A 144,179-nucleotide genomic window follows, 5' to 3' on the forward strand; every position below is an offset into this window, starting at 1 on the left:
TGCTTTATATCTTTCTCCACGTCCACTCTTTCCTTTCTTTCCTTTCTTTTCTTTCTCTCTCTCTCTTCCTTCCTTCTTTCTTTCTTTCTTTCTTTCTTTCTGTCTTTCTTTCTTTCTGTCATCCTTTGGCTGGTTTTTTGAGACAGGGCTTCTCTGTGTAGCCCTGGCTACCCTCGAACTTATGTCATAGACCAGGCTGGCCTTGAATTCAGAGATCCGCCTGCCTCTGCCTCCTGAGTGCAGGGATTAGAGGTGTGCACCAACATCGCTCCACTCACTTTTTTCTAGTGTAAAGCATAAATCTGTGGTTTTTGAAATAATACTCATGAATGATAATTCTAATCAAAATCAATAAAAAAACAAAGATTATAGCATATAGGGGAGAAGCGTGAGAAAACAGAGAGTAAAGAGGTATGGGGGGAACCTTTAGAGTACATTGTATACTTGTACAAAAGTTACCTTAGGTAACCCAGTATAATGTAATTTTTCCAAAAAGAGAGATGGAAACATGCAGATGGATCAGGAACTATTTGGGCCATAGGAGTTATGGGATGAGAAGAATATTGAGAAGAGGAGGTAAGACAGAGGATGAGAAAGTCTATCATCATCCCAGGGGGGAGAGAGGGATTGCATGGTAGAATACAGCTAAACCCATAGAAGTATCAGTGGTACAGTCAAGTCTCTATGTATGTGTATGTATGTATTGTGTATGTGTGTGTGTGTATGTATGTATGTATGTATGTATGTATTGTGTATGTGTGTATGTATGTGTATGTATGTATTGTGTGCGTATGTATGTATGTATGTATGTATGTATTTATGTCTTGGGCTGCACAGACAGCTCAGTGGGTAAAGCACTTGCCATATGAGTGTGAGGATAGGAGTTCAAATCCCCAGACCCTGTATTAATCCAGGTGCTGGGGTATACAAGTGTAATCCCACTCCTCCTATGGCGAGATTCAAGACAGAGACAGGAGAATCCCCCGAATCTAATGGACCAGCTAGCCTGCAAATGCAGCAGCAAGCGACAGATAGTTATTGTTCAGACTAAGCGAAAGGCATGTACCAGCATCTGGAGTTGTACCCTGCCTGCCACACGGGCACTGATGGTATTCACACTCACACATGCCACAGACATGTACACACACATGTATGTTACACAGAGAATGATTTCACATTTTATCATTCACGTCTCCCTTTACATGTGCAATAGTTTTGGTCTGGAATGTCACCCAAAGGTTGATGTGTTTGTTGGAACTTTTAACAAGATCTACTTGAAGAAAGCTAAGCCATTGCAGAGGGGTGGGGAGGCGGCCCCCTAGAAGAGACATTGGGGTCACAGGTCCTTCTCTCCTCGTCTTGTCCTTTCTCTGTCTCCTCACCCCCATGCCAGCTGCTGTGAAGTAAACAGGCTTCATTTGACTCAAGCAAGGAATAAAGAACACACGACTCTCTCTGAGGAGAAATTCAATCAGCTGAACTAAATCCAGAGTGGGAACATGCTAAACTGACCAATAGTAATACGAATCATAACGTGAAGAGGAGCATCTTCCACACGCCATTGTGGACGTGACCCCGCTGCGGCACTCCTGTCTTCCCATCGATGCCTTTATGCACTCAGCAACCAGATTTTGTTCTCAGAAATGATTTTCTGCTACTCAGAATCAGGATGTCTTAAGGGGCTGATGCTTTATCAGAGAACTCTTCATCTGTCTGGCATATCCTATTATCTGCAAAAGAGCAAAGATGTTGAGTGCAATATTGGAAAGAAACCACTGTGATAAAAGAAGTTACCACTGGGCAGCCTGAGTGTGACAAGGTGGCAAGGTGACCTTCAGAAAATAGCAACAACCTCTGGGGGTGCTGTCACACGCCTGTAAACACAGAACTCAGGAGACAGGCGTAGGCAGATCTCCGTGTTTCAGGTTTGTCTTTGAGATAGGGTCTTATCACACACCGTGGCTGGCTTGGAGCTCTCTAAGCAGAGCAATCTGGCCTTAAACTTGGGGTGATGCTTCGCTGTCTCCTGAGTGCTGGGGTTCCAGATCTGTGCTGTCTTGCCTGGCTCCCACCTTTACTCTCCAGTCATGTTTCCCTTAGACTATTGCAGTGTCACCCAGCTTCCCAATCTAAACCCTTCCATCACCTCTAATCCATTTCTCTCCAACTTAGCTAGAGGAATTTTCTAAAACAAACCATCCCTTTTTTTCCTTTTTTTTTTTTAAATGATTGTTCCTTTGAGAATTTTTTCTTTTTTAAACACTTTTAATGATTTTTTTTTATTTTTATGTGCATTGGTGTTTTGCCTGCATGTACGTCTGTGTGAACACAAACTGCCCAGTGGGAACTTCTTTAATCAGGGAATTGAAGTTACAGGCAGTTGTGAGCAGCCATATGCGTGCTGAGATTTGAACCTGTTTCCTCTGAAAGAGCAGTTGGCTCTCTTAACCACTGAGCCATCTCTCCAGCCCCAAGAATTTCGTATCTTTACATTGATCATATCCACTTCCCTACCCGAATCCACCTCCTCACTTTTACATCAACCCAATGTGGTGGCCTCATTTCCCTTTCAAATGCATGGAGTCCCATTTGGGTTGCACACATACTCTCGGGGTGTGTGGCATCTCCTGGGGCATGGTTGGCACCAAGGGACCAGCTGCACCCTTCCAAACTCTCTTCTCCAGCAGCTCCTCAGGTAAGGGCGGGGCTTCATGCCCACCTTCCCCTCCGTGCTGGGACCTTTACCCTGCTTGAGCTCATACAGGCTTGTGTGTGCTGCATAGCCGTTTGAATCTCCTCTCTCCTGTAGTCTCCTACAGTCTAATAAAGCCCACCACTCTCCGTACTGGAGACCAGGGGCTCTTCTTGACCTGTTCCACCCTGCGGGAGTCCCTCGTGCAGCCTTCCTGTCTTTTCATCTTGAAGCTTCCTGGTAGAACATTTCTCCCAATGGCTCTTCACTCTTTGTCCCGCCTTTTGTGCGATGGACTTCTGCCTCCATGTATGTCTGTGCACAGTGTGCATGCCTGAGGTGTGGAGGCATCTGGGTGTCTTTCCGGGTTATATTCCTGGAACTGGAGTTACAGATGGTTGTGAGCCTTCGTACGGGTGCTGAGAATTGAAATCAAGTCCTCTGCAAGAGTAGCCAATGCACTCTGCCAGCTGCATTCCTTCCTCTTAATGGCTGTCCCTTCATTTCCGAGCCTGAAAACCAGTTCGCCTGTACACACCCGTGGTTCCAGCACTGAAGAGGCAGAGGTAGGAGGGCTACTGTAATTACTGTAAACTTGAGGCCAGCCAGGTCTACATAGACAGCCAGGGTACTTAGTGAGACCTTGCCTCAAAAATAAATAAATCCAACCTGAACCCTGTGTCCCTTCCCATGACTCAAGTGCTGCTTTTGATGGAGGCTCTCAAGTGTGTCCAAGTCAACAGCACCTGTCTCAAGTAGCATAATTGCCTCATTCAGTCCCAGTCTCTGTGCCTGTTACCCATGGCATCCTGGTGCCTAACCCAGTGCCTGAGTCTAAAAAGAACGAATGTTGCAGGGTGGTCTTGGCACACACTGATGGGGGAGAGTCTTCTGTTTTGTGTTAATTTCATTGGTTAAATAAAGAAACTGCTTGGCCCTCTGATAAGGTAGAATTTAGATAGGCGGAGTAAACAGAACAGAATGCTGGGAGAAAGAAGCTGAGTCAGCGAGTTGCCGTGATTCTCCCACCAGACATAGCCGCAGGTTAAGATCTTCCCTGGTAAGCCACCTCGTGGGCTACACAGATTATTAGAAATGGGTTAGATATTCAGGAGGATGCCTATATGTTTTTCTTTGGGTTCTCCTTATTTAGCTTCTCTAGGATCACTAATTATAGGCTCAATGTCCTTTGTTTATGGCTAGAAACCAAATATGAGTGAGTACATCCCATGCTCCTCTTTTTGGGTCTGGTTTACCTCACTCAGGATAGTGTTTTCTATTTTCATCCATTTGCATGCAAAATTCAAGAAGCTCTTGTTTTTTACTGCTGAGTAGTACTCTAATATGTATATATTCCATACTTTCTTCATCCATTCTTCCATTGAAGGGCATCTAGGATGTTTCCAGGTTCTGGCTATTACAAACAATGCTGCTATGAACATCGTAGAGCATATACTTTTGTTGTATGATAAGGCCTCTCTTGGGTATATTCCCAAGAGTGGTATTGTTGGGTCCAGGGGTAAGTTGATCCCGAATTTCCTGAGAAACCGCCACACTGCTTTCCAAAGTGGTTGCACCAGCAATGGATGAGTGTACCCCTTTCTCCACAACCTCTCCAGCAAAGGCTATACTGGCTTTGTGGGAGCCTAGGCAGTTTGGATGCTCAACTTACTAGACCTGGATGGAGGTGGGGGTTCCTTGGACTTCCCACAGGGCAGGGAACCCTGAGTGCTCTTTGGGCTGAGGGGGGGGGGACTTAATTGGGAGAGGGGGAGGGAAATGGGAGGCGGTGGCGGGGAAGAGACAGAAATCTTTAATAAATAAATAAATTAAAAAATAAGAAATGGGTTAGATCAATATGTAAGAGCTAGCCAATAAGTGGTTAAAACTAATGGGCCAAGCAGTGTTTAAAAGAATACAGTTTCCGTGTAATTATTTCAGGTAAAGCGCAACGGGAAGTGGCCTGCCGCTCCTCACACAACAACACACCTTTAATTCCAGCACTTGGGAGGCAGAGGCAGGGGGATCTCTGTGAGTTCGAGGTCAGCCTGGTCTACAAGAGCCAGTTCCAGGACAGGCCCCAATGCTACAGAGAAACCCTGTCTCTAAAAATAAAACCCAAACCATATCAAAACCCTGAATGTTTACTTTCTTTTCTGTATTCCAGCTCTCGTCCTTCTGTCCCACCCCTAGAACTCTGTCCCTGGCCAGCCTCGCTCACACTGGGTTCTGGAAACAGCCCCAACTCAGCTTGCCCACCTGCCTGAGCATCTCCATTTTCCTCTCTGCAACTCCCAGTTGCAAGAACCACTGCCCTCATCACACGGGTAGCTCTAGATATCTCCAAGAGCTCCACTTGCCTCTTGAATTAAATTAAAAGTCCTAATCATGGGTTTCAAGGGTCTCTACCAATTAACTGCTTCCCACCCCCGCACCTAACTGATGGCGCCTGCCTTTTTCACTGGCTCTCCAGGACAGCACCCCTGCTGCCCTGCTGATCTCCCTCCTCACTGTTCCTCACCCCACTCTCCTTTGTCCGTCTCTGAAATTATATCCCTTTCCTCTTCAAAAATGTTGCTCAGTAATCATTTCCTCTTATGAATATTTCCTAAATCCATGCCACGGGACTTTGCCCTTCCCGTGAGAACCCATTTTCAAGAATGTGAGATATTTGTGCTTGTTTGTGCTTCTTGTGCTTGGAGTCTTCTGCTAACTTATTTTTCATGTGTCTGCCCAGTGTGGGTCCAGTCTCTCTAAGGACAAAGAGAAGTCTTTCCCTCACCTATGGCTCCTGCGACTGGATATCAGGCATGCTCTGGGCTTTAGCTTCCTTCTCACTTTCACAATAGACATGGGAGTGGATCCAGAAAACGGGACATTCTAAAGAAAATCGGTTCTCTAACCTAGATTCTGGGTCAGTCTGCCACGTGCAGTCTCAGCCGAACAGCGGTTTCTTCCCAGCCTCCTCTCTGTGGGGGAATCTTTGGGTGGTTGTTGGAAATACAAAAACAAACCTTCCGTGACTCGGGTCAAGCATGTACTTAGCCTGGGTGAGGCCCTGGGTTCCGTTCATAGCACCAGTAAAAAAAAATCAAAGAGCACGCTCAGCAGCAGCTCCGTGTCACATACCCAGGTGACTTCACTGGTGTGCCGGTGAATTGAGACTTAGTTCTGGCTTACAAGTACATTAAGGATCCAGAGGAATTTTATATAATTTGCTCTTGTCCCTGAGGCAAGTCTTCATGATTCTAAAACTCACACTGTCTGGGAGGAGGGCTCTGGACAAGGTGGTCTTGAGGCAGAGTGCCTGGAAAATAAACCCAAACTGGGATTTACACCCTGGCAGTGGTGTGGCTACCACTGAAGTCCCTGGTCACCATGTCCCTGCCTTGGGGCTCCACCCACTCTGTGTATTTTACTTGCCTGGCTTTGGAGAGGTAAGACTCTTCCTGTAAAGGGTTACTTTTAAATTTAAACCAAATGAAATAAGCCCAATTCAGAAAGACTTTATGTTTTTCTCATATGCAGAAGCTAGATTTAAAAGTGTGTGTGTGTGTGTGTGTGTGTGTGTGTGTGTGTGTGTGTGTGATGAAACTAGCAAGGGGCTGATGGAACTCTTAAGGCATGGGATAGACATGGAAGCAGCAGGAGCACTGTCTGGGAGGAGGAAGGGAGACAGTCAGAGGGGTGGGGGCACTGGGGATGGGGGAGTGAGAGAGGAGCTGAGCTAGAACAAAGTTTAGGATACAATGTAACAAGACTCCACAATGGAACCCATCACTTTGCATAAGAATTTAAGAATTAAATTTAAAAATAAAATTTTAAAAATTCAAAGTTGAAGATTTCTTTAAAATTGTCTGGAATCTCTCCCAGCACAGCCCACAAACGTGTAATTGACACACGGTCTCGGATGTGTGCAGACACAGGGACCCTCGCTTCTACGTACGTAGGCTTTGAGTGGAAGGTGGAGACACCTGATTTGCAGAGAACAACTTGGTCTCCCCGATAGCCTCTCCTGTTTCCTCAGCTCCAGAACTTCTTACAGGCAAGTTTGCGAGGACACTGCTTCAGTTCTGTTTGTGTTCATCTCTCCAACGAGCAGCTGAAATGGGGCTAGATAAGGAAACCTAGGATTGAAGGCTGGCGAAGGGGCTCATGAGACAAGCAATGTAGGCGGGGTTCTTTCTGACTGTGCTCCCGTTGTCCTGTGGTCCCCACTGTTGGTTTTTATCACAGCACTTGGGTCTCCTGTTGTGGAATACCTGTTTAACTATGTAAGGATGTGTTGCTGTTTTACCTTGCCTGTCTAAGGCACCTGATTGGTCTAATAAAAAGCTGAAGGGCCAATAGCAAGGGCAGGGAGAATAAGTAGGAGGAGGAATTTAGGAAAAGAAGAAAGAAAAGAATAACAGGGAGCCACCAGGGGCCAGATAGACAGACAGACAGACACAGAGGAAGAAGGAAAGTAGAAAGGTAAAACGCCTCCAGGCAAAACATAGATGGATGGAAACAGGTCAAATTAAGTTAAAAGAGCTAGTGACACCACCTAAGCTAAGGCCAAGCACTCATAATTAATACTAAGTCTCCGTTTCTTTATTTGAAAGCTGTTTGGCAGTCCAAAGAAAATTCCACCTACAGACCCCAAATATGCTATCATGGTGGCCACAGACAAGGCCGTTGTTCTGGCCAGGCTTAATTTCTGAGGCACTGGGCCAGACCGCAGTTTCAAAGGTGAAATGTTCTTTCACTCTCGGCGACCCATCTTCTAGGGAACACTTCCTCCTGAAGATGAGGAGACTGGAAAGGGGAGAACTTTGGACTCTTCAGGAAGTTCTTTTGAAGCTGAAGAGTGACCTCTTTTGATAGAGAGACAGAAGGGGGTTATTTTAACCGAGACAGAGAAATCTAGGAACCATAGATGGCTTTAGAGTCTGTGAACCTCTAAAGAAAGCTACAGACAAAATTGGGGCTTATGTGGTTAGTGAGATGGCTCAGTGGGTAAAGGTACTTGCTGGGGAGCATAATGGTCCAAATTTAATCCCCAGGAACCGTACTGTGGTAGGAGAAAACCAATTCCTACACGTCCTCTGGCCTACACACACACACACACACACACACACACACACACACACACACACCATGTAATAAAAATATTTTTTTTTAAAAAAACGGATATTTTAAAATCTTTTAACTATTCTTTTTTTTTTTAAAAAAAATCTTTATGCTTTATAAGGTCCTCATGAAAGATTAATCTACTGAGTTGGGTCTGTATTTCTCAAAGTATTTCCCTCCAAAAATTACCTGCTGCAGTCACTCGAAAAGCTCCAAAACCCATTTTTCTGCCCACCTCCCCACCCCAACACACACAAGGTCCTTTGAATGAGAATATCCAGAGTTAAGGCAGCAGACATTGTTTCTAAATTTTAATTATTTACTTATTTTATTATCTATTTTAATAGGTTCCGCTATATAGAGCAGGAGAGCCTTGAACTTGCCATGTGGCCGCTGTCAATTTTCCTCCTTGTTCAGTCTTGCAAGTGCTGGAATTGTAGGTATGAGCCACCATCTCCAGAAACATTGATTTGTTCTTCTATATAGTCTAGCAAAACATCCATTTGCCTATCTCCAGAATTTAAAAATTTGTCTCTGGTAGTGTCCTCTTCTCCACCCCCAACCCCTGGTCTCTGATGGAAGATGCCATGTTTGTTTGGAGCACCTGAAATCATGACATTATAAAGAGTCAGGAGTTTGTGGTCTGTTTGCCTTAAAAGTTATCACAGCCTTCATTTATTTATGAAGAATCGAGCTGAATGGGGCAGGGTCCAGTTTTGTATTCCTTGATTGCCATCTGCTGGTGGGTCTCCATACTGGAAAGCAGAAATACCTTGAAAGATTGAATCAATGGGATGGATCCTTTTGCTTCCCAAGTACAACAGACTTGGGGCACCAAACCTGGTTGAGAACAACACTTTGAGCACGCATAATGAGGGAAGAGAGTCAAAGGGAACGTGGTGATGATGGGAGTGGGATGGTGACAGCAGCAACTATAACAGGTGGCTTCAGTCCCTCCAGAGATATTTAGTGAGCCTCTGCTACAGACTAGACGCTGGGGACAGATAACCAGGGCAGGCAAAAACCTGTCTTCATAGAGGTTTCATTCTTGGGCACGAGACATTAAGCAAATAAGTCTATATACTAAGCAATTCCCAGCCAAATAAATCAGGGCGGAAGGTGAGGAAGTGATGTGGAGGGAAGACATTGATTAGCTAGGAAGTCTGGAAAGACCTCGAGGAGGAGGCTTTGCATTTAAGCCTGAACAAGGTGAATCTTGTTGAATATTTCTTTCTGTAGACCCTGAGCCAACAGTTTCTTCTTTCTTTCTTTCTTTCTTCCTTCCTTCCTTCCTTCCTTCCTTCCTTCTTTCCTTCCTTCCTTCCTTCCCTCCTTTCTTTATTTTTTTCTTTTTGGTTTTTTGAGACAGGGTTTCTCTGTGTAGCTTTGGAGCCTGTCCTGGAACTAGCTCTTGTTGACCAGGCTGGCCTTGAACTCACAGAGATCCCCCTGCCTCTGCCTTCTGAGTGATGGGATTAAAGGCATATGCCACCATTGCCCAGCAAGCCAACAGTTTCCTATGCAGCTCATGGCATAACCCTCTCTCCAGCCTGAGAGCTGGGTTCTGCCGCTTTCTCACGAAAGAACCCCTGAAGAAGAGAGAAAAGGAGCCAGAGCCTAAACCTCAGTCCTACCCTTTCACACCACTTTCTAACTTCATAAAACTCTCTCATGCAGATGGGATAATATATGCAGAAATGCTTTGTGGGTGATAAGGTACTATGCAAATGCAAGCAATTAAAATTGTAACTATTTTAATGCAGTCTGATTTGACCTTCATGGCATCCTTTGAAGGAAATAAGGTATGTAGTATTATATCCTTCTGTAGACAAAAAACACACTTATACCTCACTCTCAAGTGCCTTTGAAGTGACTTAGCCAAGGTGACAAAGGCAGTTGAGGGCATATTCCAAACCAGTTTTTAAGGAATATTTTTTTAAACATATAAAAGTTGGGACTTTCGTTACTGAGATGATAAATTATACTCAATATATTTCTTGCCAAGCTTATTTATAACAACATTAATCATCAGAGTTAAAAATGGTTTAGTGCTCAACAATAAGCCTTCAAGGGCTTGATTTCAGACGCTCGAGGTCAGGAGGAATTAGCAACAGTCCCATGTGCAAAACTTATTTAAAAATGAATGTCAAGCTGGGCGATGGTGGCGCACGCCTTTAATCCCAGCACTCGGGAGGCAGAGGCAGGCGGATCTCTGTGAGTTCGAGACCAGCCTGGTCTACAGAGCTAGTTCCAGGACAGGCTCCAAAGCCACAGAGAAACCCTGTCTCGAAAAACCAAAAAAAAAAAAAAAAAAAATGAATGTCAACATTGTTTTTCTTCCACTCCCAGAACCAGAGACCCTTCCTGGCTATTGAGGGCTCACATCAGAGGCTGGGGGTATGTTCAGATCTTAGAAAACCCCAGCAGAAGATTCAGGGTGAAAGGCCCTGTGGTGGCAAAGTGACTGGCTAGTGACTTGAGGAAACTACCCTCACTTCCCCCCCCATCTCTGCCTCCCAGCCGCACCCCTTCCCCATCCAGTAACTCCCAAGAGGAAACTACCCTAACTTTCACCCATCCCAGCCTCCCAGCCACACTTCTTCCCCATCCAGCCAATTCCACTGCCAGTAAAGCCTGGTTCAAGAATTTTTCCCTATACCTTTCCATAAATTGCTCCTCATGTTTTCTTTGAGGTTTGGAGTTAAGAGTTAACTGTAACCAGTGCCTTAGCAGAGGTCACGGGACCTCAAGGCCGACCAGAAGGGGCCCAGACTTTGAAGGAGACTTTTTGTAATGTTCTATCCAGGAGAGAAGCCAGGGCATCTTGTGAGGGACAGAAAGCAGAGAGACCAAGAGTATGTTAGAGAAAGAGAGCAAAGCTATCCACATTTACAATGAAAAGCCCAGGGGGCCATTTGTGATGGTGTGTGCCTATAATCCCAGCACTTGGGAGGGTGGGGTCAGGCTCCGTCTTACTATAGGTAGAGAACTCTGACCTCTACCCTTATGCCATGGTCCCCAAGGTAGCTGCATAAATGAGTAAAATGTCAAAAAGTAAAGAATATGGCAAATATGATCTTGAATTATAGTATTCTAAAACTTAGGAGTCCTTTATTTTACAATTCACCAAAAAATTGCCAAGCTTTACATTTTTGTGGGCTATGTGAATCCCCCATTTCAAGAAAGCCAAAAATAAAATAAAATAAAATAAAATAGAGTTAGAAGAAGTTCTAGGATGGGATCACAATGGGAATTGGTTGTTTCTTTGTGGGACACAGTCTCATTCTGTAACCCATACTGTCCAAGAATGCACTATGAAACGGAGGCCATCCTCAAACTCTTGGAAATCCTCCTGCCTCAGGGTCATGAGTGCTCTATGCCCAGAACAAATAAAATGTTTGTGTATTTCCATTATGTTAGATTATCTCAAATAATGATAAATTTACATGATTTAGCTTTTTCATTTTGTTTTGTTTGGGTTTGTTTTTTTCAAGACAGTGTTTTACTGTGTAGCCCTGGCTATCCTAGAACTCTATAGACCAGGCCTTGAACTCACAGTGCTCTTCCTGCCTCTTCCTACCAAGTGCTGGGATTAAAAGCATGTATATTATATGTATGAATGTTTTTAATTGCATGTATGTCTATGCATGACATGCTTACATGGTATTTGCAGGGGTCAGAAGAGGGTATTGGATCCTTTGGAACTGGAGTTATAGATGTTAGTGAGTCACCATGTGGGTGCTGAGAATCGAACTTGGCTCTTCTGTGGGAACAACAAGTGTTTTAATCACTAGCCATCTCTAGTACCATGGGGTATATTTCGATCCTCTCTCTTTTTCTTATTCTCTGTCCCTATTTGATTCAATGTAGGGCACCTTCATGGCACATTTACAAGGGAGGCTGGGTCACGGTGGGCACAGCACTGAAGAAACAGTAGCAATGGTCACAGGCTCTCTTACTTGCTCCACGTATTTTCGGAGGTAAATCCTTAGAGCTGGTACTCCGGAACTGCCTGCTCTGCCAGTGTTGGGGCTCACGTTCTGCAGGAAAGAGGCAGCCTGAGTGAATGAATGGGCTTGCTGTAGGGGAAGCCCAGCCCAATGGGGGGCGTGTTCGCCTCGGGGTAATGTTTACGTATAAATCTGGCAAGCGTGAGCCCCGAGGGTCCTTTTGTATTTCCTGCCCATCTCTGGATCCCTGGTGTTGTAAGCTATTCCTTCATTAAATTTTGCTGTTTCATATTAAGCTAGCCTGGTTATTACGCCGCATCAGCTTGCAACCAAAACTCTGTCCTTTCTTCTTTCTATCCCTGCTGATTATATTGATGACATAATCGGAAAACTTGCCTCCAAAGTTCAGGCAAGTTAGTCTGACCTTCAGGCCCTTTCCGGACTGGCTCTGCCACAACATCTTCACCCTATAAAGGGGTAGTGTGGCCGGCTGGAGCTGAGTCCCAGGGGCTCCTGCGGCCAAACACGGCGCTCTTTTCACCTTGTAGCTGTTAGCATTCATTGGTCCGCCAAGTACTAAGGAGCCCTCTGAGTAGAACCGGTGGGCTCTGCTCGCACGTGGGCAGGTGCACAGACACAGGTCTGATGGAGAAAGGCACCCAAGACCCTGTCTGTGTCACCACATCTTGACTCTCGCATGAGGGGTGAGGAGCAGTGGCTAGATACTAAGAACCCTGCATTCTGTTCTCATGCTCTGGGGGAACATGTGTCTGTGAACTGGCTGCTGCTCGGGATTCCTGTATTTTATTATTTATTTTATTGTTTTATTTTATGGTGTGAGGGCTCTCACTCCGCCCTTGTTCACAGCAGGTGGCACTCTACCGGGACTATGTACACCCACAAGAACTCTTCCTTTGTGTTTCTTTACTGGCTTCTCTAGTCCCAACACTAGTTCTGAAAATACTCTGCTAGCAACCTTCAAATTCTGGGGTTTGTTTGTTTGTTTTTAAAGCAGAAAACATTTATTTGAGAAGAGCAAGTAGATATGTGGAGAGGAGTAAAGAGAGAGAGTAACTGGGTGGTGACTGTAATTGAACGCATTATATATAACGTGTGAAAATATCACAATGAAACCCATTGTCCTTACACAAAGGGAATAAGATGATTTTAAAAAGGGATTTAACACAAGAGGTCATTTTCCTTTTCCATGATGTACCACTGCTTTTGGAATCTCTACTACTGAAAAGGGTGACAAGAAAGGTCTAGGCAGAGGCCAGAGAGATGTCTCAGCGGTTAAGAGGACTGATTGCTCTTCGCGAGGACCCGGATTCCGTTCCCAGCACCCACATGGCAGCTCATAACTGCCTGTAATTCCAGTGCCAGAGGATCCAAAACCCTCACACAGTCATACATTCAAGCAAAACGCCAATACACCTAAAACTAAGTCTTTAAAAAGAAGGCTGGCTTTGACCGTGTCTCACCAAAGTTGCCGCCAACAGCAGAAGGGATCCTCGGTGAGCTGTAAATTTCGGATTTCACCTTTAGGTTGTGAAAATGTCAGCAGTAAATGCGAGAAGGCTACCTCTCTGGGTTCTTTTATGGTCCGATCTTTTTCTTTTTCTTTTTCTTTTTTTTTTTTTTTTTGGTTTTTTGAGACAGGGTTTCTCTGTGGCTTTGGAGCCTGTCCTGGAACTAGCTCTTGTAGACCAGGCTGGCCTCGAACTCACAGAGATCCGCCTGCCTCTGCCTCCCGAGTGCTGGGATTAAAGGCGTGCGCCACCACCGCCCGGCTTTATGGTCCGATGTTGTCGAACTCTGATCAAACCAGCCTGCGTTAGTCAATTTCCGTTCCTGTGGCAATGAGGAAAATGATGCAAAGGGGGAAAGATTAATTTGGGGCCAATGTCTTGGAAGCTTCAATTAAAGTCCAGGGCTTTGTTACTGCTGAGGGGCTGGTGAGTCAGAATCCAATGGTGGGGAACATACGATTAAGCAAAGTGGCTTATCTCATGCTGAAAGGAAGCAGAGAGAGGAGCCGTCAGCTGGGGATAACATCTACCTGCTCCCTGGTGACCTAGTTCCCTTGCTGAGGCCTCCTCTCCTAGAGTTTTCACCTCCTCCCAATAATCCACGCAATTATGACATTATCAGTAGGTTAATCCATTGATACGGTCGGAGCCCTCTGATCCAGTCTTGTACCAAAAGCCTGTCCCTGAGCCCCTGGGGAACATTCTGGACCCAAACTAAAACACAGGCGTGGCAGAAAGCGCCATGGCAGAGAGCACTGTGAACGCTGTATGTGAACACCCAGGAGACTGTCCCCGATAAGCACACAACTTTTTAAAAGATATTTTAATTGAAAAGTTTTTATATAATATTTTGATCATGTTTTCCTCTCCTCCAGTTCTCCCCAAATCCCACCCACTCAAGCACACATTCTTTTTCTCCTTCAAAAACAAAGCAAAACAAAAACATAAAAATCAAGAAATAACTAGAAACAGAAAAACCCATAAAACAAAAATCAAAACAAACATGCAAAAGACCAGTATGACAAAAAAATAAAAATCAAAAAAGCTAAAAAAAAAAAAAAAGAAAAAGAAAACAAAACTTTTTATTTTGTGTTGGCTATTTTGGAATATTCACACCTTTACACTGTGTGAAGATATGCCACAGTGATTGGTTTACTAAAGGCAGGATTGGGGTGGGGGCAGAGAGAATGCTGGGAAAAAGGAGGAGAACCAGGAGCACAAAGCAAGCCTGATGGGCACTGCGGAGATGAGGTCATGAAGCCACGAGGCAGAAAGTGAACTGATTGAAGCGGATTAATTTGTTATAAGAGCTAGTTAGAAATAAGCCGAAGCTATTGACCAAGTTTCATAACTAAAAATAAGACTCTGCATCATTTTTTTTTTTGTAAGTTGGCACCCCAAAAACAAAAATCCCTCTGCATGTGGCCTGAAGGGCAGTTGATACACCCAGCGAGACTCCGTTGGAGAAAACTGAGCTGGTTTTCCCTTTGCCAGTAGGTTTCAGTTGCAGACAGTTTCTCGGGTAGGGATGGTATCCTGCGTCCACTTCCCTGTCTCAGGGTTGGGAACCCGATCTGGCTGGAACCTGTGCAGGTCTCACATGTGTTTATCTAGTCTCTGTGAGTTCACATGTGCATCAGTCTGGAAGACTCCCGCCTCCTCTGGCTCTTACACTCCTTCTGCCTCCTCTTCTGCATAGCTCCTTGAGCTCTGAGAAGAGGGAAGGTTTGATGAAAAACATCCTGTTTAGGACTGGGTGCCTCAAAGTCTCTCACTCTCTGCACACTGTGCAGGTGTGGGTTTCGGTTGCACAGCTTCTTTGTGGGGTTGATTTCCTATAACTCCCCAAGCCAGGATGGAACACCAAGACCAAGTGGATGAACCTGCGCTTGGTGAAGCCCTAGACCTCTGGGCTGCATGTAGAGAGTGGTGACAACCAGCTGTTGAGGACTCGCTGTTGCCAGCCCTTGGCCTGACACCTCTCATATGTTAACTTTCCCAGGGCACAAAACATTAAACAGTAGGTGAAAAAATCAAGTCATTAGCCCAAGGCCATACGGGTAGTAAATAGAAGAACCATGTTTTGATTCACATCTGTTTTGGAAGCCCACATTGTCTATACCCTGGTTTTATTCTACTGCACCTCACCGTGTCTTTCAGTATTGTTGCGCACACTCCATAGTTGAACTCTGTTTCAAATCTAGGTCATCAATTTGATCCATTTTTCTGTCTACTTAAAAAAAAACTTTTTATGGTGTTCAATAAAATGTAGAGCTTTCTGTCAACGTGACAGTCAGCGTCTCTCTTTCGCCTTAACATATTTTCATGACAGTATATACTTGTTGCTTTTGTCTATGATTTAAATTTGGAGTTTCTACAGTTTGATCCCTGAACCATCTGCTTTAGCAGAATGGAGACCACTTGTCTAGAAATAAAATTAAAAAAAAAATCATGGATCTTGATCTGACCTGGTGGCATAGGCCTCTGATTCCAGCTACTTAGGAAGCTGAAACACACAGGAAGGCCGCAAGCTCATTTTTTTTAAAAAAAAATTCATAATTTAAAAATTTAACAAGCTCCATGAAAGATTTGTATTTACATTAAAATTGGGGCATTACTAGTCTGCACCTTTGAACAGACTCTCGGAAGCCACCAAACTCTGTGGAAGTTCCTTTTTTTTTTTTTTTTTTTTTTTTGTCAACAAAACTTTCCAGGGCTTCTGGCCTGAGCAGATTAGAGCCCTAAAGGTCACCTGATGGCCTCTCCTCTGCCTGCTCCTGTACTTTAGCAGGGTATTGGCTGTGACGGTGATAGGGTACACTACAAGATGAAGCCTGAGAAATATGCTTCAAAAGCTTGCTTGCCAATGGAAACACCCGAGAGACATGCCCACCTAATGGTGTAGCTGGCAGCCTCACCCCTGGGAGGGTTTTAGGTTTCCCTAAGACAGTCTTATATGCAGCCCTTGAGTGCCACCCAAAGACTCTGAGAATTTTCTAATTTTGGTTAATACGATTTGGAGGACTTTGTTGTGCTCAAAGACATTTTCAACCATGTTCCCCACGCTCTACTGGCTTTAGGGCTCATCGGGGACACTTGGTAAAGCACAACTACCAGGCCTTATCAGAATCAGAGGGCTGGGAGACTGTCATTGCAATGAGCATCCCGATGCTCTGCCAGTCACCGGATCTGGCACAGGTTTCAGGGGGCTGTGGTGCTGTAAAACCTGCTGGAAGGGCACCTGGCCATATCTACAGGGAGCTAAGCTGTTAAGGGACCTAATCAACAGCCTCAGGGCTGTTCTGAGAGCTTGGGAAGGGACATTTTCCCTTAGCAAATGCTCAGGATGCTGTAGTCCAGAGCCTAGAAAGGCTTTTGGCCATGGCTTCAATATTTAAGTAAATGAATGAATGGTTAAATAATTCTGATTCATGGAACCCGGAAGCTGACTGCCTCCCTCAAGTCCTTACTTTTTGTTTCCTTCCTTGTATGTGTGTATGCATGGTGTGCAAGTGCCATGGCAGACGCGTGGAGTCAGAGGGCGGCATGTGGGAGTTGGTTCTCAAACTCAGATGGTCACGGTTGATGTCAAGTGCCTTTGCCTACCGAGTATCTCACAGACCCCGAGGTCCTTACTTTTGACCTAGACTTACAGATACTCAGATAATATGATATCCTTTGCTTCAATGGACTTAACATATGACAATCAGATAAATTAGGACATGATGTTCCACTGTACAAAAGGAGACTTTGAGTTACCAAAGTGACTGATTAGATAGTGTGGGTCCCAGGCCAGGAGCAGCACCTCTGGGGGCGGACTCAGAAATACTCTGTGTGTGTGTGTGTGTGTGTGTGTGTGTGTGTGTGTGTTGCTACGTAGCCCAGGCAAGCCCCAAACTTTAGATCTGCCTCAGCTTTGCAAGAGTAAAGATTACTGGTGTGGGTTACCATGCCCAGCGGCAATCTATGTTTCAACATGTCTCCTGCGTAATCTTCATGCTATTATGACTGCACACTGCAAGAGAGTTGTTTAAGTGAAACCATTCAATAACAGAATAAATTTTAAGAGTACATTTAAGCCACGTGGTGGTGGTGCACGCCTTTAATCCCAGGACTTTGGAGACAGAGGCAGGTGAATCTCTGTGAGTTAGAGGTCAGCCTGGTTTACAAAGTGAGTTCCAGGACAGCCAGGACTGTTACTGTTACACAGAGAAACCCTGTCTCAAAAAATAAAAACAAAATAACAAAAAAATTACACTTAGAGGATATCATCTACTTTTTATGGTAGTGTATGCTTATACATCTTAGAAAGTTTCTTAGATTATTCTAAATGATATAGTTTATATATTAATGTACATAATTTGTTTAAATTTGTTCTAAGCAAATATGTAAAACCAGATGTTGTAGTGCACGCTTGCAATCCCAGCGCTCAGGAGGCTGGGATATCACTGTGATAACAACTTAGGGTCACAGTTTAAGGCCAGGGTGGGGCTACATAGTTATATATCATCTCAAAAAAATTCAAAGTTCAAAAATATTTTGAGATGGAAAAATATCACATTACATTACACATGTGAGGGACTTTCATTCCACAATCTAAAAATACACTTCTCTTAAAATAAAAAAAAAAGTACTTGGGAAGCAGAGGCAGGCAGATCTCTGTGAATTTGAGGCCAGCCTGATCTAGATAGTGAGTTCTAGGACAACCAGGGCTGTGTAGAGAGATCTTGTCTCAAGACAGACAAACAAAAAACATTAATGTGTATAGATGTTTTCTGTACGTGTATGTCCGTGCACCACATACATGTCTGATACCCTTGGAGGCCAGACGAGGGTGTCAAGTCTCCTGGAACTGGAGTTACGGGTGGTTGTGAGCCACAGATTCTAGGACTCACACCTGATTGTCTGCATGAGCAGCCAGTGGTTTTCACTTCTTGCCGGAAGCAAAGACCTGTATTTTGAGATCTGCATTTTGTTTACAGCCATCTTAAGCTCACAAGTTAAGAAAAATGTTTACCTCTATCCTCTCTGCAGAGTCTAGGAAATCAACCTGGTGTCTTACCTCCTAACAGAGACCTGCAGGCACCAGGCTCCAGAATCAATTAGCATTTTCCTTTGTTAGTCAACAATCACAGAGCCTCAGTATTTACTTATCAGCTAGGGATGTCTCTGGACCTGAATTCCAGCAGACTGGAGTTTCCTGACACCCTTCCCTCCTCCCTGACACCCCCTCTTCCCCCCCTGTGGTAATAGGGGCGGCGGCGGAGCTGCGTCCCCAACACCCCGGCCGCCTGCCCGGCTTGCTTATGCCCCGAAATAATTACACGGACACTGTATTCCTCCAAACACTGCCTGGCCCTTCTCTTCTAGGCTAATTCTCACATATTAATTTAGCCCATTCTAATCATCTGTGTGTGGCACCCCAAGGTGCGCTTACCGGGAAGATTCTAGCCTATGTCCATCCTGGGTCGGAGCTTCATCCCGGGAGCGGGGCATGGCGTCTCTCTCAGGCGTCTGTTGCTGAGAGGAGAGCTTTCGAGTCTCTGACCTCACTTCCTGTTCCTCCCAGCATTTTGTTCTGTTTACTCCTCCCACCTATCCTCTAACCAATAAAATGGGCCAGGGCAGTGCCTTTATTAGCCAATGACCTTCCTCCATCATTTCCCCTTTTTCGGTTTAAACAAAAAAAAAGGCTTTAACATAGCAAAATTACATATAACAAAACAGCTATCAAGTAAAAGTTACAATAATCTTTATCATAACTAAGGAAAACTATAACTATAACTAACTATTCTTAACTCCATCAAAGACTCCAGAAAGATATAATATTACCTAAGTAAACAAGAACTAAGAAACTTCAAACTCTAGAAATGACAAAGACATCTCGCTGCCTGGACAGTCACCCAAAGTTCTTTTGTACCGTTGGGGCATCCATCTTCAGCCTTCAGGCCCATGGTATCCAGCAGACATTTCCATAAAGCAGGAAAATTCAAAGTCAGTTCAGTCACTATCTGTTGTGTCCTGCAGAATGTCTCGCAGACTCTTTCAAAATGAATCAGGAACCCCGAAAGATCATCTCACCTTAGGCAAGTTCAGTAGTCCTCTCTCTGCGGGTTCTCTGTGTCCAGTTTATGCAATAGTCCAGGCAAGAGCAGTTTCTTGCCCAAATGGCTATCAAACTCCATAAGGTGCCTCTTCGATGCCCATCTTCCTCTTGAAGTAGATTGGTGCTGCCAGGAGCAGACGTGTCTCATTGTCATGAAAAGTCCTCAGTTATTAAAACATTAAATGTCCTATTCTGTAATCTTTGAAAGACATGAAGAATGTCTATCTAAAATATATCTCTATATATCTAGAAAATCTAACTAACATGACTACAAGCTTTACTATTATCAATGATCATCTATTAACAACCTATATTTCTTAATTATACAGTACATATTTAAATGAACTACACAATCACAATACCTTAATCAAAATCAGAAACACTTATACATATAACAAAATTGACCTTAAATCTCTGTCAATAAAGCAAAATCTATACTAATGCAAATTATTCATACCTATATCATATCCCCCTTTAAATGTAAAAGAACATTTATAAACCATATTTGGGAACATGGGCGCAGTTTTTTCTCTCCAAACTGCTTCCTGCTGAATGGGGGCGTCGTTAATTAGGTCTTTCATGGTATAACCTGTGTGCTAGTTTCATCTCAGTTGGCAGTTGAGCGAAGCAATTTTCTGAAGGCGTGCACAGGAACCATTCAGGAGGACGTGGTCCATCATACCAAATCGGAATAGAAGAAATGAACAGCGTCTCATCCTCTGTGAAAACAAAATAAGAAACTCCTTTCCCAAGTATCATATCCTTAGATCCAAATTCATAATATCTATGTTGGATTAGTTCAGCAGTATTTATAAATAAATATCTTTTAGCATCTGTTTCTCCTTCCTCAGCATTTAAACAATTCAAAGAGAGCATAATAGCATACAGTATCAAAATTCTCTGTGTATTTTCCATCTTTGTGCAGCTTTGTTTTAACCTCTATTTTGTTTATTTTTACTTTTAACTCTTTGCTTTTTGAGACAGGTTCTCTGTATCTTTGACCTGAAGTAACTCTGTAGACCAGGCTGTCTTTGAACTCTCAGAGATCCGCCTGTCTCTGCCTCCCAGGCATTCGGGATTAAAGGTGTACACTGCTACACCTTGAACTCACAGAGATCCGTTTGTCTCTGCCTTCTAGGCACTGGGATTAAAGGCGTGTGCTACCACACACAACAACTCTCTTCCTTTTTTTGTTTTTTACTTTAAGAACTTCAACTTTTAGTCTGCATATATTTTTAACACACTTTAAACCATTCAGAAATTTTCTGTCTTTGAATCTCTCTTTACTGTATATCTCTCTTTTTCTGACCACATGAATCTTTAATTTACCAAGCAATCTCAGTAGGACTAAAGGCGTGGCTTTTCCAGCTAGATCCAGTCCATTCCTTAGCTTTCCAGCCTCATGGCTGAGGTACTGGCTGTAGCCAGCAAGCGAGCTACAACAGACAACACTCAAGTCCTCTCTCGGTAGCCGGCCCTCCTGCCTCAAATAGTCAGAGTTTGCCCTGGCAGGACGGCCCAGAAAGCCGGCATTTTTAAACGGCGCAGCTTTTTTCCTGTTATGGCTGAAAACCGAAAAGCATGTGTTCAGCTTTTCGTCAACACCGTTTAAGTGTTTCGTGGCAGGACCTCTTAATGAGCTGCAGGCTTTGCAGCTAAAGCTGAGTCAGGAAGCCTCTCTTAGATGAGGCGCTTGCTTGCCTCTAGCAAGCAGAGTAGAACCGAGAAATTGCTGCTACCAAGAAACCAGGCACAATGCTTTCATTTTGTTCTAGAATTACTTCCCAAGCTGTCTCAGGCTTTATGTGGAAGCAGTTGTCCACGTGGGCGCCATATGTAGTAATAGGGGCGGCGGCGGAGCTGCGTCCCCAACACCCCGGCCGCCTGCCCGGCTTGCTTATGCCCCGAAATAATTACACGGACACTGTATTCCTCCAAACACTGCCTGGCCCTTCTCTTCTAGGCTAATTCTCACATATTAATTTAGCCCATTCTAATCATCTGTGTGTGGCACCCCAAGGTGCGCTTACCGGGAAGATTCTAGCCTATGTCCATCCTGGGTCGGAGCTTCATCCCGGGAGCGGGGCATGGCGTCTCTCTCAGGCGTCTGTTGCTGAGAGGAGAGCTTTCGAGTCTCTGACCTCACTTCCTGTTCCTCCCAGCATTTTGTTCTGTTTACTCCTCCCACCTATCCTCTAACCAATAAAATGGGCCAGGGCAGTGCCTTTATTAGCCAATGACCTTCCTCCATCACCCCCCTTTGCCTGTTTGTTATATAACAGCTTCTGAGGAAATAATAAACAGGACGGCTTGATCAGAAATACTGTCTTGCCGTCATTTCTCGTGTCTCTTGCCCTTTCATTCCTTTCCCCTAGGTTTATCAGGGATCACCCATTCACATCCCGCTGGCCGGGATAGATGGCTCCCAAACGTGAGGCCTGAGGACACCGTGGAGGCTTGAGGTTATAGTAGTCTGGGATGACCTCATGTTTTTTTAAATTTCTGCTTAATGCTTGACCAGGCTTTCATTGTTTCCATTAAGAAGTCAGGTGTAATTCTGATAGGTCTGCCTTTATATGCTACTTGGCCTTTCCCTTTTGTAGCTCTTAATATTTTTTTATTTGTATGTTTAGTGTTTGATTATTATGTGGCAAGGGGACTTTTTTTTTTTTATCCAGGCTATCTGGTGTTCTGTAAGCTTCTTGTATCTTCATAGGCATATCTTTCTTTAGGTTTGGAAAGTTTTCTTCTATGATTTTGTTGAACATATTTTCTGTGCTTTTGAGTTGGACTTCTCCTTCTTCTACACTTATTATTCTTAGGTTTCCTCTTTTAATGGTTTCTCATATTTCCTGGATATTTTGTGTTAAACTTTTGTTAGATTTAATGTTTTCTTTGACCAATGAGTCTATTTCCTCTAATGTGTCTCAGTACTTGAGAGTCTCTCTTCCATCTTTTGTATTCTGCTGTTTATGTTTACATTTGTGGTTCCTGATCTTTTTCTCATAATTTCCATTTTTATAATTCCTTCAGTTTTCTTTATTTTCTCTATTTCAGTTTTCATGTCTTGAATGGTTTCTTTCATTTGTTTAATTGCTTTTTCTTGGTTTTCTTTAAGGGATTTGTTGATTTCTTCCAAAATTTTGTCTTTTCCTCCATTTCTTTGAGGGTATTTTTCATTTCCTCTTTAAGGGTATCAAACATTCTCCTAAAATTATTTTTTTAGGTCATTTTCTTCTGTTTCATCTATATTTGGTTGTTCAAGTCTTGCTGTTGAGGGACCACTGGTTGTTATTGGTGTTGTGTTGTTCTTTGTAGTGTTGAGTGTGTTCTTACCGTGTCAACCCATTTTTCTGATAGGTATAGTTGGGGCTGTGTCTCTGGTGATCAATCTTCCAGGTACCAGTGGATCCAAGGCTCAGATATTTGCTCCTTGTGGTATAGTCAGGGCCAATGTTCCAGTCATCCCTTAGGTGACTCGGTGTTCCTGGAAATTGCTCAGCGCTCCTGAGGGTCACTCTGCAATACCAGGGGTCATTCGGGCCTGTTCCCGTGGACGTTACTTGGTTGGGGTTTCTCCTGCTGAGCTGGCTCAGGCTTGCTCTGGAGGAGGTTGCTGGCTCAGGCCTGTTCCTGTAGATGTCACTGACTTGGGACTGCTCCCAGGAGGTCCCTGACTTCAGCCTGGTCCTGCAGAGGTCTCTGGCTTGTGCCTGCTCCCTTAGTGGTGGCTCCCTTTGCCTGCTCCTGTGGAGGTCATTGCCCCGGGCCTGCTCCAGCAGAGGTCACTGTTCAAGCCTGCTCCAGCAGAGGTTGCTGGCTCAGGCCCCTTCCCACAGATGTCCCTGGCATAGGCCTGCTCCCTTGGTGGTTGCTCCCTTGTACCTACTCCTGTGGAGGTCGTTGCCTCCACCAAAATACATTCTTTATGTAAATCACAGTCAACAAAATGGTTGAAAAGTGCATCTGTCTAGGTTACTAGGTTTGGTCGTTGTTTCTCATTTGTGGAACAGGGAACGAAAGCCCCGCAAGTAGGTGGGCAGAAGGGTTAAGAGTCAAATCAATAATTGTTCCTAAGGAAGAGCATTCCTTACAATATGAAGCAGGTTTTTATTTCTGCGGTCCAGTATAGGCTAGTGATTGTCTTGTTTGTTCAGACTTTGGTGAGAGAAGATGGAGATACTTGTACCATTAGGCATCTATGCTGAATTATAAATTTGTCTGTATATGGGAGGGTTGACAATTGAAAGTATTTTAGCATCTACCTCTCATCAATAAATGATCACCACCCAAGCAGGAATAATGCTATCAATTCAGGGCTTGCCGTAGCAGAAGAGTCATTTGTGTTTGACAAAGATTCAAAGCCAGACTGGAAGATAAGAGAGACTTGAGAGAACAGAAAGAAAAGGTCTTGGGTATCCACTGAAGGCAGCTTGTTGGTGTGGAGAAACTGGGGGCAGGCAAACTAGAAGTGGGGTGTTCTGTGTTTGCTTTCGGGGTTGTACTTGGCTACTTGATCCTGATTTGGAGGTAGGACAAGAACTATGTGGAGCTGATAGTCATCCATCAAGTCTTGAAGTTCAAGACCAATTGTTGCAGCGGTTGAAGTTCACCTTCCTGGATTGATTGCTGGGAGGGTTGTCCATTGAGAGTTCTGTTCTTATGTCAGCAAAGCAAAGCAGCGACCTAACCAGCAGGGCAAGTTTATTCATTTGTGTAAGACTTGTGATCTTCTGCCAGCTTGTCCAGTGAATCAGAAATTAAAGGGAGGGCTGGGCTTTGTCAATCTGTAGGTCATAGTTCTTTCCCACTCTTGAATCAGGACTGGCAGTGGTGACTCACACTAGCAAGTTTTGGTGGACAGGGATGGTCATTGATGCTGCCTGGAGTGTAATGGGGCTTTTGAAGTCCCCACTAACCTAATGTTAGTTAGTCTAACCTATTTAGACACCCACTCCTCTTGAGTTGGGGATATTCTATTTGGTAGAGAGGGGTGTTGAGACAGAGATTTTGTGTAGTCCTGGCTGTCTTGGAACTCACTCTGTAGATCAGGCTGGCCTCCAATTCACAAAGATGAGTTGGAGGACATTCTAATCCACTGTATAGTTATCTCTATATGTGGTTGCCATCACTTCTGAGCAAGGAAGCAGGCTCACAGACTCTTGAGTGTCAAACACAAGTGCCTCTCACTGGTTTGTTCCTGTCTGGGTGGTGACCATTTATTAATGGGAGGTAGATGCTAAATTACTTTTAGTAGTTAACTCTCATTCCACACATATTTATATAATCCAGCATAGAGGCCTGAATGGTGCATGTATCTGCATCTCCTCTCCCCAAAGGAACATGAAGGGAAGATATGCCTTGATTCACACTGGGAATATCCCAAGGGATATGTACCAGAAGAAGAGAAGCATGGAATCATTTGAAATGTGTGGAGTCTGACTCAAAAATTGTAAGCAGAAAGTGTGATACCCTTGGGCTGGCTTTGAAAAAAAGGTGTACTCAATCTGTCATACACACAAGAATAAATCTCCGAAATTTTCTTTTTTTGTGCTGAAGTGTATTTCATTGGTAGAGTCTAGTATGCACCAAGCTCTAGGTTCAGTCCCCCAGTTCTGATTTTGGGTGAGAGTCATGCAAAATAGAATTTGCCAGAATTAGGGCTGGGGGACTAGTTCAGTGGCAGAACCCTTGCCTAGTGTGTGTGAGGCCCTAAATTTAATTACCAGCATTGAAAAATTCCTAGAACTCTTCTGTTTATAGAACACAAATTTATAGCAATTTAAATATATAACTAGTTTTATAATTACAATTTTATATTATTTTTCTGGAATAACATTGGAAGATTTTTGTGAAAATTAAAAGCCCCCCCCCCCCACCTTTTTGAGACAGGGTTTCTCTGTGTAGCCCTAGCTTTCCTGAAACAGGCTGGCCTCGAACTCACAGAGCTCTGCCTGCCTCTGCCCTCTAAGTGCTGGGATTAAAGGTGTGTGCCACCGCTGTCCTGTGAAAATTAAATGGTAATGCAGCTACAATCTCAGCACCTGGGAAGAGAGACAGGAGATCGAGTCTGGAGAAATCTTGGAAGCTTGTGGGTCAGCTAGTCTGGCATATGCAGAGGAAAACCAAGAGAGCCTCCCTCAAACAAGACGGAAGGCAGTGCCTGATGTTTGAGGTGGTCTCTGCCTTCCCCTTGTGCTTCATGGCAGGTATGCATCTGTAGTCACACACATGGGTGCCCATGTATGGGCACGTACACGCACATACACAAGTTTAAAAATACTCATTTTAATTTTATATAAAATTAAACTGTTTTTGTTTGCAGGTATGTATGGGGACCACATGTGTGCCTTGTGCCCAAGGAAGTCATAAGAGAAATCAAATCTCCTGAAACTGCTTACAGAGAGCTGTGAACTGCCTTCTGGGGGCTGGAAACTGAACCCAAGTTCTCTGTAAAAGCATTAAGTTCAGAGCTGGAGAGATGGCTCAGTGGTTTAGAGCTCACCCTGCTCTTCTGGGGAACCAATGTTTGATTCCCAGCACCCACAACACGTAGCTCACAATCACTTGTAACCCAGCTCCAGGGGGATCCAATACCTCTGGCTTCTGGGAGTACTCATGCACACACACACACACACACACACACACACACACACACACACACTAAAAAAAAAAAAGAGCAGCAAGTACTCTTAACCACTGAGCTATCTCCTTTGAGTCCCCAGTAACAACTTAACATTTTGTTTTATTTTGAGACAGGGTCTCAGGATACATCCATGGCTGCTGGTCTGGAACTTAGATATCTGATTGCTTCTGCCTCCCAAGTGTTGAAATTAATGGCATGTGCTAGCATGCCTGGATCAAAAACATATTTTTTTTTAAATATAATTTGAAAGTGTGCTTGGTGATGTAAGCCTGTAACAACACCAGCACTTAGGAGAGAGGGGCAGGGGATCAGAAGTTCCAGATCAACCTTGGCTACTTATCAAGTTTGGAGCGAGGCCATGAGACCCTGTCTCAAAAGAAAAGGGAAATAAAGGCGACTTCCTGAGCTTTGGAAGTAAAGGTTATGCTGCATGTAATTCTTCCTCTTCTCGAATTTTGTTCTTCATGGTTTTAATTATCCATCTTCTAGTATGCCCCCCATCAAAAACATTAACTGAAAAATTTCAGAAATAAATAATTTGTAAGTGTGAAATTATATGCTGTTGTGCCCTGATGAAGTCATTCTTAGTGCTACTGTATTCAGTCCAGATTCTGAATCATCCCTTTGCCCAGGGAGTCCACGGTGTATACACTATCCGCCATTTAGTCACTTAGCCATTTCAGTTTTAAGATGAGCGGTAGTGTGGCAGGGCAGGAGTTCAAATGACGTATATTATAATTAATAATAGCTCTGGAGAGCAGGAGTGATAATGCTTATGATTTAGACAAACCGCAAAGAAGCTATAGAGGGCTTCCCTTAAGTTAAACTGCAAATGGTATTGACTTACTATAAAAAAGATTAATATATAAAAAGATTAGCGAGAACAAGTCCTCTATCTGGTTTTTAAAATTTAATTGTGTTATTTTTAAAATTATGCATATGAGTGTGAGTGTGTGTGTGTGGGGGGGGGGCTTGTGCACAAATCAAAGACGTTGTTGGTTCCCCTGAAGCTGAAGTTAAAGCGGTTGTAAGTTGCCCAGCATGGGTACTGGGAATCAAACTCAGGTTCTCTGGGAGAAGAGTCCGTGGCTTTACCCACTGAGCTATCTCTCCAGCCCTATCTGCATAGTCTTGAAGGAAGAAAAAGAAAATTGCTCTAGGTTTGCTTTTCTATCTCCAACTTCAAAATTCCTAGCCAGCATGTACAATGCATAGTGTTCAGCTGAGAAAGAAAAGGCAATGCATTTGTGCAAGTGCAGAAGAAAACCACAGCGTCTCTAGTGTTTGTATTATTTGTGGTCTCAGGCACCAGCTGGAAGGCTTGGAACAGATCACCCATGAAGGGGACTTTTATATCGAGCTGTAGCGAAAGAGAAAGGTTAGAATGAATTTCATGTACCTGTTTAATAATTTGGTTCCTTCTGGTCTCTGTAGTTAACTCCATTCTATGGACGACTGCATAATGTCTGTTAAAGCCACACAGGTATTTTGGTATGCATAAATGAAAGTCAATGCCAGGATCTCAAGAATGATTTGCCCAAGATTCATTCTAAGGAAAGAGCGAATTATTAAAAGGAGCCTAAAAATAAGCTTTCTGTACTCGAGAGAAAATAAACTATCAAGAAATTAAAATGAAATTAAAATATTCTCTTTTAGACACTCAGAAAGATATTAAAATACATTTTAACATGTTGAAATCAAGGACAAGGGGTGTTTGAGACTCAGTTTCTTCCATATTCATTAACTATTATTAAAAGTTTCACCAAAATGATCTCTTGAAAGAAATAGTTCTCTAAGTTAGTGTCATCAGGAGTAAGGCCTGGTGTAGTGGCACATGCACGCAACTCAGCTCTTAGGAGGCAGAGGAAGGAGCAGCAGGGTCAAGTTCTTGTTTTGAATGTAGCCCTGACTGTCCTGGAACTTGGTATGTCGACCAGGCTACCCTGGAACTCACAGAGATCTGCTTGTCTCTACCTCTGGAGCGCTGGGCAGAATTAAAGGTGCATGCCTCAACATCTGGCTTCAAAGTTATTCTTGTCTCCATTTTGAGTCGAAGCAAGCTTGGGTTACATTGAGACCTTGTTACAAAAAACTGAGGTTTTTTAAAATTAATTTTATTGAGTTATACATTTTTCTCTGCTCTCCTCCCTGCCTTTTCGCTCCCCTTCTGTGCTCTCCCATGGTCCCCATGCTTCCAATTTTACTCAGGAGATCTTGTCTTTTTCTACTTCCCATGTAGATTAGATCCACGTATGTCTTTTTTAGGGTCCTCATTGTTGTCTAAGTTCTCAGGGGTTGTGAATTGTAGGCTAGTGTTCTTTGCTTTATGTCTAAAAGACACTTATGAGGGAGTACATATGATATTTGTCTTTCTGGGTCTGGGTTACCCTACTCAATATGATGTTTTCTAGATCTATCCATTTGCCTGCAAATTTCAAGATGCCATTATTTTTTTCTGCTGTGTAGTACTCCATTGTGTAAACGTACCACATTTTCCTTATCCATTCTTGGGTCAAGGGGCATTTAGGTTGTTTCCAGGTTCTGGCTATGACAAGCAATGCTGCTACATAATTGAGCACATGTCCTTGTGGCATGATTGAGCATCCTTTGGATATATACCCAAAAGTGGTATTGCTGGGTCTTGAGGAAGGTGGTTTTCTAATTTTCTGAGAAAAGCCATACTGATATCCAAAGGGGTTGTTCCAATTTGCACTCCCACCAGCAATGGAGGAGTGTTCCCTTTACCCCACATCCTCTCTAGCATAAGAAAAAAAATTAAATTTTTATAGGCTTTAGTTTGACAAATTTCACATTTTTATTGATTAGAGATTTAGTAAATTGATACAATTTGCTCAAATTGATATCTCATGCTTAAATTGTTGAATCCACTGTTATAAATGAGCTCAAAGCCACAATTGAAGAGGCTGATTTCCAGAAAAACAGTCCCAAGAGGAGGGTTATTATTAATAATTATTATTGAGACAGGGTTGTTCTATGTAGCTCTGGCTATACTGAAAGTTGCTATATGAACCAGGCTGGCTTGAAGCTCACAAAAATCTGCCCGCCCCTGCCTCCAGAGTGCTGGGATTAAAGGTGTGTGCTATCAAGATTGGCAGGAGTTATTTATGATCAATAATTTATTTTGTCATAAGGTCATAAAACTGATGTATTAATCTTTGCATAAATGCAGAGTTAAACATAATTGAGTCATAAAAAAAATCCAGTCCAACATTTTGAAAACCTGTAAGGACTTAAAAGGAGAGTCAACCTAAGGAAGCGAAATTCTATAGACTTCAGCTGAGCCAAGTTCGTGAGTGGTGCATTTTTTTAGCAAGGCGAATTGTTCCTGGGGCTGTCAACGTTGTGTTGTCAGCATTTGGGGATGCAAATAAAGGAGATATAGTTCCCCATCGCCAAGCTCTGGCCCCTAGCAACCTCAGAAGTTCCCCTAGGGTTTTAGGGACCTTGACTCAGACTGACCCAGTATTCATGGCCTTGGCATTCAAGAGAATTCCAGGACTTAACAGTGTATGAAGAAAGCTAAAGCTCTTGTACCATAGACTTCACTGTGAGGGTCAGGAGACAGGGCTGGGAACTGCAGGATAGCTGAGAGCACGGGCGTGGGTTGCTCAGAGACTACCACAGCAGACAGCTTCAGACAATAGTTGTATATGAAATTTTGGTGGGGTTTGAAGTTAGTATTTTATTGCTGGATGGTTCCTGGGGGCACTTGGTGGTATTACAATCCATAAAAAAAAAGTTTGCCTACAGGGATGTTGGATATCTTTACTCTAAGCAGTTTTGCTTGAGATTATCTGGCGATGTCTGGGAAAAGGAATGAGAGCCTGCCTAACGTCGTATATACTCGGGCCTTAATACTTTAACATAAAACATGTATGTGTGAAAGGAATATTAACTCTAGTTCGGCATCTTATCTTGCTTCTCACCTGGTGACAGATTTTTTTTTTCTTTTCCTTTTTGATAGTTTCATTGTGTAGCCCTGGCTGTCCTGGAACTTACCATGAGTCCGGGATGGCTTCAAAACTCACAGAGATCTGCCTGTTTCGGCTGCCTAAGGGCTGGCGTTAACGTCTGGGACGAGGGGTTCTTCCCCCCTTTGCATCCTCCAAATGTCCTCTCTATCCTACCCCAGGATGGTCACAATTACGTTCTGACTTCATAGCCCAAACTTCTTTTCTTCTTCTAAGTTTCCCTCCTAGAATAAAGTCCTTGGAAACTTCATACAGAAAAAAAAAAGCCCCAAGGGAGAAAATGCAGAGAAATTTCCTGCCAAAGTGGGATTTGAAAGGGAGGACAAAATACTTGTGAACATAACCTATTATAAGGGAAAGCATAAGTCATATAGCTCATAACTCATAGCTGGTTTTGAGACATTAAATAAAAGAGATTGTGGAACCAGATTTCCCCCCCAAACAATGGAAGGCACATTGAAAAGCCATCTAGTTAATAGTATGGAGTTTTAAAACGAGCCTTCACATACGGCAGAATGTTTGTACTGGCACAGTCCTTTTCTCTTTTGAAAGGCATTACACAATTATCCTTTAATATTCGCAGCGGCTCTGTGAAAAATGCGGAGTCCTCTTGGTCCACAGAGGGCAGGGCAGACGCTGGGACCCGCCCAGCTCAGGCCACCACGGGACTTCGGTGAGATCCTTGCAAGATTAGAGTAGCGTCCGGCAGCTCAGTTGAGTTCCGGGATCCTGTGGTCAAGAGCGGAGTGTGACTCGGGTTTGCTCACAGGCTGCAAGGGAGTGCCAGGCTCTTTGAGTTAGGGAATGCGGTAAGGTGGTCAAAGGCACCACCTGTTATGGGGCGTCAGAGCGAATCGGGCTTGGATCCCCAAACCTTCTCTCATTGAGCATGACCTTTGGATAGCGTTTTGAGCCTTAGCTTTCTCAGCTTTCACAGGAATCTCCTATCAGATCTCCTACATAGCAGATATTTACTTTACGATTCATAGCAATAGCAAAATTACAATTATGAGGTAGCAACAAAAATAATGTTATGGTTGGGGGGGTCACCACACTATGCGGAGCTGCATTAAACGGGTTGCAGCATTAGGAAGGTTGAGAACCACTTGATATATATTGACAATTGAACAAAAGACTGCTTGGGTCACACTAAGCATTCGTGAACTGGCAGCTCCAAATACCTAAGCTTCAGAACACTCAGGAAACTACCTATGCAGGTTAGGCAATCTTTATCTGCAAAATGGGTGCAGCGCAGCCCGCAGTTTTCAAGTAGCAACCATTACTTTGCAAACAAAATTACAATCAATCCCCTTTCCCTATTCTTTACGGCACTTGCTTCCACAAGGTTGACTTGGAGGAGAGGCTCAGAAGCAGAGAAAAGCGAGAGGGGTAGGAGAGTAAGAGGCCGGACAATCTCGCGCTGCTGGTAACAGCTGGGGTTCCAGTCGCACCCAGGACGATCGCTCGCGCCCACAGCACGCCTAGGAAGCCTTCGTCCGAAGCCCGCAGGCAGGCTCAGGGAATCTGGCGAAGGGTGCTGGGAAAGGGTACTGGGAAGCAGGCGGCGGGCCTCGGGGCGGGCCTATGGGGGCGAGGGGTGGGGCCCTATGGTTTGGAGGCGGGGCTACGGGCGGGGTCCGACAGAGTTTCTCTGCTGCGCGCGCCACGTCTCCCTCAGCGAGCTAGTGGAGGAACGGGCCGGGGAGGGACCAGCCACGCGGGGCGGGAACTAGCTCCTCTCGCGAGAGTTGGCGACGGCCGCGGCGGCGGCAGCGGCGTGTCCGTGAGAGCGGCGTGGGGGCGGGGAGGAGAGGCGGCGGCGACGGCGGTGGCGTCCGAGCTACGCCACACGGGGCCGGGGCGCCGGGAGCCGGAGAGCAGCGCGGGGTCGTGGTGGCGGCGGCGGCGGTGAGGGGAGCGCGGCGGAGGAGGCGGAGCCATGGCGGGCCAGCAGTTCCAGTACGATGACAGCGGGAACACCTTCTTCTACTTCCTCACCTCCTTCGTGGGGCTCATCGTGATCCCCGCCACCTACTACCTCTGGCCGCGAGACCAGAATGCGGGTGAGTCCCATCGGCGGTCCTGCTCGGGTGCTCTCCGGGCGGCCGCTCCTCTCCTGGCCGCGCCGTCCCGCCCGCAGGCGCTGCCCGGTGTCCCGGTGACGCCGCCCGCGCGGCCCGGCTTGAGGCCCCGCCGTGCGCGGGGCCCGAGCTCGCTGGCGATTTCCGGGGCCGCTCGCCCGCCTGCCCTCCTGCGTGGTCCTCGGGAGTTTGGCTCGGACCCGCTCCGCGTGGTTCTGGAAGTCCCTTGCCTTCTGCCTCTTTGTCTTCCCCGCCTCTGCCCGTGCTGGGTGTTCTTTCCGGAGCTAGCGGCTCGGGCTGGGGAGGATAGGGATGGGGGGGGGGGAGGGCGGGAGAAGAGTTGGCAGACGAGGAAACGCGGAGTGCGGGCACTACTCCTCGACCTCCGCTCCCGCCACCCTTCTTGCCTCTCATCCCGGTGTCGCGGCTGCAGCTGCTGTGACAGAGGTTTGGGGGCACCCCTGAGCTGGGTGGCATGTTTGGGACTTCCAAGTGAGCTCACCAGCCGCCCACCCCTGTCACTTCCTCCCGTTTGCTTTTTTCATTTGTTCACTCACGTCGTGGGGGTTGGAAGCGCTGCCGTTATTCCTTTTATCAAAGCCCAAATAGATTTCTCCCCGTTTGCTCTCCTTTTCTCTGTGGAGTTTCCTGTTGGCCACTGGAAAGTGCAAGTCGGAAGGCTTAAACTCGGTTCATTGATCGATCGGAGGAGGTAGTTGTGGGGTCGCTAGCCATCTGCTTTTAGTGCTTGAGCCTTTTCACATTTAACATCCGTGTCAGGACGCAAGCTAAAGTCACTTCTCGGAATGTTAGGTGTATTCTGAAAGTGAGGTTGGATTCTGTGTTTACTAAGACATATGGCACGGGATATTCTTAAAGCTGACGGCAGCAGCCGGGCGGTGGTGGCGCACGCCTTTAATCCCAGCACTCGGGAGGCAGAGGCAGGCGGATCTCTGTGAGTTCGAGACCAGCCTGGTCTACAAGAGCTAGTTCCAGGACAGGCTCCAAAACCACAGAGAAACCCTGTCTCGAAAAACCAAAAAAAAAAAAAAAAAAAAAAAAAAAAAAAAAAAAAAAAAAAAAGCTGACGGCAGCAACTGCCAACTCCTAATGGTTTTTTTTCTGGTGGTGGTAGCCCTAATTGGTAGGTTTTGGGTATAACAGCAGCACTGAGGGCAAGCTTTCTGTGTCTGCTAAGTTGCTTTTAGGTTGGGTGTGGTGATCTAGGTTGTGTACTGTACCTGGTTACCAGTGAAGCCCAGAACTTGTTACACTTTGATGAGGGAACCCAGTGCCCTATAAAATTATTTAGTTATGCAATGGAACTAAAGTAAATTTCGGATAAAGGGTAAGCAAGGATTATATCTCTGTTGTGTCTTTGACAGTAAGTTTGAGTATCCATTACATGCAACAGTATAACCAAAGTTACCCTGGTTTCTCATTCAGGGCTGGTTTATGAAATTGCATTTCGGACTCTTGTGTTCGGTGTTTCTAAGTGCATTGAGATAGTACGGCGTTTTGGATGGTGGTGTACATACATATTTTTGGTGTCCTAATACAGAAACGTTTTTTCTTGACTTGCACGCCCAAGCCATTCCTTGAGTATTTCAAGTTAAAGGGATCTATGCCCACCAGTGTGGTGGCTCACAAATACTGTCCCAGGCCTTGAGAGGTGGAGGCAAGGTGATTCAGAGTTCAAGGCTACTGGTACCTGCTACAGCGTGATTTCAGAGCCAGCCTGGCAACATGAGTCCTTGCAAGCTGGTAAAGGCCCTTCCTTGTCCCAAAGTCTGACAACTTGATTCTGGACCTGGGACAAAGGGAGGAAGGGAAAAACTGACTCTTGAGACTAGTCCTCTGACCTCCATAGGAGGGCTATAGGTACCCGCCCATACTGTGTAACTAAAAAAAAAAAAAAAGAAAAAGAAAAAAGAAACAAAACAAAGAGGAGGTATGCTTTCCAGTATTGTATCTTATGTTCACTTACCACCTACTTGTCTGTGATTGGTTGTGTAGAAGACAAAGGCGTTGACATAGTAGGTAGAATGGTTGAATATTATCAGGAGCTGCTCTGATTTCAGAAACTCCTCTCTGTGGAATTAAGACCTTTCATGTGTTTTTGAAAATTGAAAGTGTCAAGGCCAGCTAGTTCCAGAAAAGGCACCAAAGCTACAGAGAAGCCCTGTCTCCAAAACCCAAAAAACCAAAAAAATAAAAAAGAAAGAAAATTGAAAGTGATTTTTTAAAAAAAAATGATAATTTTGGGCTACAAAATTTGTTTGATAACATATCATACAATATGTACTGGTATCCCTTTCCTTAGGGGAGGGCCTTTGGAGAATGCTAGTAGTATCGATGAAAGGAATTAATTTTGACAGATAAATCTTGACCCTCCAGTATTAGTTTTAAAAATCTTTCAAGTATAGTGAGGAACTTGATATGGTGGTGGATGCCTTTAATCTCAAATATGTGGGAAGCACAGGCAGGCAGAACTCCTGACAGTTAAAGGTTACACAGTGAAGGACCCTGTCTTAAACCTAACCAAAAAAATGCAGTGAGGTAGAACTGTTAGTGTTGCCCTCAGTTTTCTGGAGAACCTGGAGGTTAGGTAAGTTTCCTGTAGGGCAGACACAGCATTAGAACACTGTTCCTTCAAAACCCTTTGTTTCCTTATTGTTAGATTAAAAAGATACATAAACTCTGTTGTAACTTTGTTTCTTCACACCTGGCGCTCTGCTTCCGGTTTGCCTTAGTAAATATACACCTGTTGATGTATTTGTTTGATCTTGCCCCAAATTCATTATGGGAATGAAGAAGGATGCTTCAGTGCTATTCTAATCATTAAGAGACTTGTTGGTTGTCACTTGCTTTTTCCTGGATTACTGTTACTTATATTGTTTCTTTAGAACTACAGTGTTAGTAAAATGATGCTTTCATTACTATGACCCCTCCCTCCAGTCCAGTTGCAAGGTCTTGAATATCAAAACTCTTGAATTACAGGCTCATCCAAAACCCCTGAAAAAGAAAATTTTCAAACATGTTCGTTACAAAATAAGTTGCTCATTTGTTGTTGTATGGTTTTGTGGTGTTATGCTTTTATAGATTTGCCTGATCATTAGAAAACAATCTTGTTTTCCTTTTGAAATATTAATTTCTTTGACTTTTAGTAATGTGTGTACGTGTTTTTTAAATTGCACTTTCATTTATTTTGTGTGTATGTTTGTAGGCAGAGGAAAACTTCTGGGAGTCAGTTTTCTCCTACCCTATGTATCTAAGGATTGAATGAAGATTGTCAGGGATGACTGCAAGCACCTTTACCTCCAGAAACCTCTCATCCTCCCTCTATGTTAATTGTTTGTGTGTGTGTATGTGTTCCAGACTAGTTCTCGATGTAGCTGTCCGGGAACTTACCCTGTAGATCAGGCTGGCCTTGAACTCCAAGATCATCTGCTTCTGCCTCCCAAGTGCTTGTACTGTCGTTGCTTGGCTCCATGTTAATTCTTTTTTTTTTTTTAATATTTATTTATTATGTATACAGTATTCTGTCTGTGTGTATGCCTGCAGGCCAGAAGAGGGCACCAGACCCCATTACAGATGATTGTGAGCCACCATGTGGTTGCTGGGAATTGAACTCAGGACCTTTGGAAGAGCAGGCAATGCTCTTAACCTCTGAGCCATCTCTCCAGCCACAGTTGTTTATGCTTGGCTTTCTTGGAATTACTGAGTTCTTGAGTATATTGTAAAATATATAAATTTCACAGATTGTGAAATTTAAGGTTTGGGAAAATAGAAATAGCTAGTCTTCGCCATATTTGGTATGCTAATTGACTTACTTTTTAAACATTATTAGTGGAATCTTTTTCCATGATTTTAGTCTTTTGTGTTGGGCTAAATATACTACGTAATTCATACCCCTTTTAGTAGTAAAAGGTCTTCTTGGCTGTTTGAAAATTGGCTAATAAAATGGATCTACATGAAAAAGTAATGACATGGACAGTTTAGATTTCCTTGTAATAGTGGTTCTTAGTAGAGGCTACAAGTAAAATTACTCAGAGCTTATACACACAGGTGTCCCTAGAAACTCATCTAATCAGTCTGAAGTGAGTGCTGCATGTTGCTATTTTATAACAAAAGGTCTAAATTGCAGGTAAGTTTGAGAGGGCTGCTTAGAGAACCTTATTGGAATGGCATTTGTTGACATTATCTTGGGTGGTAGTTTATTTGTTTTGGTATGTGCTTTTTGCTAAAAAGCAACCCCTTCCAAACTAACCAACCAACCAAACAAACAAAAAAACAGAACAGAAAACCAGAAATTAGAACCAGAGAGTTGGCACAGTGGGTAAAAGCACTTTCTCGATAAACCTGAACACCTGTGTTTGATCCTGGACCTTGATTCTGAGAGAATCAAGACTTATCCTTTAACCTCCCACACAGACATTGGCATGCATACACACCACCACCACCATTAAAAAAAAGTGTTGTAGCCTTTTTGATTTAGAATTACTTCTAAAACAGCACTTAATAAAGTTCTGGAAGTCGAAATTAATTTTTCAAGACAACTCAAATTTTGTTTTTGATTTATGTGTATGAGTGTTTTACCTACATGTCTGTAGGTATACCATATGAGTGTCTAGTGCCTGAGGGATCAGAAGATGGCATCAGATTCCTTGGACGTCAAGATCTAGAGTTATGTATGGCTGTGAGGCACCACAGAACTTAGGTTCTCTGTGAGAACAGCAAACACTCCCTTAACTTCGGAGCCGTTCTTCCATTCCATTATTCCCAAAGACAACTTTAAATGAAGTTCATAACCAGTTTATTGTGGTTACCATTATGCTGTGATTGGAGTCTTCAGTATTTTAGACATTCTCAAGATTCTGAAATAGTTACAGTTACCTCAGCCACTTCCTATCTTTGTTTTTTTCATAAATACTGTACTGTTACTTTGTGCGCACTGTCCTCTTTGTTCTTTCTGGTTTAGGTTTTTTTAAAAATTAAATAATTAAATAAATTTCTTTTGGCATCCCAATTGCTGTTATCAAAGGCATGTGCCACCACCCATGCCCAGCCTATTTATTTATTTTTTTAAAAAATGTATTTTGTTATTTTTTTTAATGGTGTGTATGTTTGTGTGTATGTGTGTGTGTATGTTGTTGGGGAGGGTAGTATGTATATGTGAATGTGAGTTAGTTCCTGTGGAGTCCAGAAGGTTCAGAAGGTTTCAGATTCCCCTAGAGCAGGATTTACCAGGTAGTGGCGAGTTGGCCGGTCTGGGTGATGGGAACCAAACAGAGGTCCTCTGGAAGAGCGCATGTACTCTTCACTGCTGTGCCATCTTTCCAGCCCCAGTGTTTGTTGAGTTTTTGATTCCTTGACCCTTTTCAAAACTGCCTGATTTTGAAATCTGGATTGGCAGATTCCCGTACTTTTAGTAGGCAGGTGATGTGTTTTAGCATGGTCATCTGTAAAATAGAGACATAGAAGTCTCTTTTTACAGAATTAGAGTGGAGATTAAACTGGACTTTATGTTAAGCGTTTAGAATGTGTCTGAAATGCAGTGTACTATTAACGCACATTGTTTGATTTGCTACTTAGCTCCTCAGGTTTCTGTTTTTATTTGAAGAGTTTAGTTGAAATGTTTTAAAAATTAATTTTATTTGCTTGTATTCTCTCAAGTAGTATTTAAGTCAATCACTCATATTTGAGGATATGAGTAGGTATCTGTTTTTGTCATTTAGCACTGTAGTAGGAAAGTCCTACTTTAAAAAGTTTTAAGCTCTAGTCTAGTCTCTGTTTTAGTTTACTCTGGACTCCAAGCTTTATTTCTAGGGATGAAAATAATAACTTGCCATAAGGAATCAAGAAGTGTCATGAGGCTGGCTTGTGGTGCCCATATGCCTTTGGGAGGCTGTGGCAAGAGATTGTAAATTGCAGGTCATTCTGGACTACTTAGTGAGACTTATCTCAAAAACAGAAAACTCCAAACCAACCAGGCCTCCTAAGAATGGTTTTTAGAAAGAAAAAAGGTACATGTAAAATTCCTGTAGAACTACAATAGAAATTTCTACATTTGGTAAATAATGTTTTCAGTTCTTCTAGATGATATTTTTTTTTTCCCTAGCCTCTGTGTTTTTTTTTTTTTTTTCCCCTTAAGCTGCAAATACCCAGTGCAGAAAAGCACAAAGGGGGCCAGAGAAATGGCTTTGCTAGTACCGGCTGCCAAGCCTGAATGCTTGGATTCCATATTTGGATCCCAAATGATAGCAGGAGAACTGACTCCTGTAAGTTATCCACATATGCACCATGGTGTGTACACACACACACACACACACACACACACACACACACACACCAATAAAAATTTTAAAAGGGACAGTTCTTGCAGAAGATTCCAGTTCAGTTTCTAGCATCTATAAACCACACCTAACTAGCTCCAGAGGATCCAACACCCTCTTCTGGCCTCAGTGTGTACCTGCATAAATGAAAAAATGAATGAGGACATGACCCTCATCCATATGGCGGAGGAGAAGGTTTATTGTAGACATAGGGGAGAGCTTAATCACAGACACCTGGAAGGGTCCAGACTGAACCCAACCAGGGGTGGAAGTAGTGAGAGAGAAAGAGAAGAGAGGAGGGGGCTTAAGAGAGGTGCCTTGGACCAAGTGGCAAAGAGAGTGCATTAGCCAAAATGGCTGGGTTATGTAGGAATCAGAGAAGCTGGGGGGACGGGCAGCCCAGCATTGGGCTGGAGAGTTTAGGATAGGGGGTAGGGTATGCCTGCCAGGATGGCTCTGTAACAGGTACTGGTGATGCTGAGAGAGGCTGGAGGACATTATCCAATTTGCTATGTTAATAGACACCTCAGTTAGCCATTGGTTAAGTTTGAGACCTAACACTGTATATATTTCCCCCCATAACAAAATATTTCTTTAAAAACTGAAAAACATGAAGGAATGAACAGAAGTTGATTTTTTTCTCTTATAGGTAATGATTTTGTTTTATTTAAACTAAATCCTCCCATTGAACATTATTCTTGCTATGCCCCATATATTTTGGTATATCATGTTTTTATTTTCATTCTTCTTTCAATTGTTCTGGGTTCTTTGATTTGTTGAGTTGATGTTCACACGTCTATAAATTTTACTTCTTTGTAATTTTACTTGCCATTGATTTTTAATGTCATCCCATGTAGTCAGAGGAAAGACAATGTGATAATTTGTGGTCTAACCGATGGCCATCCCATAAAATCTCTGTACTGGAAGACATCTGGATGTTTCTGATGTTGGGGTAGTGTTTTGTGTATGACTGGGAGAACTGGTTGGTAGTTGGTTTTTACATTGGGTCCTCTATTTGTATATACAGTAGGCTACTCCAGAAACACCAGAAGAGTAACTTGCTCTAGGGGATTGTAGTAGTGCCTAAGGCCAAAATTGACAAATTAATCACAGTTTAATTTGAAGCCATCCTTCAAAAGATGTAAGCCTTCAAAACAGTTGTATAAGACAGATTCTGCTAGTGTGGTTGTTGTCTAGGTGTGGAAGACATATTCTCCATGCTTCTTTTTTCTTCTTGAATTTTTTGTGAAGGTAATTTTAGAATGTCTTACTTGGGGCAGTCCTCACTTGCCCCTCTAGGCGGACTTAAGGAACTACAGCATTTTTCATCTCAGTTGTTTATTAGCTTTAAGGCGATGTGTGCATAATGCTCTTTAAATATACTTGGAGGAAATTTAAATATCTTGATGACAAAGCTGAGACCTCAAATAGGTATTCAACTTGCCTCAAGTCATCAGGTTTAAGATTGGATGTTGAACCCAAATTAGCTAAAGCTTCTTTTTTAGCTGCTGCTTTGTACTCCTTTCTGTAATTAAGTAAATATTGCACAGTATTATAATATCAAAACAGCAACTGGAAGGTGATGAAGGAGAGCAGGAATAGTTTTATTTTGGGGCTTGTGTATTTAATGCAGAGAAGGTGATTTAAGATGCTTCTTGAAAAGAAGAAAGGTGTTGACAGAGGTTTTCTGTCCTTCCTGGTCCCACAGCTGTTCAATTCCAGAGAAACACACAGAGGTCTACATTAATCATAAACTGGTTGGCCTATTAGCTCAGGCTTCTTATTAACTCCTACTTCCTACATTAGCCCATAATTGTCTGTGTCAGCCATGTGGCTTGGTTCCTTTTATCTACGAGGCATTCTCATCTTCCTTCCTCTTGTGTCTGAGTGACATCTGCAGACTGACCTTTCCTTTTCCCAGAATTCTGCTGTTCTGGTTGCCCTGCCTCTACTTCCTGCCTGGCTACTGGCCAATCAGTATTTTATTAAAATACAACTAACAAATCTTGATGGTACAAGGCCATTGTCCCACAACACTTCCGTCCCCCTCCCCACTTTCAGGACAAGAACTCTGAATCTAATCTCCTTTGTTTAGCTTTTTTTCTGGACCATTATCCATAACAACTTGTAACCAACACTCTAAACAAAGACAAGCATCCACAATCCATTTTTTGGGGAATGTGGGCATAATTTTCCAGGATACTTCCTGCTGATTGGGGGCACTGATCTTCTTATGGGGTGTAATTATTCAGCCACAGATAAGGCTGCACTTCTGGGTTCTAAAGGCAAGCATGTGCACATGGGCCCTCGGGTGAAATGCCTGAATGTTAAAGGGCCCCCGTGTGACCCTCGTGCACGCATGCATGGTTACATCCATGTATGGCTCAGCTAAACCTTTGTGTGCATGCGTGAGTCTCACATCATCTGCATCATCAGCATGTGACATAGTCACGGCAACCCCCTGTGTGCATGTGCTAGGCAGTTTTTAAAAGCTGGATGTGCCATCCCTGTATGCACCCCCTCTAATAAACTCCTAAGTGGGTTTGTGTGTGTTCTGTTTCCTTCTCTCACACCAGGTAATTTCATGGGGACCTAAAGAAAATTAAGAATTATGGTCAAGTCCTGACTGGAATAGTCTGTGAGGCCTGATCATCTCAGCCAGTAGTCTTGAGGTTGTTGTGGATGTAGAACTCAGAAATCTGGGCCATCTGTTCCTATTGGAGATTTTTAAGGCCTCTTCCTTGATCAAACCTGATTTTTCTTAACCGAGAATGAATTCATACCCTCTCATTTCCTGTGGAAACAAAAGCAAAACCTCTTCTCCAAAGTAACATATCTTTTGACTTAAATTTTGAAGTCAAGGCATTTTCAAAATATATATGTTGGATTAATCCAGCAGCATTTATAATCAAATGTCTTTTTAGCAGCTTTTGCTTTTTCTGAAGCCACCAAACAATTTAAAGACAACACAATAACATACAGTATCCAGATTCTCTGTGTATTTTTCATCTTTATGTGGCTTTATTTTACCCTCTATTTCTTTTATTTTTATTTTTAATTTTTGGCTTTTGACACAGGGTTTCTCTGTGTATCTTTGGCTGTCCTTGAACACACAGACGTCCACCTGCCTCTGCCTCCCAAGTGTTGGTATTAAAGGTGTGTGCCACCACACCTTGAAATCGCAGAGGTCTGCATGCCTGTGCCTTGCAAATGCCACCACACTCAACTAATCTCTTTCTTTCTTTTATATTTTAAGAACTTTATCCTTTTTCTTTTCTCTCCCAAGCCCACATTTAATCTTAAATGCACTGTAAACCATTTAGAGGTTTTCTTATCTGATTCTATCTTTACTATATCTCTCTTTTTCTGACTACTTGAGTCTTTAATTTGCTAAGTGATATGCCTAGGATTAAAGTCCTGGCTTTGATGGCTGGGTCCACCCCCATCTATTAGCTTTCTGAGAGTCTAGCCTCATGGTGGAGGTACTGGCCAGAGCCATGTTTATTGCAGCAATTCTATGGCGTTTCAACATCCCTGCCACCACCAAGAAGCACACTGTTGGCTATTCATAAAACCCTTTAAGTGTTTTGTGGTTGGGGGGGCCTCTTGAAAGAGCTGCAAGGTTTTTGCAGCTAAAGCTGAGTCAGGAAGCCTCTCTTAAATGAGATGTGCTTGTCTCTAGCAAACAGAGCCCATCTGAGAAAATGCTGCTACTAAGAAGCTGTGCTTAACTCTGTTCTTTTGTGTCTAGAATTACTTCCCAAGCTCTCTCAGGTTTTATGTGGATGTAGTTGTCCACATTGGATGGCATTTGTTGACCGAGGTTTCTGTAAGTATGGGAACACTGCAAAAAAGCATGTAAGTAAATGGCAGATTTGAAATTTGATTGGCTCAGGCCAAGCGAACCATTTTGAGAAGCTTATTTTTTGTCCTATTACTAACCTAGGAAACAACAGAGCAATGACATCTGGCTGGTTTTGCTTTCTTGTATGTAGTGGAGAATAGTTTAGAAGTTGGGAAAGGGGCTGGAGAGATGGCTCAGCGGTTAAGAACATTGCCTGCTCTTCCTTTAGTCTAGAAAGACATAGGAGGAGAATTCAGGGCTTGCTAGATAAGATTTAAAAAAGTGTGTGGTTGGGGCTGGAGAGATGGCTCAGAGGTTAAGAGCATTGCCTGCTCTTCCAAAGGTCCTGAGTTCAATTCCCAGCAACCACATGGTGGCTCACAACCATCTGTAATGAGGTCTGGTGCCCTCTTCTGGCCTTCAGGCATACACGCAGAAAGAATATTGCATACATAATAAATAAATTAAAATAAAAAGTTGGGAAACTATATGGAACTGAGAGTCTATCTTAACTCATTTCATTGAGATGTTAGACTATAGAAGTGTGACTAGATTAAAAAAAATTTTGAGATAGCTTGGGCAGTTTATTTCTTATATGTTTATTTCCCTTTTCATTGACTTCTGGTCTATTGGAAGTTATTTGATGATCAGCCCAGTTAGTTTGTGAAGTGCGTATAGTGAAAAGGATTGGAATGAACGTTTTTTAAAAAAAGTCTGTGGGTATTTTACTTGTTATGTCTATGTACCTAATGGTTGTGTCTGGTGCTTCTGGAAGTCAGAAGAGGGCATTGGATTCCCTGGAACTAGAACTACAAATTGTTGTGAGCCACCATTTTTAATTTTTTTTTTAATTAGAAAAGAACTGGTTGATACTAGGTTTGTGTTTAAAGCAATTGTGAACTGCTGTGTGTGGGTGCTGGAATTGGAACCCAGGTTTTGGTAAAAGGAGCGCACATGTTCCTAACTGGAGCCATCTCTCTAGTCTCTCAAAGCATTGTATTTTGTGAATGTATATACTTAAATTGGGCATATAATCTTTTTAAGACTTTATATCTTGACGGGATATTAGAGATAGAAGAACGTGTGATTGTTTAGGAAAAAAATTCTGTGTATTTTATTTTGATTGAAGGGGTTCAGTATCAGGTATGTAGTCTAATACACAGAGGAAACCACCTGGGTGAAGGAATTAGGGTACATTCAGGCTTTATAGATGTGACAAGCATTGGATTAGTAAGATGTAAAATTATTTTTGTTTAAAGGTTAGTTTACATACACACTTTATCTTGGGAGAACCTGAAAAGTTAAAGATTAGTTAATTTACTCCAATTAAAAAGTTTTAAGATTATGTGTATATGTGTGTGTTTTTGCGTGTATATGAAGGGGTTTTAGGAAGCCAGATGAGGGCGTTTTCTTGGAGCTGAAGTTATAGGTGGTTTTGCACTGCCCAACATAGGTGCTCCAGGGGCGCTCCTGTTTCCCTTTCTCTTTATTATTGAGAGATTTTTATTATGTATCCCTGGTTGGTCTGGAACTCAAGAGACCCACTAGCTTCTGCCACCTGAGTGCTGGGATTAAACCTATGTATCACCAAGCAAGACTGTTTTCCCAGATACTTGTTCCCTAAGTCATACATTTTGTTCACTCACAAAGAAAGTTGTTGTTCATGCATGTGCACACGCGCGCGCGCACACACACACACACGAGAGAGAGAGAGAGAGAGAGAGAGAGAGAGAGAGCGCGCGCGAGCGAGCATGTCTAGCCTTCAGACTTTAAAAATTTCCTGTATTTAGCTGGATGGTGATGGTGGAGGAGATCTTATTGGTTCAAAACAGAAACACGTGGCTTGAAAGTTGTGGTGGTGGTGGTACACACCTTTAAATCCAGTATCAGGAGGCAGAAACAGGTGGATCTCTGAGCTTGAGACCAGCCTAGTGTATTGAGCAAGTTCCCAGACAGCCAGAGCTACACAGAGAAACTCTGTCCCAAACAAGCAAGCAGGTAAGCAAGCAAGCAAACACAAACACCACCACAATTTCCTAGGTCTAGTGATGGCTCACAACGCTTTTATGATCTGAATTTGATTCCTGAACCCATATGCTAGAAGGTGAGAACTGAATTCTGCAGGTTGCCTTGGCTTCACATGCATGTTCATGTACAACTCCCTTCCATAAATAAAAGTGTAAACAAAACAAAAAATCCCAGAAGACAAAAAAGCCATTTCCCATCATTACCAGACTCTTTATGTATAAGAAATGTTATGCCATTTCTGCCAAGGCCACATTGTTTACTTGAAAATTCTTGTTAGTACTCTTGAAAGAAAATATTCCTTACTGTTTGGAATTGTCATGGATGAAGAAATTTTCTCATACAGATTCTAAATCTTTTCAACCTTTGATTTTTTTTTTTGGTAGTTCTGTCTAGTAGTTGTTGATTGAGTATTCATTGGCTGACATTAGTAGTAGGTACAGAAAACAATAAAATGATGATTGCAATATGCATAGTCTTGTTTGGGTAACTTGCATGGGGTGTGGGAGGATTAGAATTAGATGCTTGAATTGTTATGCTCAGAGCACTCTAAAGAGTATAAGGGGACTGGAAACAAGCGCTGTGCACGTTAGCTGGATAAAGTATTTGCATCTACTTGTGGTAATAGTGGCATGCTAAAAGTTAGAAAAGTTTTAAATACTTAAATTTGCTTTTCAGATTGATTTTTGTGTTTATGTGTATTGCCTGCATGTATGTATACACACTATGTGTGTGCTTGATACCCAGGGAGGGCAGAAGAGAGCCTTGCATCTCTTGGAACTAGAGTTAGAGCTGCTATTATCTCTCTACTTTCTTGGTAATGCCCTTTACTTAATAAAACCAAAACCAAAAAGTTTAAATTTTGTTGAAGTCCAATTAATTTCCTTTTGTTCATTTATATTATTGGGAACATACCTAAGATTCTATTGACAATTTCAAGGTTATACAAGTTTAATCATTTTTTTTACTAAGAAAGTTAATGGTTTTAACTCTAAACTTTTGAATGGTTTGGAACTCATTTTTGATTCAAAGTCAGATGAAAAATGAATTTCAAGTTTTTCTGTCATCACTCACCTGCATTGTGTCTGTGGACTTCCCTGTGACCCTAATTCTGAACATGACCCTGTGTAGTGATGCAGACTGCCTGAAATACCGCAATTCATACTCAACTCTTGTAAATACTGTGTTCTTCACTGTACCTGCAAGTTTTGTGCTTTTATAGGTGCATAATGATTTAGTTGTGGAAAACAAAGACTTTCTTACGGTCATTGCTCAGAATGTTAAGTACAAAATTAGTATATCTTTGGATTGTATTGTTAAAATGTTTTTTAAAGATTTATTTTTATATTTATATATATGAATGCTTATCCGCATATGTGTATATGCATTTGTGCCTGTGGAGGCCAGAAGCGCATCAGATCCTGTGGAACTGGGAATCTGGAGTTTTGGATGTGCATGTTGGAAACTGAATCTCGGTTCTCTGGAAGAGTAGCAAGTTCTCTTTCCTGATAAGCCATCTCTCCAGCCGATAAAATTTATTTTATTTTATTTTTTTGTATATGTTTGTGTGCCTCTACGAGGCCAAAAGAGGGTGTCTGATCTTCTAGAGCTGGAGTTAAATGTAGTTATGGGCAGCCTGGTGTGGGTGCATGGTTGAGCAGGAAGGGAAGCAGGACTCTTAACTACTGAGCCATCTTTTCTGCTCCTAGGATGTTTGAATTTTAAAATCACATTTGGTGAGTTGACTTGAATTTCATTTGAAAAAAATAATCATTAAAATTTATTTTAGAATTAGAACAGAATTTCCAATAATTTCTAAAATGTCCTTAAATATACTTATATATTTTGTAGTATGTATTTATGCTAAGTGTAGTTATCAGCCTTGATGATTATAATAATTCAGGATTTCAAGTAACATTGAGAATGCTATATGTCCTGTACTACTAAATTTTCAGCCAAGACTAAAAATAAATAAGCAAAGCCATCTCATTAGTATGCAGATTGCTTTCTTTTAAAAGAAATGGTAAAAATAATATGTATACTAAGAATTATTTTCAGTTTTATGATTTATCAATAAATGTTTGACTGGTGTACCTATTTTATACACATATATCCAGTGTTGTGTAAACATTTCTCTGTAAAAGGCTCATGGGTTGCCTCAGTGCCTTGTGAACCCCATTCTTTTCCTAGTTGGAGCTATACTACTCTCTTCTTGAGTACTCTTTCTCTCCCTTCACCTTACTGTTTGCTTGACCTGCAGTACTTTTCTTCTGGGTAGCCACATTGCCTTCGCCTTTGTCCCCATTCTCTTTGCTCATATGTCATCTTCACAGTGAGTTCACTTTGTCACCCCATGTTCCTCTGCGATATTTACTTGTTTATCCTCCCTCCCTCCCTCCCTCCCTCCCTCCCTCCCTCCTTCTCCCTCCTTCTTTCTGTCTTTCTGTCTCTGTCTCTCTGTCCTGTCTGTCTGTTCTGTCTTTCTTTTTCTTTTGTTTATTTGAGGCAGGGTTTCTCCATGTAGTCCTGACTGTCCTGAACTTGCTTTGTAGACAAGGTCTACCTGCCTCTGCTTCCTGAATGCTGGGATTAAAGGTATGTGCCACCACTGCCCAACTAATGTTATTTCTTTACTCTACTACACTATATAGTGTAAGAAGAGGAGGGTTTTGGGTCTTATGTATCCCAGGAGGACCCCTAACTTTTCCAAGTAGTGGAGGATGACTTTGAACTTCTTATTCTGCTTCTTCCTTCCACTGATCTTCTTGTATGCATCTCAGAAATGCTGTTATAGATACACTATTGTGCCAGCTTTATATAGTTTAGAACTTAGGGCCTGTTAGATGCTGTTCAATCATTCTACCAACTGTACTACATGTCTGGACCAAGAGTTGTTGTTGTCTTTGGTGTATCTCCAGTGTCCCGAAGGATCTTGGTACATAGTAGATCTTATTTCTAAGCATTGTTGTATAAAAGAGTTTATAATTTTCTGTGCACATTTATATAATACTTAATATACTCCAGGCAGATGTAAAGAGGAAAGATATTTATTAATGGGTAAGATAGATTTTCAGCCTTCAACAGCCTTGAGCGTAGAGAAGTCAAAATTAACTTTAATATTGGTTACTTAAGAGTAGTGATTCCTGTCAGTCTGTGATGGTACATACCTTTAATATCAGCATTTCGGAGGCAGAGACAGGTGAATTTCAGTGAGGCTAGCCTAGCCAAAATACATGTTCTGGGCAGCCAGAGTTACATGGTGAGACCCTATCTCCAAATAAATAAATTACATTAAATTAAAATAATGGTTGTTCCAGGGTTGGAAAGATGGTTCTCTAGTTCAGTATGGTTGGTGCTTTTGCTCAAGTTGGGTTCCTAACACCATATCTAGCAGCTCACAGTCACAGCCACTTGTATTCAGTGCCCAACGGATTGACGTCCTCTCCTGACTTCATGGGAGAGGGCTCATGTGCTCATGTACATATCTACACACAAACACACTTAATTAAAAATAGTTTTTTAAAAAATGGTGCTTCATGCTTGCTAGTGGACTTTTAATAAGAGGATTCATGGTATTACCAACTACACATGGAAAATATAAAAATTGTGTCTGTCCCGAACATGAATATATTTTGTTATTATTTCTTCAGTGTTTTTATACAATACTACATTTTTTTCCCTAGTATTTTTGTGTCAGGGTCTTATGTGGCCTAGGCTAAATATTTTGGTGGCAGAAAGTCAAACAGTGTAGCACTGACTGATGAGAGCTCCATGGTAGATGTCTGAGTGTGTAATGGAGGAAGGATCCCATCCTGGAACTAGAAGCCAGAGTGACATAGTACCATCTCTTCCTAGAGTGTAAGGGTCTCCTAACAGGCTCCTGCTTCTTAGATTTCATATCACTTTCCGGGATTGCTGCCCTGGAGATCAAGCTTCTGATTCTCCTTCCAAATTTAATTTATTAGCTTGCCTTCCTTTACTCTTCAGCATAAAAATTTTTCACTGTTTTATTTTTAGTACATTTTTGGGGGGTGAAAAAACTTTGCTTCACTTGACTTTATTGGAGATTACATCTAATGAGTTTTTAATTATTTTTTGTCCTAAATTTTATTTTAGAATTCATACAAAACATTCCAGACCAATGTGTCTTTTCTTCTCCTCCCTTTAGTCTTGGTTAATCTGGAAGTAACACAGATAATAGTTCTTTTTGTTACTGGCAACCGTGAGCAACCAGTCTCAGAGATTGCTCTTCAACCCCCCCCCCCCCAAAGTTTCTCTGTAACAGCTCTGGCTGTCCTGGAACAGGCTTTGTAGACATGCTGGCCTGAAACTCACAGATCTGCCTGCCTCTGTCTTCTCAGTGCTGGGATTAAAGGCGTGCGTCACTACAGCCTGGCCTTCAAATATATTTGGTGCAATATTTCATATACCTTTTGGAGAAAGGCACCTCAGAAGTGACAGTGAACTTGCTCTTGCTCTATTGGATGGTCTCAACCCTCCCAAAATTCCCAACTTTCCTGTTCACTGTCATGTTCTTCTGGAGGAATTGTTTTAGGTTGGCAGCACCCATGGTTCTATCTTCTACAGTGTGCTAAGTCAAGGTGAACTTCACAACCTTTCTTTGCCCCCTTTACACCAAAAACTTTTTTCACAGGCACATGGTGGCAGAGGAAACAGAAAGGATTTTATTCTTTTTTATATTATTATTATCCCTGCTATGTGAGAAAGGATTTTATTCTTAAATATTTTGATTTCTTCATATTAATTTTTCACTTTGGAGGTACAGTTAGGGTAGGTATAGGAGAGTTCATGAGAAGAGGGGCACAGGCATGTTTTAGTTCTTTGAGAATTGTCTGAATAATCTAGGTATTCCTTTATTAGAGGGAGGCAGTATAATAAAAGGGTTAAATTTTCAGGCTTGTGAATCTTAACTTTTGTAAAAGTCCCATCTCTGTTTCATAGTAGTTATTTGATGTTCTTTAGGAAAGAGCTGTAACTTGGGGCAAGTTATTTAGTTTCGGTGAGCCTCAGTACTTTTTTTTTTTTAAATAATAGTTACAGCAGTATATATCTACATGCTCAATGTTATTTATTTCATTGAAAGTTCTAAATGAAATAATTCATATACTAAATACTGTTGGACCCTAGAGTCCAATCACCAAGGAGGTGTCGCCCCATCCCTCATACCACAGCTGATGTAAAAGCATGACAGGGTCTTTCAGCATTAGAGGCCAGAAAGACCCCGAATAGCTGGTACAGGCTACTTTTAAAGGAAAAAAAACACAGAAGCAAGGGGGGTGTCTGGGGATTGTTCTTTAACTATTATGATTGGCTTATTCAAAAGGGCTATTACCTATAATTGGCTGGAGAGTGGTTGCCAGATCAGATGAGGTAAGAGGGAAACATCTGAGGGTCGCTTTGCCCCTTTCCTGGGGCCTGAGTCAAAACATCAGTAACTGAGTCAACAACTAAGGGTTATCTTGCCCCTATTCAGGGAGATGGAAAGTTCCCAACATCTCAGTACATAGGTCCTTCGTTCCCAGCGGGGAGGGGAGCACTACTGCGGAGACTGAGAGGGCTCAGAATTGTCCTCAGAATTGTCTTAAAGTTTTACAATACTAAATACCTATCATCTACTATGCTTGTAACATAATATAGGGGTGAACAGTATAGACCTTATCCTTGTAATGACGGTTACTTCCTGGGAGTTTTGGGAATGAGTAATTGGCATACTACATGTAAACCATCAAAAAACCACATAATAAGTGCTGTGTTAGTTCACAGAAGGCCTTCCTCAGAACATTCTCAACAACTGAGAGCTGAATGACAAAAGGAGCCTAGTCATTTTATGTTCTGTGTTGGCTGGAGAAAGGCCTATTTTAGGCTGAGGTAACAATTGTGTGTGAGCTATTGTGTATGTAAACTATTGAGACTGAAAAGTGTTTGACATGTTCTCAGAACAAAGGAGATTAATGTGACAGAGATGTGGCCAATGAGAAAAATTGTCTGGGCTGCCGAATCAGAGCTGGTCTCCTACTCAGATGTGTCTCCAAGAAGCTTGGATTTCATTGTAGGAGCAATAGAGAACTACTGAAGAGTTTCAGGTAGTGAAGTGATAGAAGATCTGGCTTGCTATTTTTATTTAAAAATATTAAAATATTTATTTACTTTTATATATTGTTAGTGTATACCACATATATGTGGGTGACTTTGGAGGCTAGAAGAGGGCTTTGGATTTCCTAGAGCTGGAGTTGTAGGTGGCTGTGACCTGCCTGACATAAGTGCTAGGAAACAAACTTAGGTGCTTTTTATAAGAGCAGTACTCATAGCCACCGACCCATCTGTCCGGCCTGGTTTTCTCCTTCTCTCTCTTACCTTCTTTCTTTCTTTCTTTCTTCCTTTTTTTTTTTTTTTTTTTTTAAATTTTTTGAGACAGGCTTTTTCTGTGTAGCCTTGGTTGGATGGCTGTCCTGGAACTAGCTCTATAGACCAGGCTGGCCTTGAACTCAGAGATCTGCCTGCTTCTGCCTCCTGAGTATTGAGATTAAAAGTGTGGACACCACCATCCAGCTTCTATTTCTTAGTAAGATAAAAAAAAAAGGAGTTTTGATCAGCTTAATTGTCCTTTCATGGGTAGTCATATTTTCTTAAAATGTCTACTTTATAAAGTTAGTTGTTTATTTAAAACCACATACTGTAAAGTGTATTACATTAATGTACAGTTTTATTCCCATACATTTCAAGAAGCAAAGTTTCTTTTTTTTTTTTTTTTAGATTTATTTTGTGTTTTGCTCGTATGCATGCATATGCACCTTGTGCATGTCTGGTGCTAATGGAGATCAGAAGAGGGTGTTTGATCCTCTGGTACTGGAGTTATGGCTGGCTGTGAGCCACTATTTGTATGCTGGAACTGAACCTTGGCCCTCTGCAAGAGCAGCACGTGCTCTTAAACTGCTTAGCCATCTCTTGCCCCTCAAGAAATAATTTTCAAGTTCTCTGTGTATTCAGCGTTACTGTCAGCAAAAGTTGTTTTTTTGTTGTTTAGTTGGTTGTTTTGTTTTTTTAATTTGTATTATGTGTATAGGTGTATATTGCTGGCATGTATGTCTGTGCACTAGATGCATGCCTAATTCTGGCCGAGATCAGAAGAAACCATTGGATACTGTGGAATTGGTAAAACAGATGGTTGCTAGTTGCTGTATGAGTGCTAGGAATTGAACTGGATCTTCTAGAAGACCAGTCAGTGCTGCTTTCAATCCATGAATCATTTCTCCAGTCCCAGTCTTTTTTGCTTTGTTTTTAAAATAAGGGTCTTTCTATATTGTCTAGGTTGGCCACAAACTCCTATGTTTAAGTGATCATTGTATCTCAGTCTCCTGGTTAGTTGGGGGTCTAGGCAAATAACTCAGTGTCTGATTCATCAGAGCTATTTTGAGTTACCTAACAGTTTTTTAGAATATATAGTCAGGCATATTGGCACATTACTGTAATCCCAGCATTTGGTAGGTAGAGACAGGACAGTCAGGAGTTTTAGGCCAGTTTTTAGGCCAAGACCCTCTCTTAAAAGGAGAAAACTATTTTGTGTGTATTAGGTATAGTACTTTTGGATTTGAATACAATCCTGAAAAATTTCCTTCAAATGGTAAATATAACATTATAATACATTAAGTATATGCTTTTGATCCCTATACTATAGCCACACATATTTTTTAACAAAGACTTACTAAAGAAGATTTATTTTAAAAAGATTTATTTGTGTGTTGTGTGTAGGTACATATGTGTATGGGTGCCCACAGGGAAAGGTATTAGATCTCCAAGAACTGGAATTATAGGTCGTTGTGAGCACCCTGATCTCATCCTCTGTCAGAACTTAGCAAGTGCTCTTAACTGATGAGCTATCTATCCAGCCCCAGTCATGGTATTTTAAAAATAATTTTTACAGAATTTGCTTACAGTGCCAACCAATACTTAGAGATGAGAATATACCCCTAGGGATAATTATGTAATTGCAAGACCCTCAGAGAGGACCTTTTCCTCCAATGAAGTCCCCAGAACCAGGACACTCCGAGTCCAGACCACAGGATGCAATTAGCAAGAGGTTTATTGAGTAAACACAGGTACCTGCGGGCAACAAAGCCTTTCGGAGGACTTGTGCACTTGCCAACTGGAGAGCGGGCTTTTTATAGGGAAGAGCAAAAAGCAAGTTTACAGAAGCAAAAGCGTGGTTATCGGAATGAGGCGGGGGTTGGGGGGGGGGTGGGCACGACTGTTCCTATCTCATAGGTATCCTGTTTTGCAGTCAACCTGCTTTGTTGATGTCCTATCTTATTGACATCCTGCCTTGCAGTCTTCCTGTCTCATAGACATCCTGCTCTCAAGCACGTGGGATGTTCTTACGAGAGCAGGCTGGCTGCTGATCCGGAGAATTTTTTTTTAAAGCAAACAGGATGTTCCCCCGGGAGCATGCTAGCTGCGGGTTTTGAGGAGGGGGTCTGTAGGGTCTTTCATAATGTCTGTTTAGATGACATACAAAGCATGGCAAACATTAACTAGGATTAGTCTGGGTTTTCTTGAGGCCTTTTCTTGTTACTGTTTGCTTTTTAAATGTTTTAAAATAAGATTTTTTATCTGAAGGACATTTTTAGAGGATTGGAAAGAGATGATTATTATTTCTTAAATTGGGTTTTAAACCCAACCTTTCTTCAATTTTCAAGCCTTATCATTCCTCTTTAATTTGATGAGCTCTTTATGAGAGGAGGGGATGAAATTGGAGGAAATTTGATCTCCCAGGTAACATTTAACAGTGTCTGGATTGGTCATCATAGTTGTCTTCTTCCTCCTCCTTCTTCTCTCTCTTTTTTTTTTTTTTTGCCTCCTTTTTATTTTATATGTGTGGGTGCTTTGCCTGTATGTATGTCAATGCACCATTTACATGCAGTACCTGGGGAGGCCAAAAGGGGATGTCTGGTTTCCTGGAACTGGAGTTACTGGTGGTTGTAAGCTGTCATGTGCTTGCTGGAACTAGACACAGGCTGTCTGCAAGAGCAGTAAGTGCTTTTAGCTACTAGCTATCTCTCCAGCTCCATGGGGAGCGTCTAATTGTTTTCCACCAGGCAGTTGCTTTTGGCACCTAGCTGTTAATATCATTATAATAAACAGGCTAGCAATTGAAAACAAAGAATTGACTTCAAGATATCAGTAAGGCTGAGGTTAAAAACAACAGCAAAAACCTACTCTGTAGTACTTGTTTTATACTTGTAGTATAAAAGGAAAAGAAAATTAAGGTAGATGAGTATATTGCATAAATAACGTGCTGATGTTCAGTCAGTTACTAGGCTAACTCTTGGTTTATTTAAACTGCTTGCTTTGTATTGGTTTGCACTTCTTTTGTCAAAGCTTCCTGGGCATTAGGTATCTTTCTGGTGGTGGGGTAGTTTCACACTGCTCTTATGAGTTGTGCTCTGTTGAGCAGTTATCCCCTGTGCTCCCTTCTCTATTGTCAGTATTTGCATAGGTGGATTAACCCAAATCTGCATTCCTATATAGAGTAACCTGATTGTGTACTGGGTGGTGAGGATGATGAGCAGGTATTAGTGATTATTCTCTCGCTTCCACATACAAATGGTTCTAAATCAGCCAGGACAAAAGACAAACCTCCAAGTTAAGAATGTAATGGGGAAAAAAAAATCAAAATTAAAAAAGATATAAAAGAACTTTTAGCTTCTGTTATTCTATTCTGTGGTTAGGATGACTAGATCATTTTTATTTGTGATTATTTCATTCTTTTCCTCTTTTCTGGTATCCTAAAAAAATACTCCACTATTGTAAAAACAAAAAACAAAACTTGCTTGTCTGTTATATTGGTTACTTTTCTGTTGCTGTGATAAAACACCATGTCCAAGGTAATTTATAGAAAGGTTTTATTTGGCTTATGTTTCCTGGGGGATCAGAGTCTGTTTGGTGGGGAAGCATGAGAACAAGCAGCAGGCCTTAGAGCAGTAGGCTGAGGGCTTAAATCTTGAATCCCAAGTAGGAAGCAGAGAGAGTGAACTCAGTGACATGATTTAAATTCTCAAAGCCGATCTCCTGTGACATTATCTCCTCCAAACAAGGCTGTATCTCCCAAACCTCTCCAAACAGTGCCACCACTTGGGGACCAAGTATTAAAATATCTGAGCTTACGGGGACATTCTCATTCAAATAACCAGGCCTATTTTTTAAAAATTGATTTAAAAAAACTGTAGACAGTAAGTAGATATGGCCTGAGTGAGGTGATACAGTGTCAGCGAGATGTAGAGAGACCTCAGGTAACTAGAAAATGGTATTCTCAAACTTCTTGGAATGCTGAATATAATATTTAATTCTTAATACTATTTTCTGAATTCAAGATTTAGGAAATGCTTCAAGAATTACTTTTAGAAAAAAGTAGCACGTCTTTTTTCTTTTAAGTAGATTGTAATGAAATAAATTGCATGTCTCATTTTATAAGATTAGTAATTTACAGACATTGTGTTCTAAAATTTATTGGTTGTTTTTGTAGTCTTTAGACTATCAAAGTATGTACTGATATGCTTATTTTAACTGAAAAATTAAGTCAGAGCTTTTTGACAGTTTTATTTAGGTGATGTTTTTTGCCAGTTAGATTATAACAATATTTTTTCTATATATTTTTTAATTTTAGAAACTTTATTATGAAAACCTTGGAAACAAATAAAAACATCACACACCAAAATTAAGTAGATCAAAAGTTTATATAACATAGTGAACTTCTGTAGTTGGAATAGGCATTTGGAATGTGGAGCTTTACATTTTACACTTTCAATATCAATGTACTTTTTTATTTATGTACTTTTCTGCCACCAAACCCAGAAAATCCAGGACAGAATTAGAACTAGAAAAACAAGTAGCTTTATATCTTCTGTCATAACTTGTATCCATAAGTGGAAAATGTGCTTTCTTTTCTATAAATGGATACTTTCTTTAAAATCCACGACTTAGGCTCTGGAGGAATGGCTTAGAGGTTAAGTACACTTACTTTAACTCTTGTAGAGGTTCAGAACCACCTGTAACTAATTCCGGGGATCCAGTAACCTCTTCTTGTCTCTGTCGGCTCCCAAATGCATGTACACACAGACAATCAGGAGCCATGCACACACACATACATTAAAACAGAATCAAAATTATGTCATAAGTTAATGGTATTGCTAATTACTCTCCGAAACTATTAATTCTAAATAGAAGTTGGTAAATGAACTTATTTCAGCGTGTATCATTAAACTGTACAATGGTTTGGATAGAGGACTCAGCAGTTAGGAGCATTGCTCTTGCAGAGATCTCAGGTTTGAATCCCAGCCCTTACAGGATAGCTCACAACCATCCATAACTCCAGTTTCAGAGACTCTGATGTTTTCTTCTGACCTCTACAGGTACCGGGCACACACGTAGTACATAGACACACATAAAAGCCAAGTACTTATATACAAAAAATGTTTTAAAAAAACTACAAGGATAGATTTCTTTGACTTCAGATCACCATGGCAATTTGGAATGTGCTCTATGTATATTTAATTGTGCTGCAAATTTAAATATCATGATAATATGCAGTTATTGATTGACTTACATATTCTTTCAAGAGGCCAAGATACTATTTTTAAGGTTGGAGAGTATGGCTTGTAAGGAAGGTATAGGTACATATTTTCAAGGCCGCAGGCTGTGTATGTTCTTCTAGCCAGGGACATTTTTCCTTTGATTAGATCTAGTTGTCTGGTTCATAGCCTTAAGCATTATTATTATAAAATCTTATAAAGGGTTTTCCAGTTTTATACTTGAAATAGGAGTCTGTTGAAGCTTAATTTAATGAGAAGCAGATTAAAATTTTACAGTAGTATTTTTTTTTAAGTTCATAATTTAACCACGAAAATCATAAGATTTGACATTACTATCTTACTGTCAGACCTCATTCGGGTTTTGTCACTTGTCTCAGTGATGTCCTTTGTAGCAAAAATTTAAGTTCAGAACTATACATCATATTTAGTTGACATGTTTCTTTAGTCTCCTTTTTAGTTTAGAATAGTTCTTCATCTTCCCCTGACTTTAAATATTATAGGCCAATTATTTAATAGAATGAACTTTAATTTGGGTTGTCTGGTATGTTTTCATGATTAGATTCAGATTTTATATCTGATAAGTCTGTTCTTTTCATTGCATTTTATCAGGTGGTATATCCTTTGCTCTTTTACTGACATTATTCACTGGTCACTTAAAGCGTTGTCTGTCAGGTTTTCCGTATTAATTTTTAAAGCGTTGTCTGTCAGGTTTTCCGTATTAATTTTTTGTTGCCGTTGTAACAAATCATTACATAGATTTATTTTCGTAGAGTTTTGGATGATAGAAGTATAAATGGGTTTTACTAGACAGTAATGATGTTGCTAGGGCTTTTTCCTTCTGGACACCTTGAAGTAGAACTCACTGAGCTGACCTGAGCAGAAGTTTCCAGCTTCTAGAGACAGTCTATATTCTTTGACTTGTGGCCCCTTATTCATCTTCAAAGGAGCATCAGTCTAACCTTTGATCCCAATATGTTATCACTTCCTGTCTTAGCTCTCTTATCTCTCTCTCTCTCTGAGAAGCACTCCTTGATTATATTGGACCTACTAGGCTATAGGCTAACCTCCCCATTTCAAGATCCTTAATTTACTTATTTGAAAGTTTGTTTGACATTTAAGATGGTTCCTTGCATGAGGATGTGGCCATCCTGGGAGACTTGCTTCCGCATTGGAAAGTCATTCTTTTCTTCTGTGATAATTAATATTTTTCAGAAAGGTACAAGGATTTCTGGTTTCTGGGCTCTGAGATGTCTGACTCCTATTATTTAGAAGCCAAAATCTGTATAGCATGCTCACTGCTATTGGGATTTCGCTGTCTTACTTAGTACACAGAGGTAGGGAATATGTAGGAATTTGTAGGGAAAACAGTGCCCATACTCTATTTATTTATTTAGTTTTTTTTTTTTTTCCGAGACAGGGTTTCTCTGTGGCTTTGGAGCCTGTCCCGGAACTAGCTCTTGTAGACCAGGCTGGCCTCGAACTCACAGAGATCTCCCTGCCTCTGCCTCCCGAGTGCTGGGATTAAAGGCGTGCACCACCACCGCCTGGCTGTTTGTTTAGTTTTTTGAAGCAGGGTTTCTTTGTGTAGTCTTGGCCGGCCTGGAACTAGTTTAGCTCTGTCAACCAGGCTGGCCTTGAACTCACAGAGATCCACCTGCCTCTGCCTCTCGGGTGCCGGAATTAAAGGCGTGTACCACCACACCCAGGTTTTTATTTTTATATTAATTCATATTGTTGCTTTCACTTCACTTCCAGACTAATCGTCCAGGTTTAGTCTTCTGTCTTTTTATATCTGTCACTATCTTCTTGGACAGGAAAAAGTACATTTTAGTGTTTTGATAAATTAACTTTTTTGATTAGTCTACCGGCATATATAAAACTCCTTTGTTACTGCTACTTCTCCTACCTGGATCTGTCTTCATTACATTGATATCTCTGGCAGGCAATATGTGAGTGCCTTTGTCACAGTCACAGTGTACTAATAGGGCAGTTGGACCTACCTGGTGGGTTTGTTTCTTTAATTTTAATTTGTTGTTTAAGGGTGGTGTTTTTATTTGTTTGAGACAGAGTTTCTCTAATACAGCCCTGGCTGCCCAGGTCGATGGCCTTGAACTCACAGAGATCTGCCAGCCTTGCCTCTCTCCCCGTCCCAACGACACTACTAATCACTTGTAAGGGGGTTTGCCTGTATCTGTGTCTTGTGAGCCATGTGTGGGCAGTGCCTGCAGATGACTGAAGGTGTTACCTTCCTTGGGACTAGTTGTAAGCTGCTCTGTGGGTGCTGGGAATTGAAACTGAGCCCTCTGGAAGAGCAGCCAGTACTCTTAACTGCTGAGCCATCTCTCCAGCTTCTCTATATGGTATTTAAGAAATCCAAAATAGATGAAATATGTGCATACATATTCATGCCTTGCATGCATATAGAAGTCAGGGGAACCTACAGGAGTTAGTTCTCTTCTTCCACCATACGTGTCCCAGGGATAGAACCCAGGATGTCAGGCTTGCACTGAGCACCTTGTTGGCCCTGGGTACCAAATTGTTTTACTTACCCGGTATCTCATGTAAGGATTTTAGTTTTGTGTATTTTTTTTCTAAAATCCAGTATCAAAACAACAATAGAATTAGCCCAGCTTGACTCAGGTTACATGATCCCAACTTTATTGGGAACAGTAGCTAGGAGCTATGGAATTGTTGAGCGTGTCTTTTTTTTCTCATAAGGACGGTTTGGTATACTGACATTAACTACACTGCAATCATAGAACTGCTTCACAGCCCATTTGAACTTGACAGCCACGATCTTAACTGCGAAGCCATCTCTCCAGCCCCTTAAGTATGTATTTTAAATCTAGGGAGGAGTTATTGAAACCAAATGATTATGCCAAGTTCAGTAAAACAGTACATGACATTTTAGGTTTGGTTAAAATTTTTAATTGAATTGTAGCTTTTTATAGTGTCCAAAATAATTTTTGTCATATTCTTGCATAAAATCTATCTTAAGTTCTTACAGATTTATATCCACTTTTCCAATTTAGCATAAAATAATTAAAATTTGTGATAAATGAATTTTACTGTCCACTCTTTTTTCAACTGTCAGTTGCTTTTTATGTTAAAACTACAAATTCTGTTAGTGTTACATCTTCAGTAAATACAACCCTGTTGGTTAGAATATATCTGACTAGGTAATTATTTCCATACTTGAATGTAGTTTCTCCTTGGTTACTAAATAAACCATATTCAAATTATATTATACTTTTTGTTCTATACAAAAAAAGAATAGGAGAGAAATGCTTAGACAATTGATCATAGTTGACTCAAGTTAGTTTCTAAATTTTTGGAAAGTTTCATATGAAAAATACTTGCTTCTTATTAGTTAAACTTTTTTTTCGATATCATTTGTTGTGATAGACAGCTTAGCATAGTTTGAGTTTTTGTAAGGATTATATAAATGGGCAAGATTTTATGTTTCAGCAAAATGTTAGGATAGTAATAAGGTTAATATGATATTTACTCTGGTTTGGATTTCATTGTAAAAACTAATTAACTTGTTTTTACTTTTCTTGACAGAACAAATTCGATTAAAGAATATCAGAAAAGTCTATGGAAGATGTATGTGGTATCGTTTACGGTTATTAAAACCCCAGCCAAATATTATTCCTACAGTAAAGTAAGTAATGGGCTTCAATAACAAAACATACTGAGTACTTGTTCTTTGCTAGGTGTTATGAGTTAGGGAATCTGAGGATAGCTTACATGTGTGACTGTAAAGAAGTTGTAGCCTGTGAGAGGGGTGAGGTTTTGTTACAGTAAGCTTTAGAGTTGTGAACAAGTTAAAGCTCAAAATGAGAAGGGTTTGAGAGTCAGCTCTTGTTTCAAGACTGTATATATTATGTGCTAGGACTGGAGTTTTAGGTTGAAGTCTATATGAAAATCAAAGATTTCAAAGACTGACAAGATCAAGTGTGAATTTCAAGGTGCTAACTAAAGTTGTCTCATGCTTAATATGTTTGATTCTGTGGTAACTCAAGGTGTTTATGGTTTTCCTTAAGCTAAGGCTAAGAAGTAAATTGATTTGGCCAGAATTATGCAGTGAATGTGGTGGACAAGACCATATCACCTTAGTTTTGGCAGGCTCATCTGCTTAGACAATCCACTAGCAAGGATTTGATTCTGTGAGGCTAAAGGGTGTGCTTTACACTGAATTAATGTCAAGTCTTTATTTAACTCAGTCACTAGATTATCTGTGATGGGAGCTGAAGGTTGTTACTGCAGAAAAGTAAATTACCCACATCTACCTGCTGTAGAAAGAAAAAAATCTGATAGAGGATTAAGTGTTGAACCAGTTATTTTAAATCTGGGTTTAAATGATGAGACTAGTTTTAAACATAGATGTGTAACTTCAGAGGACTGAAATAAGATGTTTAAGAGGGAAAGGACTGTTTTTTGCATAGAGAGGGAATCTTAGCTTTGGTGGTAATGCTCAGTGGTAAGAAGCTAGATGCAGAGTTAGCACTGAGACCAATATAGCTCTCTTTTCTCTTTATTTGCTGTCTATTCTCATTTTAAATTAAAAATTTATAAACCCTCCCCCCTCTCCATCTCTTTTTTTTGAGACAGGTTCTCACTATGTAGCCCTGGCTGGACTGAAACTAGCTATGCAGATCAGGCTGGCCTTGAACTCGCAGGCATCCATCTGCCTCTGTCTTCTGAGCTTCTGAGGATTAAAAGTTTGAACTGCTATTCCCAGTTTTATGCCAATAATTCTTTTTTTTTTAAATTGAGAAAAGAAGAAAAAAAACATAAACAAAAAACAAGTTTCCCCCTCCTCCCAGCCTCCCATTTCCCTCCCCCTCCTCCCACCCTTCTCCCCCTCCCCCCACTCCTCTCCCCCTCCCTCTCCAGTTCACAGAGCAGTCCGGGTTCCCTGCCCTGTGGTAAGTCCTAGGTCCTCCCCCTCCGTCCATATCTAGGAAGGTGAACATCCAAACTGGCTAGGCTCCCACAAAGCCAGCACATTAAGTAGGATCAAAACCCCCTGCCATTGTCCTTGGCGTCTCATCAGCCCTCATTGTTCGCCATGTTCAGAGAGTCCGGTTTTATCCCATGCTTTTTCGGTCACAGTCCAGCTGGCCTTGGTGAGCTCCCCAGTAGATCGGCTCCACTGTCTTAGTGCGTGGGTGCACGCCTCGTGGTCCCGACTTCTTTGCTCATGTTCTCCCTCCTTCTGCTCCTCCTTGGGACCTTGGGAGCTCAGTCCAGTGCTCCTGTGTGGGTCTCTGTCTCTATCTCTATCCATCACCAGATGAAGGTTCTATGATGATATGCAAGATATTCGTCAGTATTGCTCTAGGATAGGGTCATTTCAGGTTCCCAATCCTCAGCTGCCCAAGGAACTAACTGGGAACCTCATCTTGGGCACTTGGGAACCCCTCTAGGGTCAAGTCTCTTGCCCACCCTAAAGTGGCTCCCTTAACTAAGAATTGTGGTTCTGTGCTCCCCTATCCACCTTTCCTTTATCCCAATTCTCCTGTTTCCCCAAGTCCCCCCTCCTTCCCTTCTACCTTTTCTCTCCCCATCTCCCCTTACCCCCATCCCACCCCACCCCCAAGATCCCAATTTTCTCCCCGGCAATTTGGTTTACTTCCCTTAGCCAAGAGGATAACTATATGCTTTTCCTTGGGTTCACCTTCTTACTTAGCTTCTTTAGGTTCACCTATTGTAGACTCAGTGGTCCTTATTTATGGCTAGAAACCAATTATGAGCGAGTACATCCCATGTTCATCTTTTTGGGTCTGGGACACCTCACTCAGGATAGTGTTTTCTATTTCCATCCATTTTATGCCAATAATTCTTAAGTCTCAAGCCCCCACCTCATTTTTGCTCAATATTTCGGGTACCTGGATCTCCATTTTTTCCTTCTAATTTATCTATTGTGTGTGTATGATGTGATGTGGGCATACATGTGCCATTGCACACTACATCAGTGTGGAGGACAGAGGATAGCTTTGTGGATTGATTCTTTTCTTCAATACCTTATGAGGGCTCTAGGAATTGAACTTGGGCCATCAGGGTTGTGAAACAGGCTTGTGACAGGTAAGCCATTCTGTCAGCCTTGAACCTAGTTTTCAAGGAAGTTGAAGGCCTTTTTGGTAATAAATAAATGATTTATTTAATTCATAATGAAGCTCAAATAATGACTAAATAGATTTTGGTAACAGTTCAGAGAAAGTTTAGAAATTATAAAAACTCTTGCTACTTTATACAACCTAAATACTTCCTGACGGTATTTCTGAATCTAAGCTATGTAATTTCTGGAAGTAGCTTCCAAATGACATTGAAAATATACTTAAAAGAAAAAAATGCAGAATACTTTCTAAGTTAAATTACTGAGTCTGCATGTGAGAAAATGTTTGACTTTTTGGAGGGTTTCTTTTAGAAAATTGGACATAAAGCATAATCATGTGTATCCTCTACCCCCAGCCCCTTTTGCTTTGGCTCTCTGGAAATGAGTGTGGTTTTATTGTTTGGAATAGTTTTCATCAGCATGGGGGATCCTGTCATGAGCCTTCTCTTCTCTTCTTGGCTCTGAGAACAGATGCGACGTGTGAAGCATCTAATAGAGTTTAGCATATCTGGGATATTTTCTTCTTTTCCTTGTGTTTGCTTTTCCTTCGTGATTTTTCATTCTTATCTCTGTTTTATGAGTTTTGTTAGACTTTTAGATTTCATCAAAGCGAAGAGTTATTGTGTGTGAATAGCATTTTCAAATGTTCTTAGACTATTGAGAGTATTAACAAACTTTAGTTTTATGTTTAAAATTTCCTCCTTTTAATTTCAGATATAATTATGTACTTATTATAAGTCATGTATAGAAGGTGCTAGATACACAGTGATTAACAATCTATATAGTTCAAAGTTATGAACTGTAGGAGAGAGTGCCAAATAACAATTATAATAAATTTAGTATATAATGTTAGTTCATTTCTTTCTTTGTTATTGTAATAACATACTTGAGTTTGGGTACTTTATAAAGAAACAAGGTTTATTTAGCTTATTTTAGTTTTAGAGGCTGAAAGTCCAAGGTCTGTCAGCCCCATTCATTTGTGACCTTTGGAATAACATTAGAACTTGGTAGATGGCATCATGGCAGGAGGGTACATATACATATATGACAGATACACATATGTATCTGTATCCATACACACACACACACACACACACACACACACACACACACACACACACAGAGAGAGAGAGAGAGAGAGAGAGAGAGAGAGAAAGAGAGGAGAGAGATATGGATACAGATACAGATGATACAGATACATATGAGGGTCCAGAAGAGGTGTCAAATCCTCTGTAACTAGTTACAGGAGTTGTGAGCCATCTGATGTGGGTGCTGGGAACCCAACTTTGTCCTCTGCAAGAGCAAACCACTGAGCCATCTCTCTAGCCCCCCAGACCTCATCTCTTAAAGAAAGATCTACTACATGTTTTTGGGTATGGTGTGCATGTGTATTCAAATGTGAGTGCTGCATGTCTTCAGGTAAACATGTATGTGTTTATGTTGGAAGGCAGAGGTTGATATCTGGTGTCTTTCTTGAATATTTTCTAGTTTATTTACTGAGGTATAAGGTGTTCTAGTTTTATTTCTGTTGCTAGTCATGGTCAAGGACAGGGACTATATTCTGAGAGATACCTATTCTGCCTTCTTCCTGCTAGTTAGCTTTAATCTAGATTTCTTCTATCTTTATGTAGCTCAGGACTTTTCAAGGAATGATGCTACTCACAGTGAGTGGACTAGGTCTTCCTGCATCAGTTAACAATCAAGATGATTCCCAGATGTAGCCGTAGGCCAATCTGATCCTGGCAGTCCCTCAATTAAGGTTATTTTTTTTTTTTCCAGGTGATCTAGACTGTGGCAAGTTGATATTTAAAACTATTGTACAGGGTTCTTGCTAAACCTGGAGTTTGCCCAGCTAGTCTGTCTAGCCTGTTTACACCAGGGATCCCATCTCTGCCACTCAAGCACTAGGATTTCATGGGCAGTCACACCTGCCTGGCTTTTATGTGAGTGCTAGAGATATGAATTCTGGTTCTCAGGCTGTCTCCTGGTTCTACCAATTTTTGTACTCTGTACTGCTAAACCAAGCAGTAAGGACAGGGAGAAGACTTGTTTTGGAAGAACAACAGAAGGGCTCTCACTTGGCCTAAGACAGAGAAGACTTTTTGAGTTGGTTGTGGGTGGGTTTTTGAAGGCAGCAGTCACAAAATAATCCCACACTAGTTCAGAATTATAAATAATAAAGGGTTAATTATTTCGGAAAAATTTACAGATCACTGTCCTAGACAACAGTCCTCTGAACAAACAGGAACACAGTCTAGCAGCTGGAAGCAAGAGCCGGAAGCAAAAGAGAGAGCTCGCATGCTTTACAGCTGCTTTTACAGTATAAGAGACCACACCCAAGTGGGCTGGTATCTTAAATTCTATTGGCTGAAGGAACAGAATATGCTCCCATGGCACCTCCCCTTTTTGTTTAAATAAGGAAGTTCCAAACCCAATACAAAACTATATACACTAGGAACAGATATCAATTATAATTAGTATTACAACCAACATAAACAGTATTAAGCAAGGAACATAAGCTAAATGTTTTAATAAGCATTCTATCCTAAGGAATCTAAGTCTTGTATAGGAAATGGCTTGGATAGATCATAAGAGAACAGTAACTACAACTATCTAATCTTCAACTCCATCGAAGGCCTGAGAAGGGAGATAATTACTTGAGCAGGCAGGAAATACAATCAAGCAGCTTTCAAAGCAAGCAATATATGATGGAGACAATTAGCTACCTGAGCAATCACCCAAAATCTCGTTTGTAACGTTGTAGTAACCAACTTTGGCTATGGCCTAGCGTAACTGAGAGACCATTTTCAGAGGAAGCAAATTATTCAGAACTGTCTTACCATGTCTTCGCAAGATTTGACAGTCTTTTTCCTTGTGTTCTGCTTATTCATTTCTAGATACCATGTACTTTGTCAGTGGTTGAGGTATGGCCAATTCCTTGCCCAAAGGCCAAATGTGCCAAGAAGAAAACAAACTCCAAGTGGAGTGTCTTTGGACTCACATTCTCTCTGGAATAGATTGGTGCTGTCAGGAGCAGTCATGTCTCATGTCAGCAGAACCCTAAGTTATTTAAATGCCATGTTCTATAGATCCTTGAAGTGGTTGAAGATTACCTGCCTAGACAGACTATAATCTCTATGTATCTAAGAACCTAATTGATCTGACTGTAAATACAACAAACATGAACAACTATTGACCTATAATATTAATACCTGTATAACTTAAAAGACTAAAACTTCATGTCAGAATATTAAGTAATCTATAAATAAATGTGCAACAAATGAGGACAATGACCAAAATGTAAACAATGTATAAGTATCTTGATCAGAGTTAGGAGTAATATATAATGCAATATGAAAATAGATCCTAAAAGTTGTATCAATATACAGAATGTCTTCAACAGAGGTAGAAACATGCATATATACAATCTGACAGAAATACTTTGCATAGGTATACAAATAATGTAAACAAAAGTAACAAATATAATTTGAACTTATATCAATATACAAAAACTATACCAATGTAAATTATCCATAAATAATAGCTCACAAATATTCACTCTATTGTTTTTGTTTTTTGTAGTAGTGGAGTTGAATCTTGTAAATGCTAGTTCAGTATTCTACTGTGGCTCTATATCCCTAGCCTCTAAGACTTGGGGAAGAGTTACTATTAGTAGGCCATAACTACCATTAATTGATTATGTTTACTACATGTGAGTTACTTCCAAAGTACTTAACATTCTAAATCTCATTTAATTGTCAAACCCATCATGGAAGTTGGATTTGAGATATATAGCTTAAACAGCTTACCAAACTTTTTAAATTGATGTATAATTATGGTGGGAGTTGAGCTAGGGAGTTTTTTTTCTGGGTCTAGGATAAGAGGGGATGTTCTACATAGGGTTCTGTCTCTTTGGGCATATATGTGGACATTAAGTGGGCTGGCAAACAGCTTGAAGTTATATACCCTTGAAAGGTTTAAAATATGCCTGGGTATGCAACTTACTTTGTAGAGTTCTGGTCATTCATGCGGGAAGCCTTTGATTTGATCCTTAGAACCATGAAAATCAGGTATGGTGGTGTAAGCCTGCACGATTAGCACTTGTGTGGGCTGTGAAAGCAGGAGAGTCAGAAGTTTGAAATCATTTTCCTTTACATACTGAATTTATGGGCAGCCTACATATGAGACCCTTTCTCAAAGCATGTGTGTGTGTATTTGGTTTAGAATATTGTTTTGACCAAATGGAAAGAAACTTGTATCTCAGTTCCCACTGTTGTTTAAACTACCCAGGGGTTAGTAAAATCTGAGTAAGAACTTGTTCAGGTGCCTAAGGAATTTGCAGCAAGTCAGAGGAAAAAAGTTATTGTTTGTGCTGCTTTGTAGCTGTAATTGTGTTCTCTTTGAAGGATTGCTTTTGAAGGATGGATTGTTGGAGTTGAGTTGAAGGATGAATATAGATTTTGTGTAGGTAGGCGTGCGCGCGCGCGCACACACACACACACACACACACGGGGACTGAGATTTTGACAGATACAAAAGCAAGTGCATGATTGTGGGAAAGCTTATGGAACATTGAAGAATAAAAATCTGTTTTGTTGAAAATTGGATAAACAGAAAACTAAGGAATCATTCTAGGTGATTCCAGATGAAGAGGCTTGTTTCCAAACGATAAGTGCATTTGAGCTAGGTTCTGCCAAAGAACAGAAGCTCAGTCTGAGGGTGTAACTCAGAGTTCTTGCCTACCACAGACGGCAGAGGCCCTAGATGTCATCTCAGTGCAGTGGTAGAAACAAAGAGCTTAAACACAAGGGACTTTTTCTTTGTTCTTAAAACCAGTTATTCCGATTGTGTTTGATTACTTTATATTTTTGTCTAACAAATCCTATTCATTGTAACAAATCTTCACACAGAGGATCTAAATAATAGTTCATTTCCACATTAAGATATTGATTACGTTATACTCTTATTTCTAATCACATTTTTGTTTATAGAAGTTGGATTGTGTTTTTACAAAGCTTAAAAGCTGTTTTCCCTTTTGAATTTAACGTTTAAAAAATATTTCATGACAGATTTTCCTTTTATTTACTAAAAAATATTTCACTCTGGTTGAATGATTATTATTGTTGTTATTATTATTAATTTTGTCTAGCAATTCATTGGTGAGCATTTAAAGGTGCTTATATTTGGTTTTACTATGTAGAATACATTCAAGAGAGAAGAAATTAGGGTTTTATTGTTCTTTTATATCCTTAACTCCTGCACATATTTTATGTCTTAGCTGTAAAATGTTTTTTTGTGTGACTCCATCATGATTTGACTACTCCCCCTAAAAGTTAGTTATTTCCAAATTTTACTATTTAAAGAAAGCTATTCATTCATCTTTGTATACCTGGCCATTTTTTAAAAATTCATCTTACTAAATGTATTATTTTTAGGTCAAGAGTAATCTTTTTACATTAAGTGGTTTCTTGGCTGCTTAACACTTATGTATTTTTATCTATTTTAATGGTTCTAGTATTAATTTCTGTATTTAATTCTGCAATTAGTAACTGGAACCATCCATTATTTGGGAGGCACTCCACTAGATTCTAGAGAATTCAAAAGTGAAAAAGACACTATTTTGTTATAACGGGAATTTACAAATTTGAGTCAGTAGTGTAGCATAGTGGTGTGGAACTACTTTAGATTGTTTCATTTCCTTGCAGAAAGCTGTACAACTGCATTTATTTATGTCATTTGTCTTTTTCCTAAACAGGAAAATAGTTCTGCTTGCAGGATGGGCATTGTTCTTATTCCTTGCATACAAAGTTTCCAAAACAGACCGAGAATATCAGGAGTACAATCCTTATGAAGTATTAAATTTGGATCCTGTAAGTAGTATTGTTATGTAACCTCATTAATTTAACAATACCTTAAATACTAAAGGTCTACATTCTAAAACAAATTATAGACATTTCCAAAAGAAATCAGACTTGGGTCTGTTGACCTCTCTTTGGTTAGATTTGTATTTTTCATTTATGTGTATCTGTTGTATGTGTACTCAGGTCAGAAGAGGCTGCTGGATTCCTTGGAGATAACAGGCAGTTTTAAGCTGCCTGATGTGGGTTCTGGGAAGTGAACTTGGGATCTCAGGGAGGGCAGTACCAGCTTTTATCCAAGCCAGTTATTCAGCACTGCCAGCTAACTTTTAAAAAAAAAAAAAAGATCTAAGTCATTATCATTTAAATATGTAAATATGGTAAATATGTTTGTTCAGTTGTTGATTGCTACTAGTAAGTATTAGTTTATAACTGGTAAAATGTTAAGATTACTTGATGAGCCGGGCGGTGGTGGCGCAGGCCTTTAATCCCAGCACTCGGGAGGCAGAGGCAGGCGGATCTCTGTGAGTTCGAGACCAGCCTGGTCTACAGAGCTAGTTCCAGGACAGGCTCCAAAGCTACAGAGAAACCCTGTCTCGAAAAACCAAAAAAAAAGATTATTTGATGATAAGTGACTATATTTTAAAAACACATTTATGTTGATTGACACATGCAATATCTTAAGTCTAAAGTTGGGGTACTTGTAAGAACCTGTTGTCATTATCATTGAAATTAGGTAATCCTTTTATGTTTTTTGAGATTTTGGTTGAACTTGGTTGACACACCTCTCTAGAACACTGGAACTTGAGGTAATGCAGAGAGATAATGAGGCTGGGAGAACTGGGTCCTATAACAGTTTAGTAGGCAGACTGAGTCTAGTGGTTGTGGTTTTAAACTTTGTTTGTCTTCAGTGGATGGCTTGGTTTTGAACTTGATATAATACAAATTAAGGAGAATGTTCATTTACATCTGCTTTGTAGAAGAAAAGTTTGCATATAATAGAATTTTTATTTGATTGTTTCTTTTTTTAAAACTTTTTTAGATTTTACTTTTAATTGTATATATACATATATGTGTATATATCTATATCTATGTATATGTGTGAGTGTGGGTTTGTCATGAGAATGCAGAAGCCTGCAGAGGGTGCTGGGTCCCCTGAAGCTACTCAGAGTTTGATCATGCTGGGAACTGGACTTGTGCATCCTTTCTAGATAAAGTTCACACTAGAGCAGTATGAACTTTCACCCCTGAGCATCTCTCTAGCCCAGTGTCTATTTTTTCTCACAATAATCATCACGGCCACCAAGAGTATAATAAAAAAGATGCGGGGAAATAAAAATGATCCAAAATATTGGTAAAAGGTGAGATTGAGAATCAATGCCATTTCTTTTTAAAATATTTAGTCTTAAGATACTGACAAGCAGATGAAGTGAGATGTTGCTCAGAGTATAAAGAAAGTAAATCTCTGACTTAACTGCATTCGTTTACTTTTGATCATTTTTTGAATATTTAAAGCCTGTGCACTTTTATTGAAAAGTAGAGTTATATGGTTTCACTACCATCACCATCAGTGACTAGTATGTTGCATGCCATATAGTTAAATGCTTGATAAAAATAATTACTTGAACAAAAGAAGTATATGTATGAGATGAAGTTTTGAGAGGTAAAATGTATAGGAGAAAATGTTACTTTTTTGTCAGAATATTGAGTAGTTTATGGTTTAAGATAAAAATAGGGTTGACTATTTCTTACTGCATTGTGTTCTTATGTATTAACAAAGTTTTCCTTTTAGGGAGCAACAGTAGCAGAAATTAAGAAACAATATCGCTTATTGTCACTTAAATATCATCCAGATAAAGGAGGTGATGAAGTTATGTTCATGAGGATAGCAAAAGCTTATGCAGCGTAAGTATTCTACGGCTTTTTACACTTTTTAAAGAAATGGGTAAAGATACTTTCTTTTTTAAGGTCATAGTAAGTAAAATGAATGTCATACACTTTTATTAAATATTTGCCAGGTATATTGTTGTGGACATCCTCAGCAGCTCTAAAGTGGTAGTTTAATGAAAGCATAAGTTACTCAGAGTTGGCATTTAAAGAACTGACACCTTTATCAAAGCAACTCTGGGTTTAATCTCTGATTTCTTGTTCTGTTCTGTTGATCTGAATGTCTGTTTTTGTACCAGTACAATGCTGTCTTTATCACTGTGGCTCTGTAGTGTAGTTTTTTTTTTTTTTTTTTTTTTTTTCGAGACAGGGTTTCTCTGTGGTTTTGGAGCCTGTCCTGGAACTAGCTCTTGTAGACCAGGCTGGTCTCGAACTCACAGAGATCCGCCTGCCTCTGCCTCCCGAGTGCTGGGATTAAAGGCATGCGCCACCACCGCCCGGCTTGTAGTGTAGTTTTAGGTTAGAAAATAGGGTGCTTCTGGTTGTGTTCTTTCTGTCTAGGACTGGTTTGGCTATTATGATCCCTCCACCCCCAGCATTGTCAGGTTTGTGAAGGAGTTGAGATTTTCATCTAGTGCTTTTTTTGATGTGAAATAAAGCTATTGGTCAGGTCAGCACTTACATTTTATTTAGGTGTTGAAAATCATTTTGTCACTTTTATATTGCCTAACCTGAAAGCACTTGTGTAGAAGGTATTTTCCTAGTTCTCCTGGCACTTGACTTAGAAGAGCTTGTTTTCTACAACAGTGAAGTTTTACAGGTGATGTTTACATCTTGAGAACATAGTGCCACTGTTTTGGAATTAATTACTATATTTTAAATTATTAATGTGGTCTTTGGAAAAATTTTAGAAAATAGACTTATGAAATAAATAAAGGTCACTTAAAATCTTATATTCTTAGAAGATGTAGTAAATAGTCTTTGAATTTTATCTGACTTAATTGGCTAAACTTCAGCTAATCAGGAATTCGTATCAAAGTCTAGGAATTAGTAATTTACACACAAAAGTGTGTATGGATGCTCCAACACTGCAGAAAAACTTTGGGTGACTGTGTAGGCGGCCACCTGTTTTCTGTCATTACTCAAATTTTTGGAAGTCACTTGCTTGCACTTCCTGCTTACTCAGTTAATATTATTCCCTTCTTGGGTCTCTGAGGGAGTTGAAGATTAGATAGATATAGTTGTAGTTTACCAGATACAGAAAGCAAGTTATGATAGAAAGTAAATTAGGTAAAAGACTTTGGACTCACCAAGATAGGATAGATATGAAATACTTTCTCTGAATTTGTTAAATGCAAATGGACTAGATATTTTTCATGTATTTATTGCCTGTATATATTGTATATAGTCATTGTACTTATTGTATACAGTTTTCTTATATTAGTTATAGCCTTTTTTATTTTATTTTTTTAGACAAAAAGGGGAAATGTAGTGGCATTTCAACTGTAATTTGTAAATAAGGGCTGCCTGAAGATCTGAGATTTAAACAGTCCCACTGGTCAGCCTTAGAGCCCGGATTATGGTGACACACACCTTTAATCCCAGCAGCCACCCTAGTTGCCATAGAGATTGGGTGGTGCATGTCTTTATTCCAGCCCTAGAGAGGAATAAAGGATGGGGGGCAAGGACAATGATGACAGGACGACAAAGGACAACTGTCAGTCACAGTCTCATTCTGAGATTCCGGAAGGCAGGATCTCCATTTCAGACTGAGGTCAAGGTAAGAACCAGAGGCTGACTGTTTTACTTTTCAGATCTTCAGATTGAACCCCAGTTTCTGACAGAGTTTTTATTAATCCTGCTTCAGATTCACATACATGTGCACACGCCCCTCCCACATCTAAAATAAATAAAAACAAAGGTATTAATTGTCTAATGAAGTTCTTACATTTGATACTTACTTTTTGGGAATGACCTAATTTTGATATCTTGTTTTCTTCATGATAGTTTAACAGATGAAGAGTCTCGGAAAAATTGGGAAGAATTTGGAAATCCAGATGGGCCTCAAGGTGCGGTGAATATAAAAATGTTGATAGTATTGTATATTATAAAAATACTAATTAGAATAAGAGAAATATTGATATTTCTCTTTATGGGAGAGTTAGCACAAGGAGTTAGATGAATAAATTGAACTTCTTTACTTTAAAAATCATTTCGTGTAGCCGGGCGGTGGTGGCGCACGCCTTTAATCCCAGCACTTGGGAGGCAGAGGCAGGCGGATCTCTGGGAGTTCGAGACCAGCCTGGTCTACAAGAGCTAGTTCCAGGACAGGCTCCAAAACCACAGAGAAACCCTGTCTCGAAAAACCAAAAAAAAAAGAAAAAAAGAAAAAAAATCATTTCGTGTATGTATGTATATGTTTTGCTTATGTTTATGTTTGTGTACCACATATATGATTGATGCCCAGAGATCTGAAGGGGGGGGGGTCAGATTTCTTAGAGCTGGAGTTATGGGGCCATTGCCAACCATCATGTGGGCCTAGGAACTAAACCTGGGTCTTGAAAGAACAACAAACGTTCCTTTTTCTTTTATTTCCAATTTATTTTATGTATTTTATTGATATGTATATAAAAGAAGAGGATGTTGGATGCCCTGGAATTGGAGTTATAGATGGTTGTGAGCCACCCTCAGGGTTCTAGGAACTGAACCCAGGTTCCCTGCAAGAGCAACAAATGCTCTTAACTGATGAGCTAGCTGGGACAGGAGAGATGGCTCATGTTAAAGGCTAGGTTCATAACCAGAAAGACAGCAAGTGCCCTTAACCACTGAGCAGTCTTTCCAACCTCTCTGTTTACTTTTTTACTTCATTTTTCTTTTTAAAGACTCAGTACCCAACATAATTGGACTTGGTAATTTTTTTCCTTCTTTTTTTTTTTTTTGGTTGGGGTGACCAGGGTGAGGTGGGGTAGATGTTGGCAGACTGGGAAGTGTGTGTGTGATTGGGGTACATTGCGTAAAATTCCCAAATAATCAATAAAAATATTATGTTGGTGAAAAAAAAACAAAGACTTCAATTCCCAGTACCGTGTTGAGTAGTTCAAAGCTTCCTATATATAATTCCAGCTCCAGAGAGATCTGATCTTGGTCTCTGGGGGTTGCTTGTACTCATGTGTATATACCTATTTACAGATACAAACAAATACTTATAATTTAAAAATAATAAAAACATTGTTTTCCGTGTGCATGGCACCTGCATGTACTCCATATGTAAACATGCATGGATGTGTGCACACCATGAACACATGCAAAAATTTTTTCTGTACTAATTTCTTGCATTTTCATAGTGTTTGTATGACTTCAAGACATGAAAGAATTTGGGTTTTCTATGAAAATGAAGCTTAAATGTGAAAAGTTTCCCCATTGAAAACTACGAAATTTCATAAACACACTATTCTGTAATATACATACATATGTTTATTTATTTTGAGACATGTCTCATCCATGCTGACCTTGAACTTTAGTGGTCCTTCTGCCCTGGACTCTCAAAAGCCTGGGTGTATTCTTTTAAGTTTGTATAATGGAAATATATGTAATATAATCTTGAAGGGTTTTTTTTGGGAAATGGGGAGAGAACTTAATTTTGAGATAAAGATAAATAAAATTGAAAGTAGACTCTTTTGAAAAATGATTTATTTTATTTCAGCTACAAGCTTTGGAATTGCCTTACCAGCTTGGATAGTTGACCAGAAAAATTCAATTCTGGTGAGTGCATTTAAATAAAGCCTATTTTGATGTTCTATACTGTATTAGGACATAATATAATGAAAGCGTTTACAAAGAAACTCTCATATGCTATTTAATTGTTACTGTGTTTTGAAAGCTACATAACGAGAAAGAATTGGTTCTCATATGACACTGCAGGTTTAGGACAATATTCTCTTGTTTGTTTGTTTGCTTGTTTTTGTTTGTTTTTTTCTGAGACAGGGTTTTTCTCTATGTATCCCTGGCTGTTTTGGAACTCACTCTGTAGACCAGACTGACCTTGAATTCACAGAGATCTGCCTGCCTCTGCCCCCTGCTGGAATTAAAGGACTGTGCCACCATTTCCTAGCAACAGTGTATCCTAAATGTAATTTTAAAACCTTTAAATTTTACTATTTTATTTTGAAAGTATTTTTGGGTAGTGTCCTAATTTTGGTTGAGAACTGTTAGGTTTTATGGTACCCATATTTATCTAAGGTGGTTTCGTAATTTAACATATTCATTTCATCTTTACTCAGACTAAGCTACTTTATGTTAAATTGAAACATACCTATTCCATACTAGGAAGGAGTGGATGTCAGACGTACTTCCATCACTGATAGTTGCTGCAGCCCTAAGACATCAGGAATTGGCCTAATATATTATTTAAAGATTGATGATTTATTACTTGAGGTTTTATGAAAATAATTATCTAGGAACTGTTTTGTTTTAATTTTTAGTTTGTTTTTTTCTTATTAGTTTTAAATCTTCCTCTCTCTCTGTGTGCGTGCTTGTGCGTGTGGGGGAATGGGATTGCCCAGGCCACAGCATGTGTGGAGGTCAGAGGATAATTTCCTGGAGTTGGTTATATCCTACCATGTAGGTCTTGGAGCTGGAAGTCAGGTAGTTAGTTAGGTTTAATAGCAAGCACTTTTACCCACTAAGCTGTCTTGCTGGTCTGAGGAGCCTTTTTTAAACCTTAAAAGCAAGCTGTAGTTTGTTTTGAAAATGATTAATTTGTGACATTAAAATTGGTAATTTTCTATACTTAACTGCTTGTAAGTGCATCTGTCATATTTAGGGTTACTGTGGGAATAAGAGAAAAGGGAAAGATAGCCCACAGATTTCAGATGAAGTTGTAGGTGAAAATTCAATAGTTACTATCAAATAAAAATAATGAAATGGCACATTTGCAGTTAGGCACTGGACTTAGTTTGTAAGGACTTTTAATTTATTTCACAGCACTACTTGCAAGAGGTGAATATAGATAGATGGTGCTTGACTGAAAGGGAGACAAATTTATAAAACGTTTGCAGTTATCTATGTTAGATCAGTACATAGAAAATTAAAAGGTGATTTGCATAGCAGACAAAAGTTCTAGAGTTTGAATCTAGAAACACTGTTAACCTGTATGACCTAGGACAAACTCTGCAGTCTGTTTGTACTTCAGCTACACTGTCCACAACCCCCAAAAGGTAGTACTTTCATTATATAGGACCAAATAGCAGAGTGCTTTTAATAGTGGGTTCTCTTTGTAAGTCTGAATGTTGTATTAACTTACCAGATCAAGGCACAGCTGTTTTCTCTTAAATTCTAGGTTTTACTTGTGTATGGATTGGCATTTATGGTTATCCTTCCTGTTGTGGTGGTAAGTTCTTTTTATTAATTTGGGGGGGAGTGGTTGCTCCATAAAATTTTGATTCTTAGAATTTAATCAATGCAACCTCTTGTTTTTAAAGATATTACTGTTATTGTTTGAAACAGGGTCTTACTCCTTAACTCTAGCTGGCTTGGAACTTGATAGTCCAGGTTGGCCTCAAGCTTGCCTACTCTTGTTCCGATTGCTGGGAATAAAGGCACCGACACCCAGCCTATTTTAATTTTAATTGTATGTATGTGTGTGTGTAGGGTATATGCACATGAGCATATGTGTCCATGTCCAGAAGAGAGTATTGGATCCCCTGGAACTGGAGTGGCTATGAGCTCGTTGATATGGGTGATGGGATCAGAACGTGGGTTCTCTATAAGAGCAGTACATGGTCTTAACCACTAAGACATATCTCCAACCCCCAGCCGCCACATTTAAAAAATAACAGTGTAGTACTATAATGCAGAGCTACCAAAAAGTTTATAATTTTCATCGTTCATTTCTTTGTGTTCTTTTTGATCCTGGAGTTTGTGTGGCTCCATGAGTCCTGTTATACATCTGTCTTTACCTCTTCATAGGATTGTTGTGTAAAATTCAATCTCATGAGACTATGAACAAAAATATGTCAGCTATAAAATGGTTTCTGCTAGGCAGTGGTGGCACACACCTTTAATCCCAGCATTTGGGAGGCAGAGGCAGGTGAATCTCTGTGAGTTTGAGGCCAGTCTGGTCTACAAGAGCTAGTTCTAGGACAGACTCCAAAAAAACTAGAGAAACCCTGCCCCGAAAAACTTAACTAAATAAATAAAATTTAAAAAATGGTTTCTACACTTATCAAGTGTTTATTAGAAAATTTTGTATTAGAAACCACTTTATTTGCTTATAGCAATGGGTGGTTATATTTTTGTTTTATCTATTAAACAGTTTTCAGCCTAAAACCTAAAGCATTTTAATCATGCCTGAGGATTTGTGTTGGTGTTTAGAGGTACCTCACAATGTATTTGTGAGTAAATTATTTGAAATATGGAACACGCTCAAGCACTTCAATGCTCTTAGTAAATTTTTGGAAAATTCACAAAAAACATTGTGCTGCCTCAAGCTTAACAGTTATCATTTTTCATGCTTTGTATCTTGTTCAATTTTATTTGTGTTTAGGGCTCTTGGTGGTATCGGTCAATACGATATAGTGGAGACCAGATTCTAATACGTACAACTCAGATTTATACATACTTTGTTTATAAAACTCGAAATATGGATATGAAACGTAAGTAAACCTAAATAACTGCTGTTTTTTGTATTGCTTTCTGAGTCATTTATATGCTGATATATATATTTATTTTCATTGTAGTAGATTCTATTTCTATTATAGTAGATTCTATTCATCAGATTGAATCAGACTAGGAGGACCATTGCTGACTGGCTGGCTCCCTCTCAGCCTTACATTCAGTGACTGTTTTTATACAGCCTAGTCCCACCTGCCTAGGAGTGGTACCTCCTCCATCAGTCTAAAGAAAATGCCTCCACAGACATACCCACAGGCCAGTCTGATCTAGGCGTTTCCTTCGTGAAGGTTCCATCTTCCCAGATGACTAATTTATGTTATTAATGAAGGTGTATAAAATTACCAAGTTTGTATATAGCAAAGCAATAGTTAAATGAGTAAGGAATTGGCTTACAAGTTGGAGAAAATCACAACTGAGAGATGATGAATTTCTAGAACACATAAAGAATTAAAAGACCTCTTGTGGTTGTATACACCTGTAATCCCAGTACTCAAAGAGGCAGAGGTAGGAGGATTGCCACAACTTTGATGTCAGCCTGATTTCCATAGTCAGGCCAGCCAGGGATTCAGTGTTTCAAAAGGAAGAAAGATTCTATCTTACTCTAGTCAGACTTGCTGATATTAAGAAAACAGTTAACAAAAGTTGGCAAGGATGTAGTTGCTGGTGAGAATGTAAGTTAGTTCAGCCACTATACATGAAAGTTCCTCAAAAATCTTTAGAGTTATCATATAATAAATTATACCACTTCTGGGAATACACCAAAAGGAAACTAAGTCTGATACCTCCACATCTGTGTTTACTGTGGTATTGTACACAATATCCAAGCTGTGGAATATGCGTAGGTGTCAACAGTAAATTGATAAGGAAGATAAAATATATATATATGGCAACCATCTTTTTTTTTAACTCAGCTTCAAGGAAGAACAAACTTAGGAAGACTTCAGGAAAATTGATTAACCAGTAGATATCTATTATGTGAAAAAAATGAGACTTAAACATTACATGATTTCTCTCAAGTAGCTCTTAGGTTTTTAATGTATACACACACACCCAGATATATACATATATGCCATGAAAGTTGAAGCAAGACTGTCTGCGAAAAGGAAGAGTACTAGCTGGAACAGGAGCGGCAGATATGGTCAAAATAGATGATATAGTTGAACAAATGTCTGTGAACCCCTTCACTATGTATAGTGAATATAGGCTATAGAAAAGAATGAGTATTACTTTCTGTTGTGCATACATATTACCCTTAAGTTCAGTTGAAATATAAGTATAGGATTTTCCTTATAAAAATGGTTCATGTGCTCTGCTTTGCCCATGGGGTACTGGTTTCTGAGAGTGTTACTTTGTTTCATATAATTGTGTCACAAAGCATTATTTAGCTGGTGAATTTATTTACATTTTCTATAGCTGTCTTTGGAACAGTTATTTTTTCTTTCCCCAACATAAAAATATTTGAGCCTGGTGTAGTGGTGTGTGCTTTTAACCCTAGCATTTGAGAGGTTGGGACAGGTAGATGTTTATGAGTTCCGGGCCAGCCTGGTTTACATATTGAGTTCCAGGCCAAAGTTACATGGTGAGACCCTGTCTCAATTTTTTTTTTTTTTTTGCACAGTAATAGGTCACACGTTTCCTGTGCCTGCTGTGTGTTGGACACACCTGAACAAACTAAAGTACAAGGAGAAATAAGACTATTGCCCTGGTCATTTAGCCAGGAAGTTCTAGAATTGTAGTCTCTACTCTTCAGCATCTGTAGCCCCATCTTTTGTTTATCACCTGTATATTTTTTCTCTATTAAAGGTAGATGATATTCATGGGTAGGATGAAATTGATGATCATAGTGTCAGTCCTTCTAGAGCTTTTGGGGTGATGATACATGTGGCAGGGAATCATGTGCATTTCCATAAAACTCTCCAAGGTTCCAGAATTTTTGTTTACTTGATATTTTGAGAAGTCATGGAATGAAGAGAATCTCTCACTCTTGGCAGTTCGTTCTTCCCAGCCTTACTTAACTGAAGGCACTCTTTTACATGCCACATTCTAATGAGGTTTTGATTCTCTCTAGTAGGCTTCTAAGGAACACATGCTTAGTATAGAAACATGCTATTTAAATGACCTTAATTATTCCAGTCCTTTTGTGCCCTTAATCTGATGAACACTTATACTCACTTGGGATAGGTAACTATTGTGTACATTTTTAAAAAGTACAGTTTCTTTTGTTTTAGTAGGAGATATTAATTTAGTTGTCAGTAGTGGAAGCCAGGTGACTTTCAGCATTGTGTTGTGCATGGTTAGAAAGGTGCTTTCTGTAGGAGGTATCTCAGGAAGAGAAATTAATAGATAAGCAAATGTCTATTTACCATTATATTTGTTTGTTTTCATAGGTCTCATCATGGTTTTATCTGGAGCATCTGAATTTGATCCTCAATATAATAAAGATGCCACAAGCAGGCCAACAGATAATATTTTAATACCACAGGTTAGGCTGATCTTATACATTTCTTGATGAGCAATAAAGTAAAAAAGTGAATGATTTATGATATTTTTCTGAATAATTTTTTTTTTTGCCTTAGCTAATCAGAGAAATTGGGAGCATAAATTTAAAGAAGAATGAGCCTCCACTTACCTGTCCATATAGCCTTAAGGCCAGAGTTCTTTTACTGTCTCATCTTGCTAGAATGAAAATTCCTGAGACCCTGGAAGAAGGTATTTGTAACTTTGATATTTAAAGGGTTTTAATGGGACCAAAGCAACAGATTTAGGTAATCTTGGTAATTTAGTGTTTACATGATGTTCTTTTTTATTTAAACAAATAGTTGTTTATGTTCCTTTAAAAATGTCTATATGTGCCAGGTGGGGGTAGTGCATGCCTTTAATCCCAGCGCTTTGGAGGCAGAAACAGACAGATCTCTGTGAGTTCGAGGCCAGCCTGGTCTACAGAGCGAGTTCTAGGACAGGCTCCAAAGCTACAAAGAAACCCTGTCTCAAAAAACAAACAAACAAATCTATATGTATGTAATTACTTTACAAATCATGTGAAAGTCTACATCAGATGCTTTGGCAAATGTCAAAATGTATTATTTCAAGGTCAGAATATTCTGTATGAAAATGTTTAATGCTGGGCGGTGGTGGTGCACGCCTTTAATTAATTAATTTATTTAATAAAGATTTCTGTCTCTTCCCCGCCATCGCCTCCTATTTTCCTCTCCCTCCCCCAATCAAGTCCCCCTCCCTCGTCAGCCCAAAGAGCAATCAGGGTTCCCTGCCCTGTGGGAAGTCCAAGGACCACCCACCTCCATCCAGATCTAGTAAGGTGAGCCTCTAAACTGCCTAGGCTCCCACAAAGCCAGTACGTGCAGTAGGATCAAAAACCCATTGCCATTGTTCTTGAGTTCTCAGTAGTCCTCATTGTCTGCTATGTTCAGAGAGTCCGGTTTTACCCCAGGCTTTTTCAGACCCAGGCCAGCTGCCCTTGGTGAGTTCCCGATAGAACATCCCCATTGTCTCAGTGTGTGGTTGCACCCCTCGTGGTCCTGAGTTCCTTGCTCGTGTTCTCTCCTGCTCCTGATTTGGACCTTGAGATTTCTGTCCGGTGCTCCAATGTGGGTCTCTGTCTCTGTCTCCTTTCATCGCGTGATGAAGGTTAATATTCAGGAGGATGCCTATATGTTTTTCTTTGGGTTCTCCTTATTTAGCTTCTCTAGGATCACTAATTATAGGCTCAATGTCCTTTGTTTATGGCTAGAAACCAAATATGAGTGAGTACATCCCATGTTCCTCTTTTTGGGTCTGGCTTACCTCACTCAGGATAGTGTTTTCTATTTTCATCCATTTGCATGCAAAATTCAAGAAGTCCTTGCTTTTTACTGCTGAGTAGTACTCTAATATGTATATATTCCATACTTTCTTCATCCATTCTTCCATTGAAGGGCATCTAGGTTGTTTCCAGGTTCTGGCTATTACAAACAATGCTGCTATGACCATAGTAGAGCATATACTTTTGTTGTATGATAAGGCCTCTCTTGGGTATATTCCCAAGAGTGGTATTGCTGGGTCCAGGGGTAAGTTGATCCCGAATTTCCTGAGAAACCGCCACACTGCTTTCCAAAGTGGTTGCACAAGTTTGCATTCCCACCAGCAATGGATGAGTGTACTCCTTTCTCCACAACCTCTCCAGCAAAGGCTATCATTGGTGTTTTTGATTTTAGCCATTCTGACAGGTGTAAGATGGTATCTTAAAGTTGTCTTGATTTGCATTTCCCTGATCGCTAAGGAAGTTGAGCATGACCTTAAGTGTCTTTTGGCCCTTTGAACTTCTTCTGTTGAGAATTCTCTGTTCAGCTCAGTGCCCCATTTTATAATTGGGATGATTAACCTTTTACGGTCTAGTTTCTTGAGTTCTTTATATATTTTGGAGATCAGACCTTTGTCAGTTGCGGGGTTGGTGAAGATCTTCTCCCAGTCAGTGGGTTGCCTTTGTGTCTTAGCGACAGTGTCCTTTGCTTTACAGAAGCTTCTCAGTCTCAGGAGGTCCCAGCACTCCGGAGGCAGATCTCTGTGAGTTCAAGGCCAACCTGGTTTACAAGAGCTAGTTCTGGGACAGGCACCAAAACTACAGAAAAACCTTGTGTTGAAAAAACAAACAAACAAACAAACAAAAAACCAAAAACAAAAAAAAGAAAAAGAAAATGTTTAATAACTGCAGGTTAGTAAAAGCATTTCCTTAATGGCTTTGCTTTTTGAGACAGTCTCAATTTTGTCCCTCTGGATGTTATTGAGCTTGCTCTGTTGCTCAGGCTGGACTCAAGCTGAAGACCCTTCTTCCTCAGCCTCCTGTGGACTGAGATTATAGATGTGCATCACCATGTCTGGTTCCCAGTGATTTTGTGAAAAGAACTTGAAATCTTTTTAGAGGAACACAAGTAGATTTACAGCAAATATCTCTAGGCAGAGGTTTCTTGTTTCTGGCCACCCAGACCTGAAATAATCACACAGAAACTATGTTAATTATAATACTGTTTGGCCAATAGTATAAGCATATTGCTAGCTAGCTCTTATATCTTAAATCTTATATCTTATATCTTAAATCCTGGTACCATAGAGGCATGAAGACGACATTGGATTCCTTGGAACTGCAGTTGCAAGTGGTTATGAGCCACTGTGTGTGTGTGTGTGTGTGTGTGTGTGTGTGTGTGTGTGTGTGTTGGGAGTTGAATTCAAGTCATCTGGAAGAGTAGCCAGTGCTCTAAACTATTGAGATGTCTCTCCAGCCCCTCAAATGGATAATAGTAATATTAGTAATAATAATAATAGCGTTTATTTATCTGTATTGTTGGTATTTGAACTTGGGACCTGACATGTGCTATGCATATACTCTGTCATCTAGCTACACTCCCACTGTTAAAATTTTTTTAAATATATTTTTTATTTTGATGTGCATGGGTATTTTACCTGCAGTGGTGTCATGTATCATATGTGTTCAGTGTCTGAGGAAGCCAGAAGAGGGTATTAGATCCTTTGGGACTGTAGTAACAGACTTTTGTCAGTCACTATGTTGGTGCTAGGATTTGACCTGTCCTCTAGAAGAGCAACCAGTGCTCTTAACCACTGAACCATCTTGCCAGCCCATTGTTTTTACTTCTTTGTTTCTGGAAATTGGACTCAGTGGTCAGACTTGCACCACAAGTGCATTTACAAACTTAGTCTTCCCCTTCCCTTAATTAACTTCCTCCTCCTCCTCTTTTTCTGTATTTAGTTAATTTTATTCTCATTCATGGTCTTTGTATTAACCCACAGTTATAGAAACTTAACAGCATAAGCAGAATATTCTCAAAGATAGCAAGATTAGAACTGAATTTTTGATTAGGATTATTTTAAAGAAAATAAGGAATGGCTATAATAAGTATATAATTACACCATCATGTTAAAATTTGACTTTTCTACATCTTGTAATTGTAATGACATCTACTTTTTTGCAGTGATGTTGAGGAGAAACATTGATTTGATCATTAAAATTCTGAGACTATGTGAAATACTTAAGGGCCAGGACAATTTGTGTTGGCCTTCAAATGGAAGAGGTGTTTTCACTGTAAGATTAGAATGGTTTATTTCAGGGTTGGTTTTGTTTTGTTTTATTTTATTTTTCAGATCAACAGTTCATGCTGAAAAAATGTCCTGCTCTGCTTCAAGAAATGGTTAATGTAATCTGCCAGCTAATAATAATGGCCAGGAGCCGTGAAGGTGAGGAGGAAATATAATTCATTTGGACTTTTTCCTATAAGCATTTGCTCAGTATATTTCACAGTTTAAAGATTTATGAGTATTTAATTTCAATTCTGTATCCTGGGTCAATCAGGTTTGTCAGATTTATTAATGATTTTTTTTCATTCTTTTCATTGTTTTTATTTTTTAGTAATTTGAATTTTTTCTTTCCTCTGAATAGTTTTTAGTTATTTTGTATTTTAACAGTGAGTTTGAAATAATTATTTAATTGGCACGATGTGTAATTTGTGTGTGTGTGTGTGTGTATGAAAAGGAATTTTGACTCTTAGTGGAAAAGAAGATGCTAAAAAAGAGGAGACTTTGTAGTTTGTTGTGGGTGATTTTAGTGCTTGGCGATGTTACAGTACATTGGGAATATTGAAAATATCTTCTTATTTACTGTTGTTGGAGTTTGTAAATACAAAGAATTTCAGCAAAACATGCATTACACCTGTAATCTCAGCACTTATTAGTCTGAGGCAAAGGTCTAGTTTGAGGCCATTCTGGGCTCCATAGGGAGATCTTGCTGTCTTCAAAATGCAAAAATAAAAATACATTTTAAAAACATAAAATATTTAGTTACTCTTTTATTTTTGAGATAGGTTCTTGCTTTGTAGCCAAATCTGCCTTAGCAATAAGGTTACCACTATTCTCCACTGTGCCCAGCTGAGGATGCTTGGGAATTTGTGTATTTGTGGCAGCATCTTACTGCATTGCCTACGCTGGCCTTGAAAGCCTCCTCGGCCCCATGAGTGCTGAGATTGCCACCCAGGTGCTGGGATTACAGGTGTTTTTTCACCACATCATGGTACTACTGATAGTGCCTGATATTTTACCATTATTGGAGTTGATACAGAGACTTTTGTTAAATTAATGGTTGTTGTTGAGTAATACACACTTGATCAAGTTTGTGTATTTTTTTTAACATGTTTCTGTAGTTTTTAAAGGAAAACTCAATATCTTGATCTTGAATTTTAGGTGTTGAATATTAGTGTGATTTTATTCCTTTTAATGAACGTCTAAGAAGTACAGCCCTTTTGTTTCTTTTTTTCCTATTCTTTCTAAGAAAGGGAGTTTCGTGCTCCAACTTTGGCATCCTTAGAAAACTGTATGAAGCTTTCACAGATGGCTGTCCAAGGCCTCCAGCAGTTTAAGTCTCCCCTTCTGCAGCTCCCTCATATTGAGGAGGACAACCTTAGGAGAGTTTCGAACCATAAAAAGGTTTGTTGACTGCTTTCTCACCAGAGTTTAGCAACTTGTTGTTTCACAAGGTAATGTAAATAAAGTTTTCCAGACTTGGTTACTGTGGATTTCTTAGATTTACAATATCTTTTGTTAGTATTTCTTAATTAGGTAGTTTTATAATAATTTACTACTATAGTATTACTATTTTGGGTTGAGTGAAATTTAGCAATTAATATTTTATTTTTACATTGCAAAAATGTATGTACCAAGTAAGAGTACATCATATACTTTTGATTTTGACTTAAAGGTTGGGCAGTTGTTATAGTTGAGTATGAACAAAAATAAAAAATGAAGCATTCATTAAAATAATGTTGGTGGACTGGTGATGAAGCTCAGGGTAAGAGTGCTTGCTTGGTATGCACAAGACCCTGCGTTCAGTGCCAGTTAATTACATACATGGGGGGAGGGGGAGGGGAGGGAGGATATACTGGTTAAGTAAAGATAATTTCTTTTTTAGAAAATATTGTAGATGCGAATATCTCAAACCTATATAGAAATTTAAAAAGTTTGGAAAGTATAAGAAACTGAAATTATAATTCTGACTTTTGGGTGTGGTAGTGAGCCCCATGTACCCAGCACTTTGGAAACTGAGGCAGGAATACGGTGATAAATTTGATGCTTAGGCTAAGTAGTGAACATGAGGCCAGTGTGGGCCACACAATGAGACCCTGTTTTAAGAAAATAAAAAGAAAAAAGTTACTTGGTATATATTAGAAGTGAATAGAAGATAGGCTTTGGATTTGATGGTATTTAAAGTAGTAACAATATAAGAAACGTCTATCCAAGTCCTTTAATCATATTGCCATTATAGATTTCATCAGTGTTAACCAGATTCCTTGAGTTGAAATTCTACTTACTGCATGATTTAATCTCTGTGAAAATAAAAGTTAAATATCTAGTACTTAAATTTCAATTAATTTAAGTTCATTTAACTTACTGCATAATGAAACCTTTAGAGGCCACTTGTACTGGAAGTTTTTTATTCTTAATACTGAAAATAGATAAATTTAGGATAGTAGTTCTTGCTTGACTCAATATTCTGTATGACCATTTTTTATTTTTGTACTCCTTATGTTTTTCTGATTTTTTTTAAAATAAGCCTGTAATGAATTTATAGCAAAACAACTTTAGTTTTAATGGTCTTGGTTTGAAATGTCCATACTATTAACTTTTTTTCTGAAGTTGGTGGATTTTATTTTGGTTAGCATGCCACTAGTTTTCATTTTATGAAAAATTTTATTTATTTTTTTTTAGTACAAAATTAAAACTATCCAGGATTTGGTCAGTTTAAAAGAATCAGATCGTCATAGTCTGCTGCACTTCCTTGAAGATGACAAATATGAAGAGGTCATGGCAGTCCTTGGGAGTTTTCCATATGTGACCATGGACATAAAGTCACAGGGTACGTGGGAGCTGTCCTTGTTGCACATTGCGTAATTTGGTCTCATTTATTAGACTCAAATTCTTGCTTTTCTTTCCTTCCTTCCTTCATCTCATTATATTGCCCTGTCTAGCCTGCATTTACTATGTAGTCCAGTCTTCTTCAAACTTGGAAAAATCTTGTTTCTGGTCTGTAGGTGCTGATATTAAAGTAATATTTTTGGTTGTTTTTTACTCTTTGCTCTTTGAGGGGCCTACCACCCAGCTCCCAAATAAATACATGCAGAGAGCTTCATTCTAACTTATAAGTGCCCAGCCTTAGCTTGACTTATTTCTTGCCAGTTTTTCTTAAATTATCCTGTCTACCTTTTGCCTCTGGGCTTTTATGTTTATCTTATGAACCTTTCTTCTTACTCTGTAGCTTGCTGTGTAGCTGGGTGGCTGACCCCTGCAGTCCTCCTCCTTCTCTCCTCCTAGATCTCCTCTTCCCAGATTTCTCCTCTTTATTCTCTCTGCCTGGCAGCCCCACCTATCTTTTCTTCCGCCTCACTATTGGCCTTTCAGCTCTTTATTGGGCCAATCAGGTGTTTTAGACAGGCAAAGAAAGTAACACAGTGTCATAGAGTTAAACAAATGCAAGATAAAAGAATACAACACATCTTTGCATCATTAAACAAATGTTCTACAGCATAAACAAGTGTAACACATCTTAAAATAATATTCTCCAACACAGTCATTGACCACTGTATCTGTCTTTAAAATACTTTAATAATGTCATTTGTAATTAGATTTTGCAGAGTTGTGGTTTTCTTGTCAAAACCCTCCTTTTATGTTTGTTACAGTTGTCCTAAGTACAAGGAGACTATTTTATAGTTGAATGTTCTGGTTTTCTTTTTGTGTAACAATCACCTATAATTGGAAATTAGTTCTGAGTGAGGATATGGAAGATTTAACCTTAGTTGAGTTTTTCACACACAGAGCTGGGCAGGCAGGAATTCATGTTCAAGGTGTAGAATGTACCCTCTTCCTGTGGTTCTTGCTTTATTGCTCTTATTATGTTATAGGCTCCCACTCCTGTCTTTTTTTAAAAAAAGTTTATTCTTATGTTCATTAGTGTTTTGCTGCATGTATGTCTGTGCAGGTGTCAGATCCCTTGAAATAGGAGTTACAGGCAGGTGTAAACTGCCATGTGGGTGCTGGGAATTGAACCTGGGTCCCCCGGAAGAGCAGCAAGTGCTCTTAACTGCTGAATCATCTCTCCAGTCTGTGTCATTCCTGTCTTAACCCTGGCAGTGCTATGCAGTCTTTTTATAAGTTGATATACTTAAAATACTTATTGTAACCTATATGCCTTTGGGGCTGAAATCCTGCATCAGGATCTATTGGCAGCTATCCCACTTTAACATCACGAGCCTCTTCTCCCTCAGCTCTTTTTCAGTGGAGTCCTTGATTGCTTAACTTAACTTTCTTTTCTTTTCTTTCTTTCTTTCTTCTTCTTCTTTTTTTTTTTTTTTGATTTTCGAGACAGGGTTTCTCTAGTTTTTGGTGCCTGTCCTGGAACTAGGTCTTGTAGACCAGGCTGGCCTCGAACTCACAGAGATCCGCCTGCCTCTGCCTCCCGAGTGCTGGGATTAAAGGTGTGCGCCACCACCGGCGATTGCTTAACTTTCTAAAGAATGGAAGAAGTGTCCAAGTATGATGAAAGGAGAAGGTATTTCGAATGCATAGTTTAAAGAAATAGTTATTTAGAGCTGGGATTAACTCTATGGTAAGCTTTGAAAATTACCGTGCCTGCATTTCATGTGTTCTTTCATCTCTGTGTAGTAATAAGAGCTGCGGGCTGCGTCCCCGGCACCCGGCCAACTTTACCCGAAATCATTACACGGAAACTGTATTCTTTTAAACACTGCTTGGCCCATTTCTATCTAGCCTCTTCTAGGCTAATTCTTGCACTTGGACTAGCTCATTTCTTATAATCTGTGTAGCCCACGAGCTGGCTTACCAGGAATGATCTTAACCTGCATCTGCCTGGAGTGGGAGAATCATGGCGACTCCCTGACTCAGCTTCTTTCTCCCAGAATTCTGTTCTGTTTACTCCACCTACCTATGTTTTAACCTATGAGGGCCAGCCAAGCAGTTTCTTTATTGCTTAACCAATAAAATCAATATGACACTCCCACATCATCTCTGTCTTTTTATTTGTTTTAAGTAAAACACTTTCTATCAACATAATTGCCCTGTCACCATTTTAATAGCCAAGTAGTATTTTTGAACACAGAATTACAGATTATTGGTTTATTTTGTCTTTGTCATAGAGTTCTGAGTGTAACATTCACCAATTCACTGTTGAGAGAACATTTTTTTCTAGGTACCAAAATGCAGGACCATGTTAGGAATAGTTTCTGTCTTTAAAGGGTTCATCATCTAGTTGAGTATAGGATTAAAAACAACATAATGGATGCTTAATGTTACATGATGACAGCCATTTTACCTTATATTCACGTAGACAGCACTGAGTGTTGCATACTATGACTGGCATCCGGAGAGCTATGCTTAAGGCACTTTACTTACTGAATTTGTATTCTAATATAGATGAGAAGTAAATGATTTCCTGAATCATTCTAGGGGCACAGTTTGTCTAGTGTGTAGGACATTTACAAAGTATTTACATATAGTAAATACAGACACTAAATACTTTGGACAGCTCTTTCTGGGATTTGGGAGTTTTTTTTTTAGATTGGTGAGTTTTTAGACTTTAAAATCACTAATGTAAATGCTGCATTTAGGGACTGGAGAGATGCCTCAGAGGTTAAGAGCACCTGCTATGCCAGGTAGTGGTGCACACCTTTTAATACCAGCACACAGGAGGCAGAGGCACGTGGATCTCTGAGTTCAAGACTAGCCTGGTCTACAGAGAGAAACCCTGTCTCAAAACAACAATAACAAAATTCCTCAAAACAACAACAAAAAAAAACCCAAAATAAAAAAAAACAATTGCTACTTTTGCGAAGGACTTGGGTGTGATTCACAGCTCCCACTTGGTAGCTCATACCCACCTATAACTCCTTGAACACCATCCACACATGTACGCATGCGTACCTACAGGCACTCACACATACATACAAAATAAAAATAAGTCTTTAAAAACTACGTTTAGGGTTTTAGTTTTTTTTTTTTTTTGGTTTTTTTGAGACAGGGTTTCTCTGTGGTTTTGAAGCCTGTCCTGGAACTAGCTCTTGTAGACCAGGCTGGTCTCGAACTCACAGAGATCCGCCTGCCTCTGCCTCCCAAGTGCTGGGATTAAAGGCGTGCGCCACCACCACCCGGCGGGTTTTAGTTTTTTAACCAAATCCAGTTTGGGACTTAAGAATAATCTTCATTATAATCAATTATTGTAAAACATGTATACTTAGAACAAATGAAGAGATTTGTCTTTGAAGAAGTAAATGTAGTTTTTTTTTTTAAACTCTTTATATTTTTGGGGGGACCTGCCACCTAGCTCCCAAATAAATACACGGAGACTTATTTTTACTTATGAAGGCCCATTAGCTTGGCTTGTTTCTAACCAGCTTTACTTACTTAAATTATCCCGTCTACCTTTTGCCTTTTTTTATATCTCTTTCTTTTCTTCTTACTCTGTAGCTGGCTGTGTGGCTGGCCCCCGGCATCCTCCTCTCTTCTTCCTTTTCTCACTTCTCTTCTCTCCTTCCCAGGTTATTCCCTGCCTGGCAACCCTGCCTATCCCTTTTCTTCCTAGCTATTAACTATTCAGTTCTTTATTAGACCAATCAGGTGTTTTAGGCAGGCACAATAACACAGCTTTACAGAATAAAAGAATGCAACACATCTTTGCATTATTAAACAAATATTCCACAGCATAAAAGAATCTAAGACATCTTAAGCTAATATCCAACAACAAATGAGAGTTCATTTTACTGTGTTATTTGTGTATATCATAGGAGTCACATAGTTTAAGGAAAAATAGAGATTATAAGACCAGTGTTCAACATGGTGGTGGAGATAATTGCTTTCCCTTTATCACTAGAGGCTATGTAGCATCTCATGGCAGGCTCTCCCCCACCTCCACTTTAAAACACTAAATGCTTGTATACACTGATGCAGTAGATGTCACAGGTACCGCAGTGAACAGTGTGGGTGCACACGTGGCCCAGCTTTGAGTTCTGATAACAGAGGCTTCTAGGATAAAGAAAGGATAGTGTACCCTCTCTCATGTCTAGTAGTGGAATTAGCAGTTAGAAGGCTTCTAGGATAAAGAAAGGATAGTGTGCCCTTTCTTATGTCTAGTAGTGGAATTAGCAGTTAGAAGTTGTTGGATTCTACTGTTTTTCATATGTTGATGTGTAATAAAGGCCGGAACAGCGTGCTGACTAAATCAGTGTTCTGTAAGCCAAGCACAAACTTAGAAAATAGTAAACCAAAAATTATCAGTGAAGACATTTTTTATCTATAGAAAAATGAATTAATGTCATCGGAGTAAAAGGTATGAAAAGTATTTATCTCTCCCATTGCTTTGACACAGTACCTTGCAAGCGTTAAAGGGGAAGTGGTTTATATTGGCTCATGGTTTGAGAGGTATAGTCAGTCCATTGTGCTGGAGTCTTGGTGATACATTGCATCTGCAGTCAGGAAGCAGAGAGATGAGTGTTGCTGCTCAGCTGCCGTTTTCCTTTGTCAGTTCAGGCCATTACCCTGGCCCACAGTACCACTCCTGCCCACATTTAGGGTAGATCTTCCCCCCTCAGTTAACCCCATCCAGAAACTCCTGCAGACATGTTCAGAGTCTTGTCTCCTGTCAAATTGTCGCTGGAGTGTTCCAGAGGTTTTTTGTTTGTTTGTTTATTATGTTATGTGATTTATGGGGCTGTATGGCAAAATTAAATAATTACACATACTACTGTGTTTAGTACTATCTATTACAAAAGAAATAATTCTTTTCTTCTCTGTTTTGTTTTTTATTTGGTAGCTGGTTTTAAGACAGGATCTCATTTTGTAGTTCATGGTAGCCCTAAACTCTCAGCAATCTTTCTGCCTCAATCTCTTACACCCTGGGGTTTATAGGACTGATCACCATATGGCCTACCAAGGAAAATTTCCCCTAAATTTCTATTTTGAAATAATTTCAAATTTAGAGGTACATTACAAAAATAAGTGTTTCCATTGCCCCTTCCCACAATAGTCTTACTGTATATTATATGTATAGCTATTGACAATTGCATTTATTAATTTTAATAACTATTATAAAGCTGCAGTGTTATTGGCAGCAGTATTTTTGTGTGTAGAGGTGTGTGTGTGTGTGTGTCTGCATATGCGTGTGTGAGCACGAGCATGTGTTGCATGCATGAACCAGAAATTAGACTTTTTGGCTAGACTGGGCAGCCAGCTAGCTCTTAGATTCCACTGGTTTTTATCCCCCCCCCCCCCCCCCCCGCCCCATGCTGGATTTACCGGTATTTTACATGCCTGGCTTTTCATGTGGTTGCCCTGTACCATCTTTTCTGCTCTTTTAGTTATTTTTCCACAGCATTTCAGTGCTTATGTCCTGATCTGTGAGTTGGATGCAGGGGGGGGGGGGGGGAGGGAGAAAGGGAGGGAGAGCGGGAGGGAGGGAAAGAGAGAAGGACAAAGAGGGCGAGAGAGCAAGTGCAAGCAAGACAGCCTTTTGAAACTTCAAAGCCCACTTCCAGTGACACACCTTCTTCAACAATGCCACACCTTCTAATCCTTCTCAAAACAGTTCTACCAACTGGGGACCAATTCAAATATGAGCCTGTGGTGACCATCCTCTTTCAAACCACAGCATTTGCTGGGCACTATTCTCTTTAAAATATGGACCTCTACACAAATTTGCATGTCATCTTTGCATACAGAGAATACTAATCTTCTGTTATTGTTGTTACAGTTTTAATAATTCATTCCAGGGGGCTGGAGAGATGGCTCAGTGGTTAAGAGCATTGCCTGCTCTTCCAAAGGTTCTGAGTTCAATTCCCAGCAACCACATGGTGGCTCACAACCATCCGTAATGAGGTCTGGTGCCCTCTTCTGGCCTGCAGACATACACACAGACAGAATATTGTATACATAATAAATAAATAAAATGAAAAAAAAATAATTCATTCCAAAGCTAACACTTAAAGTTTTTTACTGTAAAGAAAATATATTGAAGTTCCTACTTTAAATATTGTCTCTTTAAATGTTTAAGGTCATTTGGAATGTCAGTTTTTATTATTTAGTTCCACAGGCAGGCATTGGTCAGAGAAATAAAATTATTCAGTTTCTGCAAAGTTTGTTTTGAAATTTGACAGTGCTGGCTGTGAACCTTGGTTTCTTAAAGTGGAAATGATAATACATCACAAAATTCTTTTAAGGATTAAATGAAGCAGCTGTTGAGGCATCTGGAGATTTTATACAATAATTAATAAATTATTTTTTAATATGCTTAAGGTAGAATTCTAAGGTACTAAATTGTTTTGGACAAGTTAAATATTGCTGTTTGCATTGACTTGGAACTTGTTTTTTATATTTTGCTCTATTCCTCCTATCTTACAGTATTGGATGATGAAGATAGCAACAACATCACAGTAGGATCCCTAGTTACAGTGTTGGTTAAATTGACAAGGCAGACAATGGCTGTAAGTAGTTTATTTGTATTATTTATTTATATATGTATTATTTTGTAGGCTTATTTGTTGGTTTGTGTGTAAATGCACATGTTTGCACATGGGTGTATATGTATGTTTGTGGAGGCTTCAGGTTAAAATCTGTTGTTGCAGTGTTGTTTTTTGAGATGGTGTTTCTCATTGGCCCCGTGTTTACCAATTTAGTGAGGCTTCCTGGCTAGCTAGTTCCAGAAATCCCCTTTTCTCTATCTCCTTAGTAATGGAATTATAAGCACGTATTGTCTATCATGCCTGGCTTTACTTTTTATTTTTTTAAGAAATGTTTTGCCTGTCTGTATACATATAAACCATATGGGTGCCTGGTATTTACAGAGATCAGAAGAGGGCATTGAATGCCTTGGAACTATATTTACGGATGATTGTGAGCTACCATATGGATGCTTGGTATTGAACCCAGGTCCTTTGCAAGAACAAGAAGTGCTCTAAACTATTGAGATACTTTTCTAGACCCCTGATCCCATACCTTTTCAAACTGTGATTCTAGGTATCACACTCAGATCCTCATGTTTGTGTGGCCAGCATTCCACTGACTGAACCATCGTCCCGGTTCGCTTTTTTTTTGTTTTGTGTTTGAAACAGGGTCTTGCTATGTAGCCTCTACTGTCTTGTTCCTTTTGACTCAGCCTCCTGAGGGCTGTGACTACAGACATGCACATTTCACTTTATTTGTAATTGTATTTTTATGCTTTATGAATTTTCTTTCCTTTCTTAAACAAACTGTACCTAAAAGTAATCAATTAGTCAGTCCAGATAATAAATGGAGAGATGAAGAAGTGATGAATTAGACTAGGGAGTTGCAACCCTCTTTCAGCGAAGGTTCAGATAGTAAATAGTTTAAGTTTCATAGGTCATAGTTTTTGTACCAGTTACTGAACCTACAGAAGGACGTGGCTGTGTTCTCATAAAGTAGTATTTTAAAGCTGGCAGTAGTCCTAGGGAAATGGTGTAGTCAATAAAGCACTTGCTATGCAAGAATAAGGACCTGGGTTTGAATCCCTAGCATGTACATAAAAAGCCAGGCATGGTAACAAGCTCCTCTAATACCACACTAGGGAGGTGGAGACCGGAAATTCCCTTGATCATACTCTCTTGCCAGTCCAGCCAAGTCAGTAAGTCAGTGAGAGAACCTGCCTCAAAAAATGATGTGAATGAAAGGAAGCCACTTGATACCAACCTCTGGCATCCACATGCATTACCCCCCCCCCCCCCACACACACACACAGAGCTGGTTGTGTTGGTTTAATGATTTAGCACCTACCTAGCATATGTGAGATGATAGGTTTTTTCTCCATCACTTCAAACAAAGAAAGAAAACAAAGCCTTATAGTGACACATGTCTATAGTTTTAGCAACTTGGACTCAGAAGGCTGAGGCAGGGGGATTTTAAATTCAGGGCAGCTGGGTTAGTTACATGATGAGACACTGTCAAAACCATGAAAACAAAATGATGATGCCAGCTTATTGATCTCTTAGTCAGACTAGCCTGTCTCTTATAGAGCTTAATTGTTTATGTTCATTTATTGATTATAATAATTCTAAGACATTTATTGAGCACAACCTATACCACTTGTCAGTTTCCACTATGCATTTTTACTAGGTTCTAATCTGATTAAATTGTATGGCTAGTAGATATGTTTTTAGATTATGGATTTTATTGGTAATCTACTGATAAGAATAAACTTATAGTGGTCCCTTGAAGGCGAAAATTAGAATAATATACATTCAAATTTTCATTAAAATATTCTTGTTTGATAGTTAATAGAATAAAATAAAATTTTAAATTGAAATATTTTTGACTTTATAATGAATTGCATATATTAAGTCATTGAATTTGTTAAAATAGACTGTACTTTTCAAAATCTATTTATGATAGTTATAAGGTACTTCAGAAGGTTGCTCCTTGCATACATACAGACTTATGACTGCCAAGCCTACCCACCCTCTCAATTACAACTGATTAATAAAACCTTTATGGATAAATATTTTTAAAGATTTTATATTTCATCTGATAGACAAATATGGGCTGATAGATATTATTGTTGTTGTTGCCTCTAGGAAGTATTTGAAAAGGAGCAGTCCATCTTTGCTGCTGAGGAACAGCCTGCAGAAGACGGGGTAACAATTTGAGTTTTCTTACTTTCTTTATAAAGAAATGTTTTATTTACTTCTTTGGTTGACTTATATTACCACAGGGTATATAATACAGCTTATGAAAATATGTATTTTGGTCACTTTCTTCTAAAAATGACTGTGAAGCCTTAATAGTTGCATTTGGTTTGCAGCAGATTGATGCCAACAAGAACAAGGCAAAAGGAGGATGGCAGCAGAAGAGCAAAGGACCCAAAAAAATGCCCAAGTCCAAAAAAAAGAAGCCTTTAAAAAAAAAGCCCACAGCTGTACCCTTACCTCAGGCAAAACAACAGAAGCAGAAGCAGGCAAATGGAGTTGTTGGGAGTGTAAGTCTGTTGTCACTGTTCTTGTTATTACTGCGGTGTAATCTGTATATATTAAACTGTTCAAATATGTATATAGCTCCTAAAGTACACATGTGAATACATTAAACCCATATCAAGATTTTCCTCCTTTCTTTACTCTTCCCTTCTAAACGCTGGAAATTGAACATATAGGGCCTCATGCACACTCTGCTCTACCACTGAGCTATACCCAGCTCAAATCAAGGTTTAAAAGCTCTGGGCTTTAGAGTTTGGGCTCAGCAGTTAAGAGTGTCTACTGTTCTTACATAGAACCTGATTTCCATTCCTAGCATCTGTGTCAGGTGACTCACAACTACCTATAACTTCATTTCCAGTCAGTCACTTGTTTCTGCAGCAGCTGCACTCACATGTACATATACCACAGATAGATACAGACATATACACACAATTAAAAAATAAAAATACTTTTAAAGATATTTAAAAACCTTATTAGCATTTTGGAGAGCTCCTGTATTTCCCTTCGTTGTCAGTGGTTCTTCCATTGAGTACTTCATCTCTCTATCCCTATACCATGACTATAGTCACTGTAGTTTTGTTTATTAATAAACTTCATATAAATGAAATCTTCTCTAAGATTTATTTTATGTGGAGGAATGTTTTTATTTGTTTGTATAAATGTCTTTGCACTATGTTTGTGTAGTGCCCTAGAGAACCAGATGAAGCCAGAAGAAGGCAGATTCCTTGGGACTGGAACTGCAGATGGTTGTTAGCTGCCACATGGGTTCACTAGAAAAGCAGAGAGTTCTTTTAACTGCTGTGCTATCTCTCTAGTCCTGACTTTCTTTTCTTCCACTCCCCCACCTCTGTACCTCCCTCCTTCCTCCATTCTTTCCATTTGTGAGACAGGATCTTATTATGTATCCCTGCCTGGCTTGGAACTCACTATGTAGACCTGGATGGCCTCAAATGTACAGAAATATACCTGCCTTTGCTTTCTAGGTGCTGGGATTAAAGATGTGTGCTATAATGCCCCTATTTTTTCTTCTTTTTTTTTTTTTTTTTTTTTTTTTTTTAAAAAATTTATTTATTATGTATATAGTGTTCTGGGCACCAGATGTCACTATAGATGGTTGTGAGCCATCATGTGGTTGCTGGAATTGAACTCAGGACCTCTGGAACAGCAGTCGGTTCTCTTAGCCTTTGAGCCATCTCTCCATCCCCTTCTTCTTTTTTTTTAATGCCAGGCATGGTGATGCCTTTAGTGAGGTAGGGACAGGTGGATCTCTTGAGTTGGAGACTTCCCTGGTATACAGAGCATATTCTAGGATAACCAAAGCTACACAGGGAAAATTCTTTCTCAAAAAAATAGACAAAAAGAATTATTTTTATTTATGTCTGTGTGAATGTATGCAGATTTTGTCTGTGTGTGTGTGTGTGTGTGTGTGTGTGTACATGTACATTTATGCCCGAGTGCCTGGAGTCTCCTAGAGCTGGAGTTACAGGTCATCATGATGTAAAACTGAACTTAGGTCCTCAGGAAGATCAGTAGTTGCTCTTAACTGTCACACCATCTGTTCAGCCCCTAGTTTTTATATTATTTTTAGGGGTGTTTTGCCTGTGTGTGTGTCTGTGAACTACATGAGTGCCTACTGCTTTGGAAGAAGGCTTCCCTGGAACTGGAGTAACAGATATTTGTGAGCCACTTTGTGGGTGTTGGGACTCAAACCCAAATCCTTTGCAAGAATAGTCTCTCCTGCTGAGACATCTCTCCAGCTTCCCAATAATTCTTTAGAAAATTTTTTTTTAAAAAAATTGATTAATTGTGTGTGTGTGTATTTGTGACATGTATGGTGATCAGAGAACAACTTGTAGATTCTTTCTTTCTACCATATGGGTCCCAGGGATTGGACTCTGGTCATTAGGTTTGGTGGCAAATACCTTTACCACTGAGCTGTCTACTGAACTGTCTTCCTAATCCTGGCTTAAGGATTCTTACTTTTCTATTACTTGTAGGGACAGTTCAAAGGGAGAGAGACTACACACACATATATTCTGATGCTATTTCATTTTATAAATACACTATCTCTGTTCTGTTTGGGTTTGCCATTTTAATCTAGTCTAACTAAAGGTGCTTATATAATATACTTTCTGTTCAGGTTTTTATTTTATGGTCATTTTCTACACAGCAGTGGCGAGGGGGCACTGAGTCATAAATGGTTGTGTTTAACTCGTCAGTAGAGCTGATTTCCAATTTCTGCCATTTTAAACCACCCCAGCTGAGGATCAAAGTCCATTGCCTGTGCTCTCGCTTGTACTTTGTTTTCCCTTCTTTTGCTTTAACCGTTTTGATGATCTGTAGTAATGTTACTTTGGTTTTCATATATATTTACCTAATGATTTTGAATGTCTTTCATATACTTAACTGGCCGTTTTGTTAATTGTGCTTATGGGTTGTTTGTATTATGGTTTTGATAGAGCTCTTTATGTATTCTAGGTATGAGTTTTTTTTTTCTTCTTGTAGAAGGTAGCTTTTTGGTGGTTATTATTTTAATTAAATCTATTTCATTTTATTTTTAAAATACCTTTTTATGACTAGTTGTGGTGGTGCACACCTTTAATCCCAGCACTTCATGGCAGAGGCAGGTGGATCTCCGAGTTTGACTGGCTACACATTGAATTCCAGCCAGGTTACGTACATACTGAGATCCAGGCCAGCCACAGCTACATAATTAGACCTTATCTTAAAAAATGTATTTTCTCTGCAGGCATACATGCAGACAGAATATTGTATACATAATAAATAAATAAATATTTAAAAAATGTATTTTCTATTTTTTGAGAATTTTATACATGCATCCAGTGTATTTTGATCATAATTATCCACCAACTTCTCCCAGATCTACTCCAAATTCCTGACTTTTTTTTTTTTTTTAATACTAATCCAGTTTGTGCTGAGTGTATACTCAAGGGTGTGAGACCATCCACAGAGTATAGCCAACCTGCCAGGGGCCACACCCTTACCTGACTTTTCTTTTCCTCAAACCATCAATAGTTTCTCTGTTGGGGGCTTCATTCTGGAATGTTTACTAGTTTGATGTTGTGCAGGTAACCACAGCTGATGTGAATTTATTTTAATATTACCTTTAGCTCTGTAATTTTTTTGAATGAATTTTCATTGATAATGTAAATTATGGAAGTTTTATTCCAGTATTTATTGAAAATACAATCCTTTTCTCGTGAATTGCAGTGGTATTTTGTTTAGAAAAAATGACCATATTGCTTGTAATGTGTTGTTCTAGATACCACAATCCATTGCATCTGCTTATTCTTGTGCCAATGTCATACTAGCTTGATTGTAGATTTCAGTCTTTATATATTATAGTATAAATTCCACAGCTTATAATTTTACTTATTTTTAAACTATTTTTCATCCAACTAAACATTTAGAGTAAGTGATAATTTTCACTAAAATAATTACTGAGTTTAGATTAGCATTAATTGAATCTATGGTTTGATGTGGGAAATTAATATAGCATTTTGATTAGTCTTTATTCATATTCATTGCCTGTCTTTATTAACTTAGAGCTTCTTTAAATTTTCCTGGCAGGTATGGTACATTTGTACTGCTATGTACCTGGTAACTTTTTGGTATTATTTTCAATAACATTTGTTTTCATTTTTCAGAGGCTATTACTGCTTTGTAGGAACACAATAGCTATTTCTTAAAACACTGACCTTGTGTTAAGAAACTTAGTGATTTGACATTGATTTCAACATTTGTAGGTGTTTTAATAAAGATGTTCCACGTAAGTAGTTATGGTCTTTGTGAATAAAGGCAGTTTTACTCACAAGTTTTGTTTTTTGTTTTAAGCTTTTTATGCCCTCCATTTCTGCCTTTTGCCTTTCTTTACTGGCTAGAACTTTGTTGTGAATGTCTAATCTTGAACCAGTTCAGTCATCTTGAGAGTGAATTAGCTTCAGAGACTCAAAACAATATATACTGACTGAAATGTTCAGAACTTTTGTCTTTACTTTTGTGTTGTAGGAACTTGCAGTAAAGGAGGATGAAGACGACATTTCCGAGAAAGGCAGTGACTCTGAAGAGGAGGAAACCAATAGAGAGTCCCAGAGTGAAAAAGATGACGGCAGTGACAGAGACTCAGATAGAGAGCAAGATGAAAGACAGAACAAAGATGATGAAGCAGTAAGACCTGATGGTTTCCCCTCCCCAGCCCCTGTTGTGCTGAGAATAGAGCCCAGTGCATACCCCACACTCCAGACCTGATCGTGGAAATCATCACTGGAGCTGTTGTTCATTCCTTTGCTTATTTATTTGCCTTAAAAACTCATCCATTTTAGAATTTTACTACTTTAAGATTGCATTTATTCTGAGGAATTCCTGTTAGGGATTCTAAAGGAAAATCGTTTCAGACAAGGATTAGAAATCCCAGTTTTCTTAAATTTGTTGAAATTCTGAAGGGCAGCAGGCTCTGTGTATGAGTGAGACTATTTTGATCTTTTAAGGAAATTTTCAGTGTTGGAAGGTATCTGTGGAAATAGGAGTAAGGGAAGGTGGGTGTGAACCAGGAACAGTCCTTAGAAGGTTCTTCTGTGGGTTCCAGATCACACTGAGAAGAAACATCACTGTGAACTTGGTGGTGGAGAGTCAGTTAAAAGGAAAGCTTTTAGAATATCATCTTGTTTGCATAAGATAATTAAGAATTTATTAAGATGATGAGGTACACTCTTTGCACATCAAATTCCACCTGACTTTTGGGAATGATACAGAAAAGAATGTGCTGGAGGCTCATTACAAATGAAGTATAAACTGATTGTTCTTGCTCTTTTTTTTTTTTTTTTAAATAAACGGGGTTTCTCTGTAGCTTTGGGGCCAGAATATAGATCTTAAAGTAATCCTTGTGGTTTGAGATAGAAAATGTAATCCCCTGAATAGTCTCTGAGGCAGTAGGAGAGTCCTGGAAGAGGTAGGGAGTGGAATGCAAAGGTATAAGGAGCTCATGCGCCTACTTATCCTTTAGGGAGAAAGCAAATAAAGATGAGTTTTATTAGTTGCTGGGTCTTTAGTGCTTTTAGACTTAGAGAATTACAGAGATTGTTTCCTCAGTTCTACTCTAAGAAAGATTTGTTATGACTTAGAGAATTACAGACATTGTTTCCTCAGTTCTACTCTAAGAAAGATTTGTTATATCATTTTCTGAGTATCTAATATTCTCAGAGGCAAATGAAGTTTTTATAGATGAGCGTTTTTTCTTTTTTTCTTCCTTTCTTCTTTAGATTCATAGTCTATTTCATCCTAAGCATGATTTAGTCCACAGAGTCTAAGACAAATACAAAATAGCTTTTGCCTTTGAACATCCTGGCTGTCAGAGACAGCAGACTTAAATGTTGTAGTATGGACAAGAATTAATACATATTTTTCAAGCTGTAGTAATGGCATAAAGGTGTGATAGCTAAGTTCTGAGGCAGAGGGAATATTCTTGATAGACGTTTCTTGGGAGTTCATACATTGGTATTTCACTGTCCTGATAGAATTAGGAGTAGGAGTTTATAAGACTGAGAATGTGAACAGAAACCTGCATAGGGTTTAGAGTGGGTGAAATGGTTTGGTAACTTCATAGACGTGTAGGTAGCTATAATGACAAGAGTGAAAAGGACAAGGAAGGAAGCTGTGGTATAGACTGAGTCAAATCTGAAACGGTAGTGTCACCATGCTGTGGGGCTTAGAGGCATAGTTAACTTTGTGCCACACAATGATGAGACTTGTGGAAAAAAACTTAAAATCCTCGTAGCTGGTTGGCATTGTAAAAAGTAAAAGCTAGAAACTCCTCTAGAGGGTCTCTGCAAGGTACCAGATTTCAAGTATTTTTTTTTTTTCACACTAGGAGTGGCAAGAGTTACAACAAAGCATACAGAGAAAAGAGAGAGCTCTTCTGGAAACCAAGTCCAAGATAACACATCCTGTGTATAGCCTTTACTTCCCTGAGGTGAGTTGCACTCAGCCTAGTGTTTCCTTTATTCTATTTCCTCTTTCCTTATATTTCTCATTGGATTCATACTGCTCTGTGGTGTATTAAGTGCTCCAAAGTGTAATAACTGGTTTATTTTTGATAGGTCACTGTTTTAGGGTTTCTGTTGCTCTGAAGAGGCACCATCATCCCAGCAACTCTTATAAAGGAAAACATTTCCAGTTTGTCGTCATGGCAGGTGGCACGGCAGCATGCAGGCAGACTTGGTGCTGGAGAAAGAGCTGAGAGTTCTACATCTGGTTCAGCAGGCAGTAGGAAGTAAATAGGCTTGACCTTCTAAGACCTGAAAGCCTGCCCCCACAGTGACACACTTCTTCTAACAAGGGCACATCTACTCCAACAAGGCTACACCTCCTAATAGTGGCACTCCCTATAAGCCAATGATTTAAACACATGAGTCTATGGGGGTCATACCTATTCAAACCACCACAGTCACCCCCATTCTAAAGGATATATTGTAATATTACTTACTTTCTGTGAACATATTGTTTACAGGGTGTTTAACTTTTTAAGTTTTGTAGATGGAAGTATCTGTCCTACCCAGTCCTGCAGCTATTCAATCCCAAAGAAACACACAGAGACTTAAATTAATTATAAACTGTTTGGCCTATTAGCTCAAGCTTATTATTAACTAGCTCCTACAACTTAAATTATTCTTGTCTATGTTTAGCCACGTGGCTTAGTTGAAGCATTCTTTTGCTTCCTCTACGTCTAGCTGTTGACCACGTCTCTGCCTTTCCTCTTGCCAGATCTTAGTCTGGTTGTCTATTCTTCCTGCCTGGCTACTGGTCAGTTAGTGTTTTATTACACCAATATGAGTAACAAATCTTTACAGTGTACAAGAGCTTTATCCCACAGCAAAGTTTATATGATTTCCTATGCACCTGTTATCTCTGCTCATATTACTACTGAGTGTTGTATTTAATGCCTATTTGCATTTAGTAGTGAGAGGAGGCTTTATAAGATGAATGCAATATTTTGACTTTGGTGACTTAGCTGTTCTGAGTCATTCATCACCATGAAGTTTTAATAGGATGGAAGAAATTCTTCTCTTTGAGGGTTTCTTACTAGCTCCTTGGCACAACCACCAAACTTGCTTTTGACTCCAATAACTGTCCTGGATTGTGGGAATGTATTTATCCATAGGTGGTAGTTATGGAACCAACTCCTTTAGGTTCTGAACAAATTTCAGCAATAACTGAGCAATACCTGAGGCCCACACTGAGAACTGTCCTTGTTTACCTTGTTGTTATACTGCTCACCTTTTAATGTCTTTGCTCTCTCAGTTGTTGATCTGGAAATGACTTGGGAATTCCTTTGACGTTTTGCTTTGAAAATGATTCTGTCTGTGGAGCTTGTTTCCCCAGCTCATGAAAACTGATCCATGGCCTGCTTCACAGCTTTGCCGCAGAGCCTTCTGCTCTCCTCATGTTTGGCCAGTGGGTTGATGTGTACAGTTTGCTTTCTGTACAATATGAGAATATCAGTCCAAAGATTCTGGAGCCTTCTAAGCAAGTGGCTTTGCAGTGGTGGTGTTTAGATTTGGAGCAAAGTTGACCTAGGGTTTCGTGTTAATATATGTGATGATATTCTGACATGTCTTGGGCTTTTACCCATCTGTTAGGAGCATTTTGCTCATTGAAGAGATAGCCTGCCAACACCAGGCATCCTGAAATCAAGCAAATAAGTTCTGCTTGTTGATTGGTTTTAAAAATCAAACAGAAAAAGTGTGGGATGAAGTAAGCACTCATCCTATGTAATTGGTTTTCATGTAACTTACATTATCATGATTAGTTGAAGTGTTTTATCCTCAAAAATGCCTTTTCCTAATATAGTCTTACCTTGTGGTCAGTGTTTGAAAACTCAAGACCCATGTGCCACATGTGGCCTACAATAGCACTGAATGTGGACAAACACAAAATCGTAAACTTAAAACATTGAAGGGTTTTTGTAATTTATTTATTCGTTTATATATTGTTTTGTAGTGTGAGCTTTATAGATGACATTGGCGTTTCACAAGGTCTAAAGGCTGACCATGCAGGCCAAATCTAGTTGCCTTCTAAAGGTCTCATCATGTGGCCCTGGCTGGGTTTGAATTCACACAGTTTATCTCCTTCTGTCTATCTAGTGCTGATAATAAAGGCATGTGCCACCATGCCTGTAGCCTGCCTACTTTTGCACATGATGCTATAGCGTGAACACAGTTTATTTGAACACAACTTTATTCATTTATTTTACACTGCAACAGCAGATCTGAACACCCCCAAAAGTTTACATTAATATTGCATGTTGAGATTGTTAGGTTTGTATAAACCCTGTGTATATCCGAAACACACACACACACACACACACACACAACACACACAACACACACCTGCGCATGTACACACATAAACCATCAATCATTCTGTAGCTTCATCAATCCTCAAGTTAAGCAGAACTGAATTTTTTTATTTGGCACTGTTCTCATCATTGCAATTTACTTATTGCCTTATTCATGCTAAGTCCTTTGTGGCCTGTGGCATTTAACAGAACTTTTAGTTGAGTTTAAACATACACAAAGTAATAATGGGAAAGACAGAAGGGCCATTGAGATGGATCAGCAAGGACATGCACCTCCTGCTGGCCCTGCTGACCTGAATTCCAACCTGGGATCCACATGATGGAAGGGAGAGGACTGATTCCTCTTGTTATTTTTTGACCTCTACACATGTGTCATAGCATACATACACCGACGTACATATAAACATAAAAAAATATTTAAAGAAGATTAAGATAACCAAGTAAGCAAAAAAAAAAAAAAGTTACTAAACCACATTAAAGGGTAAAATAAAATGGAAAAGGCACTGATTTGGCTTTAAAAGTAGAAATAATTTCCAGAGAAACATTTCAATAGAATTTCTCTTCCTTCCTTCTTTTCTTTGCTTTTTTGGGGATATCTTTGCACCTATCCATAGAATTTTTTTTTAAAGTGTTAGAAAATTGAGAGTTTAGGATAGGGTGGTGCCATTTAGGCTAAATGTATATTTAGCACATTCTGGAGTTATTTTTAGGTTCCAACATTTTTCTTTAAAACCAAGTGTCAGTCCCTGAAACAGGTGATACTGAGCACACGTCCAGTACTGGTTCAGCAGTGGGTGATGTAGCACGGTGATGATGCTGTGCGGTACCCATCCACTTGTTTGTTTCCTAGCTGCCCAGACTCCCGAAATAACCACACAGAAACTGGTATACTCCTGTCAAGATCTTACATATTAAATTAACCAATTTCTATTTTATATTTTATCATGAGGCTTGTAGCCTACCGGCAAGGTTCCAGCTATCAGCTCGTGTCTTTCCCCTTTGGTGGCTACATGGTGTCTTTATTCATTAACCAATAAAAGCAACACATATACAGAGGGACTTCCCACCCCATTTCCCCTTTTCTGTGTAGATAAAGAGGAAGGTTTTGACTTTAACATAGTAAAATTACATATAACAAAACAGTTATCAAGAATTAGAGTTTCAATATTTATCTCTACTTTATCTTTTATCATAACTAAGGAAAAGTATAACTATCTATTCTTCAACTCCATCAGAAACTCCAGAAGGATATAATACTACCTAAGTAAACAGAAAGTGCATTGTAAGAAACTTCCAGAACTCTAGAATTGACAGAGACATCGTGCTGCCTGGACAGACACCCTAAGTTCTTCTGTATCATTGGGGCATCGATCTTAAGCCTGTAGGTCCATAGTATCCAGCAGACTTTTCCATGAAGCAGGAAATTTCAAAGACAGTTCTACCTGTACTAGCAGTTTGTCAGTCACTTTTTTCTGTGTCTAGAATATCTTGCAGACTCTTTCATGAAGCAGGAACCCTGAAGGATGTTCTCACCTTTAGGCAAGTTCAAACTCCAACTTCAAGTTCAATGCTTCAGCGATACAGGAGAACTTTGGGTGACTGTTCAGGTAGTGAGATGTCTCTGTCAATTCTAGAGTTTTGGAAGTTGCTTACAATGCACTTTCTGTTAACTTAGGAAATATTATGTCCTTCTGGAGTCTTTGATGGAGTTAAAGAATAGATATAGTTTTCCTTAGTTATGATAAAAGATAAAATAGATGTAAATATTGTAACTGCAATTCTTGCTTGATACCTGTCTTGTTATATCTAATTTTACAATGTTAAAGTTAAAACCTTCCTTTTTATTTAAACAGAAAAGGGGAGGTGATGTGGAATTCCTCTCTGTATGCTGTAAATACCATTGGTTAATAAAGAAACTGCTTTGAACCTATAGCAGAGCAGGGCAGAACAAAGCGAGGTGGGGAAAACTAGACTGAATGCTGGGAGAAAGAAGGTGGAGTCAGGAGAAGCCATGTAGCCCCACTGGAGATGAACTTTACCCAGTAAGCCACAGCCTTGTGGTGATACACAGATTAATGGAGATGGTTAATTTAAGATATGAGTTAGCCAGAAATATGCTTAAGCTATTGGCCAAACAGTACTGAAAATAATATGGTTTCTGTGTGATTATTTCGCGGCTGGGCAGCCGGGAACAAACAAATGTCCTCCTACAACAGTGCTGGGCACACTGAAACTTGGTGCATGCAGACATCTTGGCCCTGTGTTTATTAATAAAATCATTTTCTGCCTTTTGTTCTATCATTTTTAATTCCCAGCTCTCATTGTGCATTCTAGTGATGGTTTCCTAATGAGCTTTTTGTTGTTCTGATCTTTGAGAAGTTCAGAAAGAAATGCTGAGCTTATTAAAATAGCAATGTGCAATGAAAGATAAATATAAGCTCTTAAAATCTGAGGTGTTCTCTTTTATGTTTTAAGTATTTAATGCATTGGCATTTTTATTGGGCTGCTCAAGTCCCTTCTACTCATAAGCTGATTTTTGCTTATCACTAGGTAGAATAACTGATTTTTTTTTGTATGGTGTAATAATTGTTTTCCTTTTTTAGAATGTCTTTTCTCATTTTAAAGTAAATCACAGATTTTTAATTATTGAGATCCATTAGCAGACTTAATGGAGTTGTTGAAACTCCAAAAGTTATACATAGAACTGATTGTGGAATAGTGCGTGTGTCTCTTAGTGGTTTAGTACAATTTGTTCATTTGCTAAGAGGTAGCACTGAACAGGGCAAAGACAGCATCTCAAAAGTAAGACGAGTTGAAACTGTTTTTCCGGTTCTTTCTGAAGCTTATATTCTTTTTTTTTTTTTCTTTCAGGAAAAACAAGAGTGGTGGTGGCTTTATATTGCGGATAGGAAAGAACAAACATTAATATCCATGCCATATCATGTATGTACACTGAAGGATACAGAGGAGGTAATTAGCCAACAATATTTCTCTCTTAATATCTTAACTTTTATGATGCTTCATTAAATTTTTTTGTTGTTTTGGCTTTTGGCTTTTTGAGACAGTATTTCTTTGTGTAATAGTCCTGATTGTTCTGGAACTTGCTTTGTAGACCAGGCTGGCCTCACACTCACAAGATCCTCTTGCCTCTGCCTCCCAAGTGCTGAGATTTAGGGATGCACCGCCATTTATGTTTGTTTTTGTGTTAGGGTTAGCTTCAAGCTCCCTATGTGGCTAACACTGGCTTTGAACTCCTGATTCTTCTGCCTCTGTTTCTCAGGTTTTGGGATTACAGATTTACATTACCATACTTGACAATTTACCGTAGCTGGAAATTTCTATACTGCTCGCCAATTCCCAGATAACCAACTCAGGAGACTCAATTTTATTTACAAATGCTCAGTAGTAGCTCAGGTCTGTTAACTAGTTCTTACAACTTAAATTAACCCATTTCTATTACTCTATATTGCCTTGTGACATGTGGCTTTATCTGTCCTCCAACTTGTCTTGCTCCCTCTGTGACTCCTAACTACTCTACTGACTCTGCCCTTCTTCCTCCCAGAATTCTTACTTTGGCTGTCCTGCCTATATTTGCCTGGCTATTGACCAATCAGTTCTTTATTAGTCAATGAGATATATATATATATATATATATATATATATATATATATATATATGTATGTATTAACAATGTACCGAAGGATTATCCCACAGCAACTTACATGTTGTTTGTTATAAGGCATTTTATAATTATATATATTTATATATATGACATATATTATGTGATGTTTTAGAGTGAGTCATTAGAAATCTTTAAAGATCAGTCTGTTGAAAACATTCTACGTTTTGAGACAGTTTTTCCTCATCACTGTCTACAAACATATCTACTCTCCAGACTCTAATGATGTTTTACTTAAAAAGTTAAAATTTTTGTTCTTGTTGGATTACTGCTAAGTAGACTATACTTTGTCTTGAAAAATCCAAGGACTAGTAATTTTTCTGTTTTAGAATGGAGGATTTTTTATTATTTTATTATGTGCCATTAATTACTGCCTTTTTCTTTTTTCCCCTTCCTTCCTTCCTTCCTTCCTTCCTTCCTTCTTTTCCTTCCTTTCCTTCCTTTCGTTTGTTTCTGCAACTAATACTTGAGGAAAAGAATTAAAGAAGGGAGAACTAGAGAAGATGGTTCAGTGGTTAAGAGTGAATACTGCTCTTATAGAGGATTCGGGTTTGGTTCCAGCACTCACCTGAGGTGTCTCGTGCTATCCTGTAACTTTAGTTCCAGGTTATCTGGTGGCCCCTCCAGGTACATGCACTCATGTGTATGTGTACACACACACACACACACACACACACACACACACACCCCTAATTTAGAATAAAAATAATTTTTATTTTAAAGGAGAGAGGATTAATTTCAGAAGGTTCATCCATGTTTGGCAATTAGTTGGGTACTTTAAGTTCCATGCCATTAGAGGCAGCCAGGACGTAGAATAGGGAAAGACAAAGGGCAAGATGTAGTCTTCATAGGCATACTCTTCTTATGACCTACTTCCTCTAGCCAAGACCACCTTCTGTAGCTTATCACCTTCCAATAATGTCTTCAAATTATGTTGCAACAAAGGTTAATCATTCATTACATCATAGCTCTCAAGTTCAAGAAACATCCAGAAATGTGCTTTTCTATTCTAGGTATTTCTAAGTCCGGTCAAGTCAAGACTGACTGCCATAATGACATGGTGATAAAGAGTTGCTTACTCAATATGTCTTACATTTACTCTTGGGAGCTATATTCTGTTCTACTGTTCTTGGTGTGTGTGTGTTCCTTTTTGAGAAAGAAAGCTCTCTCTGTCAGCCTGGACTTAGTGGACAAATTTCAAGATTGTTCTAGATATTGACTATATTATAAGTCAGGGTTCTCTAGAGGTCTAGAGGAAAGAACTGATAGAATAATGAGGGTGGGGGTGGTGCTTACAGGATGTGGTCCAGCTAGTCCAACAATGACTGTGTCTTGACAGAAAGTTCAAGAATCCAATAGTTGTTCAGTTCACAAAGCTGTTTGTCTCAGATGGTCTTCCAGTGTATGTTGGAGTCCCAAAGAAGCAGGCTCTAATGCCAGTGAAGGAATTCCTCAGCAACAAGATGTGTAAACTTGCCACTGAGAATGAGGACAAGCAGATAAAAAGCAAAAGCTGCTTTCTTCCATGTCCTTTATGTAGGCTTCCTACCAGAAGGTATGGCCCAGATTTAGGGTGAGTCTTCTGACCTTCAGTGATCCAGATTTAAGGTGAATCTTTGTTTTAGTTACATTCTGTTGCTGTGAAGAGACGCCATGGCCATAGAAAAGCATTTAATTAGGGTCTTCCTTACAGTTTCAGAGACTTAGTCCATTATCACAATGGCAGGGAGCATGGACTCAGTACACATGGTACTGGAGAAGTAGCTAAGAACTACATCCTGATCCATAGGCCAGAGAAAGAGAGACTGGGCCTGGCATGGACTTTTGAAACCTCAAAGCCCATCCCCAGTGACACACTTTCCCCAACAAGTCCACACTTCCTAATCCTTAAATAATGTCACCCCCAAGTGCCTAAGCATTCAAATATGTGAGTCTATCGGAGCTATTCTTATTCAAACCTCCACACTCTACTTCCTGGCCTGATAGGTTTATATCTATATCATTAATGCAAAAATTTATTCAGTACAACTTCAAAAGTCCCTATAATCTATCATAGTCTCAACACTATTTAAATAAAGTCCAAAGTCTTTTCTGAGACTCATGGCAATCTCCTTAACTGTAACCCTCTGTAAAATCAAAATCAAAAGCAGACCATATACTTCCAGCATACAATGGCACAGAATATATGTCACCATTTCAAAAGGAAGGAAGGGGAACATTGTGAGGAAATGTTGAACCACAGCAAGACTGGAAACCAGAAAGGCAAACTCCAAACTCTGCATCTCCGTGTCTGATGTCAAATGCTCTTCAGGTCTCCAGCTCTTTTCCATACTCCTCTCTTTTGGCCTGGTTCCATACCCAGTCTGCAGCTCTCCTTAGCAGGTATCCTTCTTGCCTTGTCCTCTGCCTACAGATAGTTCATGTTACCAATTTTGTTTTGTTTTGTTTTTGGGATAGGATTTCTCTGTGTCACCCTGACTGTCCTGGAACTCACTCTGTAGACCAGTCTGCCTCTACCTCCTGGATAAGAACTGGGATAAAAGGCTTGCACCACCACCTCCAGACAGCCAATTTTTAATGTATTTTCTTCGTGGTGTTTCATGTAAATAATATAAAGGTTATTCCTCCTCCCCAAATTTTATATAAAAGTCAGCAAATACCATTCTTCACAACCTTTCTTTTTCTTCTAATGATAAGATTTGGACAAGGATCTCCTGAATTACATACAGCCTTTTCCTCCATAAGCATAATGCAGCTGTTAGCTAGGAGTCAGCACTGATGTGATGCAGGCTCACAGTTCGTATTCAGTTTCCACTCTGTCACAATTTTTGTTTTGTCTTCAAATTAATTCAAAATCTAGTGAAAGATTACACTGTTTTTTGTTCTTAATGCTTTTTACTCTGGGGCATATAAATGCTAGCCAGACGTGGGCTCTACTAGAGTTGTACTCCAGCCGCTCCTGTTTGTTTTCAGTATTCTAGCAAACTGTTAGAAGACCAGTGTAATTTGCCTCATTGCTCACTCATTATGTTTCTTACTAGTCATTTATTTCATGTGTTACACACTGTATTTGTTTGCTTCCCATTTGTAGCAATAAGGTTTTTTTATTTCTAGGATGTTTGGGAAATCTCATCTGTGGTGTATTATTTGGGCATTATACTGTTCACTAAAGATTTTTACCAAATGTTTAGTACTCAGCAATGTTTTTTATTTAAATCACTTTTTTACTCTGCTCTTTGTTCAGTGTAGTTTCAGTTTGTTTTAAGAGTGAAACTCGACACCATCAGTGTTGTCAGGGCATATTTTGTGTGTATGGTTGTTATTATTGTTCATTTTTATTTGATCTTTTATATTGGTTTGGATTTTTTTTTCTCTTACTATGAGGAAATCAGCCTTTAAAAAAAAAAAAGAAAAGAAAAAGCTGGTGGTTGTGATACACACCTTTAATCTCAGTACCGGGGTCACAAGGGTAGGCAGAATCTGAGTTTGAGGCCAGCCTGGTCTACAGAGCAGGTTCCAGGGCACACAGAGAAACCCTGTCTTGGGAGAAAAGACAAGAACAACAAATATTTCTCCCTGTTTTGTTTTCTTGCCTCAGTTTTCCAAGCTCTGGTATTACAGATTTGTACTAAAATGACCAGACTTTTTTTTCTCTTAAATGGCCTTTATATATCATTAACTGCAAAAATCTGGAATTTGAAGTTTACAGGTAGATTACTAGATTGCGAAAATGTCATTTTAAAGAATATATTCTTACGCTCATATAGAATTGAAATCTCTTAAGTCTATGTTACTATTTGTATTTATGTTTATGATTTGATGGGAAATAAAATATTGTTTTGGACTTGTTTTTATATAGTTTCCTATAGTTTATATTATTTCTCTGCAGGGGTTAGGGTAGAAAAGGGCCTTATTAAAACTAATAAATTATTTATTGAAATAAAATGAACTGAAATTATGTAATTCTTAAATTTATTTTTATAGTTTGAGTTTTATATATAGATATAATGAATTTTAGTTTTTCATCTTTCTCTTGCCTCTGATTCCTTCCCTTGCTCTCTGAAACCCTTTTGCCAGTGAGTGTGTGTGTGTGTTCCCACAGAGTTTAATTAGGAGGCTTGTATAGCATGGGTGGGAGGCTATTTACTGGAGTGTAGGCAACTTTAACCACTGGAAAAATGGCACCCTTGTCCCCCAGCACCTGTTAACTGCCAGCAGTCCCTCAGGTGTTGTGGGCCTTGTTGAAATTTGTCTTGTGAAGGTAACCACTACTGAAGTGAGGTGAGAGTCCAGTGATTCTGTCATGTCCTCAAGACTTCTTTTGCAGCATATCTCCCCACTCCGGCTCTAACATTCTTTTTATCCCTTCTTCTTTAAGCCTTGGAGGGTCTTTCTGGATTTTTAAGGCATAGATAAATTTGGCAAGAATTATTTATTATCTAGCCAAGTCAGTTATTTAATTCTACATTTTATTTAGTAATACTTTGATTCTTTACTTAATTTCTTTTGAGTTTTCAAGGTGCCAACATAGAATATGGTTACTTTAATAGGTTTTCTTGAATTATCTACATAGAAATGAACCCAATAGTTCTGCTTAACTTGATTTTCTTTTTGTTTAGTGTTTATACTAGATAAAATAGAGCTCACACATGTTGTTGTGAGAGTTTCTGTGAGTCATCTGAGGGATAAGTACTCAGAGGTAGGAAATTTAAAGGCATTCTGTTTCATTTACATAATACAGACTTCTAAGTATTGATTTTATCTTCTTAGGTAGAACTAAAGTTTCCTGCACCAGGCAAGCCTGGAAATTATCAGTATACAGTGTTTCTGAGATCAGACTCCTATATGGGTTTGGATCAGATTAAACCACTGAAGGTAAGAATACTAATGAAAAACAAATAAAATTACTGAAGATGTGAGTCTGGTAACCCCTAGCAAAGCCTGAGGAAGGTGTGGGAAGCATTTCCAGTTTTGAGATGCAGAGTGGGCGGAAGGAAAAAGTGGTCATCTCAGGTGCTTTCAGTATTAGATTTTTAAGGAGCTTTGAACCTCGACTTTAATTTGCTTTAGTAGGGTTTTTTTTAAAAAAATATTTATTTATTATGTATACAATATTCTGTCTGCATGTATGCCTGAAAACCAGAAGAGGGCACCAGACCTCATTACAGATGGTTGTGAGCCACCATGTGGTTGCTGGGAATTGAACTCAGGACCTTTGGAAGAGCAGGCGATGCTCTTAACGTTAACTCTGAGCCATCTCTCCAGCCCTAGTAGCATTTTTTTTTTTAATGTGTTATATTATGTGGTACTTTTCAGGGCTTTATCAAATGTGTTCTGTTTTCTTTAAAAAGTTTGGAGACAGTGGGGAGCAGAACTCAGATTTTTACCACAGACTTATGGTGTGTTTATTGATTTCTAAAATGAAGGGTTTGTTTGTTTGTGTTTTTAATCATCTTACAGCATAAATTTTGTGTGTGGCTTGATGCTCACTTAGTGTTCATTTCCCTTGAGCTTTTCACCCAAAGAGTTCTATTACATTAGTGAGATTGAGCAAAATCTTGTTACACTGGTAAAGGAGCCAGTAAAGGAGAGTCTGTTTCCTGCATCGGCCCTGGGATCTTACTGCACAACTAATCTTGAAGCATACTTGAATTTTTCTTCCTTCAGCCAAAGACTAATAAGATAACCACTCGGCACTGGTGCATAGGAAACATGACTGTTAGTACTTTGTGCCAGAGAAGTACAGTCTTAAATGGTTCAACATCTACAGGGTCAAAATACCAGATTATATTAGAAATTCTTCTCCATTCCTGTATAAGTAGGCTTAGTATTTTCATTTGTAGAATGAAGTGTCTTTTAAATGTGCTGAATTTAGAGTTGTGCCACAGAACCCATTTCTTTGTGACTTGCTATGATTAAAGAAAACCTTTACCAGGCATTTCTTCCGTTACTTCTTTCCAAATTTCTAACATACATTTAATTCTTCTTTATAGTTGGAAGTTCATGAAGCCAAGCCTGTGCCAGAAAACCATCCCCAGTGGGATACAGCAATAGAAGGTGACGAAGACCAGGAAGACAGTGAGGGATTTGAAGATAGCTTTGAGGAAGAAGAGGAAGAAGAGGAAGGTGATGACTAAACACTGTATGCGTGGACCACAGCATTTGCACATATTTGCAAACATCTGCTGCTTTGTAAATTACAGTAAAGCAGAAGCAGTGTGAACTGATGTGGAGGGAAGTGTTGGCATCTTTACTAGAAATGGATACGTAAAATAGGCGCTTGGTGATGCCGTGATACATCTGAAAGGGGGTTATTTAAAGCCTTTCAGGTATGGGGTGGTGCATTTATATCATCTGAAAATGATAATAAATCCTTTGTTTTACAACTGTCCAGAAGTGTGGGCTGTGCATTACCTATCAGTTTACGGTCTCAGTCAGAGGACATGAAAAACAGTCTTTGTTCAGCTTTAGTTTAGTAAACATTAAACTATGATAAACATCACATATATGTTTTAAGTAACATCTGCTCAATTTTTTTAATCTGGTAATAAGCCATTATTCATTTATCAATATTTTACAAATGGTAAGATTATAACAGTTCCATACATGAGTTCAAACTTTATTTTCATCTATCTTGGCCATAACTTAGCATTCTCACACATTCCACACAATACAGAGGGCTACATTTTAGAATTTTCCGTTCTTAATTGCCCAGAGCTAGCAGACATTACAAAAGTGACTTTTATCGGCTTAAGGCCTCTTAAAGCCTCAGTTGGTGTCTGCGCAAGATCTCATTCTTCTGATAAGCTCAGGTCTGAAAGGGATTGCGGGACCACACATTCTCTGATGCTTGGGTCATGTTATCCAGTCTTTTGCAAAGGGTCACTATAAAAGCTGGACCACATTCTTAGCTCTTAATCTACCTGACTAGCAGAAGCCTTTTAAAGAAAATAATTACCGCATACAAAGGAGACATTTTTTGTATTCATTTTGGACTCCTGTTAATAAAATAGAAGTTTGACTCATTTTATGTTTGTAATTGTGTTTGTCTTTTTACTCCTAGAGAAAGGGCATAAATAGGCTAATCTTTTATTTTTTCAACTAAAAGTTTAATATTGTACCTCACTGTAGAAGTGACTGCTATTTCTGTATACTCTTGGAAAACCCAGGAGGAAGAGCTGTTCTCTCATTTAGTACAATCTACAGGGCAGTCTCAACGCAGAGTAATGTGTGTGTGATGAGTCACTGAGGTAAGAGGAATATTTTTATTACTAGATACCGAGGACACAAGTCTACAATACTCTAAGACTGATTGCAATAATCCTGTCAAACTCTCCATAGGCCAAAGTACTGTTGCAATACTAACGACCTTGTTTATTTAAAAGGTTGCTACTCTTCATGCAGAATTATTACTGGTATTTTGTTACTACAGTAGTTGGAAATAAAATTTGAAGATTACCAAAAATATGATTTTTTTTGTTGTTGTTCTAAATTTAAGATGTAACACTTAACAGTTGAAGTTGTCATCAGACCCTTGCTCACTAGTTGAATGAGGCCCTCCCTTCCTGTGCTACTGAGGGCTTGAGTCATTTGTTTCGTTTTTATGTAGTGGGTGGGTTTCCCTTTTCAATCAGATCTTACTGGGAAGCTCCACTGCTGGTTGTAGCGACTAGACATGCAATTGTGAAGGAGTGAAGCAGCTTGTTCAGGTGAAAGGAGAGAGGCTAGAGCAAACTGGGCAAGCAGAATTGTAGTATTTGCACTTCCTAGCTTTGCTGAAGTAGATGGCTCAAGAAAAGTCTCCTCTAGTGGCTGTTTTCCAGAGCTTATTCAGACAACTGGCTTCTCTGGTTTGAGAGTCTCTGGTGAGAATTTTACAACCCGTTAACAGCACCATGTTTACAAAAACAGCATGTCTTCCATGATTGGAAATCCCAACAATTTGTCTATTTTGTGATATGTATCAACACCGCAACCTAAGGAACCAGTTCTCCTCTAAGTACCTTAGGTGAAGGCCTCAGTTAGGGTTCTCATCTCTACTCAGTCACCAGACTCCACATCCCTTCTTTCTCCACAGTGGGATTAATGATATGTCCTGGTTTGTTTCTGGTTGAAAGTTGTGAGTGATGCTGTTTTTACTCTTATTCAAAATACTGACATTCTGTCAATAGAATAAATAAATATATAAATGAAAACACAGTGTGTACATACAGAATGACATTGATTATATGTGAAATTAAGTTATTTACATTGTGTGATATTTTTAATCTCTAAATTTGCAGAGTATCCATCAAAGTACAGCCTTCCACAAGGAGACTTAACTACCAATTGAAAGTGTGGCAGGTGCAAAGGTTAGCATTGTAAGACCTGACTGAGGCCTCAGACTCAAAATTAGTTAGATGTTTATGTTCTTTAAAATTTTGTGATATTTGAAAAGAATCGCACATTGAATGAGATTCTGCACATAGACCAGTCTCTTGTTTTCTGCTCTGCACCGAGGGGTGGAGAAGGACAGGGTGTCTGCTGGGAAGCTCAGCCCTAGAGGAGGTGTAGGAGTAGCATGCCAACCCCCCAATGTGGAACTAGGGAGTTGCATGTTAGGAATGTATTGAGGCTTTCTTAGCATGTTCTGGTTTTGTTTTTGTGCTTTTGAGACAGAGCCTCAACATATAGCCTAGGCTGGCCTTGAACTCACATTGTAGCCCAGGCTGTGGACTTTGTGATCCTTCAGCCTCAGCCTCTTGAGTGAGTGATAGGTTACAGGCAAGAGCCACCACACCTACTGAACACATTTACTACATTTATTCAGGTATCTGCTCCAGCTAGCTCCTACCATACACTGGAGTTTTGTTTAGTAATTATCTGTATTTCAAATGCACTTCGGTACCCTACGTGTTTTTGAGGGATTGTTTATCATATATTTACTGAGTTTCCATGCCCAGGCGCTGTGACTTAGGCACTGTAGCTATGTGGACCCTCTTTGTGTTAAGAACTTACTTGGATTGGGTCAGCACATGGATGGGAATTTCATTTTAATCTTTTTCCTTTGGCACAGTGGCCAGTATTTAGAATGCCCCATCCCCCACATCTTTTCACTAGGCAGAGGAATTATTGTTATTATTTTAGGGACTAGCTGTTGGGTTAGTTGACCTTTGTCCATCCCCTTATCCTCTTTGGATAAACCAAGACTTGTCCTTTGTTTTTAAATGCTTCTTTTTTGAAGCATCTTCTCAACTCTGTGAATCCCCTATTTAGTCTGCCTTAAAGTGAAACAACCATTGGTGAACTGGAGCATGACATTTACCAACTGTGCAGTGATTAGTTCAAATATGTCCCAAGAAGTTAGCATCATCATACACTTAAACTTGACACTAGAGCTATTTACAGACCTTCACAAACAAAAATAGATGTGATCTTGTACATTTTCCTGTAACTGAGCTAAAAATCCAAATAGCAATCATGGGCATGCTTTAGGACTGGTTTCAGGCAGGTGTGTACATCCCAGGGTTATGCAGATAATAAGTCCATTGAGAAAATGTTAAAATGATGATTCTTTGTATTTAATCTCATCCTTTTAAATTTCTATTTTTGTGTGTTTTATAATGTACATAATATATTGTACAGTTGTACACTTATATAATTTATAAATAAATAGTACATTTATTGGTGCATTATATTTTTTTTTCTCATTTGGGTGTATGACAAAAACATCTGGATACTACTGTTTTGTGGTATAGATAGGGTGAAGGTTGGGGCTGTTGGCACTGTGCCGTTTGAGATGACAGTGACAATACTCTGATACCATCAGGCAAGGTTGCATTTGCTGTGTCCAGATCTACTGCTGCTCCCAAGAGCAAAGATGATGGATGCTTCTTGCAGTGGAGTGATGGGGGTGGGGGGACACTGTAGCTTTTATGAGCTGGGCAGTCAGTAGCTCCTGCAAATTAGAGGCTGGTGTGGGAAGGACCATCCCTCCAGCACAAAATGAACCCAAACCATGCTTAATGGTAGCACTGGCTACCACTTAGGGCTGAGCAAATTGTAAACGGCTGTATTTTCCAGCCTGGCTCCAGTAGAAGGCGACAGGACCATAATTAATTCTCTTTAAAGAATGGTGGGACTAAACCAAAACCTCAAATATGAAAAAGAAAAAAAAAATTTTTTTTTTTTTTAAATAGGCTATTACATGTTTTCAGCCATGCCTCAAATTCCTGGACTCAAAATCCTCCTCGAGTCTCTGGGACTGCTGTGCCCAGTTAAAAATGTTTTCTGGATTATCTGCACCTCCTAGAATTACCTCCTTCTTTCTCTTCAAACTTCTGTATCCACTTCTTACCAACCTTTGTCTCCTTACCTGTGTACTTCACTATGTTAAATATGCATCTGGTTGGAAGGTAAACCCATTTGTAGCAAATGCCAAGAGACAGTCTGCTGTGAATCCAGTGTGCTAGAACTACAGAATACCACTTGAAAGAAGTGGCAGTCAGGTAAGAGGATGCTTTTCATACAATTTTGTTTTTTGTATGGTTTCAGCTGTGAAGTGTCTGTTGTTTTCTCTTTGTGCAAGCTAATCTACCATATTGTTGGGAGCGCTGGCTCAGGTTCCCAGGTCAGGTACAGCATTACCTTTGTGTCACCCACACTGCTCCTGTCCTCTAAGTTTCACATGGGCAGTGCCAGGTGGCTCAAGTAGACATGCATGTCAACGGAGGAACTTTGAGTTTGGGGATCTAGCCCTTTAAAAAGGTGGGTGACAAACCTGTTCACTCTTTACTGTTGTAACAGCAAACATGCCCTCTGCATGAGGGAAATGATGCCTGTCTTCCATGACTGTTGTCTGGGCACACGTCTGTGAGAAGGCAGTAAGGAGCCAAAGTGTGTGTGTGTGTGTGTGTGTGTGTGTGTGCACTCACTAGTGTGCAGAAAGGTAAGAAACAAATGGGCAGTGGCTTTCTAGCACATCAAATTTTGTATGCACAGAGAATATTGCACCAAGAGGCCTAGGACACTTACTCTCAGGGGAATAAGTTCTTAGTAAAAAAAAAAAAAATTAGACCTCTTACTTGAGAATAGTGTGTATTTAAGCCTCTTGCAAATGTTGTATCTTCCTACTAGGGATAGTTTTGTTTCAATTTGAAGATAATTCACTTATATGCAACTACAAAAATATCCAGAACTTTCTAAATTGAATTCAGTCTGTTACAATAGGAAAGGGGTGTCTGAAAAGTGAGCATTATATCTGTTGTATATGGTAGCCATGATCCCTAGGAGCTCCTGCCCCACCTACCCACCCCTGCCTGAAAGCCTGAGTCTATTATGATGGAAATTATAAGGATTAATGTGATTCTCTGAGAAGAGCTTTGGAGAATGGGGACGAGTCTGTAGTGTTTATGATCCAATGCAGCATTTCTTTGCACATGGCAAGCCCCTGTGTCTTTCAAGTCTGCTGACTTAATGACAGGTTATCTCACCTGATGTCAGGAGTGACACCTCAGGAGCAGCATGTTTCGTGTGAAATTTAAGTTTGGCAATACTAAGGTTTGAGAAGAATTTTAATATTTTGGTATGTTTCAAAGAACAATTTTTTAAGAGTATTCTTTAAAAAGCCCTTTACCTCCAAGATTTCTGGAATTTTCTTTGCATTTGGTGCTTAGCCTCCAGTTGGCCTACACCCCTCCAAGCAAAGCATCATAAGGAAACAGAACCTTTGGGGTTTCCGCTTGATGTTTCCTGCCTGCAGGAGTGAACCAAGTGCTTTGCTCAGGAGCCACTGGCTCCTTGTCCCTCTGAGAGTCAGACATTATGTGAAGGAGGAACATAACAACAAAGGGCCAGAGAAGAGAAGGGGTTTGTCACATCTGAAGACCTGCAGAACCCAGGACTCCTCATGCCCATCCCAATGCATGCATGGAAATGGAAGCTGATAAATCACATCCAGGTTGTAAACTAACCACTCTTCACTAGCCTGCAGACAGTGGACTTGGATTACACAAGGCTCAGTCTCAGCCCCTAGCTCAGAGTTCCCAGGCTGGAGTAATGTGAGATCCAGTTGCATCCATCTTTGTGAGATTCCAGGTTGTGTGAACCTGTGTTAGCTAAAAACATGAAGGTATTTTTAAAATCTCAAGTAAGAGACTCAAGTGTGAACAGTTGTATGTCTGTCTAGAGAGAAGTGGTATGTTCTCCCCAGTCTTGAATATTGCTTTAGTGGCCCTAAAAAGTAGCATAAAAGTTCAGAATGCCCCTCTTACTCATTTTTTTTTTCTACAGAGCTGGCCCAATAGCCTTCACTTTTACCACCCTAATCCAAAGCATGATAAGGATCTGCTCAAGATATCCCTCTTACCAGATCAAATTGTTTTCATTTCTTAGAGACTTTTGCCCCCTGCCCAATAGATTCTAGGGCCTAGGGCGTGCTAACCTCTGAGCTACACACCACCCACACACACCTCAAACTTTTTTCTATGAATTTATTCAACTTTTTATGTAAATTGTCAATGTTGGCCCTGCATTTTTGATCTTCCTGCTGGGATTATAGGCCTGACTTGGAAAGTTTCTGTGATGTTGATGGAAGACAGAAGGCTAAAGATGAAACTAAGCATGCTGGTTCTCTGAAGAGTGCTGTCCCAACATGAACACTAGGTTTAAATTCAAGCTCCTAAAATCTCTTATCAATTATTTTTGTTGGCACCCAGTTACAAAAATTCACCCCAGCAATTTGTTCACAATAAGACACACTTAAGATTCCCCCATGTGGGGCACAATATGCATGAGTTCTTTATATATGCTGTTTCCCCTAACATGAGACTTAGAAAGTAACTGATCTCGCTCGCTGCATGGCACATTATTGAACTGAAACATGAGTGTTGTACTGCTCATATATTCAAGGGTGAGACTCCTCATGTTTCCCATGCAGACTGAGAATCCATGTTCCTAAAAGGTGTATTGTGTGTGTGTCTGATACATGTAAGAGTTAAGTAATATTCTTTGTGTTTGAAACAAGTGTCTCATGTAGCCAAGGCTGGCTTCAAACTTGTTACATAACTGGGGATTATCTTGAACTGCTGATTGTTATGGGACACAATTTTTGGGGAGATGTGAACCCTAAATAGGGAACTGATGATGACAGATCAATGTTAAATACGGAAATCCAATTATCAGCACCCCCAACCAGCAGGAAGTAGCCTGGAAAACTACACCCACATTCTCAAAAAATGGACTATGGATGTTCTTTTTTTTTTTTTTAAAGAGGGGTAAGTGGTACAGGACAGTTGTCTATATTCTGCCAATTATGTTTTAAATAAATGCTGATTGGCCAATAGCCAGGCAGGAAGTATAGGTGGGACAACCAGACAGGAAGTAAAGGTGGGTCAATGAGAACAGGAGAATTCTGAGAAGAGGGAAGTTCCCTCTGCAGTCCTATCCAGACACAGAAGAAGCAAGATGTGACTGCACCGCTGAAAAAGGTACTGAGCCATGTGGCTAACACAGATAAGAATAATGGGCTAATGCAAGTTATAAGCGTTAATAAAAAGTCTGAGCTAATGGGCCAATCAGTTTATGATTAATTTAGACCTCTGTGATTTCTTTGAGGCTTAACGACTGCGGGAACTGGGCAGGACAGAAACCTCAGACAACAGATATGAGCCTGCAGTTCCTGCTAGTGATAAAGTCTGGGATTACCCCAGAAATGGAGAGGAATAAGTGTGACACTGGGGCAAGAAGGAAAGTGTCAAGGAGCAAGCCAGACAGTACGGTGTCTGCAAGCCCCAAGGGCATGCTGCCAAGATTGGAGTTTCCTTTGTGTTCTCAGCTGCTGGAAGAGCAAATGAGGACTGGAAATTGACTGGTTCGCCAGAGGAGATGGTGTTGGTATTCATATGAATAATTCCAACTTGCAGTTTTCACTTGTAGACTGCAAGTGAGAGTAAGAGAGAAGAATTAACAGAGCTACATGAAGAGGTAGGTGGATTTGTGTGAGTTCGAGGCCAGCCTGGTCTAGAAGAGCTAGTTCCAGGTGAGTTAGGGCTGTTGTTACACAGAGAAACCCAGTCTCAAAAATAAACAAACAAACCAACTGAACAAAGCCCAGCCACACAAATCACCTACAGTGGACATAATGCATGATGGGGAAAGCCCACATGTTCCCTTTAAGATCAGGAAAAGGCAAGGATGCCCATTTTCACCACATCTGTTCAACATGTAGCTGGAATTTCACGCCTTGAGCAAGTAAGCAAGAAAGAGACAAAGGCATGAAAATTGGAAAGCAGAAAGTGAGATTATGTCTGTTTACATGCTATGATTCTGCATGTAGAGAAACAAATGAACTCTTCCAAAGGCATAATACAAACTCAACATAGAAGTCAGTTGAATTTCTGTACGTTACCAATGAACAGTCTGAGAAGGCATTCAGAGAAACAATTCCATTTACAATAGCATCAAAAAGGAATAAAAATTCTTGGGACTCATCCAAGGTATTGAAAGCTATAAAACATTGCTGAAAGAAATGAAGACATAAGTAAGTAGATCCCATGCTCATGACTAGGAAGGCTGAAACTCAGTCAGTCCTGCTTCCAGATTCTCTACAGTCAGTGCAATCCCCAGAGTTTCCGTTCGGTTTATTATGTTTCTGTTTTACAGGCATGGAAAAAACTGTCTTAAACTCCATGTGGAATTTCAAGGGAGCCCTTGACAAAGGAAGAACAAAGCTAAAGGAGCTACTTATCCTCATTTTAAAACTTACTGCACTTCAGTAATCAGACAGCACGCTACATGCATGAAGACTGATACACAGACTAATAAGTGGAATAGAGAACCCAGAAATAAGCCCTTGCATATATGCTCAAATAATTGGTGTTGTTTTGGTTTTTTTGTTTGTTTGTTTGTTTGTTTTTGAGACAGGGTCTTTATGTAGTCCTGGCTGTTCTGGAACTTTCTGTATAGACCAGGCTGGCCTTGAACTCTCTGTCTAGACAGTTCTAGGAGTCAGACAGTTCTGCCTCCCTCTGACTAAGGAGTGCTGTGACTAAAGACATGCACCACCACACTTGTCATGGCCAAATAATTTTTTTTTAACAAAGATGTAAAGATCAGTCAGTTGGGGAAAGATAGCATTTTCAATAAATTGTATTGGAAAAAAACTGGATATACATAAGTGAAGGAGTGAACTTGAAATCTTATTAACATCATATACAAAAATCAATTCACTAAGAACCAAAGACCTAATTGTGTTAAGACCTAAGGCTACAAAAACTCTTAGAAAAAAAAGGGAAAATCGTCGTGCTCTTAGATTCAGCAATTATCACCTGGATAAGATACTAAAGGCATTCACACCAAAGTTAAAAAATAGATTTCATGAAAATTAAGTGCCTGTAAGCCTAGCTCTTGGGGGGATCAAAATTTCAGGGCAGCCTGGGCTATAAGGAAACATCTTTTTAAGAAAGACGGGAAGAGGATGACTTAGAGAAAAACTACAAAGTGGGAAAATATTTCTAAATCATATATCTGACAAGAGATTAATATCCTGAGTATTTAGAAAGCTATAAACGCACCAAAAGACAAACCACCTGGTTCAAAATTAGGCAAAGACTTGGATAAGCACTTCTCAAAGAAGATTCAAATAGTGAGTAAACACTTGAAGTTGCTCGATGACAACACAGAAGTGCAATGTCAGTAAGGCGAGGAAGCTGGGACTCGGGTGCTGTTGGAGGGATACTCAAATGCTCCCTCCACAACAGCTCCTCAGACAGGAATAGACTTGCCAGTCGGTGCGGAAGTGCCACCTCTGCTGTGTACCTGAAAGATGCGGCAGTAGATTTTGGTACACTGCGTTCACTGCTGCAAATAGCTGAACAGTGGAACCTGAAATACCTACTGTTGAACCAACAGACAAAATAAACCTGCTATTCAGCCTTAAGAAGAAAATAGATTCTGCCGTATGCTAAAGCACACAAGAACCTCGACATCACAGCATTGTGCTGTGAGAAATAAGTCACCCAAGATAAGTGCTATGTGACTGCATATTCGAGGCACCTTGGCATTGCCCAGACATGAGGGGCAGAAAGTAAAATGGTAGTTTCTGGGGCTGGAGGGAGGGAAGGTGGGGCGTTAGTGTTGAAGGGGCACACCACCTCCCTTACAAGATGGAACGTTCTTTGGAGGTGAGTGGCGATGATGGTCTCGTGCTGAGTGTACTAAATACCACTGAAGGATGTGTGCAGACGGCTAATTTGGTAACTTGTATTTTGTGTAGTTTACCACAAAACAAAAATGGAGAGTGGCGAGGAGATCTAGTTTGGTATTGGGACAGGAGCCTACCGTAGAGAAGGGGATCCAGAAGCAGATCCACATCTGTAGATGAACACACATGACGTATATACTCAGCTGTGTGTGTGTGTGAAAGGCATTTTCAGAATACAGTATTGAGATATTGAGATGATACCATGTCCATTTGGGGGAAAGAATAAAATATAGCCCTGCTTCATGCCTTACAAACAGTTAAACACAGGGGGCATCTAATTCTAACTTTCAAAGGCAAAACAATGGGTCTTTTAAAATATAATGTACAATATATTTATGACCCAAGGGTAGGAATAGAATTTTTAAACATGATGCAATGAAATTTCCCAAAGGATAAACCAAATTGAGAAATTGAATTGTATTTGAGTGACGATTCTCTTGTTTTTCAAAGACAATGAGGCAGCATAAAAGCTAGCCTCAGAAAGGGGAAGGTATTTGCCACCCACATAACTGACAGGGAACTGGCCTCTCTATTTAAAAAAAAAAAAGCAGATTTGGGAGGGTAGGGGGACTCAAAAGGAAAATAGACTACTGAATTGAAAGGGGGCCCTTCTGAGTTTTCAGGGGCAGATCTTGAGGGGTTTGAAGTACAAGAAATTTCTTTTTTTCCATACTATGTTACTAAGGAACCAATACTCTTGTGAACAAAATGAGGGAGAGAGACTCTTGGCCAGGGAAAGAAGTTGGACCTGGCCCAGCCTGGGTGCACCTGGCCAGGAAGCTCACATGCCTGGACTGTCATATGGCTGTGTCTGTGCCCCTCTCACCAAGTCAAAGCTGTGACACCCAGAGGTGACCTGAGCAAAAGGTTCTGCACATGGCTGGAGAGATGGCTGGGCAGCTAACCCTTTCTACACTTCCAGAGGACCGGGATTCGATTCCTAGTACCCATATCAGATAGCCCCAAACTGTGTAACTTTAGTTCTAAGGGATCTGCTACGCTCTCCTGGTCTCCATGGGCAGTGCACTTGTGTACACATGATTAAAAACAAAAACCTTTAAAAATGGTTCTGTGTGGTGAAGGCAGATTCCAAAGTGTCTTCAGCTGACCATATGCCCTACAGGTGGACAGGAAGTCCTTCCTTGATGATCTGATCCTCTTCTCATGTCTACCACACCTCATAAAACTCAACCTCATCATTGCCAATGAATCCCTGAAAAGCTATTAAGGATCTTTGTCAGGGAAAGGCAAATTAAAGCACAACAAAATATCACTCTGAACTTACTAGAATGACTGAAATTGAAGAAACTAATTGGATGCAGGGGTTGGGGGCTGTGACAATCGGAACTTGCTTACTATCCGGGTAGAGGCTAAACCTGTAAATCCCATTGTAAATAGATTGTCATCAGCCACCAAGTTGCAGTTACACCTAAGTCTTTACCCAATGGAAATGTGTGCACATATGTCCCATAGTCTCGTGCAAGAAGTGCTTTGAGTGACAGCCCAAATGGCTAGCGATTAACAATAGATAATTGTGTTAAAATATGTATAAAGGTTATGGTGAGCAGCCTCCAAGACAGTAACCCCATGCCTCCTGGCACTCATCATTGTGTGGTTCCCTCCACAGACCGGGTGTAGGCTCTGTGGTCTCTAGTATATGGACAACAGTGGTGATGAGCTACTTTAAGGATTGGATTGGTTATAGGCGACATCATAGCTTCCATCTGGGGAGTATACTGTATCCTATGTGACTCTTGGTTCACTGGCACTGAGAAATAGGCAATCCTATGCTGAGGCCCGCTTGAAACAAAGTCTCCTCTGAAGAGCCATGGGCGCTAGTCCTGAAGTGGCTCCTCCAGCCCCAGCTAAATCCTTGGCGAGCACAGCCTAGGGGATAGTTTGATGGCAACAACTGGGGGACTGCAGCCATAGCCTGGCTAAGCCTCTCTCAGACTCCTGACTCGGAATACATGTGACCAAAATAAATGCTGCTCTTAGCAGCTCCCTGTTGGGAACCTCAGGCGTTCCTTGTGAGCCCTGTACATGTCTTGAGAATGCTGGATGTCCTGAGCCTCCCCCATCTCTCTAGGGACAGGGAGATGCTTCAGTCTATGCAACAGCATCTTCCTCCTCCCTCTTTCTCTTTAACACACACACTCTAGCAGAGGCTGGTCTAAAGCACACAGGATTGTAGATACCAAATAGATTGGGATATCCTTGGTTGGCTCGCAGTCTGGAGCCCCAGCACAGTGGCTCTGCAGTCCGGTGTCAAAAGGCATCTAATGGCAGGATTCCCTCCACGGGAAAGAACAATCCTCTCCTCTTGCCAGCTCCCCCACTCCCGGTTTTCCCTGTGTAGTCCTGGCTGTCAGGCTGGCCTCGAACTCCATGTTCCACCTGCCTCTGCTCTGTGAGTGCTGGGATTAAAGGGGCGCACCACCACTGCCTTCCCAGCTGTGCGCTCCGCTTCGTTAAGGCATTCACTGTACAGCCTTTTACTTGCACTTCGTTTTGTGTGTTTGTTCTATGAGCAAGCTAGTGAGTCATATGGGTGCAGTGCCCACGGAGGCCAGAAGAGGGCATTGGATCCTCTGGCACTGGAGTTTCAAACAGCTGTGAGCCGCCTGGTGTGGGTACTGGGAAGTAAACCCCACTCCTCAGCAAGAGCAGTAAGTATTCTTCCTGCTGAGCTATCTCTCCACTTCTGTTTGCACCTCTCTTACAAGCTTTATATTTGAGATGTCGGCATGGAGACCTCCAGGCAGGCTGAATATGAACTTTACCGCAGCCGCATCCCCAAATTTGCTCCAAAGCTACAGAGAAATCCTGTCTCGAAAAAACCAACCCCTCCCCCAAAGTCTACTATTTGAAAAGATGGGACCCACTTGTTCCACCTAGGGGTGACGTCATGGGGCCTGTAAGGCACTAGGCTGTTTTGAGCTCACTAGCTCAGACTTCAGTTGGAAAAGATGCCCTAAGACAAGGTGGTGCTCTCTCCTGGGATATAGAACATGAGGCCCCATTCTGTAGCTAGAACTGATGGCAGGGTAGATGTTGTGAGCAACTTGAGGTGACAGTCACTGTATCCGTAGAGACAGCGAAAGTGATGCTTTCCGGTTAGTGGCCACTGAGGAAGCAATACTCCCCAAGGACTCCCTCTGGAATAACAGAGGCAGGAATGCAGAAGTGGCTTGAGTAGCTGTGGCCACCAGGGGGCGCGAGGCAGCCGAAGAGGGCTGCTCCATGCTCAGGAACTAGGGTACCCAGCCCCTACCTTGAGTCCCACGGTGTGAACGTGCTATCCTCTATGTATTTGGGCGACTCCTCTCAGCCAAGTCCCCGCAGTCACCCCTCCCAAGTTGAGGGTGGCCTGGGCCATCCTCTGTTTTACAGGGCTGGTCCTGACGATCTCCCATCCTAGAGCACCCAGCCGCTTCTCCAAAACCCCTGGGTGCTCCTTCTCTTTTTGGCTTGGGTGATTAGCACCAGCCTTGGCCTCTTAAGGGGGACACGAACAGCTACTTTCATGGCTTCAGAGGAGCAGGGCCTCCAGGGTCTTGGAGCAGGGATCAAAGGCCACCTGCCCATGCTGGAAATCCCATCCTTATAGTTGTTCCATCCCATCTCTGTCTGCAGCTTTGGAACCGGATTAAAGTTTCATAAAAGGGTACTCAATTAAATGTGAATTTCAGGTAAACGACAAACTTTTTTTTTTGGTCCTATAAATATGCCCCATGAAGTATTTGAGACACACACACACTCTTGTTTTTCTGAAAAGCAAATTTGACTGAGACTCTTCAATTTTTATTTTTATTTTTTTGAATACTGGCCAGGAATAAATTTAGGTGGAAGCAGGCAGGGAATAGTTGGGGCTGGGGCAAATAAGACTCTTAAGTTCACCTCAAACCCTTCTGAGTTATCGGAAGCTAGAATACAGCCTTGATTGTGGCATTTTCTTCTCCCGCATCATCAATTTCTTTCACAGATTTTTAAAAAAGAATAAAATAACGATTACAATCATTTCATTCAGCAAAAAATGTGGCTCTTGTTATCTGTTTCCTTCTGAGGATCTTAATGTATAATCTTATACATTATAACTTTTATAACTCTGTATTTTGCTATTTTAGAAGAACATTTGCTTCTGGCCTGGGTTCCAAGCTAAACAGGAACTGTCCCACTGGGCAGAAACACGGATATACTCATTTCACCTCTACCAACCCTGAGCCAAGAGCCCTCTGCGTACTTCACATCTGGGTTCTTAGTTTACACTCAGTGGGTGGCATACAAAAATCTGTTTTTATTGTATTTAGTGTTTGGGTCAGACTCAACCCAGTGTGATGGATCCAATCCCTTCCAATGCTCCCAGTAACACTGTTTGCCCTGAGTGGAGCTCATTTCTCTCATCCTACTCTACGATCCCATCTGAGATGTGACTCGCTCCGTTGTAGATGCTTCCTTGGTCACGACTCCTGTACTGGCTAGTTTCATGCCAGCTCCACATAAGATAGATTGGAATTTTGGAAGACGGACCTTCAGTTGAGAAAGTGCCCCAGACTGGCCTGGGGGCAAGCCTATGGCTCATTTTCTTGATTAACGATTGATGTGGGAGAGCCTAGCTCACCATGGGGGGCACCTCCCCTGGGCTGGTGGCCCTGGGTTTGAGAAGAAAGCAAGCTGAGCAAGCCATGAGGAGCAAGCCTGTAAGCAGCACCCTCCATGGCCTCTGCATCAGCTCCTGCCTCCAGGTTCCTGCCCTGTGTGAGTTCCTGCTCTGCCTTCCCTCCATGATAGCCTCTAATGTGGAACTCAAGGGGAGACAAAGCTTTCCTGAAGTTGCCTGTACTCATGGTGGAGTCACAACAATAGAAACCCTAAGACTCCTTGCCTGGGCACTGGCACCAATACACTGGGGCCGCTCTGACAGTCTAACAAATGGCGGGGCTTAAACAGCAGACATTGAGGGTCTCTGTCTAAAGCAAAGTCCTGGGGAGACTGGCTGCTTCTATGGCTGCGAGGGAAGGACCTGCGTCAAGTGGCCCTCCTTGGACTTTAGACAGCCATCTTCTGTGCCTGCCTGTCCCCATGTCCAAATCTCTTTCTTTCATGGGGACGGACACCTGTCCTTTAGGATTAAGGCCCACGTTGAAGACCTCATTCTGACTCAACTCCCCTAGACCTTTAAAGGGCACATTCTGAAGAACTAGGGGTTAGGATCCTAACACATCTTGTTTAAGGTGGACACGACTCAGCCCGTAACAGCAAGGAAACCCTCAAGAGTGTCCAGCTAGTTGGTGGGGCTCAGAGATGACTCCGTGGAGTCCCTTCAGTGCCCTAATAGACAGGGCCTTGCTTGTCAGCCAGGGGCTTGGCCAGGGAACGCCTAGAACTGTAGAAGCAACCGTGTCATGAGAGAAGTAGCATTACTGCTGGGCACCTCTGATGGTTCATCTCCGTTATCAGCTTGACTACATCTAGAATCAAGTAAAACCCAAGCTGATAGCATGCATGCCTGTGAGGAATTTTCTTTATCGGAATATTTGAGAAAGGAGCCTCACGTCTTGTGACCTTGGAAGAAAGAAGCTTTTGCTTTTTGCCTGTTTGCCCTCACTTTCACTGACAGGATTGTCGTGTGTGGAGGCATGCCTCTGCCTCTGTTAAAGCTAACTTGTCTGGGATGCCAGCACAGACGGAAGCTCAGCAGCTCTCCACACACCCTCTAAGACTCTATCGCCAGACTGGGACTTTTAAAAATTGGGATATTTTATATTGTCATGGTAATATTAAGATGAAATCTTAGGGACAAGAAGAAAGGAAGGATTATGGTTTAATAGTAATATGTCTGTGAATCAGGTTGACAAGGGGTCAGTTGTCCTGCTTCGTTTGGTCAGTTTGACACAAGCTAGGGTTATCTGGGAAGAGGAACCTTGACTGAGAAAATGCCTCCATTAGATAGCCTGTAGACAAGCCTGTGGTGCATTTTCTTGATTAATGATTGAAGTAGGTGCGCCTGGCCAACAGGGGGTGGCACCACCCCTGGGCAGGTGGTCTTGAGTTGTTTAAGAAAGCAGACTGAGCAAGCCGGTAAGCGGCACTCGTCCGTCCGTGGCCTCTGCTTCGGTTTCCGCCTCAAGTTTCTGCACTGAACTTCTGCCTGGCTTCTTTCAGTAGACGGTGACCCTGGATACATAAATAAACCGTTTCTTCCCCGTGTTGCTTTGGCAGCAACAAAAACTATAACTAAGACAGAGCCTATCTTAGTCACTGTTCTATTGCTGTGAGGAGACAGCATGACCAAGGCAATTCTTAGAAAGGGAAGCATTTCACTGAGACTGGCTTACAGTTTCAGGGGCTTAGTCCGTTATCATCATGGCAGGGAGCATAGCAGCATAACAGCACACGTGGTGCTGGGACAGTGATTGAGAGTTATGTCCAGATCCACAAGGAGGAAGGAGAGGGGAGGAGGGAACAGGGGGAGGGAGAAAGAGAGAGAGAGAGACAGAGAGAGAGAGACAGAGAGAGAGACAGAGAGAGACAGAGAGAGAGAGGAAAGGAGGGAGAGAGAGAAAGAGAGAGGGAGAGAGGGGGAGGGAGAGAAGGACAGGGAGGGAGGAAAGGGGGGGAGAGAGGGGGGGAAGGGAGAGAGAGACTGGGGGGCATGGCATGGACTTTTGAAACCTCAAAGCTCACCCCTAGTGACACAATTTGTAGTGATATTTCATTTGTATTTTAATAAATAAAGATTGCCTGAAATTCAAAGAGAAAAACAGCTACCAACCAGCCTTACAGCCCATGCAGTGGTAACACACACCTTTAATCCCAGTAGATACACTAGTTTGCCATAGAAACCAGGAGGTAGTGGTGCACGCCTTTCATCCCAGAACTAGAGAAGAATATAAAATGGGAGGAGACAGCTCTCAGGCTCAGTCTCATTTTGAGATTCCTGGAGGTAGCATTGCCATTTCGGACCAGTGGCTAGCTGTTTTGCTTTTCTGACCTTCAGGTTGAACCCCAATTTCTGCTTCTGGGTTTTTATTAATCGTGCTACAAAACTTCCTCCAACAAGGCCCCACCTTCTAATCCTTGTAATTCTTTCAACTATTTCCACTTCCTGGTGACTAAGCATTCAAATATGTGAGCCTATGGGGGTCATGCTTACTCAACCACCACAGTGCCTGCATTGGCTCTGAGTCCAGAATCCTGAGGGGACAGAAGGGCAGCCGAGGCTGATGGGCAGAGAGAATAAACTGGATGAGAAATCTAGGCTTGAGAAGAAGGGGAGAAGAAGAATGAAGAGAATGAGGAGAGAGGGACACACCCAGGACCAAAAGCCAGGCAGGTGCCAGCCAGCCAGACATAGAGATAGCAGGAAAGTAAGGTATGTAGAAAAAAAGGTAAAAGCCTAGAGGCAAATGGTAGATAAAGAGAAATGGGTTAATTTAAGCTAAAGGAGCCAGTCAGAAATAAACCTAAGCTAGACTGAGCATTCATAACCAATAAGAAGTCTCCATGTCTTGACTTGGGAGCTACTCGGTGACCCTCCAAAAAAAAAAAAAAGCCTGGTACAGCCCATCTTTTGAGAGGTGGAGACAGCTCTAGGTTAGCCTGGACTACATAGTGAGGCCCTGTCTCAAAGAAGAAGGAGAAGGAGGCTAAAGACAAGGGGATAGAAGATAATTTAATTTTTTAGACAGGGATTTATTTATTCTAGGCTAGCTTTGAACTTACTATGTAGCCAAGGATAGCCTTGAACTTGTGATCCTCCTGCCTCTGCTTCTGAAATGGTGGGATCAAAGACTGGAGCTCTCAGGTTCAGTTTATTCTGTGCCGAGTGTTGGGAATCTCCAGTTTGGGTCTTATTTCAAACCCCACCCTTAGAAAACCCGCCAAGCAGTGGCTCCTCCCCTGTGGCGGCTCAAAACTGCACCTATAAAGTACTTAAGCTGTGGTCCCTAGAGTTGCCAAATGATTTCTCCTCTCCATTTCTCCAAGATCACCTGGGAGCGCTTTGCTCGTTAAACTTGGGACTTTTAACTCAGTCTGATCTGACTTACTGCCTCGGTGGAGAAACCCACTATGGGGATTTTAAAATACTTATCACAGAGATCAAACCCAAGGCACAGTGCATGCTAGGCAAGCATTTTACTAACTGGGCTACATTTGGCCCCGGCACAGGAGAGTATTGGTGCTAAAATGGCGCCAACACACTTGTCATTCTGATGGACCCAGAGAGGGGTTGGGACTTCCCAGCATGTTCTGTTCTGTTGGGGTGAGGTGTGGGGTCTGCATTCTCTGCTTTGCATTGCAGCCAGCGGCCACCAGGGCTCAGGGCACTCCCTCCCCTGTGGTCTTTGGGCCATAACCAGCTTCATACTTCAGGAACCTTTCTTGTATGCTCTGGTTTGAATCAGGACTGTCTTTCCCGAAGAGCAACCTTGTCACCGCTTCCCCACTCTCCTCAGTACTCACCATCCTTTAGTAGATACACACTGGCATATATTTGCATCCATCTGTGTATCTGTTCCTCTGGGTATGTGCACCTATGTCTACATGAGGACAGTGTTGGGTCTCTTCCCTGCACACTCTCCACCTTATACAGGGTCTCATTTTCCTAGCCTGGCTGCTCAGTGCGCTCTAGCAATCTGCCGCTTCTGGTTTCGCAGACCTGGGCACAGGAACTCACTTTTAGCTCATGACCAGATCCCGCTGTGTCCTGTTGCCCCAAAGCCGGTTGTCTGCTCACCCTCCCCAGGGTCCCAGGCTGGAGCTGAAGGAGCTAGCGAGCACAGAATCCCCAGGCTGGAGTGAACCTGCTCACTAGCTCCTTCAGCCACCAGTCGCCATTTCCCAAAGCTTTCCTACTCCTCTCCCATATTCCAAGTCAGGTCCCCAACACCACACACGGAGCTGAGAGGTCCTTAGGCACTTCCATGCCAAAGCAATCCCAGCAGCACATAGCATTCTGCCCAAGAATAACTGCTCTGCATGGTACCCTGCAAGACAAACCTTCCTTCCTTAAGACCACTTCTGTCTATGGAAGGTGCGGGTCAGCCGTCAGTATACTGGCTTGTCCTCACCTGGTTACATTTCTGCCTGTGAGTCCCATCCCTGGAGCCTGGAGCCTGGAGCCTGGAACCTGGAGCCTGGAGCCTGGAGCCTGGAGCCTGGAACCTGGAGCCTGGAGCCTGGAGCCTGGAGCCTGGAGCCTGGAGCCTGGACCTTGGAGCCTGGAGCCTGGAGCCTGGAGCCTGGAGCCTGGAGCCTGGAGCCTGGAGCCTGGAGCCTGGAGCCTGGAGCCTGACTTGCTCCCCTCAGGGTGGCCTGCTTTCCCTGTCCTACAGCCCAGGAGGGTCCCAGAGTGGCCTAAGCCAGCCTCTGCTTCTCAACAGTTGTCTTTCATTTTGTACAAGTTCTTCCAAGATGCAAAAACTGAGTGAGTCTCTTACCTGGTTCAACAAGAAAGCCAACCACATCAAACATTGGTGATTTTCTTTCAAGAAGGTTGATGTGTTCGTTTCTTTGCTAAGGGTATGCCACAACCTAGGCGACATATAGGAAGGTTTTATTCCCGGGTAAAGTTCACTGTGAAGTATAGGCACGGTGGCAGGCTTCGTTGCAGAGCTGGAAGCCCTGGGGTTAGGAAGTTGTCACTCACGCCTCCAACACAGGAAGCAGGGAGAGAACTGGGCATGGGGTACTGGTTTGGGACCTTAGACAGAGCTGATTTGGGCACCTTGTCATCAGGTCCCCAACTTTCTGACACCCCTCGTCTCCACCTCCCCAACCAGGTAGGAGAGTGGAAGCCAATCAGCACAAGCTGGTGGCAAGCATTGATGGAGGGAGGAGGCGTGGCCCAATTCCAGCCAATGAGATGACAGGGATGTGGTTTCGGTTAGCCACTTCATTTCTCTTCCTCAGAAGCTACTCCTAGAGGTGTCCACATATTGTCTACACATTCCTGATGCTGACTGGGCATGCAGAAGCACAAGAAAGACCTGGCAGCAGCTGGTAGCCATGCTGTGAACTCGACGGAAGACAACGCCATGATTCTCTGGTGACAACACCGAACTGTTGAGCTCAAGTGAAACCCTGAGAGCCCACTGCCAGGGAATGCTTGTCTTCCTCCTCCTCTTCTTCAGGATGTTTGAGTCTTTTTCTTCTTTCTTACAATCTTCCTGTTTTCCTTTTCTTTCGCCAGACCCGGTACCTAGGTTCAGCTTCTACCTCAAGCTGGCTCACTGAAGATATGTCACACTTAAGTTGTTTGTCAACCAATTGGCATTTACTCACCAATCAGCTGCCCTTTATTAAAGAGTATAAAAATTGCCAGATGATTCTATCACCCAAGCTGAGATTCAGGTTCTGTTCTGAAGGTAAGACTGCATGCTTGCCTTTGGCATCGATGGGGCCCATTCTTTTTTTTTTTCTTTTTCCATTCAAAAATTTCCACTTCCTCCCCTCCGCCAATCCCCCTCCCCCTTCCCCCTCCCCCTTCTCCCTTCCCATCCAGCCTTAAGAGAGGGCAGGGTTCCCTGCCCTGTGGGAAGTCCAAGGCCCTCCCCACTCCATCCAGGCCTAGGAAGCTGAGCATCCAAATAGACTAGGGTCCCAAAAAGTCAGTACATGCAGTAGAAACAAGTCCCAGTGCCATTATCATTGGCTTCTCAGTCAGCCCCCATTGTCAGCCACATTCAGAGAGTCCGATTTTATCCCATGCTCTTTCAGTCCCAGTCCAGCTGGCCTTGGTGAGCTCCCATTAGATCAGCCCCACCGTCTCAGTGGGTGGGTGCACCCCTCGCGGTCCTGACTTCCTTGCTCATCTTCTCCCTCCTTCTGCTCTTCAACTGGACCTTGGGAGCTCAGTCCAGTGCTCAGATGTGGGTCTCTGTCTCTATCTCCATCCGTCACTGGACAAAGATTCTATGGTGATATTCGAGATAATCATCAGTGTGATAGTGGGACAAGGCCAGTTCAGGCACCCTTTCCTCTGCTGCCCAAGGACCTAGCTGGGGACATCCCCGTGGACACCTGGGATCCCCTGTAGAGCTATGTCTCTTGCCAACCCTAAAATGGCTCCCTTAATGTAGATATCTTCTTCCTTGCTCCTATATCTGCCCTTCCTCCATCTCAGCCCTCCTATTCCCCCAAGCTCTCCCCAATCCTTCCCTTCTCACTTCTCTCTCCCCATCTTCCCTTCCTCTAACCTTACCCTCACTCCTTCCCCCACCCCCATGCTCCCAACTTTTGCCTGGCATTCTTGTCTGCTTCCAATTTCCAGGAGGGTCTATATATGTTTTTCTTTGGATTCACCTTGTTATTTGGCTTCTCTAGGCTTGTGGACTATAGGTTCAGTGTCCTTTATATATGGCTAGAGTCCACTAATGAGTGAGTACATACCATATTCATCTTTTGGGGTCTGGGTTATCTCATTCAGGATAGTGTTTTCTATTTCCATCCATTTGCATGCAAAATTCAAGATGTCATTGTTTTTTACTGCTGAGTAGTACTCTAATGTGTGTATATTCCACACTTTCTTTATCCATTCTTCCATTGAAGGGCATCTAGGTTGTTTCCAGGTTCTGGCTATTACAAATAATGCTGCTATGAACATAGTTGAACAAATGCTTTTGTAGTATGATTGGACATCTCTTGGGTATATTCCCAAGAGTGGTATTGCTGGATCCCGAGGTAGGTTGATTCCCAATTTCCTGAGAAACTGCCACACTGATTTCCAAAGTGGTTGCACAAGTCTGCATTCCCACCAGCAATGGATGAGTGTTCAAAGGGGCCCATTCTTGAAGATCTTTCCCTAAATGAACAGAAATGGAATGCCAGCTGCCACCAGTGACTCTATTGACCTTCTGATCCTCCTGCCTCTGTTTCCTGAGTGCTGTATTATAAGTGGGCACCACCGTGTCCAGTTTTATATGAGGCTGGAGATTAAGTCCAGGGCCTCGTGCATGGACAAGTACCCTTCCAACCGAGTGACACCCCAGCCTCTTAGCACTAGTTCTGGTTGCTTTGAGGCAGGGTCTCATGTGCTCCAGACAGCCCTTGAACTCCCTGTGTGGTGGAAGATGACCTTGGACTACTTACTGTTCTTTCTACCTCCCTCTCCCAAGTTCCAGGATTATAAAGATTTGCTGTTACTTTAGGCACTGAAAGACCATTTTCCATTTCTAAATTAAATTTGACCTTAGCACAATTGACTTCGTGGTGGAAATACCATTCAGGCCAAAAAAAACAAACAAAAAAAAAAACAAAAAAAAACCCAAAAAACTCAGCTCATAGACAGCACCACCTGCCAAAACAAAATTAAAGACCTAATTCATCAAAGTCCATAGTTATGGGAAAGTCTCTTAATGTACCAATCTTGATTTTTGGCTTCTGTAGCTCCATTTCTAGCTGTTTCTGTTAACTCTGGTATGCTAGCCCAGTGCTCAGAGGTTGCCTGTAGAAATGTTAGGTGTGTGTGTGTGTGTGTGTGTGTGTGTGTGTGTGTAATTAAAACAAACTACAGCTCAAAGCAGAAGGGTTCACAAGGTCATAACATTTCATAGCTAAGGAGGAGGAAAGTCTTTCAATTTTACAAAAGTCGTTAATTTTTTTCTGGAGGTAGATGTGCTAGTTAGTTTTATGTCAACTTGATACAAGCTAGAGTCATCAGAGAGGAGGGACACTCAATTTAGAAAACACCTCCATAAATCTGACTGTAGGACATTTTCTTAATTAGTGATTGATGGGGAAGGGCCCAGCCCACTGCTGGTTGGGGCCACCCCTGAGCTGGTGGTCCTGGAAGAAAACAGGCTGAGCAAGCCATAATGAACAAGTCAATGAGCAGCACCCTTCCCTGCATCAGTTCCTGCCTACAGGTTCCTGCCCTGCATGAGTTTCTGCCCTCACTGCTTCTGATGACGGAACTGTGAGGGAAATAAACACTTTTCTTTTGGTTTTGGTCATGGTTGCTGTTTCATCACAACAATAGTAACTCTAAATAAGATAGCAGATATCCAGGAGTAATCATTTTGAGAGATGAGAAAGAACTCATCTTAGTGAGTTCTATTGCTGTGAAGAGACACCATGACCATAGTACCTTTGTTTGTTTGTTTTTTGAGACATGGTTTTTCTGTGTAACAGCCCTAGCTGTCCTGGAACTAGCTCTTGTAGACCAGACTGGCCTCGACCTCATGGAGATCTGCCTGCCTCTGCCTCCTGAGTGCTGGGATTAAAAATCATGTGCCACCACTGCCCGGCCACACTAACTTTTATAAAGAAAATTGTTTAGTTGGAACTGGCTTACAGTTTAAAGGTTTAGCCCATTATCATCATGGTGAGAAGCATGGTGCTGTGTAGGCAGACATGGTGCTGGAGAAGAAGCTGAGAGTTCTACAGCCAGATCAGGAGGCAGCAGGAAGTGAACTGAGAGACACTGATACCTCAAAGCCCTAGTGACACTCTTCCTCCAACAAGGCCGCACGTCCCAATAGTACACTCCCTGTGCTTCTGTGGGGGTCATTTTCATTCCAACCACCACGGGAGTCATGTCTGAAAGCCTGGCGTTTGCTGAGATTGACTTAGACAGACCTCTTTAAACCCTGATGTTGTCCACTGGTTCAGTAATAACGACTTGTTGATTCCAGCTTACTTTCCAGGGGTACAGGACCTGTTCCTTAACACTTGGAAATGTACAGCCTCATGACCAAAGTACAGGCCCGAAGTTGGTGTTCCTTATTGTACAATCTGGTGACCAGACTCTACCTCAAAAGGAGAGTGTCTGGGCTGTGAGTCCCCCAGCTATCAGACCTCAAAGCCAATGCTTCTGCTAAGATGATTCCTTAGTATCAGCCCAGGTCACAGGCTCAGAGCCACACGAATTAGGCCATGTCTGAAGAGACCATGTTTTGGGAGTTATTTTTTTGGTACATGGCTGAAAGTAACACTGAATGTTATTAGTTCTGCAGAGACCCATCAGTATATATAGCCTGTGCTCGATATCCTGCAAAGACTCCAGAGTATGCCTGAAGCCAAGGACGGCAGAACAGTCTCCAGACTGGCTGAGGCTCTTGTCCGATGTCCCCACCTTGCAGGCCAGGAGGGCTGTTTTAATTTCAATGGCGAAATCTGAGATTTAAGATTTAATCCTGGCAGTGGTGGCACTCAACTCTAATCCCAGCACTCGGGAGGCAGAGGCAGGTGGATCTCTGTGAGTTTGAGGTCAGCTTGGTCTACAAGAGCTAGTTTCCAGAACAGGCTCCAAAGCTACAGAGAAACCCTGTCTTGGTGGGGGAGGGGGGAGAGATTTATGAGAAGTTCTGAGGGCAGGGTGCATGTTTTTAATTCTGACACTTGGCAGGCAGAGGCAGACAGATCCCTGTGAGCTCAAAGCATTCCTGGTCTATATCACTAGCCCCAGGCCAGCCAGGGATACACAGTGAGACCCTGTCTCAAAGCAGAATGAGATCTCTGAGAAGTGTAGGAGCTTTCCTAACATGACGAGGGAGACCCTGCTCTGGTAACGGGTGGCTCCGCTCAACTCCTTATCATCGAGCACAGGCTGCCTTGTAGAAAATATAAAAGAACAGAAGCGTGACAATCGCCCACATTTCCACCACCAATAAATCATCACTACTAACATTTCTCCCAGGTTTTGTAAATCATTCCTCTTTTCAAAATAAAATCCTATTCTGTATATTATTTTCTAACCTGCAATTTTCTCAGCAAATGTGTATTATGGATCTCTTTTCGTATTATTCTGTGCTCCGTGGCATCCGTTTTTAAAAATGGAATAATATCCTTTATTTATTTTTTTGCCGATTTCTTACATGTAAACAATGCATCTTGCTCACTGGGACGCCTACTCTCCCAGACACCTCCACTCTCACATTCCCTAGGAGTCACCACCAGCATGGCCCCTCGCCCTTTCGTGCCCTCTCTGTTCTGTTCCTAGCCCACTGAGTCCTAGTAGAGCAGCCTGCTGGAATGCTGGCCCAGCGGTGCAGGGAACCATGCGGTGGTCATGGCATGTCCCAGGCGCTGCATTTCACAGCGTCTCCCCCCAGGGGCTCTTCGCTGTCTTCCAGCCCACCACCCCCGTCCTTGGTATGACATCCTTTCGGGTTGTGTGTCCTATGGTGTCCACATATGATACACTTTCTTAATTGGATGTTTGGGTTGTTTCTCATTTACAAAGAATAGTTTGCCTTTAATTTCGAAAGATCTCTGTTTGGGGGCTGGAGAGATGGCTCAGTGGTTAAAAATTCTGGCTGCTTTTCCAGAGGACCTGGTTTTGAGTCCCAGTATCCACATGGTGGATCACATTCCTCTGTAACTTCAGTCCCAGGGGGTATGACACCTTCCTCTGGTTTCCTTAGGTACCAAGCACACTTGTGGTGCACAGAAAAACATGTATACACATAAACATAAATGAATGCTTTAAAAATTATATCTTGAAATGATTGCTGAGTAGTTCTAAGACCCAACCTCAGGGAGAGCAGTACTGTGAAATAATCATTTTGTATATTGTAAAGATTTATCACTTGTATTGGTTTAATAAAAAGCTGATTGGCTTGTAGCCAGGCAGGAAGAATAGGTGGGACAACCAAACTAAGGATGCTGGGATGAAGAAGGGCAGAGTCAGAGGAGTATTGGGCAGACACAGGGAGAAGCAAGATGGACATGCTGTACTGAGAAAAGGTATTAAGCTATGTGGCAAAGCGTAGATAAAACTATGGGTTAGTTTAAATGTAAGAGTTAGCTAATAGTAAGCCTGAGCTATTGGCTGAGAATTTACTATCAATATTAAGTTTCTGAGTGATTATTTGGGAGCAACTGCCAACACATGAAAGCTCCACCTACAGAGTAGGGCCTTGAGAGAGACTGGGAAGTCAAGAGATAAGTGACACCCAGTCCTATCTAGTCTGACCATTCAGATTAACCACATGACACCTCTGTTTTCCCTTTGGTGAGATGGTAGGCATAAGCCACACAGCTTCTCAAACCACACTGACTGTCCAGTCTTCAGGAAATAAGACCAAGTGTTGTGATATGGAAGCCCCACTGTGGGGTCATTTACCTGTAGCATCTGGTCTCCGTTCCTACTCAGGAAAGGAATCTTGGCTTTCCTTCCTCCCTCCCCTCCTTGCTACCTCCCCCCTTTGTTAAGTCTCTTCTTTAACTCTTCTTCCATACTGGTCATGTTGGCACACACCTTTAATCTCAATCCCCCAGGAGGCAGAAGCAGGCTGCTCTCCATGAGTTCAAGGTCAGCCTGGTCTACACAGTGAGTTTTAGGACAGCCAGGGTTACATAGTGAGACCCTGTCTTGAAAAGACAGAATTTCTTCAAACTGTTAGTTGGATAGTCTGTTTATCAGGTCTTATGCTATTAGAAAGAATGTGCTTTTCCTTTCGCAGTACTGGGAACCAAACTCTAGGCCTGTGTGCTAAGTAGGTATGCTATCATCAAGTCATATCTCCGGCCTGAAAGAGTGTCCTTTGCCTGCTACTAATCATGGCCACAGCCACAATAAGCCACAACTCCTACATCCTCAAGTGTTGGTCAACCAAGCCTGGTGGAGAAAGCAGTTCTTAGGATTGCAGAATGTCAGAATCATATGGGCTCATGAAGACAAGTGGTGCCCCAAACTCCCAGGCTGAAGTAAGGCAGCAACTTGACCAAGGTCACTGGGTTTATAGAGGGCTGGATTGAGAGGCAGTGCCAGGAAACCCTGTGGTAGACCAAACAACTTTTTTTTTTGACAGTACATAAACATTTTATTAGCTGTATTGGTTTTCATGACTACATGGTTTTGCTTGAGTTGCCGAAAGAGCAACAGAAGAGAATATGCCTGAAGGAAGGATGACTAGATGGAGCTGGGATGAGAGGGGTTTCCGATTTCCTGCTCACTGGGTCTTGCGTTGCACAAAAAGAAAGCGAGTGCCTCCCGGTGTCCAACACCATGAGGTAGAACAGGCTAATTTATGTTTACATACCGTCTTCTGCCGGGAGACCCGAATCCAGTTGGTGTCTTGAGCACTTGCTTATCTGTGCATCATTCTTCTTCATTTTTAATTGATTTTTGTTGAGCTCTACATTTTTCTCTGCTCCCCTACCTGCCTTTCCCCTCCCTTCAACCCTGTCCCAAGGTCCCCATGCTCCCAATTTACTCAGGAGATCTTGTCTTTTTCTACTTCCCATGTAGATTAGATCCATGTATGTCTCTCTTAGGGTCCTCATTGTTCTAGGTTCTCTGGGACTGAGATTTGTAGGCTGGTTTTCTTTGCTTTATATTTAAAAACCACTTATGAGTGAGTACATATGATAATTGTCTTTCTGTGTCTGGGTTACCTCACTCAAAACAATGTTTTCTAGCTCCATCCATTTGCCTGCAAAATTCAAGATGTACTCCTGGGTCTTAGGAGCAAACACCTGGGCATTGTCCATCACTTCTGAGTTGTATGGCCTTGGGCACTTTAACATCCTCAAAACTTACTTTTCTTGTCTGTGGAATGGGACTAATGTCTTTCTTTCCAGTATGGCTGGCATTGGGATGCCACACGAACAGCAGTCTTTGAGTAAGGGTTAAAATTGCGACCTTAATCCTGCGACAGTGTCGACTCCTGTCCTGTGCAGAATCCTCTCAGCCAGAGGCTTGTCTTGGAAAGACTGCTTTTGATGTGGATGGCGTCTTCACCAGCAACTAACAGAACGATCACCCTTCAGATAAGGGCGCCCCACGTGGATTTCCATTTGAGATACCGTAAAAGGGAACCTGTTCCCCTGGTTGCCTCTTGCTAGGCACCACCCAAGTGATATTTGTGTGAAGTGTGCTGCCTGTTCTCTGAGAGAGAGAAGTGACCACAACACTGAAGAACAGAAGGTGGAACACCCTGAGTGTTGTGTGTGTGTGTGTGTGTGTGTTTGTGCATGCACACGTGTGTGAAGGTCGGAGCAGAGGCTGCCGACAGGCATCTTCTTTATCACTCCGCTTTACGGGACAGAGTCTCACGATGAGCCTGGAACCCGCTGCTCCATCTACTCCCGCTGGCCATATAATCCCTGCTTCCCGATCATGATGGGATTGATGGTGATGCGATTGCGGGCAGGCCACAATGCTGCCTGGCATTTCTGTGAGGGCTGGGGATCTGAACTCTGAGCCTCATGCTTCTGCAGCCGGCCCTTTATCTGCTGAGCCATCTCCCCAGCGTAGCCCCTGAATGTGCATCCAGAGAAACACCGGGTTAGCGCTGTGACGGTGAGGGGGACACTTTCCCTTTTAAGACTCCTTTGGCTGACTCTTGCCATCCCACAAAATTTTTTCCTCTTACATGCTTAACTTAAATTTTTCTTGGAAGTAAAAGCACTTTTTGTAAAATATTGGTAACTTAAGGCCTGTGGTGATGGTTAAGAAGAAATTTGAGTAACATGTGTGTATACCCCCACAGTTAAACTCAATAATGTATATTTAAACATTTCAAGTCAGCCAGAGTTAATTACAAGTCCATGTACGACTGCCATGTTGACCTACTGAGCGGCAACGAAGCAACCCAAGCACACCTGGCTCAAGGACAAGCCCCACGACAATAAATCTGCGAGGAGACATGAGGACCCGGAGCCAGCGGATCAGGGTCAGAGCCCTCTCTCTCAGAAGCCCCCTGGGAAAGAAAACCCATTTCTGTCTGTGAGGAAGAATCTACCAAAGCCTTTTGTCTTATGGGGTTTGATTCCTTAATAAACAGTGTTTTGTTTTTTTCTTTATGCAAAGAGCTATGTTGAATTGAACAACTCCTATCCCAGCTCACCCAAGGTACTCCCCAGTGGAACTTGGTGAGACAGAGAGGCCACAGCCACGGGGGCTGGAATTCCATACTTCGTGTAAGCTCTGTTTAAATATCTGTTAGGTCCTAGAGTTCTTTCTATCTATCTATCTATCTATCTATCTATCTATCTATCTATCCATCCATCCATCTATCCATCCATCCATCTATCTATCTATCTATCCATCCACCCCCTCTTCCTTCCCATGCCAGGTCTCACCCTGTAGCTGAGGTTGCCCTGGGACTCACCATGTAGTCCAGGCTGGCCTCTTTCCTTCTGCTTCAAGGTCCTGAATGCTGATATTCTGGGTGTATACCCATACCTAGCTGGCTTCTAATCTCTTTTCCCCTTCCCACCTTTCTTAGGTCCCTTTCTCCTTTAAATGAAATCAATTATATGAAATTAAAAACACCCCCCCCCCAACACAACAAAACTACCAAGCTTGCATTTTCTCAAATAAAACACGTCAAAATTCAACAACTAAATGATCTGAGGGAGTGAATTCTTTCTCCTCCTCCTCTTTCTCATCTCCATTTTTTCCTTTTCCCTTCGGTTTTATAATATATTTATGTTCAAAGGACAAAACACTCAGAGTTTAACACGGAAGTCCGAAGGGTTGTTGTGGTTAGTGTCGGACCTGTCGCGCTTTCTCCAGACACGAACCTGGCTTCTCTGAGGCCTCTTCCCGTGAGGAGAGGGCTCTGCGGCTGTGGACGCACATCCTCCTTACTTGTTTGCCATCCGCACCTTTTATGGGGAACACGTTTACTTTTCCATATCTGCATTATGAATTCCAGCTCAAAATTTGTCTCCCATGGCCATAATAATTTCCATTTGACCCTAGGTGACTAAGCCCAGGTCTTTCGTAACGTGGAAGTTTATTGAGAGCTTTTCTGGGTCAGTCTTGTCAGAGAGTCTCACTAACTCAGCCTTTGAGTCCCTTGGCTGTCGAAGGGGGCACACACTATACGGTCAGTACAAATGCGCACCCGGCAGAAATCGAGACCCCCATCCACGCTGGGCCAGGCCAGTGTGGGAGCCAACTTGAGGCGGAGTGGGAGGAGCTGCGGCAGGCAGCTGACAAGCGTTGCCCAGGGAATAAATTCTTTCTCCGTAAGCATAATGCTCTGACTTCAAAAACCTCAGTTTTCTATACCTATGTGATTTGGTGAGACGAATTTATCTCAGACTGCACATCCATTCCGATAAACTTCAAATATGCAGTTTCGTTTTTTTTTTTTTTTTTTCATACTCTCAGGAACCAGTTAGGCTGTGACCCAGACCTTCCTAGTTAGCTTAGCTGATTGTCCCTGCTGTCTGGGTAAGCATGCTGCCCCTTCCTACCAGTAAGCCGGTGGGCAGCCCATATTTGTAGAACAGGCCTTTCGTCTTGAAGGAGACACTTGGGACATATCCCAGGTCCCCAGAACGAGTGAAGCCGGCACCAGAAAAACCTAGCTTCACTCTGTAGAAAGAAGGGAGGGGGAAAAGGCTCCTTCTCTGGTATAAATTGCTCTAGTGGGAAGGCCGTATGTGGAGGAGAGACGGCAGCTCCTTCCCACATGAGGCCTCCTTCCGGGCATGGAGAAACACTTACGTGTGCACACCCAGATGTGGAGCTGTGTGGCATTAAATGCGGGAGAGGCAGCTGTGGAGCTGACAGGTATGGCCACGGTGCGGCACGCAGAGCTGTGTCCTCTGCTCACACATAGGCTTTCTGGAACAGCCAGGCTGTTGGCATTGTTCTCTTTTTCTTTTTGCCCAAAGCCAAACACTGGCCTTGTCAGGTCACTACAGTCTTATAAGCTTGGTGTGGCCCTCACTGCTGCAGGACTGGGACAAAGAGATGATGTTACAGTGTGGTTTCTATGGCAACAGAGGAGGAGTAATGAAAACTGAAATGTAGGAAACACCCATTCTGACAATTGTGACATAATTCAGTTTATTACGAGGAAGTAACTATCCAAGAGGCAGAAGTGTCACTACCTGGCAGCTCGTGTTTACGAAAAGCTGCGCGGTGCATTTATCTCAGTTGGGCTGTAAAGAGGAAAGAAACACCACACACACATACAGACACACACACCCACATGCACACACACACACACACTCAGAGCCCTCGCTTTCTGCATGTAAAATGTGTGTGTTCTTTAGAAGCCAGTGGTTGGCTGGTTTTCCGGACATGATGTGGTTGAAGCTGTCATCGTAATGGAAATTCACTGCCGTAGCTATGGTAAATCGAGTGTTCTGCCTGTGCTGAATGCATTAGTCTAATGAGATGTTTGCAGCGGCGAGCAGGGCTGTTGGAGACTAGCTGGGAGCAGTAGCACACGGGTGGAAGCTAGCGTGTGCAACAGTGGGGTGCTTGTGTAGCATGCACACAGGTGGAGGATAACGCGTGCAACACTCGGGCGCATGTGGAAGAGGCACACAGGTGGAGGATAACGCGTGCAACACTCGGGAGCGTGTGGAAGAGGCACACAGGTGGAGGATAACGCGTGCACATACAGGATATTACCTGTCTTCTAAGCCAACACTCCGACCCGATCAACACCCTGATCAGGGCTCTGGGATCAAGCTGT

General features: G+C 40.9%; 1 protein-coding gene across 2 annotated transcripts; it reads left to right on the top strand.

Annotated features, from left to right (window-relative positions):
- The first annotated feature begins 31,829 nt into the window (after positions 1–31,829).
- On the top strand, positions 31,830–112,938 carry Sec63 (SEC63 homolog, protein translocation regulator). 2 transcript variants are annotated; one of them, XM_041653456.1, is made up of 21 exons: positions 31,830–32,090; positions 59,483–59,582; positions 67,795–67,909; positions 69,690–69,802; positions 71,792–71,853; positions 73,488–73,546; positions 75,123–75,173; positions 76,329–76,437; positions 78,844–78,938; positions 79,033–79,165; positions 82,607–82,699; positions 83,787–83,941; positions 85,220–85,367; positions 91,913–91,995; positions 94,099–94,158; positions 94,326–94,499; positions 98,524–98,682; positions 100,382–100,483; positions 105,740–105,838; positions 111,318–111,422; positions 112,541–112,938. In XM_041653456.1, the coding sequence occupies exons 1-21, from the start codon at positions 31,967–31,969 to the stop codon at positions 112,682–112,684; spliced, it is 2,283 nt and encodes a 760-aa protein (XP_041509390.1). In that variant the 5' UTR covers positions 31,830–31,966; the 3' UTR covers positions 112,685–112,938. The 2 variants fall into 2 exon arrangements, with proteins under 2 accessions (XP_041509390.1, XP_041509391.1); XM_041653457.1 differs by having other exon boundaries at positions 94,329–94,499.
- The last annotated feature ends 31,241 nt before the right edge of the window (positions 112,939–144,179 follow it).

This window comes from Microtus oregoni, unplaced genomic scaffold (genome assembly GCF_018167655.1).
Source record: "Microtus oregoni isolate MIOR12 unplaced genomic scaffold, Mior012 000006F_ref0000085, whole genome shotgun sequence".
Taxonomy (NCBI): Eukaryota; Metazoa; Chordata; class Mammalia; order Rodentia; family Cricetidae; genus Microtus; species Microtus oregoni.

Bases quoted from the DNA above. Each gene is read 5' to 3' on its own strand.
- Sec63 (XM_041653456.1), top strand. From the start codon at position 31,967: ATGGCGGGCCAGCAGTTCCAGTACGATGACAGCGGGAACACCTTCTTC. The intron at 32,091-59,482 runs GTGAGTCCCATC...TTTTCTTGACAG, and splicing joins GCCGCGAGACCAGAATGCGG to AACAAATTCGATTAAAGAAT. The intron at 78,939-79,032 runs GTTAGGCTGATC...TTTTTGCCTTAG, and splicing joins ATAATATTTTAATACCACAG to CTAATCAGAGAAATTGGGAG.